The 130147-nt window shown below is 33.9% G+C and overlaps 17 protein-coding genes and 1 long non-coding RNA gene across 30 annotated transcripts; 7 read left to right on the forward strand and 11 right to left on the reverse strand.

Annotated features, from left to right (window-relative positions):
- The first annotated feature begins 3127 nt into the window (after nucleotides 1-3127).
- On the forward strand, nucleotides 3128-4124 carry LOC106618260 (18S rRNA aminocarboxypropyltransferase). The gene has a single exon (XM_014235940.3). It carries the CDS (start codon nucleotides 3251-3253, stop codon nucleotides 4070-4072), a length of 822 nt encoding a protein of 273 aa, XP_014091415.1. The 5' UTR covers nucleotides 3128-3250; the 3' UTR covers nucleotides 4073-4124.
- A 41-nt stretch (nucleotides 4125-4165) lies between these two features.
- On the reverse strand, nucleotides 4166-6077 carry MRG15 (MORF-related gene 15). The gene is made up of 4 exons (XM_014235939.3): nucleotides 5912-6077; nucleotides 5708-5825; nucleotides 5535-5647; nucleotides 4166-5474 (listed from the first exon to the last, which is right to left on the reverse strand). Exons 1-4 carry the CDS (start codon nucleotides 5937-5939, stop codon nucleotides 4510-4512), a joined length of 1224 nt encoding a protein of 407 aa, XP_014091414.1. The 5' UTR covers nucleotides 5940-6077; the 3' UTR covers nucleotides 4166-4509.
- Nucleotides 6078-6196: 119 nt separating this feature from the next.
- Nucleotides 6197-6764, reverse strand: l(3)neo43 (cytochrome c oxidase assembly protein COX16 homolog l(3)neo43). Its single transcript, XM_014235900.3, has 2 exons — nucleotides 6571-6764; nucleotides 6197-6501 (listed from the first exon to the last, which is right to left on the reverse strand). The coding sequence occupies exons 1-2, from the start codon at nucleotides 6741-6743 to the stop codon at nucleotides 6327-6329; spliced, it is 348 nt and encodes a 115-aa protein (XP_014091375.2). The 5' UTR covers nucleotides 6744-6764; the 3' UTR covers nucleotides 6197-6326.
- A 429-nt stretch (nucleotides 6765-7193) lies between these two features.
- LOC106618261 (solute carrier family 2, facilitated glucose transporter member 8) lies at nucleotides 7194-30968 on the reverse strand. 7 transcript variants are annotated; one of them, XM_070107616.1, is made up of 9 exons: nucleotides 20398-20515; nucleotides 17715-17934; nucleotides 13126-13265; nucleotides 12036-12146; nucleotides 9632-9717; nucleotides 9451-9567; nucleotides 8866-9360; nucleotides 7766-8800; nucleotides 7194-7707 (listed from the first exon to the last, which is right to left on the reverse strand). In XM_070107616.1, exons 2-9 carry the CDS (start codon nucleotides 17750-17752, stop codon nucleotides 7468-7470), a joined length of 2262 nt encoding a protein of 753 aa, XP_069963717.1. In that variant the 5' UTR covers nucleotides 17753-17934; nucleotides 20398-20515; the 3' UTR covers nucleotides 7194-7467. The 7 variants fall into 7 exon arrangements, with proteins under 7 accessions (XP_069963717.1, XP_069963714.1, XP_069963715.1 ...); XM_070107613.1 differs by having other exon boundaries at nucleotides 17715-18170; XM_070107614.1 differs by having other exon boundaries at nucleotides 17715-18170; nucleotides 20340-20515.
- Nucleotides 30969-31421: 453 nt separating this feature from the next.
- LOC106618262 (uncharacterized) lies at nucleotides 31422-36384 on the reverse strand. The gene is made up of 10 exons (XM_070107612.1): nucleotides 36131-36384; nucleotides 35716-36047; nucleotides 35204-35635; nucleotides 34564-35148; nucleotides 34092-34493; nucleotides 33580-34011; nucleotides 32915-33499; nucleotides 32442-32843; nucleotides 31954-32361; nucleotides 31422-31870 (listed from the first exon to the last, which is right to left on the reverse strand). The coding sequence occupies exons 2-10, from the start codon at nucleotides 35917-35919 to the stop codon at nucleotides 31652-31654; spliced, it is 3669 nt and encodes a 1222-aa protein (XP_069963713.1). The 5' UTR covers nucleotides 35920-36047; nucleotides 36131-36384; the 3' UTR covers nucleotides 31422-31651.
- Nucleotides 36385-36671: 287 nt separating this feature from the next.
- LOC106618252 (MYG1 protein) lies at nucleotides 36672-38289 on the forward strand. Its single transcript, XM_014235929.3, has 3 exons — nucleotides 36672-36775; nucleotides 36843-37194; nucleotides 37255-38289. Exons 1-3 carry the CDS (start codon nucleotides 36712-36714, stop codon nucleotides 38003-38005), a joined length of 1167 nt encoding a protein of 388 aa, XP_014091404.1. The 5' UTR covers nucleotides 36672-36711; the 3' UTR covers nucleotides 38006-38289.
- A 69-nt stretch (nucleotides 38290-38358) lies between these two features.
- On the reverse strand, nucleotides 38359-39198 carry Prosbeta3 (proteasome subunit beta type-3). Its single transcript, XM_014235932.3, has one exon. It carries the CDS (start codon nucleotides 39032-39034, stop codon nucleotides 38417-38419), a length of 618 nt encoding a protein of 205 aa, XP_014091407.1. The 5' UTR covers nucleotides 39035-39198; the 3' UTR covers nucleotides 38359-38416.
- Nucleotides 39199-39422: 224 nt separating this feature from the next.
- Nucleotides 39423-42153, forward strand: Iru (E3 ubiquitin-protein ligase Iruka). Its single transcript, XM_014235930.3, has one exon. The coding sequence runs from the start codon at nucleotides 39945-39947 to the stop codon at nucleotides 41019-41021; it is 1077 nt and encodes a 358-aa protein (XP_014091405.2). The 5' UTR covers nucleotides 39423-39944; the 3' UTR covers nucleotides 41022-42153.
- Nucleotides 42154-42653: 500 nt separating this feature from the next.
- LOC106618233 (uncharacterized) lies at nucleotides 42654-44929 on the forward strand. Its single transcript, XM_014235886.3, has 4 exons — nucleotides 42654-42885; nucleotides 42961-43173; nucleotides 43230-44430; nucleotides 44606-44929. The coding sequence occupies exons 1-4, from the start codon at nucleotides 42742-42744 to the stop codon at nucleotides 44725-44727; spliced, it is 1680 nt and encodes a 559-aa protein (XP_014091361.1). The 5' UTR covers nucleotides 42654-42741; the 3' UTR covers nucleotides 44728-44929.
- A 2462-nt stretch (nucleotides 44930-47391) lies between these two features.
- Nucleotides 47392-54873, reverse strand: Kcmf1 (Potassium channel modulatory factor 1). 6 transcript variants are annotated; one of them, XM_036373393.2, is made up of 7 exons: nucleotides 54739-54873; nucleotides 52279-52899; nucleotides 51744-52168; nucleotides 51351-51611; nucleotides 50797-51072; nucleotides 50516-50727; nucleotides 47392-49691 (listed from the first exon to the last, which is right to left on the reverse strand). In XM_036373393.2, the coding sequence occupies exons 2-7, from the start codon at nucleotides 52292-52294 to the stop codon at nucleotides 49139-49141; spliced, it is 1743 nt and encodes a 580-aa protein (XP_036229286.2). In that variant the 5' UTR covers nucleotides 52295-52899; nucleotides 54739-54873; the 3' UTR covers nucleotides 47392-49138. The 6 variants fall into 6 exon arrangements, with proteins under 6 accessions (XP_036229286.2, XP_036229287.2, XP_036229288.2 ...); XM_036373394.2 differs by having other exon boundaries at nucleotides 54765-54783; XM_036373395.2 differs by lacking the exon at nucleotides 54739-54873 and adding an exon at nucleotides 54515-54663.
- A 689-nt stretch (nucleotides 54874-55562) lies between these two features.
- LOC106618244 (abasic site processing protein HMCES) lies at nucleotides 55563-57119 on the reverse strand. Its single transcript, XM_014235908.3, has 3 exons — nucleotides 56955-57119; nucleotides 56147-56888; nucleotides 55563-56094 (listed from the first exon to the last, which is right to left on the reverse strand). The coding sequence occupies exons 1-3, from the start codon at nucleotides 56972-56974 to the stop codon at nucleotides 55660-55662; spliced, it is 1197 nt and encodes a 398-aa protein (XP_014091383.2). The 5' UTR covers nucleotides 56975-57119; the 3' UTR covers nucleotides 55563-55659.
- Nucleotides 57120-57608: 489 nt separating this feature from the next.
- Nucleotides 57609-58065, forward strand: Sf3b5 (splicing factor 3b subunit 5). The gene has a single exon (XM_036373421.2). The coding sequence runs from the start codon at nucleotides 57715-57717 to the stop codon at nucleotides 57970-57972; it is 258 nt and encodes an 85-aa protein (XP_036229314.1). The 5' UTR covers nucleotides 57609-57714; the 3' UTR covers nucleotides 57973-58065.
- Nucleotides 58066-58205: 140 nt separating this feature from the next.
- tgo (Aryl hydrocarbon receptor nuclear translocator homolog tgo) lies at nucleotides 58206-61819 on the reverse strand. The gene has a single exon (XM_014235904.3). It carries the CDS (start codon nucleotides 61425-61427, stop codon nucleotides 59481-59483), a length of 1947 nt encoding a protein of 648 aa, XP_014091379.1. The 5' UTR covers nucleotides 61428-61819; the 3' UTR covers nucleotides 58206-59480.
- A 1072-nt stretch (nucleotides 61820-62891) lies between these two features.
- LOC106618232 (trypsin-1) lies at nucleotides 62892-66573 on the reverse strand. The gene is made up of 4 exons (XM_014235885.3): nucleotides 66080-66573; nucleotides 64294-64488; nucleotides 64025-64226; nucleotides 62892-63527 (listed from the first exon to the last, which is right to left on the reverse strand). The coding sequence occupies exons 1-4, from the start codon at nucleotides 66159-66161 to the stop codon at nucleotides 62930-62932; spliced, it is 1077 nt and encodes a 358-aa protein (XP_014091360.2). The 5' UTR covers nucleotides 66162-66573; the 3' UTR covers nucleotides 62892-62929.
- A 15848-nt stretch (nucleotides 66574-82421) lies between these two features.
- On the reverse strand, nucleotides 82422-85463 carry LOC118682965 (uncharacterized). 2 transcript variants are annotated; one of them, XR_004978769.2, is made up of 4 exons: nucleotides 85380-85463; nucleotides 84924-85319; nucleotides 84787-84851; nucleotides 82422-82629 (listed from the first exon to the last, which is right to left on the reverse strand). It is a non-coding gene; the product is annotated as an uncharacterized lncRNA (long non-coding RNA). The 2 variants fall into 2 exon arrangements; XR_004978768.2 differs by lacking the exon at nucleotides 82422-82629 and adding an exon at nucleotides 84328-84629.
- A 7061-nt stretch (nucleotides 85464-92524) lies between these two features.
- On the forward strand, nucleotides 92525-94345 carry LOC106618230 (uncharacterized). Its single transcript, XM_014235883.3, has one exon. It carries the CDS (start codon nucleotides 92525-92527, stop codon nucleotides 94343-94345), a length of 1821 nt encoding a protein of 606 aa, XP_014091358.3.
- Nucleotides 94346-99010: 4665 nt separating this feature from the next.
- On the reverse strand, nucleotides 99011-100885 carry LOC106618229 (uncharacterized). The gene has a single exon (XM_070112931.1). The coding sequence runs from the start codon at nucleotides 100883-100885 to the stop codon at nucleotides 99011-99013; it is 1875 nt and encodes a 624-aa protein (XP_069969032.1).
- Nucleotides 100886-111743: 10858 nt separating this feature from the next.
- On the forward strand, nucleotides 111744-113626 carry LOC106620581 (uncharacterized). The gene has a single exon (XM_014239120.3). It carries the CDS (start codon nucleotides 111744-111746, stop codon nucleotides 113595-113597), a length of 1854 nt encoding a protein of 617 aa, XP_014094595.3. The 3' UTR covers nucleotides 113598-113626.
- The last annotated feature ends 16521 nt before the right edge of the window (nucleotides 113627-130147 follow it).

Here is a 130147-nt window from a genome sequence, read left to right on the forward strand (position 1 = left end):
CAAATCAATTGAAGAGACAGCAGGGTAATTCAAAAAGAATATTTAAGATACCATTTTGTTAATGGCAAATAAAAATATGGAATATAATAAAAATAAATTATTTAATAATTAGTATCTCCTTTGAATTAAACAATAAAATAAGTTATGTATTTCCGCCGGATTCTCAATGGTAATGAATTTCCTCTTATCTCGGCTGCCGATTTCAACATCAACTTGGCTGATATAATTAGAGCGATTGACAACATTTCTTTCGGAAAAAATGAAGAATGATCCACAAGAGTCCACAACAATATATTGGACAACCATTGACGCGGTATTTTCCAGATATTTGTCGGATATGAACTCTCAATTTTATGTTTCTTGTTTAAGTTACCATAAACCTAAAAGTATAGCTTTAATGATTGAAATTCCTTCAATAATCTACATGTATTGTAAGCAAAAAACATATTTTAAACAATATTAACTTCTCATTTATTCAATAAAAGAAAATAATTTGTTTTCTTATCGGTCACCACACATTTAAAAAGTGTAACTTTAATTAATATTAAAGAAAAAAAACACTACTGCATTAAAAATAAATAAATAATCAGTCCCCGATTGCCACACGTATTTTATATAATATTATAAATATTTTACTTCAACTAACGATTGTTTGCTACATCAATAAGAGTGCTAAATATGTATATGATTAGACTGAGAAGCTCGAAATTGGCTGTATCCAGAAAAAGGTCATGGCCAGGGCACTGTGCTATTTATCGATGCAACCAATTAAATTATAATAAATTTTGAAAAGGGGTTAACACAACGGTGTACGTTGTTAAGCAAAAATTTAAAGATAAATCGAAAAATAGCTAATACTGCCCCAATATTGTATAATGAGGTTAAATAATATAGCTATATTAATATTAGGCCCACTTTAGTATTATATTTTACAAACCACCCACATTTATCTTATGGAAATTGGTTGCACCGAAGAATAATACCCTTCCAAATAAAAAAAATTTTCCATACAAGAGAGAAAAAGGCGTTTGCAAAGTTTCAGATCGGTAACTCAAAAACTGAGGAACTAATTCGCATATATTCAGACGGACATGGCTAAATCGGCTCAGCTCGTCACGCTGATCGTTTATTATATACCATATGTATACCATATAATTTATAGGGTCTCCGACGTTTCCTTCAGGATGTTACAAACTTCGTGGCAAGATTTAATATATGTATACCCAATATTTTATGGCAACTACTTATGTATGTACATATGTAAAAATATTACCCTTAACATGAGATATGATTAAAATCGGTCAACAACTCTATTTTATACCAAAAATTAATCCCGGCAAAAATTAAATTAACATTTTCTTCCTCTTATAAGCTTGATTTACAAAATTTTAAAATAGTTTTACTCCCACAATCGATTTTCTTGTAACTATGAACAGCACGCTGCTTATGAATTACTGGGTTACTGTTATTACACACGATTTTTGTCATGAAACAATAATTTATTGAACGTTCGTTGTTTTTTCATACAGACATACATATGTATGTACATTTATTTATTGAAGTTTTGCAATTGTAAATCTCTCAAGCAAACGAATGTTGTCGTTGCAAAAAGGAAATCTAACTTTGAACTACTTTTGCCTATATGTCCAAAAGTAGCGGTCAAGGTGAACTCCTTTGTTAAGTTGGTTTGTCCTTTAGTGGACTCTAGCACATAATGTTATAACACGTAGATGAAGAAATAAAATAAATAAAAAAGGTTTTTGTGAACTTAGCAAGAGGAGCAAAATAACTCATACATACATACGTATATAAGTATAAATACTTCTATTGAGAATTAAAAAAATTTCAAATTGTTGGTAAACGAACAAAACATCCAGATCTACATAGATAGATCAGAGTAAATAACTTTTGAAAGCAAAAAAATCACAGTAGGATGAAACCCATTGAAAAGATAAATAACTAAAGATAGGGGAGTGCTTGAATTTTTAAGGGTTAAAACGGTTTATCTCGATTTCTAGCAAAACAACGAGTCCTAAGAAAAAATGTTATGGCTAATAAAAAAATCACACCTTCACATAACCTGCAAACTCAAGTGAAAATTTTTAGTACCCCAGTTTTTGTTTTTTTATTTTTTACAAAAAAATATTATTTTTAAAAGAAATTTTATGTAAACTAGTCTCGTTATGTCCCAAGAAAACTACAATTTATTTGTTTTTAAAATATTTATTTCACCTTATTTTGACTTAATAACAGGAAAAACACAAATTTTAATAAATAATTCTCACTTCAATATATCAAGTTTTTGATAATTTCGCAAATAAAAGGTTTTTATAATTACTTCTCTTATTTTGCTTAAATTCGCTTATATTGAGTTTATCCATTTGAAGTTAATCAATTAAAAATTTAGCATTGAAATTAGAAATAGATGTTTTATTGAGTTTACAACATTTGATAGCTTAAATTTGGCAAATTCTTCTTGACATTTAACTGTAACTTTATTTTTGCTTGTTTTCATTTTATATTTCGGTTGGCAAAGAAACTAGGGCCATGCATTCGAATACTCGATCTTTACTGTGAAATTTTACTTAATTTTGGTAAATAGGAAATACATAGCCATAGTTATGTATAATTTTAGGTTACTAACATATATGTACATATATGTATAAATGTATAACATGGATAGGTACACGCACCTTCTGTCACCTACATAATACACATACCATATAAATAACATATACAGATGTATGTATACTCAATTAAACACCACGAGAAAAGATGCATACTGGCAAATTTATTTTAGTGAAATTAAAAAAAAAAATTAAGTGTTTTAATTTTTGAACGGCATAACAATGCGAAAAGAAATGTCGGTATGAAACCATTGTAATTTTTTTTCAGATAATATTTATTTCATATAATTTATTTACAATTGGAAATTTAAATTATGTTATTTTTAATATGTGTTAATATGCACTCTACCGCATTCTACTTTATAATACTTATAGGTATCGTAAATTCACTGTATATATAATTTACTATTTACAACACATTTAAATGTTTTGATGCAAAGTAAAATATTTTCTACGAAAATATTCAACTCTATAGTCTGTGAACAAACCTAAAAACACATGTCACAGTAGTGTCAGAAAATGTAAACAAAAACACAGGTACTCTAATTAAAGCAAAGCACATTATTTTTGATTTTCTGCTTTTAGTTGTTTGCATGGGCGAATATTAAAATATTCATGGTGAAATGAGCACCCGTAACCGCGGCAAAGGAAGACGTGGAGGAGGAGCACACGGACAATATCGCAACGTAAAAACGAATCGCAACTGCGAACGTCAATTAGCGCAACGTGCCTGCGATCTGGCTAGTAATGATAGTGATAGTAGTTCCTCATCCTCGGATGCTGGTATCGATGGTATAGGACATCCACCAGACTTTCCTATCGCTATGTGGGATCTGAATCATTGCGATCCAAAGAAATGCTCTGGACGAAAATTGGCACGCCTAGGTCTTATTGAAAACTTGCGTTTGGGTCAAAAATTCCCAGGTCTTGTTCTTACGCCGGTTGGTGTCAATTGTGTCAGCCCACTTGACAAAGATATAGTTGGAGCGGCAGGAGTAGCAGTAGTTGATTGTTCATGGGCTAAACTGGAAGAGACGCCCTTCAATCGCATGCGTAGCCCACATCCACGCCTGCTACCGTATCTTGTAGCAGCTAATCCCATTAACTATGGAAAACCCTGCAAATTGAGTTGCGTTGAAGCAATTGCAGCTACACTCTACATTTGTGGCTACGTGGAGGAGGCGCAATGGTATATGGGCAAATTTTCATGGGGTCATTCTTTCATTGAACTGAATGAAACACTGTTAAATAGTTATGCTGATTGTAAGTCCAGTGAAGAGATAGTACGGGTGCAAAATGAATACCTAGAAAAGGAGCAAGCTGCACATAATAAACCAAAGGATTTCAGTGAGTTCTACCCGACGAGCAGTAGCAGCAGCGATGAAGAGGATGACGATAAAGATATAGAAAAAGTTTGCAATCAAACTGATGTTGCAAAAAACTGATGTGTATATTTTCAGTTCTTTTGAAAATAAATAATTTATAAAAGTTAAAAAACATATTTTAAATCGCACAAGAATTGTAATAAAACAAGGCTCTTTAAGATTTAGAAAATATTTATTCTAATTTAAGAACTCATACAAAAGTAATATTCAGATATTAATTGTAATATAAATTCCAATTTTAAATACAGCAAATCTACATTTGGCAATAGATTAAAGAAATTATTTATTAAAAGTTGATATCACTACAAAGGGGACCCTCTACAAAGTTGTATTGGTATGCTGGTCGCGCATTAAAATACAATATGACGTGCTATGAATATGCGAATTAAGAATATATAATGAAATCCTTTTGTTCACTGACGAATCCAAGCAACAGTTTATTTTATAAAAGTGGCATATCCATTGGCACAACTTCCAAATCCTCAGCACATTTAAAATCATTGAGTATTACGATGGTACTCCGGACTAACATTTACAAAATTAGTCATGCTGAAATAAGTGGCACTATTCTTCACAAGGAATTTGAGAAAGTCGTGAAGGTGCACTAATAGCATCTGCATTGATTTCTCATCTAATGCGGAGAATCCTAGCATTGATCCAAGTTTAACGAATAGACGTAGCAGATGAAATCCGCCATAAAGTTTGGAAAGTGGTGTTTCGGGATGTTGTTGCAATATTTCCGCGTATTGGGGTCGTTCAAATTTATAGAGCAACTGCGAACCTATCATAACATTAAAATATTCAACAACCCCATTTAGCACATCGTTAATTGCTACTTCTTTGGAAGCATTTGTCGATTTTGATGTTTTCTTAAAGGCAATATATTGGTCAACAATATCCTGAACTGTAATCTTTGCAGGAATGTCGAGCAGTTTGTGCTGGCGTGTAATAGCATCCCAATCATCGGCGAGGCATTGCTTAAGCTCATCTGGTATTTTTATTTTTACCTCCACTTTGGAAAGGAATGTTTCTTCATTTTCCACACACGTGTCTAAACGATTTTGATGTGATGAGCCTGTACTTCCAATGCTTGTGCTACTAGCTGCAGGCGTTGATATTGTATTACTGCTTGTACCCGCTCCGCTTCCATTAGATTTGTCACTTGCGTTTGAGGTCGATCCTCCACGCTTCTTTTTCGGTGGCTCATCTTTGATTGTTTCATCTTTATTACTTGCAGCAGCGGCAGTAGTATCATCCTTTCCGCTGCCATCACTATCTTTGGCGACTGGCGTACTAGTTGTTGGTTTTGAGCGATTACTTCTTCCCGAGGTTGATGGGGCTGCCAAGGGAGTTGTGTTTAAATCTTTTGATGGCGTGGATGCACGCGATTCACTGCTGCCACTAGCAGTACCGTCTTTTGAGGTGGCACCAGCTCCTTCGCCCTTTTTACCCTTTGGTGTACCTACGTAAAGATAAACATTTAGTAAGAATTCAATATCTATTTATATAGCTACGAACTTACTCTTTTTATTTTTTCCGGCTGCATTCGAATGTTGTTTATATACTTCTTTTTGACGTTGAACATTTGCTTCATTGTACTTTAGCACACGGTTCTCTGGCACCCATTCATCCCAACTAGGTTTGGAAAAATCTATATTAGTTTAAAATGATAGAGGAATTTACATAAATACTTACTTTTTGTTCCAGCCAGCATAGTGAATGTAGTACTTTATTTGCTTATCTTTAGTAATTGTACTTTTAAGGGCTTTGGCTTCGTAAATAAGTGGTCCATGGAAACATAATACTTTTTCGCCTATGTAGGTATAAGTTTATAATAAATATTATTAATTAGCCACTTTTAAAAACAACGTTTGCATATACACTACGATTTATACATACCTTCGACGAATTTTAGTTTGGGCGTCATTTCACTTTGAGAAGTTATTTTGATAATATTTAGTAAAAGCAGGGTGTAAAATTTGTTTAAATTTTGAGTTTATGAATGTTGTTTTGTTGGTGAAAGCGATTTCTTCTCACGGATTGTATATTTTCAAGCAGCTGAGAATTTTTTCTTGAAATGTCAAAATGTTTGATCCACTTGATGACATTGCCAACATAACGAATGTCATTTATTTAATGTGTAACTGTTCTCACTTTACTGTTCACAATAATAAAATGAACATATTTTTTTAAATTTAATGTAATTTATTTGCAAACTCAGTATAACAATAAAACAAATGACTTAAAATCTATGAATGGTAGATACATAAACAGTAAATGTTTCACACTTTTCTAACCAAATTTTTTTCACCGACTATTGTGTCTCCTCCCATGGTCTAGGGCCGCGCTTGTTCTCCCATTCGTCAATATTCAAGTTTTTTATTCTTTCATATTCTTTGTCCAGTGTCACTTCATCTGGTTTTTTCATTGTTACACCATATTTCTCCATTTCTTCTGGACTTACCGGCTGCTTACGAGAGAACTGATATCTAATAAGCATCAAAAAGATGTCTGCATGTGTATATAAATTGGTTATGCTATAATTAACACATCCTTACCTGAGACGGGTGAATTGCTCTAGCCCAAAAGAGCCTCCCACCATTAAAATTAAAAATGGCACACCATATTTGATAGATTTTCTTTTAATAAGAACATTTAATTTTTGCGTTAGCGACATTTTTATGTACCGACTAATATTTACATAAATGTAATCAGCTGTGGGCAATCTCATGTTGCCGGACTTCTTCTAAATATAATATAAAATAATTTTATATTGCACAAATAATAAATGGCGTATATCTAGTAAGGTTAGTAATACGCTAAATAATTTCGGATTGCTTAAATAAAATAAAAATGGGATTCTAAAAATGTTATTAAAATGAAAAATTTCAAACAACAAAATTAATGTTGTGTATGTATCTATAAATAAAGTGAAGGTTATGTAATTATATAGTTTTAGGGGTACGAGTGTGCGTTTATACTTATTTTACTTCCAGTTCCGTTTTTGTATTTGACATTTCATTCCATAGAGGAAATAAGTGAAGTTTTATTTATTATATACTGTAATTTTAAAATCCTACGCTGCCAGGATTTCATTGAACAGATATTAGTTGTGCACTTAATTTTCCGAGATACATTCACCACCACATAGTTATAGACGTTATTTCATATAAACAACCAATAATATTTGTAATTACATTTATTATAGCTTTTCTCAAAACTTTCATCAGATAAAAGGCTTGTGCATTCATGTACGTTCTTACATATGTACATGTTAATATGTAGTTATATACAACATACTGATTATGGTATCTACAAATTTACATAATTATACAAATAATAATACTTTTTAAATCCACAAAGTAATGCAGTTGAAAAATTGCAAGTAGACAGAACATGCATACATATGTAAAAATTTAATCCTATTATATATGTACATAACTATTTTCCAACCGTTATAAGTGCGTTGTATTGTTTTCTTCAAATGCAGGATTGATCTCGCCTGCAACATGCAAACGTTGAGGCACAAAATCACTTTGTTGTAACTGAATTATCTTCGCTTCAGCTTGCGCGCTTATAGGGATTTGTAAATTTTGAAGATTATCCAATTGTATGGCTGTCTTATTCAAATCTTGACGGCATGACTTTTTCAACAAATTCGTTTTCGATTTTTTAGAGAAATGCGCCTCAATTTCCTAAAAGCAAAAATTGTAAATTATAAAAGCTAATTGTTGCGAAAAAAACTTTTCATACGTGTAAGGTGCGTCCCTCGGTTTCTGGTAGTGTAAAATACAACACTAATGCGCCAAACAAGGCCACTGCCGAATAGAGCCAGAATGTGCCCGGCAAAGTAAACGCAGACAGCATTTGTAGAAAAAGTTTATTAGCCAAAAATCCGAAAATATAACCTAAACCACTGACAAGGCCTGAAGCAGTGCTGCGTACTTGAGCCGGAAATACCTCACCGATAAGTATCCAAGGTATCATACGTATACCGATATGTGCGAAAAAAGCGCTGCCTAATAATAAAATTAATGGAAGCCAAACCAAGTTGTTGGTTGTTTGTGTTGGTACTGGTAACAACACCTCCTTGGACATTTCTACTGTAGATGGTGAGCCTGTAACGCGCTTGTCAAGAATAATTGACGCCAAAGTTGTAGTCAATTCTTCCTCTAAGTTTTTCGACACTGTTGTGGTTTCTGCTTCCTCCTCAGAGTCAAAAAGGTTTAAAAATGATGTCACATTATCGCTTCCATTATTTGCATCTTGATAATCTAAGCCAGGTAATTGTATAAAAGTCAAAGGATCATTATAATCATTAAGGGAAAGCTCTTGCTCTTCCCGTTTAGTGCGATTCAATGCATTCTCGCTACCATTAATGGCTACGAGTGTTGTCGTCTCTATGCCGCCATCATCTAAGAATGAGTATAATGTTGTTGTATTCAACAATTTGTCAAGCATCAAACTATCGGGCTGCAAAACTGATATCTCGTCTTCAAAAATTTTACTAATATTGGCTTGAGTTATTAAATTCTCGCTTGGGACTATATTAGAAGCATTTATGACTACATTGTTTACGGCAAAACCAGGTACCACCTTGACATAGTGTGCGTAGGTGGCGGTACCAAACATACAAACCCCAACACCGATGGTAGATATCATAACCAATGGACGCTTGCCGGTGAAGTGGATGAGGAAGACACATAATATTGTTGCGATCATCTCGGCAACTCCCAATAAAATAGTAGCGTGATATTTATTGATTGGTGCTTTCAGTGTGTGGAATATCTGCAAAAATAAAAGGGTAAATAAGAATATATTTTTTAAGCATAACATGTGTTATATGATTATACCTGCACCGCGTACGTCTGCAGCGGAGTCTTGCCAGAAAAATGTCCGGTAAAGAATGTAAATGTGACCAATATAAACGGTACCAGAAAGGAACGTTTGCGAAACATTCTAAAGCGATTGGTCCACTTGGACGGCTTTTCACCATGATTTTCGACGGCTTCTTCTAAAGCCGGTTGTGTAATCAATTCCTCATAGAGTCGATTAAACTCAGCTTCGATCATATATTCGGGCACCCAACCGCGTAGCCATTGCAATGATTTTACAGCCTCACGAAAACGATGCTCACGTATCAACCACGTCGGACTTTCAGGTACAAAGCATAGCGCTATTATACAAATAATCGGAAATGCTGAACTCAATGCAGCTATTGTGCGCCAATCCATAAAAGAGCCCATAATGAATTGTATGAAGACGCCGGTGATGACGCATGTCGAACCGAGCGCTGAGAGTATACCACGATATTTGGGCTCAGTGATTTCGGCAACATAAGTCAGTACCTGTATATAACATATATATCAAAAAGTACGATAATAATAAAAGTTATCATATAAATAAATACATATGTACATCAGTGCACATTAAATTACCGGCGCTTCCATAAGACCGCCACCCATACCGCTTAAACAGAGCGCCGCATACAAATGCTCTGTGCGCGTCGAAAAATGAAAGAGTAGCCATGAAGCCAAAATCGGTATATTAACCAGCTAAATATTTTGTAATTCAATTAGTTTTGAATGTAAAATAGACAAACTAGATTACATTATTTACCTGCATTGCGCGCCGCTTTCCAATCGGTTGAGAGAGAACACCCGAAAAAAGGCAACCCAAGGGCACGCATATTAAATTTATTGAACCTGAAACATTTTCTCTAATTAACTGAAATATATGCTACTAGCTGCATTTTTGTACATAAATATATAATATTTTACGCACAGAATAAGTGTACTTTTTGTAATTAAGACACGCATACATATATACTTATTTATTGAGTAGTATATACATATTTATTTGCATAACTGTTATCTGCTAAGCCCACTGTAAATTCAAATTATATCGAATTTTATTGTTTGCAAAAAGACAAAAATATTATTATTAATAGTTATATTATGTATATAATTATTCAAGAGCTGTCAGTTTTATTAATCGCAGATTATTTTTAGTGATACTCGAAGAAAAAAGCATCGTTTTTAGAAACTAAATGAAAAATCGCTTGAAACTAGTAAAAATATTGTCAAAGAAAATCCTAATAAAAAACGAACCGGAAACCCAAAACATTTATGAAAACAGCTATTATTTACTAAACAATTTTAATCCAGATAAATTAACTTTTTCTCTTAGATCTAAACTTTGGCCTCTCTCGCCAGTAGCCTATTAAGAATATGACTCCCTACATATAATTAATATATATAAACGATTTTTTTTTAACAAAAGTTTATGTAACACTTTAAATTAAAAATAAAATACTAAAATTTTGATAATTCTGTTTACGATAAACTTCAAATAAGGTCATCAGTTTAGTAATTAAACTGTGGACAGTTCTCTGCCCACTTTCACAACTCACAAGCTACTTGACAAATTTGTACCAAGTTTAATTTATAAAATCCACTTACCCTCTTAAGTCTTGAATTCGAACCGTAAGCTTACCTATTTCTAAGCAAAGCTTTGAGGCATTAACTTTTCAAAACAAAAATGAAACATATATAAAAGTATCAAAAAAGAGAAGTAGCACAAAAAACTCCTTACTTGCGGCAAGATTCCAAATTATCAATTTATATCTGTTCGTTTAGGCTTAAAGCGGACAACTCGAATAATAAGAAACTAGGTATGTTACCCTTAGAACACGGCAGATGTATCCTTATGCTACAGAGATCTTAGATTTTTACAGTTAGTGAATTTTTGAATTTTTATAATTCCATTCGAACTTAAAACTTAGATGATCTTTTAGTTTTAGAATTTTTCTCGAATCCTAAATCTCAAAATTAACAAGTAAGCAAGGGCTAAGCTCGGATGTAACCGAACATTTTATACTCTCGCAAAGTCAAATGGTATACTCGTTTGAGGTTTCTTTATACATTTTGCTTGATTTGCATAGTGGAAAAAGAAAGAATCAGATGAGTCATCTCATGCCATCTTAGAGATAATATTTAATGTCTCTGGCGTCATTTTTTTAAAAAAATTTAAACTGCAGCTGTCCCTCCATAATGTGATTCTGTATACCAGATCACAGTCTTGTATCTTATAGTGGAGCTTAGTTATGGCAATTTATTTGTTTATGATTAATGTCCCAACCGTCTTACGGTGCCAAGAAAATGTGTACTAAGTTTCATAAAGATATCTCAATTTTTACTCAAGTTACAGCTTGCACAGACGGACGGACGGACAGACAGTCACCCGGATTTCAACTCGCCTCTACATCCTGATCATTTATATATATACAAGTATAACCCTATATCTAACTCAATTGGTTTTAGGTGATACAAACAACAGTTAGGTGAACAAAACTATTATACTCTGTAGCAACATGTTGTGAGAGTATAAAATTTACTCAATACTTGTAAAATTTACTACAGTTTGCTAGGTTAGTTGCCAAAGAAAATCTGGAAGAAAGCTGTAAACTAATAACAACTTTAATGGTGGCATATTGCTAAGTGTTTACACTTGAGAAAGTTCTGTAATTTCTACAAATCCTTAATGAAGGCGAAATAGTCAAAAAAAGTTTATAACTAGAATTATCGCATTGAACATGAACTAATCAAAAAATACCAGCGTTGTACCAATTATGAACCACTTATAAGTAGAGTAATTAGTTATTTAATTTGACATCAATGATTAATAAATAACAGCAATTATTTACATTAATTGTATTTCACTGCTGGGAGAATATAGAGTAACTCAAAATTTTAGAAACTAGAAATTTGGCTTTGGTTCATAATTGATTAAGATGTATTATTTTTTAACAGTTTTGAACTAATATTAAACTGGTTTAATTCTGACCAAAATCTGAGAAATCACAGCTAGGAGCTCCATGTAAAAAATGTCCCATACTTGTTTAGTCTAAAGATATTTGACTGCCTAGTTGGACCTAAATTCATTCTTGTCAGTAATGCAAATATGTATATCTATATGTATGTATGTATGCATGCATAATTTAACTTCAATTTGCGCTACTTACTGAACCAAGATATCTCATCTCTGTTTAACACTATATCACTGGGTTCACGTCCATCACCACCCTGTATGGCTGGTATCACAATGGTGGGAAAACCAAGCGTCATACCATATACTGTTGGAAAAAAAATAATATTATCGATAATATATGTACATATTTCATAGGTTTATATATGAAAATTAAAATTTTTATCTCAGATGTTTAGAATATTTTGCTGACTAATATATCCAAAGGAGTATAACTTCATAATACTGAAAAAATTTACTTGCTAAAAATATTTTTAGAAACTTTTATTTTCGCTTCGACTAAAATGAAACTTCAAATAGGAGCTTTCACTCAAAACAATATTAACCAATGAAGATATGAGTTATTGTTGCGAGTTTTTTAATTAAAATGTTATGGATTATAAATTGAAATTTTATTTTTAACTTAATCCCAAAAACAGAATTTAAAATTGGAAATTTAATTTAGTTATCATAATTAAAAATTTTAAATTTTAATTTCAATCACAAAATCAGAATTAAAAAGAGATTAAATATTTTTTAATTGAAAAATTGGAGTGACAAATTAAAACATAATTTTTCACATCAAAAGCTGGAATGGAAAGGAATAAAAAGGAAATACTTACATATTTCTAACTGAAAAACTATAATTAAATGTAAATATGACAAAAAGTGTTAAACTATATTTAGAACGCAAACGCGAAATAATTTAAATTACAAATATATAATCTTTTTAATATTTAATATTGAATTTTTTTCAATCCGATATTTAGTATTAAAAAAATGTTTTTTTATTATTTTAAATCCGAATTCTGGGATTAAACATTTATTTTTAAGTCTGCAATCTGATATTTGGCATAAGAAATTGGAAAATTATTTTTAATTAAGACCTTCGGGATCACAAAATAAAAAAATTAATTAAAATGTTAATCAAATGTCGTTTTAATGCATTATTTACTGCAATCCAATTTACTATTCAGTGTACTTCTCTGATCACACCAGTATTAGCAACAAAAAAAAATTCCGCTTAAACTCGAAAATTAAAACTAAACAATTTTTATATTATATAATCTACATTGCTTGTTATTTACCAAAAAGTAATATATTCTTAGCGCTTACAGCTAAAAATTGTGGTAAGGCTCTGCGAAAAGTACTAATCTCCCGAGGTTCACCGCCAATATCTGAAGACCTGTTGCCATTTTGTATAAAATACGGCTGGTTATTAACAGTTCTGAAAATAGAAAGGAAATAATTATAAAAATAGTTAAATATTTTAATAATATTATTTTAGCTAAAAATTGTGTTGTTATTACCCACAAACAAGGGTAACACAACATTGTATTGTTTATTTAATTAATTTAAAATGGTTTATTTATATACAAGCAATTATTGTATGAATTATAAATTTGTAGATTCATATGTACATATATACATATGTAAAAAAATCGAATTTTTATTTGAGAAATTTAGTAAAATATTTAATATGTTAATGGATTACAATTGTATTGCTGTTTAAATAAACAATACAAAACTTGCATATAAATAACGGTACGAATAGTAAAAGGTGTAGATTTGTTAAATCAAATAAATTTACATAAATTATACCATTGGAATTAATATATTATATTACTTCTAATACTTTCAACTTTCAATTACAAGCATACTAATAAGTAAAGTCTAGCTTATCTCAATAAGCATTATTAGTTTTTTAATCCAATGTGAAATAAGATCTAAGTTATGTGGACATGTGTGCTTTTATAGACTTATTGATCTTCAGCACAAAAGTTGATTACAAAATAAATAAGAAAGCGCTATGTTCACATAGAACCAAACATAAGGTTTAGAATTATATAATAAATTTCAATATCTGCGAATAGATGACTTAGTAAAACCGTCAAACTTTATTTGTAATTATTTGAGTTCATGGCATGACGATTCAATATGTGACGAAACTTCCGTAATGTCTATTTCTATTATTCTTCACTAAATACTCTCACATATGTTAAGAACAGAAGACGGTCAAGTACTTCTTGATAACGCACTATATCAAAAGTTAAAAAAATCTGTTCCTTACCATAATTTCCAACACTGTCCCAAGGGAAATATTTGTTAGAATAGGTTATGGCGGGCTTAAAAAGTTAGGTCTGTATAGAATTCAAAAAAATTTTAATTTATTTCTTGGCTTAATGTACACCCTGAATCCAGAAAATATTATTCAATTAGTAGAATAGTCACAATCTTTCCCCTGTCCAATCCGCTGTTGTGTTGCAGCATTTGGGTTAGTCAGCTTCAGCACGTTAAACTTTAAACGCTATTTTGTCGAAACAGCATTTTCGAAATCGGGCTCTATCTAGTAAACTACGTACGATTTTGTTGTTATTGTATTATAGCAACTATTTTTATAAATCACTAGCAGATCACTCCACATGCCATCCCACTTGGGAGGAGAGGATATCATATAGACGATAAGATGTGAACATGGAATTTTTAATAATATTTATATTCAATTCTGCACTCGACCAAGTGAGCCGCGCTGCACTTTATTTCTTCACACGCGACTTTTTTTTTACTATTGTATATTAAATTAGTGATATCTTTCGAATGGAAAAGTATTGAATCAGTTTTGAATTTAAGTAATTAATTTTGATAGGGATTAATACTAAGGTACAAATAAAGACATTTTTTTAAATAAATAAATACTTATTATGACATATATGAAGTCATTTTTGTATAGATAAATCTATGATCTGCTAAGTCGTATTCGCATATATAACCTATGTTCACCAGAGAAGTGTAGCTTCACAACGGTAAAAAAGGTTTTCAAATCGGTCAAGTAATTTCAGATCCTTTTCAAACAAACAAACAATAAAATATGTAATGTGTTGAATAATATCTCGTTTTTTTACTTTGTTTCAGATATCAAGCTGAAAAAGGTGATTCCGAAGATGGGCAATCTTCAAAATTTACACAATTTGGTATCAAAATGTGATTATGCATTTTTTTACCTAAATACAACTTCACTAAAGCCTGACAGAAAAAAATTCAATTAATTTTTCCTTACTCCCAAAATAAATGATCAAAGTTCAGCCATATTTAGTACTCTAGACTGGCCTAACTCCTTAAGGAATCACTTAGGCCGATGTCCATCCATATTTGTGCTATAGCTCTTCATATTAAGTAAAACTTAAAAATTTTTTTAGGATATCCCACATAGTGTTTGAATTATATATTGCAAATTTAGTTAATCTAAACGGTCGAGACTACCTAAATTCTGTTTTGTTTTTTTACTGATTTTCGTCGGAACTAACAGTTAAAAAATATTTATGACGATTATTGATTGACATTGAGGCCATTGATCGTTAAAAAAAGCATATTATATATTATTTAAAATGAGCTGACTAAAAGTGAAAGAAACCATTTATTAACTAGTGAAAATCTTTAAAAATATCAATAGTCGAGTATAATATTATTCATTGCTATACGAGTATATATATATATATATATATATATACATTTTTCATTTAGTGAAAATTAAAAGGATGAGTATTTTTCAAATTTTCTTAATCACTGTTGATTTTAATGGTGTAGACCTTTCTGTCAAAATAGTCATAATTTCTTACACTTAATATAGGTATGTACTGAATGGTAATAATTAGCCTTATAGAAACACATGTTAAAGACTAATTATTTTTAACTCTGATACGGAACGACACGTGCACGGCCCATTTCTAAGCCTACAAATTTCTTATCACAAAACCAATTTTTGTAATTTATTTACATTCATTTATAGTATAATTCCACCAAGGCATGTGGTCGCTAATCTAATAATTACTCTCAAGGTGTGCCGGAAATTATGTTATACTAAAATTTAGTAAAATTCAGTAAATTTTAAGATAATTATAATATGGGTGGAAATTGTTTAGCTTAAATTTGGGAATTTGTTATAATTACTTTCATTTTTGTCTAATTTCAATTTATCGTAAAAAACACCAATTTTTTAACTTCGAATCTTTACCTAAAAGTCAAACATTGTTTTTTCAAAAATATTTCGGTATACGTGCGTTTTCATAGTCCTTGCTTTCAAAATTCACTTTTTCAATCAAATTGGATCGATAATATAATTTGCGGTACGTGGATGTGATGTTAAAAAAGCAACCGAAATTGTCTAGTGAAACTGTTATATTAAAACGAATAAATATTCCATTAGGCTAGAAACTTAGGTGCTTGATGAATGATGAAAACCTACCAACTAAAATAAAATTATGTTGCTCTCTCACCTAGTATATGGCGCGATTTTCAGTGAATTATAATAGGGGAAAAATCGATGACTAAAACAAACCGTCCCGGACTTTGCCGGAACAAATATGGTCACCTAAGGTTAATCCGTATCTATGGACGATGCTAAGGATATATACGAAACTAAAAGAACTGGCTACAATAGACTTACTTTCAAAAAAACAGTAATTACTGTTAGTGATACCGCTATATTGCAGCAAAGAAATCGTAGTTTGAGCGTGATCTTAATAACTTCCAAAATGAATGCCGCAGGGAGTCAAAAAACACACAAAATCGCACTTAAGTTCACGAATATTGTACAATTTCAATACTGATGCTAAGTACAACATTTGAACAAAAATTATATCGTTCAATTTTTTGAGGAGCGTCTCACATCACATTTTTTTAAATGACTCTTCGAATTCCGTTCCCACGTCAATCATACTGATGCCAACGAAGCGGACCCAAACATTTCGCACAACATTCGGGTCTATGCAACAAAACGTACGCAGATTTTTATAAAATTAAATACTGTCAACTTGGCAGCAATTGGGAAATGTTTCTGCAATACAATTTGCAATTGCTTTATGTCTGGGAGAATACATAGACCATGTTGAATGCTTTGTATAGGTATTTAGCTGGATGATAACCTATTCATGAGATTGCTCTCAGGTTCTAAGTAACTGCAACGTAAAAGCAAAACAAACATTTGGAATGCTCAAAAATATAAGGAAATCTACTCAGTTATCCATCTGAACAAAACTGCGTTTATTTGAATCGATCATTGCCTACGCAGAATACTACGTATTTTCTGTCTGAATATTATCTCCAATCAAGCACTATGGAGCCGCACACAACAAAATCCATTGCTAATCGAAATTTGCAAGCCCCTAACGCAGACCTGTAAACAACATCGCAAACTTTTTTTATTGATTAGAAATAAAGCCTATAAAATGTGATATATGTGTGATAAGCTTGATAACAATAAAATTATAAATAATTTGATCTATGGTTTGCATAAAAAATTGGAAAGTAGTATTGGGAAAAAATATTTTTAAAATGCAACAATTTTGCCATTTTACATAATTTCACAAAATTTCGGTGCGTTAGAAAAACTGGTAAAAGGCTTTTCATTTATCAGTTCAAAATCATCTCATAGCTTAATTGAACAAACTTACTGTTTTTTTACCAATTTTGGAAAGTATCAATTAAAATCGCCACACAACGTCTTTAATTAAACGGTCATTCAGAATTACTGGCTTGAAAAGATCGATTGATATATTGCCAAACATAAAACCTGTCACAGTGGAAATTACCTTAGTATACGAGTATGGAGGTAAGTATAGTATATAGGTACATATGTATGTACCAACAATTGTGTACGTTTACTGTAAATGGAATTTACCCGTTTTTAACTTCCGTTGTTTTGTCCATAGCCGTCATAGTGTTTGTGTTGAAACTAGTGGAATGCACGTTTTTTCTATATATTTAGCATATTCTTCTTTTATTGTAAGTATGTGTATAGAATCGTCGGCATATCACACATTGTTATTTTTTACACAGTCTCGCACAATGTTGTTATTGTTCAAAAATTATGTATCACAGTTTTTTCGCGAATAGTTTCACTGATTAACGGTTTTTTTTAATTTACTTTTTTATTTAATTTATTTTTTTACAATTTGTTTTATTATTTATGTTTCACCTTCATTTACTCACTGTTTACATATGCACATACATACGTATTTATGTGGGCGTGTTTTGCTTATTATAGGGAATTTGTGCATAAAACGTGCAAATTTTATTGCCTTCAACCAAGAGGCGCCCAATTATCGTAATGGTTGTATAGAAATCGCTGCTGTTGCTGGTCACAATGGAGTCAAATAATGTTTAAATAAGCATAATAAAAATCATTAATTACAAAACTGCGCTAAAGTGAGCAGAAAAAGATGTCACGTTTTTTGTTTTTATATTTGAAATTAAGTTATTTAAACGTTTTTCTACTATAAACTTAAGCACAGCTTTTGTATTTAGTATTTTGTTTCGCAGAGCTCACCTACCACATACAAGTTCATATGTACATATATTTGTTTGTATATGTGTTTATGGTGTATACGTTTTTTGAATATAATAAAGTCAATTAGACAGCGTGCACAAGCGCATCACAACTTTTATGTAATATGATAACTTTGCAAAAACTTTAATGGCATTTATGTATAGATATAAATAAATATACATATGTATAAATAAATATACATATGTGTGTTAGTAGGTGTCTATGGGCTATTAAAAGAGTTCAAGTTGAATACGATGACCGCCGTAATGTTAACAATCTTAATTAACTTTACTAAGGTGCTTGGAAACAAAACTATGAGATCGTCTTAAATAAAAAATCGAAATAAATGAAACTAAAATTATACACACTAGAAGAAAAGCATAGCGAACACTTAATGAAAGGCATGCATTTATTTTCAATTTTATTTACTTCTGTCGTTTAGATGACTTTATATGCTTATATAATTATTTGTAGTAATATAACTCGATTCTGTTTGCTTCGTTGTGTGCTCTAAGCATCTTCAGCAAGTTGAAAGAACTATCACATCTTAGCACGAACTTGTAAGAAATCAGGCTCAACTTTGAAATGTGGTTAAGAGCAGCAAAAAAAAAACAAAAAGTAAAATAAAAAAGAAATAAAAAAAAAAACAATATGTTAAGTGATGCGAAGAAGTTTCTTCACTCAAACAAGTTTTATTAATTTCGAGGTGTTGCGCTTTTTAATTGCTTACATTAAGCTTACTGCAAGCTTATGGACATATTTTTTACAGCAGAGATATTTGTATTCATATGCCCTTCAAACCGTTGTTGAATTTGTTATCAAGTAATATTTTACATTTTGTATTCAAATTATTTTAAGTAGTTGCGTTTACTGTAGTCACGAACTACATTTTAAAAAACTTTGAAATACGCAAAAATTATGATAATCATCATAAAAACTCAACATTAAACACCAAATTGAGTTTTTCAAAAAGTTTTGTAATTACCACACTGTCCATAACTAAGACGTTAGTAATCCACTAACTGATATTACTTTGCGTTATATATTATATGGTTAGATTGATGATAAACTAACTTTGAGCATTATTTTAAGTTTCCACAAGTACTACTTTACAGTATTTATCATATTTATTGAATTACTAATTCGTGATATTACTCATACGCCATGTAGTTTTTTTTTTATCAATATTGTGTTTATAACTATTTTCATAACAATTAAATAAACATATCTTTAGAGCGCAGGAGGATTATTTTGTTATTATTGTATCACATATATATACCACATACAAACATTAATATCTATGTTTATATCGAAATCACTTAGAAAATTACTCAAAAAAATCACTGAATTTCAGAAAAAACTAACGTTGAGGCACACAAAAGTTGGCCATAACACAAATGTTCTAAATAAAACTGTATATAACACAAAAAAATATTATTATATATTCATTATTATTATATATTTTTAATTATAAAATATTTGATTCTATTGTTACTATTCACAAAGTAAAATACTCCGCAATTTTTGTTTCTCTAATGATTCGAATGATTTATGAGTTGAAATTAAAAGGTCTATGATTTTACTATGCCACTGCGAATTAATATGTATTTTTTATTTCATGTTATTTGCTATATCAATTTTATTTTAACACCATTAAATTTTTTAGTTTCAAATTATGATAATTTCTTCATTGTTATAGCACCAAAGCAGATCTGAATTAATTTACATAAAAATACATTTTTGGCTATAAAAATATTTACGCAAATTGCCACGATTATTTAGGCGATACCAATTTAATTAACAACGTTTTGACAAATTGTGTTTTTTTGTTATAGTTGCTTTTTTTATTAATCCATAACAAAATAAATTAACGAATAAAATTTAGCACATAACAATATGAGTAAACTAGGCAGGTTGTTACACGCAATTAATTAGTAGATAACTAGAATTCAAAAATAAGTGAACACATTTTTATACAATTTCTCTTTTTATAATTTTTTAAATTTAAATAAAAAAAAATTGTTTTTCTTTGCACCGATCGTTTTGTTTTGCTGCACGAATCGGAAAACTCGCTTAACAATTTTCGATTTTAATTTAAACTGTTATAAGGTACGGCTACGTTTTTTTCATGTTAGCGCCTCCACGTTCTAAGCAACACTAATTCGAGTTTTGAAGCTCCGCAATACACATTACTGAGCTCGCTTTCATTGCTGCGTCTCGTTTCGTCTGTATGTACAGTTGTACATTTGTTTTGTGTGTGCAATATTGCTACATATTTAATGGTGCTGTCAAATTTTAGGCCCGGCCTATCGATAGTTTTTATACCCTGAACAGAGTACAGTTTGCCACGTTGTTTGTAACACCCAGCTGAGTCGATTTAGCCATGTGCCTCTGTCCGTCGTATGAGATATCGATCTAAAATTTTGAACACATCCTTTTCTCCCCAAGAAGCTGCTTAGCATATAGCTGCCATAGAAACTGAACGATCAAAATCATACTTTTGTATGGGAAAATTTTTTTATTTAAAAAGATATCTTTACTAGATTTGATATGAATTATTGCTCAAAGCAACGGTATAAGATCGGACTAATATAGCGTATAGCTGCCATATAAACTGATCGCTCAAAATTAAGTTCTTGTATTTTTTTTTGAATGGGCAGAGTTCTATTATAAGAAAAACGTTTCCCGTAAAATTTCATTTCAACGCGTTTGGGCATTGCATTCACAACTCACCGCATAGTTGTCACGCACTTAACTCACTCACCCCTGACAAAGGCCTATGTTAACAATATACTCATACATAACATATTTATTTGTCCACTTCTCTCTTCAGGTTTTCGATTGGTTTTATGCAAACCATTTCATTCGGCTTTGGCTGCGAAACTTTTGATTTCGCTTTAAGCCATGCTTAGGCATGCTCACATGACGCTGGTTGCCTCACTGCGAATCTTTCAAATCTTGCGCATTTTAGTAGAAAGCCATTGTGTTAATAATGATCATAAAACAAATCAAGTAGTGAGTGGCGCAAAGGAAATAAAAAACACTTAAATACAGCGCCACAAATCAAAATAGATAAATAAATCATTCGGGTTTCTACTACCACCAATATATTGTAAGTACATGACATTACTAAGCTCTATGTTGGTTGTGGCTAAGCGTTTTGATTGCAACCAATATACCTATGTTATGTTAATGTATTGCAATGTACTTAAGTAGGTATTCATGTTATTCTAAGTGTATTTTCTTTCATTGCCACTTTATAATCGGCTTTTCACTTGGCATCTCATTTTCACCCTTTCTAAGTGTTCATTACTACTTTTATTCGCTGAAATCCGGGGAATTTCGGTTTTGATTGTTGTTGATAAATTTTAAAACTTCCGTTGCTCGCACTCATTTCAACACATTTCACACTCGCATGCGAAATTTTGTTAATTTAATTGTCTGGGAAATGTAAAAATGCATATGTATGCATGTATGTATGTGTATACACAATCTAAGGTATTTACGATATTTATGTGAGTTGAAGTTTGTATTTGCATGTAGGTAATTGCTTCGACACTTAAAAGAAACGCATCAAGAACTTTGGCAGTGAAGGAAATTTTTAACTACTTATAGTAACCGGTTTCTTTGTCACAGACACCACTATTCGCAACACTAGCAAAGCTCAATAAGAATTCGTCGCCACAATATACGTACAGATACATATATGTACAATTCTGTTAATATAAATGGCAGTGCGAGTTGGGATAGGCTTTAATGCTAAAAACTGAACTGTTTGCATTAGCATTTTCAACCAAAAATATATTTATACTCTGAACAGGTTATATTAAGTTTGCCACCAAGTTTGTAACACCCATAATAAAACGTGGGAGACTCTATAAAATGATAAGCATGACAAGCTGAGTCGATTTAGCCATGTTCGTCTTTCTGTGTATAAGCGAACTAGTCCCTCAGTTTTTGAGATATCGATCTAAAATTTTACACCCGCCCTTTTCTCTCCACTATAGCATATAGCTGTCATATTTGACGAAAAACTTTTCGAAATTTGGAAGGGGTTATTGCATAAGGCAATGGTATGAGATGAGCTTTTTTTATGAAAATGAAATACTAATTTTGAATGGGAAAGTAAAAAAAATGTATTTAAAGTATTCACATACTATACATTTTGATCACCTTTCTGGCAATTTGTGGATACCATATTCCAATTAAAGTGTTCGTCTTTTGAAGCAAATCAATCAGACACCCAATTTTCGACTCCTGCGTAGGAATCGAAGTGCTGCTCAGACAACAGATGTCCCATCAATGAAAACAAATGGTAATCGAAGGAGCCAAGTCTGGTGAATACGGCGGGAGCACTTTGATTGCATCCTGAACCGATTTTATTTTGTGTACTTTGCCGAGTCTTCTGGCCCATTCTGGTCGTATTTCTGTCAATGTATTGTTTAAATCGATCATTTGTTGTCTGTAGCGATAGGTATTAATAGTTTCACCAGGTTTTAGAAGCTCGTGACATATCACACCCTTCTGGACCAAATACAGAGCATTGCCTTCTTACCGAGTTGATCTGTTTTTGCAGTCGATGTTAATTAATGCTTTCCGCAAATCATTACTTCCGGTACAAAATTTGACATTTTTAACACAATGAAAAAATATGATGTTGTTTGTTCAATGACTGTAAGGTTATTGAATATGTTTGACAGATGTCATGCAAACTAAACAGAAAAAAAATTAAGGCTCGTTCAAAACGAATGTTCCCTATCAACACATTTGTATCTTAATGCTCACTTCATACCGGTACATAATCTCCGAAGAAATTGTACAGATCGGATCACTATAGCATATAGCTGCCATACAAACCGAACGATCGGAATCAAATTCTTGTTAGGAATCGTTTTTATATAGGAAGCGTATTATAGCATATAGATTGGTGCAACCGAAGTTTACGTTTTTTCGTGTTTTAATTTAATATAATAGTAAAAAAAATGTGTATTAATTTTAGTTTAAACCCTAGATGTAAGTCTATTTACGAGCATACTTCACATTTTTTAAGTTGCTCATAAAAATGGCAGTGTCTTCTTTAACTATAAGTTGAGTGAAAATAAATATATTTTATATTTCAAGTCTAAAGCGTATCATTACTGCGAAGAAAATGCAATTATTAAGTTAATGTAACACATAATGGATGGTTCTAAGCCATACACCAAAGGATAAATTTAAATAAAAAACATAAATTTAAAAAAAAATTTCAAATAATTAAGAAAATATGAAAGGTTGTACAAAAAGCAAGCAAGAACGTTAATGCATGTCGAATGCACCGAAGCTATAATACCCTTCACAGGTACATTTCTCATAGCAACTATATGCATAACTAAATCTCAAAACGTAAACGGCCAATAGTTTGCAACCAAAGGAAATCGTTTTGCTAGTTCTCTGTAGTCACGTTTTTTTATATACATAAATAATGTTCAAGTCGAATAAAGATAACTTATTAAGGAAAAAATATATTTTATCAAAATCGTTATCTTAATTTGGATCGGTTCGTTTGAATGGCAACTATATGATTTAGGGGTTCGATCTGAACAATAATCCTTGCCAAATTTCGTGAAGATATATTGTCAAATAAAAAACTTGAATTTGATCGGTCAGTTGGTATGGCAGCTCCATGATGTTCATATATGTATGTACTTTATTCTCTTACTTTTCCTACTGGGTGTTAGAAACTTCGTGACAAACTTAATATATCCTGTTTAGTGTATAATAATTGGTATGTTTCTTAAATTTGATAAACAAACCAGAAACATCTGGCCTCAAAGGCTTTACAGGCGATTAAACTGATTGAAAAATTATTGAATTTTTTAGAATGCACTCAATTATTAGGTCTCAGGAGAGAAAGTTGAGGACGAGTTCAGTTATAATATGAAGGCGTGGCTATCAGAAGACATCTTTTAGATCCCAATCGAAAAGTCAGCAGCCACAAAATTTGCCACCTTTAACTATTTGACAGTAGAAAAACAAATTTGCCACATAGAGCGGTCCTAGTCAAAATGGTGAAATATTTCATGGATGGATGATGATAAAGTGGAATTAAAACACTCTAATCCGCAAAATTGCTCTAATATGCCTCAGTATACTGTTTTCACCGAGAAGGACGCAGGACCTTATATAATAAATTGGCGCACTGGCTTATACCATATATAATATTAAATTAATGGATTAGGTTACAGAGGAAGAAATGCCGCTAAAAAAGGGATTTTCAAGAAGACATGTGAATCGAAACATACCATTAGGTTTGTGAAGGATTTCTATAGACACAACAATATTAATTTTAATAAATATTAGTTAAATTATGGTTTTATATTAAATTGATCGATTAATATGACGCTTGTTTTGTTGTTTCACTGCTATTTTCTTCTTTTATGAATACACATTCCGACCCACTTTTGAAATCTATTCAATTTATCAAAAGAACATAATCTTATAATTGGTAAGTATTTGTTTAGATCGTAGCTTTTGAAAACCAGTTTAATTTAAATTGAACTCCATTTATTTATGAAAATCCATTACTTTTTCTCAGTCCTCACTGAGCACTACTATTATTATGAACACAATTGTACGTGAAACCAGGAGACGGTTGTGCAAAATCATGCCGTAGATTTCATTAAGAATTTGAAGTGTCATAAATTATTAGAATATGCAAAAATAATCCACTCAAACACAGCTGTAATATTGTAAATCATTCCATAATTTTATTTTTCTTCTAAACACTTTTGCACTTGAGAAAAAAATTAATACACTTGCAATTATAATATATGGTAAGCATGTACATATGTCTGCTTGTGCTACATTACGAGTATTCCAGTCCATTCTGTCGTAGATTTCCCAATTGGAATTTAATTGTAATGGGATCGGCCATTGCTTTCGCTTATTTTAAATACTTTTCAATTAGTTTAATTCAATTTCCGTACATTTTTACCCGCTTCACCACTGTCTCATTCAACGGTTGCATTATATTCCATATCCGGTTGTGCGCTTTTGCATTTTACTTTTATATAAAGCGAATTTATTTATTTTAATTTTTTGTTACCTTTTGTATAACCTCCTGTACTCGAACAAATTATGATGGCATTAAGCGTAGTTACTGCCACTTATGATGCGATTACGCACTCCGGTGCGCACATCTACGCACATAACTACTTATACATATATGTACATACTACGAGCAAACCCATTGAGGACATTGAGTATTTCTTCAAGAAGTGCTCGCATTGATTTTAAAATACACACACTTACCACTGATCTATCAAAATAATCAGCAAAATCTTGCTGAATAATTGATATTGATCTTGCAGATCATGGTTACTGACGTTGACATTCAAACTGCTGTATGTCAATGTTGTTGGTGCGGTACTCCAAATGCAAGTGCCAGACAAATATGTATGATTAACTGTTAGAGGTAATATAATGGGTATTTCGAAATACGTATTTATTTGTACAAAATCATACAATGTAATCACTTCAGTCAATGTACTACATTGTATATGTGTAGTCGAGAAACATTTGCCTAAATATTTGTTATTTGTTGTATCTGCTTGTCTTTTATAAATGAACTTGCAAATTTATTTATACTTGTAGGCTTACAGGCTAAAATTATTCGGAAACACGAGACGAATTGGTAATTGTAAGTTCGAGTACATTAGTGTGACAGTTGGTCAGTATTGCTTTTTGAAAACTAAAATTAATATAAAAAGAACACACGAAGTTAATCAAAAACAATTTTTTATGAAAAAAAAACTGGTGTTAAAATTCAAAAGTAGCTTTATGAGTATTATTTAGACTCTTCACCAGGCAAACCAGCCATTATGAAGTTAGCGGACGAAAAATTTAAACAAATTATTTCGAATAACCGCAAAATGAAGTTGAGATAGCTGACTTTTTAAAAATATCAAAGGAAGAACGTTGGACATATCGTTGATGAAAATTTGGGTATGCGAAAGCTATGTGGAAGTCATGTAAACTCACAATCGAGCAAAAATAACAACGAAGGGATAATTCCGAGTAGAGTTAAGAGCTAATTAATCGTAATAAACGTAACGAGATGTGAGAATGGATAAACCGAAAGTGTGGAAAAATAGCACCGTCGGCTGCCACAGTTATGGCGATATTTGAACAAAATTTCATTGACTTTCTTTCAAAAGGAAAAAACGTCAAGAACAACTATTGGATAGTGTTATGAGAATGTTTTAATGATAAAATCGGGAAAAACGTATCTATTTATAGATAAAGCAAGCACTGTTTCATTGTCAAAAAATTGCATAATTTGGGCATCAAAGCAATATCGAAAAAGTGTACTGCAAAATTGGCATTGAAAAGTTGGAAGATCGTTATAATAGGTGTATAGTTCTCCATGGCACCTACGAATCAAATTTGGCTTGGCCGAAACACTTGTTTTTCTTCACAACTTAACAAAATTTTCCCTCATTACGAATCCGAATCCCATTTTTCATAGTAAGGGGTGTTTGTTTTATCAGAGGCGCAATTAATTGGTATTTTATTGATACTGTGGGTTTAAGATTGACAGGTTATCAACCTATCCGATTCTGATGTCGAGGTGTCGATGGCAGCCTCCAAGCCTGCTGCCAATAAATGGCCTATTTTTTGGAACCGCATTTACTCGATGCAGATGATAAGGGTATTAGGCCCTTTGCTCCCCCGCGAAGCAATCGGATACAATGTTCATATGTATATATTTTATAATTGTACATCCAAAAAGTTTTCCTTGCTGTATATTAAATTATTGTTCTAATAATATTAAATTATTGTTCTAATAAGGTATTGACTTTTGTGGAATATTTTTCCTTGCATACATTCATACCACGTGTGTATGTGTTGGTGCAACCAATTAATTGCGGATCTAAACCTTTACGACGCTTTGATTTTTATTACAGATTTGTTTAATGTATGAGACACTACTTAATGGATTACATGCATACCAGGTACACACATGCATACATATAAATGTGGGACTTTTTTAGAATTTATAGCCTATGCTAAACGTATTTATGTGATTTTACTTTGTTGCTTTTAAATTTCTATATGTACTAGATTTAAAGTGCTCACTAAAGTGTATGGATTTCTATTACTTTAAACTTGTATTTAAATACTGGTCAATAGTATTCACTTTATGTTGTTGTTGTAGAGACTTTCTGTAATATAATTTATACGATTTTTGTTGGAACACAAAACTCCTTTCTATTCTTTCAGGTTTTTCTTCCTATGGGAATTTTTTTCAATACTATAAACAAGTCAAGCAATGCTAAGTTCGACTTCAACCGAACCATTATATACTCTCATAACTTCTGAGAATTTAATATATTTTTCCAGCTGCCAGCCATAATATTGCTATAAAAATATTTTCCAGGTTTTATTTTCATATCTTCATTAATGCTTCAGTTATATATTCTTAATTTAAAAAAAACTGACGAAAATTAAATTGATATTGGACGAGAAGAAGGACGGTAGAGTTTATTTATTTTATGACCTAAACTAATCGAGATAGTTATAGGCTATAAGTATATAAATGATCAGAATGACGAGGCGTGTTGAAATCTGGGTGAGTGTCTGTCCATCCGTTTATCTGTGCAAGCAGTAAATATTAGTGATTAAACTTGAAACACGTGTTCTTTAGCAAAAAAGTGGGGACGAGTTCGTAGATGGGCGTAATCGCACCACTGCCACGCCTACAAAACTACTTCCACTCTATACGAGGGTTTTGTTAAAAAACTACTAAAAGTGCGATAACTAAATGCGTCAGAGGCATTGAATTGTTCATCAAAGATAGACAAGGTGGGCTTTATAGGAACAGGTGTAAAAATTGGTCGGTGGGCGTGGCACCGCCCACCTTTAGGTAAAATCACATATCTCTGCACCGACTTGATCAATCTCAACCAAATTTGGTACGTACGATTATTTTGACATTTCCATCTCACAGTACGAAAATGGACGAATAAGCCGGATAAGCTTTGCACGAATAGTGCCTTTAAGGTATGCCATCTTAGCTCTAATAATTATCAAAATCTGACCATAATTGTTCAAGCCCCCGAAACCGGAAATTCGGAGATAATCCTTTCCTGATAATATAATAGTAAGACTGTATGTCAAAAATGTGTTGAATCGGATCAATAATGGAAAGATTTTCGAGCTTCCGGCTGGCTTTATACCCCACATATCGGCCAAAAAGTGAGTTATATTGATTAAATTGAGTGAGTGCATCACTGTGCCTAAAATGGATAACATCGGGTGAAAATCTGCCCTAGCTCTCATATAACTCAGGATTTTCAAACACCGGGTTGACTTCACTCCTTATATATTGTTGGTGGTATGTGAGATACCTTAATAAAACTCAGGGAGAATCTTTTTCTGTTAATAATACCAAAAATAGATAGAATCGGGACAATAGTTCACCTATCTCCCACACAGCTAATAACAGATTTTCAAACTTCCGATTGGCTTTATACCATATATGGTCAATATGTAAGATATCTTAGCAAACTTTCCTGAACCTGAACGTACAATATTGGATATACATTAGTTTAATGCCGAAAATATGTGAAATTTTATTATACTACATATAATAATTTCCGTTATTCTAACAAACCTTATTATATTAATGGTTTAGCGCTGAATATGATTGAAGTTGGTCTAGACCTTGGTCTTAATCTCATATCCCCAATACCATCAATTACGATCTTTTGATTGACGTTTTGCATATCAACTCAATATATTAAATGTAGTCTCATCGGTTAAGTTTATGTCAGATATATCTCATTTGAGGATAATTTTAGTGTAATTTTCGCTGACGGGAAGTAAAATATAGTTGTAAAACTAATTGAGTCTATGACCTAATATAATTTAAAAAATATCAAATTTGATCATAATTCATTTACTATTTCGTCGAAAAATAAATTTTGAATTCTTTCGCAACATTTTTTTGACACCTGAAGGCTTTGATCCTGGCAAGTTGCGAGAGCATGAAATGTTCGGCTACACCCGAACTTAGACTTTCCTTACTTGTTTCGATTAATGACGTCTTCAGGGTGTGACAATTCTGATTCAACCCACTGAGGCTGTTTTTATTCAAATTATTACGGTCGGATCGAGTGAGAGGCAGACATCCGGTAAACAAATATTCTCTACATCTTGTCAGTTTTGACATGTGTCTAAATTTGTTTTAGTTATTACAATAAATTGGGTTAATAAAACTATTATACTCTGAGTTCTCATTCCCACGTCAGCTGGCCAATTTAATCGAAACGGAGCGGGATTTTAACCGACCGAACTTTGTCAAACTACTCCATTCCTTGACAAATTTTCATTCAGATCTGAGACATTCGAATTATAATAAAAAATCAAATGCTTTACCTCTCCAAAAGCTTTATGCTTAAGTTAACTCTCACACTTTTTTTAACCAAATATCTTCTTTTGAAACGTTGTCGTTATTTCTTGATTATTTGCTATAGAATAGTAAAGCAGATATATTAACGCCGATATTATATAATTTTTAAGTATGATATAATAATCTGACATTCTTTGTTTTGACGAATAATATTGTAGTTCGACACTTATCTTAAGATTATAAACTTATTTAAGTAGTTAATTTACTTAATACATAAGTACAATAAAACAAACAGACGAGATTTGCGCCCAAATTATACAAAATATATTACAAAATTTAGTCGACGGATAATTGTTTTAATTTTCATTTTTTTCGTAAATATTTGTGAATTACTATTAGCACTCACACTAATACATGCATACATATTTACGAGTATGTCTATTGTTTGCCTCGCTCTCGCATTTTCAAATAACTTACATTGACGGAAGGTGCCGACTCAGGTTTCGTCTTAACCTAGGCTCTGCCATTGCAAACTAGTTGTCGTTTTAACTACAGTTTAAGACACTCGCAAATCTTCTATTTTACCACCATTGAAACGTCTAAGCCTTTTTCGTTTAATAAGCATACTAAATAACAAAAATTTCAGTAAACCGATTTCGAGTGCTTTAAGAAATTATTTCTATATTCATACACATACTTTTTCATTGTACAATTCTATGAATACACAAGTGGATATATGCGGATCTTTAACACATTTTATTTGTTTGTTATATTTATGTATAGATAGTTGTTATATGCGTAACAGCAGGCTTATATTTCAGTTTTTGTGTAAAATAAAGGCGCTCCATCAAATGCGCCTGGTTGGCAGTTTATAATGCCGTCATCAGATGCTATGATTTTAAATTAGTTCAAATACGTTAATTAGCTGTGTCAGCAAACAACAGTTGAACGGTTGCCCACCTTTACATTTACAAGCATGCGTTCCATCTCTAGCCATAAAATAGCAAAAATAATATTATAACTCTATATGTATGTAGTTATGCAGAGAAATTTGATCCAATATTTTTCGCAAAATTTGAGCGGTAGATTTTAAATAGTTTCTGTGCACCTTGGTGTGCTTTTCATATCATAAAAAGAACTGAATTATTTGCCACTCTTTAATTTTAACATCAGAGTTGCGAATTTTTTAATTAAAAAATTTTGGATCAAAAATTTAATTGGATTGGATTTAAAATTAAATTTTCAATTTCTAATTCCGTTATTCGGATCGGATGTGTTAATCCAATATTTTGTTAGTATTAATGATTTAAAAGTTAAAATTTAATCCAGAATTGGATGAATTAATCCCAAAAACGAAATCTTTTTTAAATTTCCAACTATTTGCTTGGGATTATATATTTTTCAATCCTGTATTTGAGATAAAAATTAAAAATAAATTTTATATCCAGTTTTTGGGTAAAGTCCCGTATTTGGGATTAATTTTTTTTTAATCCGGTATTTGGAATTAAAAATTCATAAACAATTTTTAATTAATATTTTCGGGACTACAAAAAAAATTTAATTCAAACGTTAATTCAATTTTTTATTTAATGCATTATTTGCAACCTGTGAGGTGATTTCAATCCCGGATTCCCCTGGCTTGAGCGGTAAAAGAAGAAAACACCATGTACAAATCTTAAATGATATAATTACTACACAACAACATCCAGCAATTACATTTAATTTTCTTCAAGTGTGGCATTATTTTGTTTTAGGTTTTTTGTAACAACGCGTGGGGCGTTCTTTAAGTTCCTCAGATAATATTTTTCTTTTGTAAATATTGTATGTATTATATATATTGTGCTTGTTGTTTTAACGGAATATCTAAAGATATTATATATCTTTTCGAATAATTGACCTATGACTCCTCCTCAGATACTATGGACGTATTGCTCAATGGTTGACCATACAAATAAATAATGTGTTCGTTGGTGGCAATTGTATTACCTCCAAATACTTCCTCCATCAAATCAGCAAATGGTCCACTGACACGAAATTTATTGCCGATGCTCTGCTTGTAAGTTCTGGCTAAATTTTTAAATTTTGTTTTGAGCATATGCACAGTTGTAGGTTGTCTCTGTAATAAAACCAAATAACAAATAAAGTTTAGAGTAGTAGATAACTGTTAGGACGTAAATAGTATACATATTTCAAAATTACCAAAACTCCTTGGCTCTCTAAGTCAAGTAACACATTCTGCATTGCAAACTTCTTTTTACGCACATGCAGAAACTCATCCTTTCTAGAAATATATGCACATAAGAATGCTTTGGTCTCACCAATGGTCCAAATTCGCCTGTCATTAAAAATTTGTTTATCTAGTAAATGTTTCTCTTCTGATTCTACCGCCAGGTGGAAATTCGTTTGGCCAATTTCATTTAATGAGGTCGGATTAACGGAGTTGCTTTTTGATTTACTTTTATTGTTCGAAAATATTTCATCCATCAAATCCGTAAATGGAGCTATACAGGGAGCGGCTCTCCGTTTGGTGTTGTTGATTACCTGCTTATACGCTTTAAGCAAGTTTCTAAATTTAGTTGAGAGCATGTCCACCGTTGTGGTCTGGCTCTGTAATACAAAAAATAGGAATAGAAATGTTACGAAGTATCTGATAGATATTTTCAAATAAATAAGTAGTCAAAACTTACCAAAATACCTTGACTCTCCAAATCAGACAAAACATTCTGCATAGCAAATTTCTTTTTACGAACATTCCGAAACTCCTCCTTTCTAGAAATATAAGCATTTAAAAATGCTTTGGTCTCTTCGTTAGTCCATATTCTCTTGTCAACAAAAGTTTCTTTGTTGTAGAATGCTTTATCTATTATATTTCTAGTTGTTCCTGATTTTTCTACAATATTTTGCTGTTCATTGGATAGTGTGTGATTATGACAGGTACTTGGGTAATCTTTACAAATTTCCTTCATCAAACTGCCATACGGAGCTATCACAGGAGTATTCGTTCGTCTGCTATATTCGATAGCTCGCTCGTGTGCTCTGACCAAGTTTTTCAATTTTGTTGAGAGCATGTCCACCGTTGTGGTCTGACTCTGCATTGGAACAAATTAGCAAATTAGGAAGACTACAACGTGCTCGACCCAAATAAATATTTAAAACTTACCAAAACCCCCTTTCTTTCCAAGTCATGTAGTACATTGCGCATAGCAAACTTCTTTTTTCCTACTTTCCTAAATTCATTCTTTCTAGAAATATATGTCCTCAAAAATGCTCTGGTCTCCCTCCTAGTCCAAATTCTTTTGTCATAACACTTTTGCGTTTTGTCTGGGGATTTATCTCTTGACTCCATTGGTGGCTGAGGTTGTTGTGATAATGGTATTGAACATTTTCCTAACAGTTTTGGGGAAGGATGACAAGTTATCTTTCCTTGTCCGTTTCCGTGTACATCCCGATTGTACAGGGTGGACTGTCGCGGGAATTTCTTATGGTCTGTTTCTACATTTGTACACCAGTTGGGCAATAACTGCTCCTCGGATAATGTGGGCGTATTACTTAACGATTGCTCATAGAAATTGGAGGTAATATTTTTGGAAATACTTGGGTTATCTGCAAAAATTTTCTTCATCCAATTTGCATACGGAGTTTTACAGGAAGAATTTGTTTGACTGTTATTGTCGATGCCTTGCTTGTATGCTCTGATCAAATTTTTCAATTTCGTTGAGAGTATATTTACCGTTGTAGGCTGCCTCTGCAATGAAACCAAATGACCAATTAAGTCCATACAATATAATAGATGCATATATGTTTCAATGTATATATAAAACTTACCAAAACACCTTGACTCTCTAAGTCATGTAGCACATTCTGCATAGCGAATTTCTTTGTATGTTTATTTCGAAATTCCTCCATTCTGGAAATATAAGCATTTAAAAATGCTTTGGTCTCACCAACAGTCCAAATACGCCTGCTACTGAAAATTTGCTTATCTAGTAAATGTTTCTCTTCTGATTCTACCGCCAGGTGGAAATTCGTTTGGCCAATTTTATTTAATAAGGTCGGATTGTTCGGTGGTTGCCCATACATAACGGAGTTGCTTTTTGATTTACTTTTATTGTTCGAAAATATTTCATCCATCAAATCCGTAAACGGAGCTATACATGGAGCGGCAGTTCTCCATTTGGTGTTGTTGATTACCTGCTTATACGCTTTAAGCAAGTTTCTAAATTTAGTTGAGAGCATGTCCACCGTTGTGGTCTGGCTCTGTAATACAAAAAATAGGAATAGAACTGTAACGAAGTATCTGATAGATATTTTCAAATAAATAAGTAGTCAAAACTTACCAAAATACCTTGACTCTCCAAATCAGACAAAACATTCTGCATAGCAAATTTCTTTTTACGAACATTCCGAAACTCCTCCTTTCTAGAAATATAAGCATTTAAAAATGCTTTGGTCTCTTCGTTAGTCCATATTCTCTTGTCAACAAAAGTTTCTTTGTTGTAGAATGCTTTATCTATTATATTTCTAGTTGTTCCTGATTTTTCTACAATATTTTGCTGTTCATTGGATAGTGTGTGATTATGGCAGGTACTTGGGTAATCTTTACAAATTTCCTTCATCAAACTGCCATAAGGAGCTATCACAGGAGTATTCGTTCGTCTGCTATATTCGATAGCCCGCTTGTGGGCTCTGACCAAGTTTTTCAATTTTGTTGAGAGCATGTCCACCGTTGTGGTCTGACTCTGCATTGGAACAAATTAGCAATTAGGAAGACTACAACGTGCTCGACCCAAATAAATATTTAAAACTTACCAAAACCCCCTTTCTTTCCAAGTCATGTAGTACATTGCGCATAGCAAACTTCTTTTTTCCTACTTTCCTAAATTCATTCTTTCTAGAAATATATGTCCTCAAAAATGCTCTGGTCTCCCTCCTAGTCCAAATTCTTTTGTCATAACACTTTTGCGTTTTGTCTGGGGATTTATCTCTTGACTCCATCGGTGGCTGAGGTTGTTGTGATAATGGTATTGAACATTTTCCTAACAGTTTTGGGGAAGGATGACAAGTTATCTTTCCTTGTCCGTTTCCGTGTACATCCCGATTGTACAGGGTGGACTGTCGCGGGAATTTCTTATGGTCTGCTTCTACATTTGTACACCAGTTGGGCAATAACTGCTCCTCGGATAATGTGGGCGTATTGCTTAACGATTGCTCATACAAATTGGAGGTAATGTTTTTGGAAATACTTGGGTTATCTGCAAAAATTTCCTTCATCCAATTTGCATACGGAGTTTTACATGAAGAATTTGTTTGACTGTTATTGTCGATGCCTTGCTTGTATGCTCTGATCAAATTTTTCAATTTCGTTGAGAGTATATTTACCGTTGTAGGCTGCCTCTGCAATGAAACCAAATGACCAATATATATGTTTCAATGTATATATAAAACTTACCAAAACACCTTGACTCTCTAAGTCATGTAACACATTCTGCATAGCAAATTTCTTTTTACATTTATTTCGAAATTCCGCCTTTCTAGAAATATAAGCATTTAAAAATGCTTCGATCTCTTCGGTGGTCCATATTCTCCTGTTACTAAAAATTTGCTTTTCTCGGGAATGACTCTCTTCTGATTTTACCGCCAGATCGAAATTCGTTTGGCCAGTTTCATTTAATGAGGTCGAATTATTCGGCGGTTGCCAACACATAACGGAGCGTTTTTTTGGTATACTTGTATTATTCGAAAATATTTCATCCATCAAGTCCGTAAACGGAGCTATACATGGAGCGACAGCTCTCCGTTTGGTATTGTTGATTACCTGCTTATATGCTTTTACCAAGTTTCTAAATTTTGTTAAGAGCATGTCCACCGTTGTGGTCTGGCTCTGTAATACAAAAAATAGGAGTAGAGCTGTTACAAAGTATCTGATAGCTATTTTCAAATAAATAAGTAGTCAAAACTTACCAAAACACCTTGACTCTCCAAATCAGACAAAACATTCTGCATAGCAAATTTCTTTTTACGTACATTCCGAAACTCCTCCTTTCTAGAAATATAAGCATTCAAAAATGCTCTGGTCTCCGTCCTAGTCCAAGTTCTTCTGTCAATAAAAATTTCTTTTTCGCAAGATTTTCTACTTTTTCGAACATGCGTCGACTTAAATGTCATTTGGCTAGATTCTGTGAATATATTGAAGCTATGGAACCTGGCCGCCTGTTGGTTTCAAAACTCTTTTGGTATGCTCTGACCAAATGTTTTATTTTCATCTAGAGCGTATTTGCCGCTGTAGGCGGTTACTGCAATCAAATCAAATAGAAAATGTAGTATGTTATTTGAATACATATTGATCTCATGAAGTAAACAATTATTTAAAACATACCAAATCAGCTAGACTCGCCAAATATGACAGAAGGTTTTGCACCGCAAATTTCTTTCTAGAAGTTACGAAATTTGTCCTTTTTAGTAATATACATTTGTATGCTTTCAAAAATGCTCTGTTTTCCTCACTTGTTTAAATTCTTCTATCAGTTAAGAATTATTTATTGTTTAATCATTTAGCATTAATGCTTAATTATCTTAACGTTATGTATTTTTTCTTAATTTTGTCTTCCCGTACATTCACCGTAAACAAAGTAGCCCAACATATGTTTTAATAAAACTCTGTTAACATAGGAATCTTTTGTTGCTCACTATCGGCAACTTCTCATTTAGTGTTACCGCACATGCTAACAGATAATTTTTGATTACCTGCAGTAGTTTAACGAGATAGCAAATAGTAAGTGTTTTTAAATATTTTTACTTTCTATTGCATAAAAGCAGTTATAGGCAATCGAAAATTAATTTTGCATTGGCGTGACAGTTTAACTAAATAACAATTTTTTGACATTACTTTAAGTTATGTTTTAGTTACAGTATTTTCGGAAACACGCAATATGAAATGGCAACTCTCATTTAATAAAAATGACAGCAAACAATTTCACGTGCCAGTTGATTACCCTCGCAGCGAAACGCGCTTGGAATCAAGGTAAATAAAATATATAATAAATATTGATTTTTAAATAACTAAATAAACGTATGTATATATTATACAGTTTTTCAGTATCGTGTTCAAAGAACTCCATTAGACATTTTCTTTAGAATGAGTTCTGACTGTGAATCACCTAAGCGCCCTCGTAACGATGTTCCTGTAATTGGCACTCACAGTGGAACATTTCATTGCGATGAAGTGGTGGCGTGTTTTATGCTTAAACAACTGCCAGAATACAAGAACGCTAACATTTTTAGGAGCCGAGATGCACAATTGTTGCGTGAAAAATGTGATATAATTGTTGATGTTGGAGCCGAATTCAATCATCGACAAAAATGGTATGATCATCATCAAAAAAGTTTTACGGAAACACTTAGTTCCCTGCGTCCCGAACTTGGGGACGAGTTCAAGATTAGGTAATTTATTGCGTCAAGTTTTCAAATTCCAAAACATTAAAAAAATATTTTTTGTTTTAGGCTCAGTAGTGCTGGTCTTATTTATGCTCATTATGGCGAACGGGTAATAGAATGTATTTTAAGAGAATATGGTAAGACTCCATTATCCGACGAAAATTTAAAATTGAGTTTCATTCAAATATATCGTAATTTTATCAGCGAAATAGACGCTATTGATAACGGAATTCCCATGTACGAAAATGTTGTTGAACCACTGTATAAAATATCAACACACCTTGCTTCCCGCGTGAATAGATTAAATCCCTCTTGGGAAGACGAACAGGGTAGTGCAATTGAACAAAAACGTTTTGAACTTGCTCTAGAATTGGTTGGCAAAGAGTTTGTAGAAAATGTTTTAAATATGGCCAGCTCTTGGGTAAAGGCACGAGAATATGTTCGGAAAGCATTAGAGCACGCTGAATCAATTTATAAGACTGGTGAAATTTTGATACTAGAACGTTTCTGTCCTTGGAAAGAACATTTATCTGATCTCGAGAAGGAATATAAGGTTGTGGGTATTCCTAAACTAGTAATATTTTCAGAAAATGAACAAAGCTGGCGAGTTGCTGGCGTACCTGTCTCTCCTAGCAGCTTTTTGGGTCGAAAATTTTTACCAAAACCTTGGCGAGGCTTACGAGATAAAGAGCTTTCAACGGAAGCGAATATATCGGACTTAATTTTTGTACACTCAACAGGATTTATAGGTGGGGCAAAAACAAAAGAAGCTGCGCTAGCAATGGCTATAAAAAGTGTACAATGGAAAGATGATTAATTCATACATATATAAATTATAAACTGTATTGTTTTAAAAATATTAAAAGCCATTTGAAATCATGCGAAGTGGCTAATAAATTTTAAAATGATTTACAGTTTTCATTGAATTTAGTCGAGAACTACCCAATAATCATAAGGACCGTCAACTCGGTCATGTTATATAATTTGGGGGAAGTTTTCTGCCGCTGCCACAACAACTACATTTAAATGTCTATAAAATTATGTTTGATAAATCGCCAAAAAAGCAAAATATATTAAATGTACTTATTGAAAACGAATAAAGCATTTGATTTTTTTATGGGAGAATTTTAACTAAACGTCATATACTTGTACAAATATATATTCAAAAAGTTCTTATTTTTGTTTTAATTTCAAAAACATTTTATTTCATAAAAATGTAAACATATTTCTAATCCATACGTGTTTTAATTTGTTTTTTAGTAATTTTATCCTTTTCAATAATATAAACAGTCGCACCCCAGCCGCTAATAGCGTCACGATCAAATGCGCTAACTATAGCCTGGGATATCACCTCTGATAATTCTGCCGGCTCTAGATCTTCCTTCCATAATGTTTCACACATACCATAGAGTTGTTCCGAACAAGTACCAGCAACTACGAAATCATCTGGCTTATTTGGACATCCAATAAGGTCCATGTTACATATAAATGGTTCCAAAGTTTTGGGATGTAAGCCGGCAATTACTGGTTCGATGAAGTATGGTCCGAATCGATGTTCATATAAGAAATTAGATATCATAGCAGAAAACGGTTCCGGTGTCATCTCCCGATTTTCTCGATCTTCATATAATTTTTTGCGAAACATGATCCGATCATGCACAGTTAGTATATCTGTTTGCAAACCAACAAGTCCCAGGAATGTGCGGGGATTGATTTGGAAAACTTTTTCAAAGTCTGTGCTAATTGTTTGAGCTTGTATACCAAACCGATGGTCAGTTGCAATAGCTACACAATTCTTCCCGCGCATAGCGACGAGACACCCACCGTTATAAGCCATAATCGACATTTTGCAGTGCTATTTTCTCAAGCTGATCCAAATAAATTTAAATTAAATTATATCCCAAGGTAGAAAATGAAATATTCTTCAATGACCAACACAAAACCAGCTAAACTGAGCTAAACACCAAGATGACTTTTTGTTTCTATGTGACAGCCTCGACTCATCAGAATAAAGTGAGGTTAAAATAAGGAGGTGCCACATTCAACAAATATATATTATTAAAACGATTTAATTTAATTCACGGTCAAAACAGTTTGACTAAAATATACCTAAAAGAAGGAACTTGGAATATTTTTATTAAATATTTGAATAATAATCAATAGTTAAGTTTCTTAAAAATTGTTTCGGTAAAAGGTCAGTAAGCAGTGACTTTGACGTTTAATAATTTACGAACACTTCCTAAGTGGAACTCAATGGGATCATTTTAGCAGAACTTCCATTCAGCTTTATAACATAAAAGTCTTAAATTAAGAATATATATCAATCGTTACAAGTTGGGCATCGAAAAAACATTACAATTACATTACGGGAAACCTCATATGTAATATTTTAAACAATTTATAAATCAAGATTTAGTATGGAAAAAAGGAAAAATCGGTAAATTTCAACACACAAAAACAACAAAATCGTTCGACGTATTGGACAACGGTTGTCTGACGTCTTGAAGTTAGTGGAACTTAAAAGTGAGCACACTGAATACAATACCGTAAGAAAATAAGCAAGGTCCCAATAAATAGCTTAGTTGAAAGGGAAACAAAAAATTAGATTTCCAAACATTTAAATTAAAAAAGTAAAAATTAATAGCAACAAAAAATCACCTTCATCTTGCATACCAACGGACAATACTACGGGCGGCTCAGAAGAAAACGTCTTATCTACTTCAATTGTATTGGCTGAAACATCAAACGAAACCAGAATGGCCGAAGCTGTGATTGATGAACGTGCGCCACTACCGACTCGATTCTATTGTCATGTGTGTAGTATGGAAGTAAACATTCCAAATACAGATTTCACCTGCCCTCATTGCTCTGGTGGATTTGTGGAGGAGCTACCATCGGTACCGATTACTGCTAGTGGCAGCAGCAGTACATCAAGCTTTGCTGATGGACCCAGCAATAGTAGTTCTGATGCACTTGGCTTAAATCGTTTGGTTGATTTAGATGCAATACGGGGGGAAATAGAAACACTTTTAATGTCCCGCAACGGTCCCATAGAAATTGCCATTGGTCCGGCAAATAGACGCAGTAGCATGCTGTTGGGAAGTGGGGGAGGTGCTAGCAGTTCAGGGAATAATAGCGGAGCAAGCGGTGGTCCTGGGGGAGGTCGAGTACATCCACCCAATCTCGGAAGTTTAGACACTGTGCTTCTTGATGTTTTACAATCTCTCTCCGGAGGTGATGATGGTTACTTTGGAGCTACACCAATGTTTTTTATGGGAAATCCTGGAGACTATGCCTGGGGTCGTGAAGGTATTGATACAATTGTTACTCAACTACTTAATCAAATGGAAACATCTGGTCCACCACCTTTGCCAAAAGATAAAATAGATGAAATTCCCAAAGTACATGTAACCTCCGAGGATGTGGAACGCAAAACACAGTGCTCAGTTTGCTGGGAAGATTTTCGCTTAAATGAAATAGTGCGAAGGCTGCCATGCTTGCACATATATCACGAAAATTGCATTGTGCCGTGGTTGGACCTACACGGTACATGTCCAATCTGTCGAAAATCTTTAAGCGATGAAGAAAATATAAATGAAGTTGTTTTGGCAAACACCGATGTTGGTATTATGGACAGCAGTATGACAGAAGTACCACAGTCAGACGACACAGTTATGGAGAGTGACGTCTTAAATGTTGAACCTCATAGTAGCGACAATAGTGATCCACAACCAACAAACTCTATTACCGGCAGTGATGCTAGTCAAACTGGAAACCAGCAGCAACAAGACAATGTGTTTGGATTTGATGATAGCGTTGTCGATTTAGACTAAACATTTCATCTGCGCTGCTTTCAAATTCCTAATGTATGGCTTTTATAATAAATATGTGTCTGAGTTACAGCAAAAGAAGTAGCTATGATTGCTAACAAATATTATACACACCTTAAACAAATTATACATACTTGCGATAATAACTCCAAATGCCAGCATCTGTACGGAATAAATAAAATGTTAAGAAACCTTAGAGCAGAGTGACACAAGCATTAGTTAATGCTAACTGACCTTTTTATATGTATGTAGTGATGAAAATAGATTAAATAAATAACTTGGGAGAAAATGTATGCAGACAAAATAAAATAAAAGATTAAATGTTTTGTTGAAGAGGTAGAAAATATACAAATTATCGGAACAAACTTGAAATATGCATGCATTCGGAGTATCAACAAAAATTGTTAATTTTAAATTATTTAGTTTTCGGTTGTAATAAGCCTTTTGATAAAATTAAAAAGGCACACATATATAAGCACGTCGATTAAATTCTCTTATGAAGTTAGGTAAACGAAAAGCTTGATAAACGCAAACAAATTTTGAATAAATTGAGGATTAAAATAATAGTGATAGTAATGATGTTGGTAGCGTTGACATACTTTGCAATGTATTACCGGAGTTACATATTTACTAATTGCAAATACATTTATTAATATTGTATAAAATAGATTTTAAGTGCATCGACAGAGCAATTATTGTAATGAAATTCATTATGCTAAAGATTTCGTAAAACGAGAATATTAACAATTTCGTAAAACACATCCTCAAACGAGTACATACTATTAAACTAACAACTACATTTTTTAGCTGATTTCATAGGACACATAAATAAAAGCGATTAAAATATTTATCTAGATTGTACTTGCTAAAAAAATAAACGTTAATAATTGTTTGCTACAGTTACTCATTATTTGTGTATTAAATTGTATGTATACGTGCAAATTGAATATTATAAATATTTATTTCATTTTTAACTAATTATTTAGGAACACATATACCTATGTATATTTATAAAAAAAAATCAGTGAAAATCAAATAAATCGTTTCGTTGTTTCTTTTTCAACTTAAATAAAAAAATGTGCGATACTAAAACGAAATATACTTAACAATATTTAAATAAAAAAGTAAATACAAATATTATTGTTGTTATTTATGGAATTTTTTAATGAATTTTTTCCCAAACTTTAACTCTGATGGAAAACCGGGCCTATGTGTTCCTAGCCTTGAATTACTTAATTGAGCGAAAACTGCTCATAATACCCCTCAAATTACATAGAAGGGTACTAATCAATATTGAAATCAAATCATGTGTTTGTAAATAACACAAGAATGTCCATATAAACAACTCTTAAATATAACGCAAAAAGTTTTGGGAGAGGTCACATTTATTCTTATGTAAATCAGGAAAATTTCTTTCTCTTCGAACAAATGACTGATATTTGCATTATGTTTCAATTACCTAGACTTTACACTTTTTGCAGCGCAAAATATAAGAAATTATTAATTTTATTGCGTTACATTTTTAAAAGAAACTAAGTAGAATTCAGAAGTCCAATGATTTCTTTCTATGTATATATGTATATGTATACATATGTATGAAGTGTTCCTTTGCTGTAGTTCCTTTTTATTTCTCTTCTACTCGTTGTCAAAATAAATTCTATACGAACGTGGAAAGTAAGCAAATGCAACGAAGAAGCATTATATTTTAGAATTTAATATTAAAATGATTTGTACGGACTATTACAACGCTAATCATAATATTGGGTTCGACAGGGAAGAAGGCATTCATGATGATAATGAAGCTGAAGGATACAGCAATGACGACGAGAACACCAACTCGGAACTATTTATCCGCTTGACAGATATGGTAAATTTGCCGTTTATACTTAAAATGAATATGCATATAATATTAAAAAACTTGTAAAAAAAATTATCTAACAAGGTTCGTAAGCATTACTGTAATTATTTGGAGAAGCAACTGCTTGAAAATGTACAGGCTTGGCACGCAAACATAACTCAAAAGTGTGATGCGGTCTCTAACTCTGAGCTTCCGATTGAGAAGGCGGCCGTGGAGGAGTGCTGTCGTGTGCTGGAGGATAGGGCATTAAAGTCTTGTATGCATGCACGCCGCTACCAACGTACTATGTTAAAGATTGTAAGTTCACCACGGGAAAATTTGTATTAAATCAATATACACAACTAACTTTTTAGATAGCTGAAGTTCGCCGCAATACACAAGAAAATCGTTTAGAGGGAAAATTAAAGAGTTTTATTGATGCGAATGAAGGCAATAGGCTTTTATGCACTCATAAGCAGAAAGCGACACAAACTGACGAAAGCATGTTTTCCTTTGATTATGATCCTCAAAGTTCAACAACAGAAGCCCCGATCAATATTTCCAGTAGTCCTTGTAGTTTATCGTTGGAACAAAAAATAGAAATGTTTCAAAACCGTCTCAATCAAGAAACTGTAGCTAAAGTCGCAGCCACACATAAGATGTGCAGACCAAGGATATCGCGACGCACGCTACATAAACTTTCAAAGAACCATCACCCCACTCAGAGCAGCAATAATAAAATGTCACAAGACATAAGTTGCTGTGAGCAAATTCAAAAGAGTTTGGGCGAAGACTCAAAATTAGAATCGACTAAAGACACTTCAAAAATTATACATGTTGCAAGCTCGGCAAAGCTTAAGGAGGTGACTGAAGTAAATACATATTCCTTAACAAGCAATTGCACGCCGATATTGCAATCTCATGCTAATAGCATTGGACTAGAACAGGATGATGAAATCGCTAAGGAATTAGACCAACTATTTAGCGAGGAAAAGTCAGAGTTAGAGGAATTACTTGGTCTCAATTCGAATTCTGAATTGGATGATCCAAACGTGCGCAGTGTATTGGAAGAGATTGAAAGTGCAACGTTAGTACATGATTTAAAACAAAATTCTATTAAACATCAGCAAACTATAAATTATTCCTCAGATAAGGAAGTATCGCCAATTAACGTAGTTAATTCGCCGCAGCAACATGTGTCCTTATCATGTCATACTGAACGACCAGTTTCAAATATGCGGCACAGTTTATGGCCTTGTGAATTGTATATGCAACGGCGTCGTTTATCAGAGTCATTGAGTCGATTACTGGAAGAAGATTTTCGCTGGCATGATCTCATCAAATGGAAGTTTCAAACAGTTTTTGGTGACGATAGCGATGACGAATTTGCGACATGCAGTCCATCGATTGAACTAAACGAAGTGCTCATATGCAGTTGCATTCGTCGTATCTCGCCATGGATGGTGAAACATTTAATGAAACCGATGCGTGCGGGACTCATAGCTAATCGCTTTTTATTTAAAAAATTGGCAAAACGTTTGGCGCATTCTATAGTTTTAGAAAATCAATATCCGGGTGAGTTTTCAACTTAATTGTGTAAAAATTGAAATTTTTGTGCGGTAAACAATTTGTGTAGAAATATTGTATCCATAGATAAATTTAAAAAATATTTAAACGAATAATTTTTTTTTGAAAAAAAAAACGGTTCGTTTATATATATGTATGTATATAAAACAAATCTAATTTTCAGATGAACGTTTTATTAAACACGCAGTGGAGGAGTACTTTTGCCTGCATCAGGCTGTCGTCAGTATGGAGGACTTGGCCAGTATGCCCAGTCTAACCACAATCAATGATAATTTAAATTTTTAGAAATTTTAAATTAATAATAAATCACACAACGCCCGGAAACCAGGTCGATCACAGATAATTAATCCTTAGAATCCCTTTATATCTTGAGCTGCAATAACAATAACGTCATGAATTGTCCCTCCCTATATTATTTTCTGTTAACTGAATACTATTGAATTTTTATATACATAAATAAAGGAATTGCATAAATTCACAAAATATATTTAAATATATATAATATAATACAATATATATATTTTCGTTTAGATTTTGTAGTCACTAATTTTGACTGCACATACTGTACCTATTTGTGCAATTTTCAAGTAAGCGCTTTTAATATGACAGGTGAATTATAATTATTGAAATAAAATATTAAATTAGATATTAAGAATATTAAATATGTGTTAATTTTAAAATGTTGGACATTTTTTTAATTACAAAAAATTGTATTAGATTTCTTATTTGGAGTTGCCAAAAAGATGTGCATATCCTTAAATAGCATTCGGAAGATTATAATAAGCACCAATTTAAAGGAAAAAAATAATAACAAGTAAGGAAGGGCTAAGTTCGGATGTAACCGAAAATTTTATACTCTCGCAAAGTCAAATAGTATACTCGTTTGAGATTTCTTTGTGGATTGACTGATATTTTCGGTAGAAGGTCAACTATAGGCACTGGGGTCCACATATTTAGTACTTAGGGGCTTAAACAGTTTTGGTTCGATTTAGACAATTTTTGGCCACAAGGTGGCATACTTTAATCGCATTATTCACGCAAAGTTTTATCCCGATACAGTTGTTGTCAGATTTGCATAGTGGAAAGTGAAAGAATCAGATGGAATTATAAATGGGAAGTAGGCGTGGTTGTAGTCCGATTTCGCCCATTTTCGCACTATGACATAGAAACATGAAACGTTATGCACCGAATTTGATTGAAATCGGTTGAGCAGATCTCAAGATATGGGTTTTCACCTAACAGTGGGCTGTGCCACGCCCACTGACTAATTTTGAACGCGGTTCCTATAAAGTCATCTTATACCATCTGCAAAGACAAAATTTAATGTCTCTGGCGTGTTTAGTGCTTGATTTATCGCGCTTTTAGTAGTTTTTAACAGTACCGTTATATGGGGAGTGGGCGGAGTTGCCACCCGATTTCAACTATTTTCACACCGTCAATAGAAGTGCTAAAAAAATTTGGTTGTAGTGAATTTTGTTATTATAGCATTAGCGGTTTAGGAGATATGCACATTAAACCTATTAGAGGCGGGACCACGCCCACTTTTAAAAAAAGTTTTAACTGCAGATGCCCCTCCCTAATGTGATCCTGTGTACCAAATAACAGTCTTGTATCTTATTGCCGAGCTTAGTTATGGCAAGTTATTTGTTTTTGATTAATGGCATTTTGTGGGCGTGGCAGTGGTCCTATTACGCCCATCTGCAATACCAACCGTCGCACGGTACCAAGAAACATGTCTACCAAGTTTCATAAAGATATCTCAATTTTTACTCAAGTTAGAGCTTGCACGGACGGACGGAGGGACAGACGGACGGACAGACAGTCACCCGGATTTCAACTCATCTCTTCATCCTGATCATTTATATATATATAACCCTATATCTAACTCGATTAGTTTTAGGTGATACAAACAACCGTTAGGTGAACAAAACTATTATACTCTGTAGCAACAGGTTGCGAGAGTATAAAAACCGTTAACTTCAGCTGCACCGCAGCTATAAGACCCTTCACTTGAACTTAATCAACATACAAACCAAATTTCGAACGCGACCAATTTCCGACGGGTACTAGACGCCAATCACAGTGGAGCTATTAACACCTTCATTGACCACGTTCAAGTGAATGGCGTACTTGGAGTCCAAATACCACCCAGAATAGAATAAGAACTGAGTTTCGTAAACCAACATGAACGCTAGCGCTACTTTGTTCTGGGTATTGTAGCAGGTTAAACACCTACTTATCCAGAAAAGATTTTGACATACAAAACCGATCTTCAGGTAGATGGATACTCGTTACAACAACAACAACCCTTCACAGGTGCATTTATTATAGCATAAAAGTGTATAAAAAGATCTTTATCTTGATTTTGATAGATCAGTTTGTATGGACGCTATTTGCCATAGTTGTCCGATCTGAAACATTTCTTCGAAAATTGCATCGCTGTCTTGGGCAATAATCGGCGCCAAATTTCGTGTTTCGTCAAATAAAAATTGATCGTTCAGTTTGTTTGACTATAGTGATCCAATACCGGCAGTTTGGCCAAATGAGTAGCTTCTTTGGTAGAAAAGGATGTGTGCAAAGTTTTAGATCGATAGATCTATTCTGATACGACTAGTTCGCGTGTATATAGACTGACGAACATGTCTAAATCGACTCAGCTCGTCACGCTGATCATTTATATGTATAGGGTCTCCCACGTTTCCTTCTGTGTGTTGCAAACTTCGAGGCAAACATAATATACCCTATTCAGGGTAAAACAAAGGATTAACAAAGAAATGTGTTTTAGCGTTCGAAGCACTTTTTAAGTGAAGAATAGTTTTAATTATAAAATTTGAGCTTTTTCATTTTCTTGGTTGTCTAATAACTGATTTAAGTATGCATACATACTTATGAATGTATATAAATGTATGTATGAGACAATCTATTCGCTTTAGGCATAACAAAATAAAATAACCTTGTAATACTTTTAAATTTATTAAATCTTCTTACAATACAATCATATCATCATTTTCAGCATTTGAAACGACGTTTCATTCACAAATTCGAGAACTCATTACCAGTTTCGTAGGGACTCATTTAAACATTAGATGTGTATTAGTTGCGTTAACCACTCCCCGCAATTCAATATTTTGCTTATAATATCTACTTTCTATAGACATTGAATATTTTATCTTTTGCTCTTTGAAATAATACAATTTATATAAACCCGTTGATTTTACGCATTCGTTACGTATACATACATACATAAATGAATTTTAATTTCGCCGAATAAAAAAAAAAAGCAAAAACAATAATTGTTAACTTTTCCACATTTTAGCATCCCTATTTACGCCTGCCGTTTCTTATACAGTAATGCGTATAGTCATTTCAGACGTTATTAACAAAAGCATATAACCGAAAACGACTTTAAGCAGAAATAGATTTTATATCTTATGCTTTAATAACATTAAGCTTGTGTGTGGATCCCTACAGGCAACTTTGGACAAATTACCAAAATTTATTACCAATTAACAGCTCCAAAAACAGAATAACATGAAATATCGGTCGATGATGTATATATACGAACGCGCCAAATTCAATATAAGTAGATATTTGCACGATTTTTAAAACCATGCCATATATTTCTGCCAATAAAAAATATTTCAATTACACTTATATGGATCTACAAACAAAATTAACCCTACTAGCTAATAATTTATAATTGAGAAATCACATGAAAAGTCGTAAGAACAAAGGTGAATGAAAGAAGGCATAATTCACGTATTTAAGTTCGAACTTTTTTTGCGCATGACAAACCGTCTACTTAAATAAGCTGTGCGAAAAAACAAATATTTAACTGCTATTGAAATAAATATATATAATTATATTGATATTGCAATAGAACGTATGTACATGAACGCAGGTTGCATAAATATAGAATAATTGAGAACCTGTCTACTCGCTATAAACCTTCCGAAATTTCACACTAAAATGTATTATATCAAAATCGAAGCATTTTGCATACAATTGAACCACAATAACCAATTTGAACTCTACTCTTTCTACACCTTAAACCTCACACCTCGTTTGACCTACATAATTGCGCGCGTTCATTTTACATAAACATACTTTGTCTCCATACATTCATTGAAACGTGTAGTGTATATTCAAATTGGCCATGCTACATATAATTTGGTTATTTATATTTTAATAGTGTTTCCTTTAATTTTAAATGTTCAATTTCTTTAAAATTATAATTAGTTCATTTCATTACAATAGGTGTGTTGGTTGGTTGGGTTGCCTTCTCTTTGTTTTTGTTTTTGCTTTTTATAATTATATAAATTTGAATAATTATAATATATTAAATAAACCATATTTATAATGTTTTGCTCTGCTTGTTGCGTCTGCTGCTTCATAATGTGTCCATCATATCATCCATTAGCCTTTAGCCACGTTGCATACGCTCTCAAAGCACTTTTATTTTGGTTTTAACTGCCTCCACTTGTGTTTATAGCGTTGTGTTTTTGCATTTGTCGACGGCACTGTTCGTCTCCAGTGTTCATGTGCTAAATGTGGGATTGCTGTTGTTGTTGTTGTGATTGTTGATGTACTTTTGCTGCGGTTTTCCTAATTGATGTTTCTTTTGTTTGTGTTTATGTTGCAGTTTTATTAGTATTTGCTGTTTATGTTCATGTCATGGCTGATGAGGACGATAGCACTACCTAGAATGTTGTTGTTGGGGCTGTGATCCAGCAGCTGCTGCGCCACCACCAACTGGTGGAGGTGGTGGACGGCCTCGTCTTTCAATGCCTCTGTCAGCTGTTTGTTTACCACCAGTACCACCAGCGCCGCCACCCACACCGCTGTTACTCGTTGATTTCTTTTTTGATGCGTAGGTTTGCTGCTGTGCTTGTTGTTGTTGCTGCTGCAGTTGTTTGTACTCGTCGGCAATATCCTCCGGAGAGGTCTGTTGCTGCTGATGTACCTGCTGGCGACCGCTACCAGGCATAGTTCCGGCGCTGACGCTGCTACTGCCACTGGTATTTGTGGTTTGTGCAGAGGCATCGGTGTTGTTGTTCATCAACGATTCCCTCGCATTAGCATCAATTTTTGTGTTCGCAGCTGAGACTTTCTCATTATTTACATTATCACTATTGGTTTCCTGCGATTCGCCACGATTATCGCGCTCTGTTTCGCCACCACCAATTGCAATGGTGTCGAGTGAATCATAGGAAAGAGTCGACAATACAAGCGCTTGTACAAATTGTGATCTATATTGAAGAAAAAAAAGATATATCATTAGTTTCTTATTCTAAAACGCGAATAACTCGGGAATTGTACTTTCACTGTCGAATATCGATATTTCCTGCGTATAGACGACTCTAATTGGAAAAAAATGCTTATGCATATTTCTACAATGTGTTTTTGTCGACATCACAGGTTGATAGTTATATAAAAAAAAACATTAAAAAATAAAATTAATTAATTTAAAAATAATAATACAAAAATATAAAAAATATGTAAAAAAAAAAATATATAAAAAAATATATAAAAAAAATTTTTATAAAAAAATAATAATGTTAAAAATACTAAAAATATAAATAAAACATCATTAATAATCGGCTTCTTTCCAGCAGTTGTCAGTTCCTGATTTTTTTAATAAATAATAATCCGTTTTATATTTACAAATTAAGTTCTTTCTAATTTTTCTAATCCTCTCTTAATATTGCTTGCATTGGTAGCTGAGGATACGTTCCAAGAAAAAAACAAAATACTTTTGATATGAAATCTCTTTAAATAATTAAAAAATCATAGCAAATAGAAGAAAATTTTGACGTTTTTCAATTAGTTGCTTATTAATTTTTTTTAAAATTAAACATTTATTTTTCTGAAAATTCTGATTTGAAATTTCAGACAACAAAACTGCTGGATTGTGTTATCTTAAACTAGAATGGTTTAATGTGCTAACGCATAATAAAATTTACGTTTAAAAATTATTCGAAGTTTGTATCTATACGAGTAGAATGATAATGAGCTGCCAATATTTTAAACACACTTGAATATCACAAAAACGCACACTATTCCACATACATACCGATTAGATCGTTCTCTCTCCATTTCAGCCCATTCTGTATCACTCAATGTTGGCTGCATGAATTTTGTTAGCAGAAACTGTGATTGAACGTCAGCCCCATTACTTGCGCCATTAACACCCGCACCCACTGCACCGCCAGCAATTGACATGCCGAGTATATTGCTAGCATTACTGCCGCTACCCCCATTTACACTACCACTTCCGCCGCCACTCTATTCGGAAAGATCAGTACAAATTAGAAATACATATTCGGTTGTCGGAGGTAATGTTAATATAAATACTACTTCTCTGTTGTTGATTCCGGCGTTGCCTGTCAGACCTGACTGCGATTGTTGCTGAGCTGCTAGTGATGGATTAACAGTCCATTCGTTGGTGCGACATGAACTACCGCCACCACCATTGAGACTACCAGAACCGCTTGCGCCACTGCCCCCTGAACCACTGCCGCTTAATATCGGACCGCTGCTTATCACCTCTGGCATGGTTGCATTCGAATTCGATGAAGAGACCATCGGATGAGCCCGTCGGGGCAACCGTTCCAACTGTTGGCGAGTTGCCTAAAAACAAACAAACAAAGAAATGACATTAATTAGTACATATAAATATGGCGCAAACAAAAAAAAAAAAAGAAAATAAAAACATTTCAATGAAATTAAAAACATAAACAAATAATTTCGTCATTCTTCCGTATGGATGTGCACGGCGTTGACCCCTGTGAAAATTGTACAACTGCGCAATTTTCTACTGCAGCATGAATATACATAAGTAGCCAGGTCCATATAAATACACTTCTAAAATACATATGTATAAACATAAGAAACTCAAAATTACATACCGTCACTTGTTGTCGTTCTAATTGTATTTGCATTTGCAATTGTTGCAGTTGAGACGTCTGTGGTCCACCTCTTCTCACGCCCGATAACTGTGAAAGTAATTCCGCAATAGGATCTACTGATTCTCTTCCAGACGGGGAAAGGGCAGATAATCCGCTCGATGAACTAAAGTGCATATTAGAACGACGTGCACGAGGACCTCCAAGAGTACGACCAGGAATGCGACGTACGCCACCACCATGTCGAATTGCTGATGGCTCATCGTATATTTCAAAGATACATATTAAGGAATACCATTCGATATATAAAAAATAACAAAAAAAATGTACAAAAAAAAAATTAAATAGCTTATATGGAATCTTATGTTTAAAATCGTGATTATTCAAAAAGGATATCAGAAATGAAATTAATTCCCGTGGTCCCGTTCGATGCTCCAATGTTAGATGACCGGCAAAGTCGTCTGTGACTAGATTCGGTTCGCCTCCCGGTAGTCCGGCACATACTGGACACACCACTTCGAGGCTGGTCTCCGTATGCTCGGCCGAAACATGTTCCAGTAACGTAGCATCGCTAAAACCCATTTTTTTGCAATAGGGGCATGTGAAGCTTTGTGGTTGCTCTGAGTTGAGCATTTCGCCACCGAAAAACAATTCAATATCGGAACGCGTTAGAATACATTGCATGGGATGATCGACCAAATGACGCGTAGATGTAACGCCATCCTCATAGCAATCAGCACATAAATCATAATCATAGCATATCAAGCATTTGTAGCGGCGACCATTAAAGTTGCTTTTGAGACAAGAATCACAACTGACTCCTAAATACAAATTAAAGTGATTTAGTGTTTACGGTTTTGTTACTAAAATGCATTTTCGCAGTTCTTAAATCTATGACACATTTCTCAAAATTTACAAATAAAATGTTTACCTTCATGGCGACTCATTATTCACAAGTCGAATTATACCAAAGTCTACGCTGCCCCGTTGTTTAGACGCTTTACGATGCTGTCACTGCGTGTTTTTAACACGTTTCTATTCGCTATAATCCGTTTGTGTGTTTACCCGTTCTTCTGATTGTAGCTACCGCCGATACAAAGTAGAATAGGAATAGTAGTCTAATATGTGCATCAAATACGTTTTGTTTTCACACACTTTAACGTTCTTCGTAAATGCGAATTGTCGTATTTAATTTTTTTTTTTATATCAGCAGAATATCCCAATATAGAATATATTTCTTGAACGTCACAGCGTTTGCACTTATAACTTTTTTTTTAGTAAATCTATAGGCCACCAAGTACTATATGTTTGTAATAGAGGTTAGCGTTGAACAATGAATTGTAACGTTGTTAGGAAGATCCCTTCACAATTTCATCAATAAAGAATCACTTATTTTATACTTTCGCTGTTTGAATATTTATGCTTTTCAGCAGGACGTTGCTGCAGCCGAATGGTAGGCCGTGGCCAATAATTCAATTAGTTTATTGAAGAAATAGTAGTAGTATCTTAATTTTTTTTATTGTAATTGTCGTTTGTTGTAATAATGCAGCAACTGGGTATAGAGAAACACATATAATATATTAGTTCAAGTTTTGGTAATGAATAGAAAATTGGGGAAGGAATGCATCATTAGACATCGCGATGAGATACAGCAACGAATTATATAACATATCTAAGGTAATTGTTTGAGGGTACCGGAAGAATTATATTATTTTGCAAAGAATGAATTTAAATTTTACTTTGTAATGCAAATTGCCATTTTGTATAAGAGTTGTATAATTTCTTTAATACAGATAAATCGTTTTGCACCACGCATTTCCTGATTCTGATTTCATTAGCTATTCTTTTCTTTGGATATAGCAATCGAATCACTATTTTTCCCTAAACAAATGAACCACTCAATCCACTTTATCTTGTTTTTTTTTCTTTCCCTGTAGATACCTTTCCTCTTATTGCATTCCAATTAGACCAACGAAATTCCCTTAGATATATTGCAAATTTGCACAGTTCTATTCTTATTTTATTTCTTTTCTTTTGTATTACACTCGAACAGAAACGATTAAAATTTGTACCAAAAACGATTCATTACGCTTGCTTTACCTTCACTTAAATTCCTTTATTTTTTTATGTATTCCGTTTTGTGTTTGTGGAAAACTCAAATCTAACAAAAGAATCGCAAAGTTCTTTGTTTTCAAAAAGAATTTTCTTTTAATTATGATATTCTTGTTTTCACTTCTGCAATATATTCCATTGCGAAAATTTTATTTTTAACTCCTCACCAAGGAAAGCAAGAAAAAAGGAAAATATTCAGCCCGTTGCCCGTTCACTCGTTTCGTTAAATCGTTAAACATCGTGTGTTCTTCATCGGCCAACGCAATGTTGCCAGCTTCCAAAAGCTGAATAAATTATTTATTTTCCAAAAATTAAAGCTTATGACAGTAGCAGTATCATTTTATTTTTAAATTAGACATATATAATTTTAGAGTTTTTATCACACGTTTATGTCATTTTATCTTGTTACCTTAAGTATACATTTTCGTTTGTATTTGTTCATTTAAAACATTTTTGTATTCTTTCATACTTCAACAAATAGTTAAGGTTATTTTCATTGTTTTTTTTTATAAGAATGTGGTTACAATTTTCGAAAAATATCGGAAACTGTAGCTCTACGATTAAAAAAATTTTAAACGTTCTTAAATGCAAGCTAAACATAAAATTATATTATTATAAAAAAGTACTTAATGCGCCAATTACCACAGGGTGGAGTTTAAACTTTTGCAAAATTTAGGAAATCCACTTATAACACTTAAACAGTGGCCCATTCTTTTTTTTAATTTTTATTAATAAATATTGTTTTTCTTTGGAATTGCTCAAGCTCTACCTCGTGGTGGGTGGAAATGCAAGTGCAGCGAGGCCATATAATGATTGTTTCGAAGAAAGGCGTATCATAAAATAATAATTTTCTTGTCAAATTAACAATCATAAGTGCAAGAGGAAAACCTTCTACGCAATTAACTTTTTAAAATGTTGATTTTACATTGTCACTGAATCACATTACAATATCTAGACACAATAATGTTTTGCTTTTCATTTTACTGCGTTTCAATAATTGGATTCACAGTATTAAGTTGCTCATCCTCAGTCATAGTTGCAATATACTAATTCACCATAAATTTATATCTTTCACAATCCTCAGAAATAAAATGAATGCATCGAAGAAATGATATATTTATGTATATCTAATTTGCGATTGAATGCAACATCAATACACTATCGCTAGCTTTCAATCAAACATTCAATAGCAATGCAAACGATGACAATTGGAAAAATTCCCATTCTTCACTCTTCCCGCATATAATTTAAGAAGGCGAAAGTTTTGATTTTCAATTACTTTATTTTGCAATTATTTTTATATACTTTATGTATTAATTTCTATTACACTCGATCTATCGAATAAAATAAATAAAATTCACTTTAACAAAAATTTAGAATAGAAGGAAAAACAATTTATTTCGCGACAGGAGATAATTTTTCAGACTTTTATGTTTTTTCTCTTTAGTTTTCGGTCTTTTACTTCTACCATTTTACAGAGTTGAATCTCAAAGTATATTTTAGCTCTACCATATTGAATCAAATTATGTTTTTTTTTTGTTTTAGGACAAAACTTAATAAAGTTTAATTGATCAGTGTAAATAAAATGATAAATCTTTAATTATTTAATCAATATATTTAAGTTTTTTTATTAAAGTCAATGAATTGCTATTAGAAAAATTGTGCATATTTCAATTGAAACTAATCGTAACGATGAATATTTATTTATGTTATCGAGAAAAATCGATATAGAACCTAGTTTAAAAAGTATATAAAATTAAATCTAAATTGTGCCCATTTAATTTTTAGTTTCTATGCTGAAGTTACAGGTAAAAACTTTCAAACTGAAATAATTTCTTAAGATAAAGCCAGTAAGCATTAAAAGAGCTCAAACATTGTAAAATATTCACTCACCGCCTGCCAAAAAAACATATTTCACATGCCCTATTGACATTGATTGTGAGAACTCATTTATCTAATCCGTTTTATAAAAAAAAAATCGATCACATAATTAACGAAAAACCTTTTCTTTTTTTATATATATAATATGTTAACAAACACATCTTTAGATGAAATTAGCGGATTTTGAATATATTATTACTTTTAATGATCAATTTACATTGATTTAGGTGTTAAAAAAATTATATTGTTTATTTAGGAATTCAAAGATAGCTTATAACTATTTAATAACTAAGCAAAAGATAATTATTACATCATTAAATTAGCTTTCGTCGCAAGTTTGCTGCTTTTCACTTGCACTATCTGTCGATGGTGCACTGTTGAGCAATGCTGCTTCCCTAACAGCTTTTTTATAATCGCGAAAACGCGGGCGCTTTGGCGGATTCTCAGCATCGCTTTCACTCGCCGTACTTCCTTCACCGCTCCCACCTCCAAAATCATTGGTACTCTCATCCTCACTTAACTGCTTTGCTTGTTCTTCTCGACGTTTTCGCACATTCAACCAATTTAATAAGGATTTATTGCAACCTTTTGAAGAACCATTTTTCTGTATCAACTCTATAGGCTTATTGCATTGCTCTGATTTATTACGCGAATTGTTGACGTGATTAGATACACAATACCATTGCAATTTAGTGGCAGGACGCAATGTAGCTAAGGCTTCATCGTCTGTTACTCGCTTAAAGTCAATCCAATCCTGAAATTGAAAAAAGATTAGAAGTGTACACATGTTCAAGCAAATTCTTTACATTCACTTGTTGCTCCGTTTCAAGAATGGCAGGCATGCGATGATGTAGCCAAGACATTATTTTTGAAGACTCAAATGTTATTATACTATAACTATATATTTTGTCACCATTTTCATCTTCCCATACATCGAAAAGACCAGCCATTTTCAATAGATTGACATTACCAGCAGTCCATGTGGATTTGTCATACATTTTTATACCTTCCGCTTGCGGCATATATAATAGATGTGCTGCCCGTTCTGAGGGTTTAGCCGATTTTGTCGTCTGCCATTCATAAAAGCCTTCGCATAGAACCACGCAGCGCTGACCTCTTCGAAATGGACCACGATATAATTTTGATTCCAGCATATGCTCTAACCGGCAATTATTGGTTGATAAACCATGTCGGCGATAGTCACCTGTATGCCAAAATGGTATCATACCCCACATCATTGGCACAATAACTTGAGATTGTGCACTAAATTCTTCATTATTACCACCGTCACAGAAATGATCGGTAGATACAATAACAGGTGTAATATCAGTGGGAGTTATGTTATATGAGGGTTGATAGGTACGACCGCAGTTAAACTCAGAACGCCACTCTGGAATAAGTAATATACTATCAAGAGTGGAATCACAGTTCTTTTTTTCATCAATTTTTGGTGCAACATTTCTCTCGGTCTTTTTCTCGTTTGTAGTATTAACTAATTTTGTTGTCTTATATCTACAAGCGCACAACAAATCCTTCGGTTCCAATGTTCTTGAAAAATTTAAAATAAAATAGTTTAATATGCTATATATATTTGTATTGATTGCAAACATTTACAAGCAAGTTCTTCCACACATATCGAATTATTTTCAGCTTGTACAAAATAGTAACGTATGAAGTTATGTATATTTTAACATTAAACATTAATTTTCTTTACCAATAATTGCAAATTTGTACATATACAATATTTTCCTTCGAATGAATACGATTGGATTTTGCAAAACGCCGCATATTATCGATATATTTTATTATGTTAATCGATTTTATATGAACAGCTGTGAAGAGATGCCACTTGCATATTCGAATTGTTCGTATACAAGACAAAGATTTCCAACATGTCCCGCAAGACTAATTTTATTGGAACCAACAACTAAAGTGCTTAAAAAGGGGAAATAAAAAGGATGGAAATCGTAGCTTTAGTTACGAAAGTAAAAATGGAAATAGAAAAGGTAGAATGTTAAATTAAAATAAAATTAAAATTTCCATTAAAAATCTACTGTTATTTTGAAATATATTCTTTTTTGTAGAAATGAACTACCGTCCTACCAGTAAAATTACAATTTATTGCCAACAAAAGCTATCACAATTGTCGGTATTAATATCATCAGTATTATTATTCTGATGACTTTTATCAATCAAATTTAATGTAATATAAATGTTGCTGCTAAGATTTTCGACATACACTTATAAAATATTTTATCGTTATTGTAGTGCACATCCCTAGAATATACGGAACAATTGGTCGGCGTTATTCATAATAAATTGATTTTGTTTTTAATTTAACTACCTAGTTTTAATAAAATATACATTTTCTATAATGGGAGAAAGATATAATATACACAGTCAACTAGAGCATTTGCAGAGCAAGTATATCGGTACCGGACATGCAGATACAACAAAATTTGAATGGCTAACTAATCAACATCGCGATTCCCTTGCTAGTTATATGGGCCACTACGATATGTTGAATTATTTTGCAATTGCTGAAAATGAGTCTAAAGCCCGCATCCGATTTAATTTGATGGAACGCATGTTGCAGCCGTGTGGACCGCCACCAGAAAAGGCCGACGATTAGAAATTAGTAGCCAATAGTGGTATTGTAATGTGTATTGAACTAGGAAGTTAAATTTTCTAAAATAAAGTAAATATTGATTTATAGATCCAAAAATTCTTTGGTTTATTTAATTTGCAAATTTCTAATAATAAAAAATAGATCTCGTTATTTGAGCAGTAATATGCAGTAAATTTAAGTTTACCGAAAAATTTGTTTAGTTGAATCCATCTAATATTTAAAGAAATTATGCAAACTTATATTAGTGAGATTTATCAAAGCGATACAACTTTATTTAAAATAAAAGTACATTGTCACACAATAAAATGCGATATTTTACATTTATTTTATACCCGTGTATATTTGAATGTTATAGAAGCATTTAGTTTCCGAAAATGTAACCTGCTGCGATGGTATACAAATACAATGTATATTAACACTATTTCCTTTTATTTTACGCACAATTTTATGGTTTTGAAATTGTTCTTTTGCTTGCGTGCCACTACAATACATGTTGTTTCTTTCTAGATAATATAAAAAATTAATATATGCACATTTATATATATATTTGTTCATGTATAGATGTACATATCTAAATACAAATTTTAAACAGATCATAAGTTTCAAGTATAAACAACTGATGGTCATTTTCGTACAATTGTATCAAATGTTGCTGTTTCAGCACTTTTTAAATTTTCGAGTGTTATTGTTTGGCCTTAATACTCATGCAAAACTTATATATGTATGAGTACGTAATATCATATACATACATATGTATTAGTACCTCCAATAAAGATTATGGTAAAGAATATAATAACAGTAAGTAATGACATTGATGCAGACACAAACTACACACTCCTATATACGTGCATACTCGTTCATAAGCTTATGTAGGTTTAAAACATAGTAAAATATTCGTTTATAAGTTATTGCTAAGGTGAACTTTCCCCATCCCTTTGTAATTTGTTGATGAATCAATTTTCTATGCCCAAATACAATATTATTTAAATCTGATGCCATACATTTTCTATACACTATTTTCCAATTTGTTATTTTATAATTGAAAATATTTACGTTCTAGTTAATGTACTTTTTTCTTAATGATGTTATTTACTTTCTATGATGTTGCAATGCCAAAATATAATATTTGACGTTTACAGCGGTATTCGAGTGGCTGCCTTAATTACGCGCTGACATATGGCAACAAATTTCGAGTCAATGAATAGGGTTGTAAAAAATGCAGTGTCGTGACGATTTCTGGTGTTATTTTGAAACGTGCTTTAACGGCAATAATATTGTGCTACGGTTCGACACTCTATATGATTTAAATCATTAATCTAAATTAGCTTTTACAAAATTGCCACAAAAAAGTTACTCTTAACATTAAAGTAGTTCTAAAATTTACTTTGCTAATACTTTCATATATTTTTCATATGACATATTGCTTTGTACGTACATATGTATGTATGTTACAAGCCAACACAAATGCTTTACTAAGTTTTTTTCCTTTGCTCGCATAAATTAGGCACTACTTATTCAAATTGCGTGTTGAACATATTGATGTTGAGGTCTTCAAATGTAGTTGTGCCGCTTTGGTCTAGCATCTGCAGCATGTCGGAGAACTCCTGACCTTGCGGTTGGCCAGCTTGCACATGTGCTCCATGAACGACGTGGGGTACATGACCGGTGTGTGGAGCTGCATGAGGTCCATGCGGATGTTGTGGTTGAGTGGGATTTTGCCAGTCGCCCCACATGCCAGGAGCATTTGCAGGTGGCGGAGCAGCACCTTGCGTGTTGTTTCCGGTGTGATAACTGCCTTGTCGTGTATTACCGGCACTTAATTGAGTGTACGTTGGGCCACTCGGTGAACGTGCCGGACTCGTTTGATTGTATTGATAACCCTCGGATACAGCTTGTTGTTGACGAAGAGTGGTCCAGGTGGGCGCCGCAGGAGTTGGAGAACTGTTAGCCTTCGGAATTTTTGCCATATGTGCTGTATTTGGTGATGGACCACCTGCATTGGGTGGATAGCCACTTAACGGCGAGTGTGTAGCATCATAATTATAGGCTACAGCATTTTGTGCCGAACCAGGGCGTGGTACATTATTGGTTTGCTGCCCGGTCATTCCACTTTGTGAGGGTATGTGCGACCCGATCATTCCATGTGTTGCATACATACCATCCGCAGCGGCTGCCGATGGTGTGACATCTCGACGAGCTTGCAAAGTGTAGTCCACAACGGGTGCTACGTAGACATGTTCAGCAGTCGATTGATCTGGGGTATTAGCATCATGACCCGTATTCGAATGTAGTGTTTTGGCTGAACTATTTGTGCACACAATATATTCTACTTCTTCGGTATAGGGATTAAGAAATGCATTAACATGTGTTCGTAGCCAAACGTATTCACCGCTTTTAGTACGTGCACGATACATTAACGAAAAATTCCCCTTTTGCTTTAGTACTTGGTCAAAGCTGTCTTTTACATTCATTTGATCTTCGGTGTGGCAGAAATCGTAGCAAATTTTCCCAAGTAAATCTGTTGGTGTATAACCAAGAACATTCATAACACGTTGGTCGACAAAAGTATATTTTCCATCCATTGCATGACGCGTTATAAATTCTGACTGATTGTTTGAATTTGTCATATCATTGGATGCAGTTGATGTCACCTGCAAGCGCCCAATCGCGACTAGGCAACAATGTGAAGAATGCATTTCGTCATCAACCGGACGTTCCATATGTACACTAGGAAACATATCAGTTGGTGGCCAGTTTTTTATGTATCCCGTACAGTGTACTACAGCGTAGTTAGTACCGTCGCGAGAAGGACCGAGTGAATTCCTTTGCTTTAATCGATTTAAATGACCAGCAACCATTGTATCTGGATTTACATTGCCAACTCGCATACGACATATAAAACCACGGCGTGCACCCATGCTAAGCCGCATAGACGATTGGTGACCCTCCTTTTTCACTGTACCTGTTTTAAGATCGAGTATACGACCAGTATTTTGTGACTCTTGTGTGGATAATTGTTCACGTATCTTCTCGCGATCGTCAGGATGAATGTGTTCATACAAACTCGTGCCATACCAATCACTCTGCGTGTAGTTCAATACCGGAGTAACTGAATCTGAAACATAAATAACACGACCAGAATCGCAAGACACAACAAATAGAAATCCATCAGCTGCTTCTAATATTAAATGCTTCAACTCTTGATCAGTAAGAAAAGAAGGTTTGTAGGTGCCATCACTGCTTGTATTTCCTGTGCCACGCAAAGCTTTCATATGTGCAACCGCCATACGGAGTATCGTCAGTTTGTCAGGTTTACGGGCTAGCGCACTGCAGGTGGGTACCATATCGGAAAGCTCAGTGATATAAGCCGTCATTTTGTTTCTTCGACGTCTTTCAATTTCACAATGATTTTCCCGACTGGCAAAACGTTCCTTATCCTGCATGTTTGATTCGTCCATGACTTGAATATTAAATGTATGTACCGCGGTTTTATACTGTCTCAATTATTGCTTTCTAATTTGGGTTGAACGTTTCCGTTGTTCTCGTTGAGTTATTCTTTTCGTATAGCACAGTTGTTGTATTTGTGGTGTGGTGCGGACCAAAATGAAGTTGCATGCACTTTGTCTACGTAGTAAAAATTTCACCGAATTTAATTACTCAAGCTTAAAGCACAGTTGTTTGCATCAAGCATTGTTGAGTGGTATAAATTGCATTAACAAAATGTTTTAAAACAATTCTCACATACTTAATATAGTTTATAGCAAAATTTTTCTATAACTTTAGTGATTTACCGAGAATTTCTACACGAAAAATGTACCAATGTTTACAGCAAAGTTGACTGTACACGGTAGACAGTCGAAAGTGTTGCCAGCTTTTTATAGTTTTGTGTAGGTCGTATCTATTTGTTATAATATATGTTTTCTTTTCCCAATAACTTTTTCGAATATATAATATATGTATTCACTGTAAGTAACAATGACGTTGCTTATATATTTGCTTAGTTTGTATCGTATTCCTATTTGGCGGAAAACTGTTTTAAAGAATTATAAAAAATATTTCATAACACACAATAGGGTGGCAATGTTTGCAAACAACATCCACAAAATACCAAGTAATGCCGAGTTCCAATAGTACAAGATTTGATTAAGAGCTGACTAATATAAAAAAATCTAATTTAATGTGTCTTGCTTTCCGTATATTTTTTTACAAACACCAAATTAAAAATGTAATTAAAATATTTAAATGTGAGTTGTTTAACTCACTACTAAAATTTGGGGAAGCCACTAACAAAGTAGGAATTCTTTACAGTGGTTCCCCTCGTCGCTTCTGTTAAATTTTCAAGCTCGAACCAATAAATAGATTATTGAATGTGCTGCCAAATTTCTTAAGTTCGGATCGTCGAAAAGCTTTGAGTCTTATCACGAATTGTTGCGACTAACGAATCTAATAACGATGGGAATCTGTTGCTACCAGGTCTGGCCTAGTCTGGTACTCAGAGGTTGGAGATGGTGGAGAACTCTCGACAGAAGTCATCTCCCAACTTTACCCTTAATTTCGATCCAACCGTGAAAAATGTTACTGCATTCTTCTGTTCCGACTTCCACCCACCCACGTATCCCACGCAGGTATGCGCACAGAGAAAAACCATCAGGAAGAGATTCCCCACGCAGTGATCCAAATTAAGGAGAATGCAGTCGATGTTACGGAAGATTACCGATGTCCCTGTCTATGGTATATATACACATATATCGTTTCTAATCAGATTAGATATTCCCTGGCTTACGAAAAGTTAATGCTAATGAATATTAATTTACAATATACATAGGTATATCAATTATTTTGGAATTTTGGACGCACTCCCTATTTCTCTATTTTAAATTTTTCATAAAAAAGTGCTTAGAGCTAGAAAACCAAAAGATCTGTTTAATCTTTTTCAAAATTCTAGTTTCTAATTTTATTTTTACAAGGGGCTCACATTCCATACCACATTCTCAATCCAGTCTAAATACAAGTTTACTTTTGTATTGATACTAGGGATGCCAGCAGTGCCACATTGCACATAACCAAAAGAAGTAATGGCGGCAACTTGCAACATGCAAGGATAAGTTGTATGCGGTACATAAAGCGGCCCACCAGAGTCGCCGTTACATGTGTCAAAGCCTTGCTGTCGACTGCCAGCACAAATTTGAGTGCGTTCTTTAAGACCCATTTCAAGATTTTCTTCTACTGGTACAGATGTAGTACATTGGTCACCGGTAAACAAATCCAATTCCACCTTGAGCAGATGTGGTGATGAGATCCCCTTTTCGGTTTTACCCCAACCAACAGCTGTGAAGCTTTTATACTCAGCATTTTTTGATGGCAAACAGGCCGGAATGACATACTCATTAAGTATTGCATTACGATCCAGTTCGATCAGTGCAATATCATTGTAACGATCCAAATTGTAGCTTGGGTGTAAAACTGCATTGTGTACATTGAAATCTTGTGTTTGTGTAGCATCTTTCGTAGTACTGTAATCCAATTCGCCTAAGCGTACGATATTTATGCTACTGGCACTGTAAGAGAATATCAAGAAAATGTTGGAGAAATTACTGAATTACTTAGAGGAACGAATTAGAGATTGTTATATTATAATATATCATCTAACAACAGGTTCACGAAATAGCGGTGGTTAGTGTAATCTGTCTGAATAAGTCGAAGTTTAAACTGCCGCAATAGTTACAACGGTTTCACAAGACAACTCGCACCCTTTGATTGCGATTCATCCGCAAAAGTAAAATTAGTGAATTCGTATAAAGTTTTAGAAGTCTTTTTGGAAGTTTCTGGAATGCGCTTCCTCTACGAACAAACATCTCCAGGTTGATTTTCTACAAAATACCATACAGGACTGGACTTCGATAATTTTTTACTTGTTTCTTGTTCTTTCAAGAACTCCTGAAGATAATTTCATAAATGTTGATATTCAAGCTTTTTAATGAGTTTTGGTTATTCACAATATCATATTTGTACGATTGGCTTGAACTTGAAGAGTTGGTTATACACACTTACTTACATTCGGAAACAATGCGCTGCCGTAACGACAAATCTTCTGCTTATCAAAGTGCCACCACAGTACCAATCTGTCTGTCCGGTATTATTATCCTTTGATCCAAGCAGTGCAATCGAGGGGAATTCCTTTGGCTTGGCTTTTACACCCCCGTAGATCAGTGCTTCTGAACAAGAACTGGGCGCAAATTTTGCGTACTCGGAACATGCTACAATATACAATATATTTTTTCGTTTAAGTAGTGAGAGTTGAAATTCATAACATGAATAGTTTACCCTTTTCAGCGTATGTATCTGTCTCGGTGCCCTCACTTTGTGATTCAAAGCCAAACTCCGTTCGTGGACAGCAGACGATACCCCTCAATTTATCACAAAAAAGAATGGAGTTTATGTCGATCGTAGATTGTTTGTATATAGAAGGGCAATATTGAAACTCCTTACATTCACCTCTGGAGTTGTTACAGTCGGCGGCTACAGGAGATCAAACACATATAAGTAAAAACTATTCATTTGAAGATATGTTTTTTGGTTAAAAAAAATTGCTTTCCGGAAAGCTATAAGATGTTCTGAGAATTATTTCATGTCAGCTATACTTGTAAGTATGTTATGTCCGGGCTCTACCTGAAGGTTTTTAAGTGACTGCCGGTAGACAATCGAAGATATTGGAGTTTAGACTACGGCAGTGGCACATATATTTAAGGAACAATATTTCATTTATGTATATCTAAGCTTACTTCGCATACGCTCCTGTTAACCTAAAGCTTTTAAGCTTTGCGAACGGTTTCTGGTATACCTTTAACAACTTGAATTGTCTGAATTGTTAACAGTTACTTTGTATTACCTCAAATAATTACGGTAATACTATCACAATTGTTCAAATGAATTTTTTATAACCGGAAAATAACTCCGAGTACACTTGAAAATTGGGTTCCCCGTACAATAATTTGTATAGCGGTGAAAACTTTATGGTAAATTATGCCAGCTAACGGATTATTCCAAAAACCGTTCGGAAATTCCTAATTTTCGCTTTGGATTCACTTACTGAGACTCAGGCCTTGAGAAAACTTCTTCTATTTTCATCTGAAAAATTTATTTAACGCTTTCAGTCGACTCTAAGATAATTCGCTACCGCTTCCTCTCTTCTTTTCCTTCTTTTTAAATTTTTAAAAATTGAAATTGCTATCCATATTGTTTCAGTTTCTTGGAAAGTATGTATATATGCATGTATGTTTAATGAGAAATAGTAACTCTCGTAAATTCGGGTGTGAAGATTTTTTAGCGGAGGTGGGAACATTTATTTCGAAGAGAGACTTACCTAAGAGAGCACAAAAACGTCAACCAAAAGTGTCGCAGGTTACTCAGCACAAAAATAGTGATTTCATTTATTTACGAGGTGCGTTCAAAAAATAACGGGAATTTTCGTTTTGTGAAAAATATATTTATTCATTCGTCTATATAAATGTTGCGGCCTTCAAAATAATTCCCATTATTATGCACTTACGTCTATTTTAAAATTCCCGTTATTTTCTGTTAGTTATTAAAAAGGTGTTATGACTTGTGATCGATATTTTTTGCCATTAAGTTTATAACACCTAGGCGGAAAAATCGGAGATCTTATAAAATATACATTGTATAAATGATCAGCGGGACGAGCTCAGTCGATTTAGCAATGTCCGTCTGTCTGTCTGTACATACACGAACTGGTGCCTCAGTTTTTGAGATATCGATCTGAAACTTTGAACAAGAAACTGCTCATTTGTCGGCATCGCCAATATTGGACAACTATAGCGTATACTCGTAGCTACCATAAAAACTGAACGAGAAAAATCCAGTTCTTGTACTTAAAACTTTTTCCTTTGATTTCGGTGCAATCGATGTTAACGTATATTCTTGTTTTAATTTTTATTAATTGTTGGAGGTGATGTTACAATTCTTGACATACAATTTTTGACTTACTTTAATTATTTATTAAATTGAAAAATTCGATTCTGATTTTGTTGATTTTGTTTTTGATATGCTGAAATGTATACACATACATATATATTAACATGCGAATGCTTACCGCTACTTTGTCCACCCACAATTGAGCGCAAGATAAACACAACAATATAAATATTGACTTTATTAGACATATTTATATACATATTTAGGTGTTCAATTTTTAATTTAGTATATATAATAACAATTTAAATCAAAACAACAAGTATATATGTATTTGTCTGGTATGTACAAGTATATATGTATGTAAATAACAAAACGTTTGTTTATTGTTGAAACACTGTCGTAATACCAGAACGTGTTCACTTTTACGACTGACCGATGTCATGCCATACTTGTCTAATAACAATAAGAATTGCCAATATTTATATTCGATCTCTTTACAATTTTTGCGATATGTGAGTTATTCGCAAAACACATGCTTTTAAGTATCGATAATAAGTGTAGAATATGTTCATATATTGGTGAGTTAATTGCGGTTGAATGTTTACACACGGTCACAAAAGTAAGCATACAAGCAGCAGCTATGTTAGTGTGATAATTTTGAAGTGATGCGATTATGAAGTGCGGCGAATCAAACAAACAATAAGTTTAAATCAAATTGTTATAATAAAAAAAAGATAAGCTGCGTTACAGAGACGCGAATCGAACAAATTATAACAGTTATCAAAAAGACTGGCAGCACTGAAAAGGAACTGACGGAATTATAGCCAGTATATGCCAGTTCAGAAAATAAACGAACGATACTTTATTTACTAAAATTAATAAACAAATATTAGTTATTCACAGAATCTGGCGTTCTTACTTCTGAACTTAACTATTTTACACTTGATCTACTTTTCTATTCGTTAGCACTTGCTGATTTCCTCTAACGCCTAAAATTATGCTTTATATTTTGGCAACTTGTAGTGGGAATGAACATGGTGCAGCCAGAGAACTTAAAACGACTTTTAAGTTCTCTGGTGCAGCTTCTTTACTCAACCATAGTGACACATCTTTAGAAAATAAATCTATAATAATTATTCGTTAACAAAAGTAAGTTATTTAATCATTTAATCGTTTTTTTTTAGTGAAATGTATAGAGTTAATGAGACGTAAAAAGCAAATTAAATGATTTATTAAAAAGTGGTTAAATGTTATATTTTTATATAAAAGTACCTATACAAAGTCTAGTAAAACTAAATTCATTATATTTTAATTAAATTAAATGTTTTATTTAGCACAAAGTTAGTATTATCCGATTAAGGTAAAATATGCACCGTTTTGTTTGATAACTGTTTGACAATTTGAAGGAATTTCATAATGCCACTCTCATAGAAAATCTCGTCCGTATTAGCAAAAGACTGGGACAGTCGATTTTCACAAGCTTTTCTTGAGACGAATTTTTCACCCACAAAATTATTCGCCAAAGACAGGGACAGGTAGTAATCACATGGCGCCAGGTACGGACTATAAGGTAGATGCCTAATAACCGCTCACCATAGCTCCCGGAGTTTCTTGCGAGGCACTTTCGATATGTGTGGCCTGGCCTTGTCCTAATGGAACACAATTTCTCTTTTATTGGCCTAAGCTGACCGATTCTGGCCGATTGATTCCTTTAGACTGTCCAAGTGTTGGCAGTACAGGTCCGATTTAAAAGTTTGGTGGTAGGAGAGTAGATGGTAGATGACACAATGCCACTAAACAGATATCAGAGCCTTTTTGACATTGAATCCTAGCTTCGCCACCGTTTGAGCCGCTTTATCGTGTTTTCATCTCGACTGTCTTCGCTTGAAGTTGTCGTAAGTGACATAGTTTTATCACCAGTAACCCCATCCGCTTTAGTAATTAATCGATTTTGCTACGATTTATTCCAAAAAAAACTTTAACAACATTTTATTTGTACTACTTTGGAGATTAATTCGATTAATTCGGTAGCAATAAAAGTTTTGTTATAGAATTTACTAATATTATTGCTCTACAGTTCCTTCCATTTCTCCGCTAAAAAGTTATGCTGTAGTACAAACATAGTATGTATATATAAGTATTGGCCGAGAAAGGTGAATAATTCTCTTTTAAACTACAATTAAAAAAATTTAAAATTTAAACTCGTTACCTCAATAGTAATTTTCGAAATTTTTTTGCGGGTATTACAACAGTAACTCGATTTACGATATAATTACCTCAGCTACTTGATTTGAGATTGCAAACTATGACATCGTCAAGTCGTTGCAATTAATTGTCGAAAGCTCGATATTTAGAATTAACCAATCGAACCTTCAAACATCATATAGTTACTGTAGATACTTACATATATTGTAGTATTATATATGGTAAACAGCTATACCAATTTCCAATTCTACCCAGTTGCCATACATATATATATATGTATGTATAAGTATATACACACGAAAGTCATTAAAAGACTTGATTGCTATTAAAAATATATGTCAGCGATGTCGCTTTCGTTTAATACGTATGTATATGGAGGGCAAAGCGACTAACTATAAAAAAAACAAGTTCTGTGCCACGACATCCACTTATGGATCCACCTCATTGGACACTGCACAAAAGCAAATAACGGCGAAAAGGGTCGAAGAAAAGAACTTGAAAATACTGCGGTAAATTTAGCAAAAGCGGAAGCTAACGAAAGTGTGCGAGAGAGGTGGTGGAAAGAAAAGCAAACTATGCATATAAATATGAGAGCATATAATGAAAGAAAGACGTTACAAATTCAGTGTGTATTCTGATTCACTTTCATGCGTTGTTAACTTGGTCAATATTCAACAATGGTCAAATATCAACAAATTAATCAAAACCCGCACAAAAAGCAACACACAATGTATGGCATAGTTAAATATATATAAAAAATTAGAAGAAAAGTAAGAGGAATAAAAATTGATCATTGGTCACTTAACCAATATGAGACCGCTAGTGTGTTTAACATGCTAACGTGTACTCTTCGGTTGCAGTGCGAAGTAACGAAGTTAATTTCCTTCTCGTTGGTAGAAATAAAAAGATACTCGGAAGATTTACATTTTTTCGATCTGTTTGTAGCAGTTTGGTACAAAATAAAGGCCTATTATATGAAGAGTATTTAATAATCGACTCTGATGTTTCGTAATATGAAGAGCGGTGGTGCGCTTCTTCGATTTGCTATATCTTAATCGAATATTAATAATGTTAAAGAGTGGTTTCTTGCGAAACCATTCAGTGAATTTGGGGTATGTAAACGGTGTTTACGCGGTGACGTGTAGTTTGGTTTTCAATAAGGTAATACTAACTCTTTACTGAGTTAGTCTTTTTGAGAGTTTGGTTTGCCATTTCATAACGAACAGACTTACTCCGGAAGTTGTTCCGAAAAATCATCCCAAATCGAGATGGATGTTTGGTGTGATTTATGAGAAGAGGAAATCGTTGGTCCATATTTCTTCAAAAATGAAGCCGGCCATAATGTTACAGTCAATGGGAATGCTATAGAGCCATAATTAATGAATTTTTCATGCCTGAATTGTAGGATGTTAATGTGGACCATCTTTGGTTCAAACAAGACAAGACATGCTATACATCCAACAAACAATCAATTTATTGAAGGATTATCTATTATCACTGGACTATTTTTTGTGCCGTTATGTGAAATCCCTTATATATGTACATACGTAGACAATTGTCTCTTTGCAAGAGAATATTCGTTATTGCTGACATCCGACCCCAAATGCTGTAAAATTGGGCTGCTCGAAAACATTTTTAAAACATAATGGCAACCCTTATCTTTATAATAAAGCTAAATTCTTACCCATAATGTTAAATTATATGCGTTTTATTTCTTTCTAAAAACCACACGTCTAAAAAAACACCATTAATGACCCATGACCAATCATTGGAGGGTATATTTGGTAAAAAGTTAATTAAATGGGCCATGAGATAGAGGTCATAGTTCCTCTAGTTAACTTGCGGTTCCCGACAAAATATTAATATCAAAAGTAATTAGTAGGCACAAGAAATATTGCCGGTAAGTTCGAAAAACCCACATGTATCCGAGTTTGCTGAAAAATAAACTATTTTCGTTACCTATTGAGTACTTTTAAGTTTTATTAAGTGCAGATTATGAGTTCTTTCGAATTTTGAATACATTTCGAGTACTTAGATACTTTTTAAAATCGTGTACAGATTTCATACCAAAGAAAATGTTACAGCTTATGTTTAGATGTATGTTTTTCCCATCTGTGGCGAAGTCTTGGTCGTATCGATCATATCGGTGCTTAGTAGCGAATTATAAAAGCGTAGAACTAATGAAAGCAACAGCGAAAGCATTTTAACCGTTGCGTTTTGTAAAAAAATCATATATACATATGTAAATTTATAAGAGTGTGCATGCTTAGGTAAGTATTAATTCTGTTATTTGTTTATTCTGCTGGCGATTTTGTGGCATAATCGTCGTTTTTATTGTGATGACTACTAAATAAGAGTGTATTTTATATTGTTGTTGCATTTTACATTTCAGTTGTGAATTTATAATTTGCGGAATTTTTTCTCTTTTTGTTTTCTTGCTTTTTTTCGAAAAAGAACGGCAGCGCAGACAACGTTGACCTACTTTTTGGCCGAGTATGCTCAAAAGCTCACAGACACTATTGCCTTTGGGAATGTGTGTGAAAACGCACCCATTTACAAACATGTGGATATTTGAACTTGATCAGTTTTATTTGTTTTTGTTGTTGTTTGTATATTTCGCGTGCTAATTAAATGAAACTTAATTTTTATGTGAGAAATGCGTTACGTATGCAGCGACTTTGTATGATAAAATGGAGATGGTGAAGCAATAGGAAGGCAAAAGAGAATTTGCCGTTGTTGTTGTTATCATCGTTTTTATACTCTCTCAAAAAGTTGCTAGAAGAGAGAATTATAGTTTTGTTCACCTAACGGTTGTTGGTAAAACCTAAAACGAATTGAGATAGATATAGGAATATATATATAAATGATCGGGATGACGAGAAGAATTGAATTTCGGATAACTGTTTCTTTGTCGGATAACTTGAGTAAATTATGATATGCCTTAAACACATGCAGGATCCTCAAAATCATGTGCAAGGGAACTGAAGGAAAAGACGCCTACTTTTTGCTCACACGGTATCGAAAAGACTACAAGACAGTTGTTAGCCTAGTAACAGTTCACAACTTACTAACATCACATGTGAGCCGAATGGACATTACTATGTTGACATATGCAGAAAGTGTTTTGAAATAGGCATGAGAGAGATGCTGGAGTACCTTCCCTGCTTCTGTCCGGCCTTGTCTAGAATTCACCTTAGATATCAATATTAGATATCAAGTTTCTCTTAAACTTCAGCTTATATTAAACTGTAGCTACATTACAAAGAACCTATAGGTCTATGTATGGCATGACAGCCAGCCGGTGTCACCTTACATAACTTGAACTTGATATACGAAATTACAGTTGGGGAGGGATTTGTGGTTGACAAATTATGAAAAAAGTAGGCGTGGTCTCGTACTGAAATAAGTTTATCGTAGATTATTTAGACATCCTTATATCCATACAACCATATTTTCCATATGACAATATTTTAAATCGCATCAGATTATTTACATTTAAAATAGATAAATTAAGCACCAATAAAGAATGAACAGTGCACAGATAGTGCCTTCAAGGTGGTTGTTTTCAAGCTCTCAGATACCTGTAACTGAATTTATGCCCTAAATATCGCTAATTCTGTAAGATATCTTAATAAAATTGACCAGGTATTTTTTCCGGAGTAAGTACTGAAAACTCCTAAAACCTGTTTAGTACTACCGAAAACTTATATACTAAATTTAAGAATTTTTAAATTTTCGATTGACTTTAAATATATTATATATTGGTTAATATATAAAATCTTCTAACAAAATTAAGTGAACACATTTTCATAGATATGCCTTAGTTTCGTGTAGAAAATGAGTGAAATCGGGCCAAGAATTAGCGGAGGTTTAGCTAGTAAATAGAAGCTAGTACTAAATATTATGATAATCGATATTCTAGTTGACTTTAAGTCCAATATAATGGATCTAATTATTGAATCTGTTTCGATCGAAAAACTTGCCGATTTGATCGAAACAAATTACGTTGAAATCATTGAAACCGTATTGAAAACAAAGTTTTCGATGAAGTTGAACTCACTTACCGACTCGATAAAATCATATCAATGATCGCATGAAAATTTTCGATCAAAAATTCTTTCCGCATCGAACTCGGTTTCGATGAATAATTAGACCCCTTAGTCGCTGTCTAAGTTATCTAAATATAACTGAGCGGTAATGTTTTCTTTAGCATACTTTAGTTTAATGCCGAATGCAGATTATATCGATTCAGATTTTCTTGTACCTGCTATATATCAAATATAGTGATTTCCGACTTTATATATTTGTGATATTTTTACGAAGTTAAGCGGATATGTTTTCTTATCTAATCTTATACGTTTCCCTATCTCTCATATATCAAAATATAATGATTTCTGTCCACAAATTCAAATCAATTCTCGTCCACCGCTCTTTGTTGTTGCTGTCTCAGTTATTCACTGCACTTCTGGAGAATTGCAATCACCGTCAGACCGCAAAGAGTCTGAAGTTATTGATGACACAAACCAAAACTCAGCCCAGCGGTTAACTTAAGGTGAGTAAGTACTTACACGAATTGCTACACAGGTGACACAAACTATAGCCGTATATGACATCATGGAGCGCATGAAGTAACTAAAAAGAGCCGAGTGATCCATATTGGCCAGTGTGTGACAACAGCGTGCCGGTTCTTTATCCTTTTGTTTGCATCTCATCATTTCTATAATTCTTAATTTTTTTGTTTGCTTTTCTTTCATCCCTCTATCATTTACAACAATACTTTCTCCATATACATACCTATTTATATCTTGCTTTTCTCGAAAGCCGTATGGCATTACGGCATTACTAATTTTCTGGTGAAATGGCAACTTTTGCTATAAAAAGTAAAATTTTATTATGATTTAAATCAACCCACTTCGCCGCTGCCAATTAAGCTTTCGGCTATGTGTAGGTATTTTAGTTATGTTATTGTTGTATTGTTGCGGTGTTGTGGTTATGCTTGTGTTAAATAACCGCTTTGTTTGTCAGTTTGTTTTCTGTTCTACACTTCACTTAGCAGCACGTTGTGTTGGGCGTCTCTGGCAGCTTCTTCTTCTTCTTTTGGCCCAAATTTTCATTTTCGCTGTGGGAATACTTTTCGTAATGAAGATGAGCTGATCTTAGCACAAAACCGCCTACATGCTTCAAAATATATCTATATGTACATACATACTCGTATATAGTCATACTTAATAACTACCCAGTTCCCTTTTAACCCTCTCTCTGGTCCCTTCAAGCGGTATTATTAAGCCCAACTGCCTGTTAGTTAGTTATATCGTCGGTCACGCCGTACTGCCTTTTGTTGCCTTATAGCCCTTACCCGGCACTGCCCCCTTAAAAAAAGTTGTTGTTGTTCATGTGTTGACACTGCCTCACCGCAGCCGCTTGTTTACCCACCAATTTAGAATGAAATGGAAAAGTATTCATATTTGGTTTCTTTGTTGCTGTTGTTGGCTCCAGCGCAAACCTAAATAACCAGCGAAATTCTCAATTTACCGTTCGCTGTGGGAGTTTGCTTCTTCTTCCATACTTTTCTTGTGATTTTTTTGGTAAATATGTATGTGCAGTACTTTGGTAACGAGCTGATTTCATAATATTTCGTAAGTAAATAAATAAATACCATATATATGTATGTTTATTGCCAATGTGGTGAATAAGGAGTAGAAAGGAAAGGCATGAAATTGGTTGCGCGCCAGAAATCTGGGTCAACGCTTTAATAGATTCTGTCAATAAGAAGCAGTTAGTGTGATTAGTGATTCGTATTATACATATACATATGTATGTATGTACATCGGCTAATTGTATTTGTCATCGTTTTCGAATGATGTCATGCGAATTTGGAAAGATTTTAAGAAGAAGATTTGAAGCTGATCTGTAATCTGTATAGGTTGAGATTTAGGTTAGAAAGACCTTTAAAATATTGTACAGTATATCGTAGTACATTCGCTGTTATATCCTTGGAAAAGTCAGTAAGTAAATGGTGTTCATGCAATTTACCAATACGAAGGTATGAGTTTTATCGGAGTGCCTAAATTGATTCTATCAAATACCTCTTTAATTGATGACAGGTTTCGAAATTGTTGAAAATTGGTATATACGTTACTTCTCTTTGATAGAAGCTGATTAAACAATGAAATAGGTTTACATATAAATGAATGTATATTAATATTCAACGGTTCTCTCAAAACGTGTGCAAGATACACTGGTTTTGCTATATAGATAAGAGAGTCTTGGATTTATCGCTTGTATCTTTAAACTTTTCGATTTGAGAAAAATTACGTAAAGTTCTATCCTGAGTAACGCATTTCGGTCTGGAGCAATTATGGTCGTTATCTAACGCAATCATATAATAACTGTTATACCAGCTTAGTATAGATTCTTACGACAATTTTGAGTTCTTCCTCATGCTTTCCATGAATTTTTGTACCGACTTCAATCATAAGGTAAAATTTTCATATCAACCATTTATTTGATACTGTAATTACTCACCTACATTCCATCCTAATATCTCGACCTGTGTAGGGCTTAATTTTAATAAGGCGGAAAGAAACAAAGTTGATACGGATAACATCTTCCATCACTAATATAAGTAAACACTAGAACTAGAAGAACAACTAGTATGATTGGAAATGTCAGTCCACAGCAGAAAAAAAAAACGACAACTAAGAAAAAAAGCAATACTTTCCAATTCAAACAAAGAGAGAGGAAATCATTAGACAATCCCTAAGATAGGTAAATAATTAATCTGAATCAACTACCGAGCAATTAGCCTCTTAACATATTATACATATCATGCCTTAAAAAGTGGATTGCGTAGAACCGCAACAGTCCGTGACTGAACTGATTGTTTCTTATTAGCATGATTGTAGACCTGGTCTTAGTATTTACTTAACCAGTTTGCAATATGCGTCGCAATGTCCGAGTAAAGTGATCGATACTCATCTTTTATATAGAGTTTTCTGAACGAAGGTTTAGACAGAGCGTCTCCCTATGAAGCGGTTTCTTTGTCTAGGATTCGAAAAAATAATGTGTTCAGCCACACCACATAAGAGAAACAACTGTTTCGAATTCGACCTTCCCTATATTAGATTAAGAAAAACCTTTTCTGAGGATTCGCACTACAAAAAGTGTAGCTCATAGCTTTGTTATAAACTGATGTCTCCCTGCACAAACTCTCGAAGGGTTTTCTCTATTCCATTTATAAAAAGATGAAAACTGTGTCATGTTACGAGACAAGTGAAAAATTAAATATAATATATATACCCAAGAAAGGTTGTCGAACCCGATACTCTACGATCTAGTTATCTCGATCTTTATTTAAATTCATATTTTTAAATGTTTGAGAGGTGCTTCATATATATACATATATATATATTTGTAGAGGACTCATCTTCTATCAATATTCTCTCTGAGCATCTAAAATTTAAGTCTTTAAAGGAATATTTTACCAATATTTCACTATAATTTTTAAAAATGTCTGTCTTTCATTCCTAGAATATATTACACCTACTTATTGTCTCATATTAGACCCTAAACGAGGTATATGAATTTTGTCATGAAGTTTGTAACATCTAAAAAGAATCTCCGACGTTTTGTCGCTCTAGAGTAAATATATAAATGGTCATTGTGACAAGCTGAGTCGATTTATCCATATCTCTTTATATGTCAGTATATATGCGAACTAGTCGTTGAAATTTTGAGATCGGACCATTAAGGTTATGGCTGCCATATAAGCAGACCAATTGAAAAACAAGTACTTGTATGGAAATTTGTTTTTGACAAGATATCTTCACGAAATTTTGCTTAGATAGTTGTTCAACAGAATGCTACAATCTCTTTACAAATTGTTCTAAACGGACCACTAAAGATAAAAATCTTCATAAAGTTTTTCCTTAGTCGGTTAGGTTTTCAGTAGTTGTTATCCGAAATGCCTTTGTAAATTGCATTATATCTTCGGTGCAGCCGAAGTTAACGCTTTTTCTTGTTGTACCCTGAATTTGGTTTATTAAGTTTGCCACAAAATTTGTAACACCCAGAAGGAAACTTCGGAGACCCTATAAAATATATAGGGTCTAATGATCAGCATGATGAGCTGAGTTGATTTAGCCATGTCCGTTTGTCCATCTGTCTGTTCAGATTGAGTCACTGTAGCATATAGCTGCCGCACATGTATTTATTAGAAACATAGTTATCTTGAAGAGAACGAGAAGCGGGTTAGTTCCTTTTAACAATCTGTTCGGCAAAAAACCTTCAGAGTGTTTCAGAATTTGTCCCTAAACACAATCTATCACAAAATACATATTTACATTTTCAGAACTTTTAACTGCTTTCAACCGAAAGTGTCGACATTAGTGTAATGCTACCAATGGGTTAAGCCTCAGTAACGCATAATTATATATTTAACTACCGAAAAAATACTCTTTCATTTCTTTTATGCGTGGCCTTTATGGACATTCTTGGCAGTTATTGTGGATATATTTATTGTTGTTGTCTTTTTTTGCTGCATACATGTGTGCATATGTGTATGGAAATTTAATTGCAAAGCTGTCGCTAAGTGGGTCAGCATGTTAACATCACACACGCACGCACACATGAACATACATGTAACTACCTATGGCCAGCTATTAATCGTCAACACCCAACCGTATGTGTGCATTCAAGTTTTTTCATTTTAATTTGCTTACATTTTTCACTCTAACCACAAGAATCCGAGACAGATCCTTCGGTAAAGCAAATATACGCAACACTTTTTGTTTGGCTGCCGTCCACCGGTCGCTGATAGCCATTGACAGCGCCGCAACATGTTCTGAATCTGTTCGCTTAACTGAAGGGTGGTACACTTTACGAACCGGGCGTGCGGCGCAACGCACCCGACACACCGAGACACACGCTTGACATTGGTGGTTTGGAAAGTAAGCGATCGCCGATCGGCCATCGCATCAATCGCATGATAAGGGATATGGCTGGCCAGCAGAAGTCGCGCTGTTTTCGATGCGTCGGCAATGCGCTTTCTAAAATGGAACAGCGAAAAATGCGTTTAAATGCGTAACAGGTTGTGCGAATAAAATCGAATAACAACATTTATGTACTACTTTTATCAATAACTTCTTTTGCGTTTGTGGTTTGGGTCTTCTTTCTTTCGACAACTGGTTGCACGCCCCATTCTGTTATACTAGCAGTACATTTGTATTTTTGTGCTTGTGTGTATGTTTGTATGCCGATTGCATTTCAATTTATTAGAGCAGTATGCGTATCGCATTGGTTATTGTTGTTGTTGTCGTTGCAATAATCTACAAAAAATACTTTTATACACAGTGTGGACAGTCAAATTGAGAACAACTAGGGTGGCCCTTAAATGGATAAACCACATATTTTTAGAGAAGAAACCTTAGTAGGTGCGAAGATCAAATAACCATTAGTTTAGCCTGTCTACGATATAAAATACTCTCAGGATCCCAAAAACAGTGAATTTGTAGAATACGGATCCAAATAATCCCTGTCCAATTCTATATGATGTCGAAGTGTTCAGGTCAGACAACTTCAGCACCTTAAACTTTAAACACATTTCTCGAAACAGCATTTTTCGAATCGGGCAACGTTGGTACTTGGAGACTATCGCAAAATGTTTGATAACAAAAAAACCTTACTTTACAAATCTGACTTTTTGTGAAAATTTGATGAAAAGCTAAATATTACATATGCTACAAGCAAGTCTTATGTATATTAAGATGCTGTCTTTTATTTCTTTCACATACTATGAGTTCCTAGAATCACACTGAAAATTGTTAATTAAGGTCTCAAAGGTATTACACAAACAGAACTCAAAAATTAAAAATATTATGTACCGAAAATCGGTAAATTTCAGTCTGTTACCTTATAAGACTCAAAATCAGGTACTACTAAACTGTTTTCGCCATGTGTCAGACCTTATTATTTGGAATTGGAACCAAAATATCTATGTGAAATCTTTGATCTTTCTTTTCTTTGGTGAAATAAGACTTCACAGATACTTTCATTTAATTTTAAGTTCCCTCCTAATATACACGAATTAACAAAAAAGTATCCGTGAGTGCTTAGAGTTATGTACCCGGTTGGACAACGCGTATCAATAAGCCACAATTAGAGTATGATGATATGAGTACTTGATATGAGTACTGACTGTATGAATAGTATAATTATTAACGATCTATAAAGTATGAAAGTAGGAATGCAAAATTACAAACTTAACGAATAAAGAATGGTGAAGTTCGTGGAATCGATTCTGAATTACTTGCGTATAGGAAGTTGTTGTAACGTTTTCGGTATCAAATTGACCGAAGCTTAGAGTAAATTAATAATTGAAAATTAAACTCTATGTAATATGTCATTTATGTATATTTATAGTCCGCTAGCGCCGTTCTCGTCGACTAGTGAATTCATAAACATTTCGATAGTGGTTGGGTTCAGCTCTAAACTCTCTGCAGGGTGTACATTTGGTTCTTATTGTATTGACAGTGACAACAAGTGTAATGTCGCAGGAATACGGTGGTTCCTTTTTAGGTCAAGAGCTGCTTAGATTTACATTTTCTAGATCCCAAATTCAGGGCAAATGAATAAAAGCTTTATCGACTTGGTAGACATATGGGAATAGCTTTTAAGTTAAAAAAATTGACGTTCTGACTACAATTTCAGGCAGCAATTTTCAAAATAGATTAGTAGTGAGTTAAATAAAGTGATAGGGTAAGATGTTTTGAGCTCAAAAAATTTGAACATAGAGAGTTGGAGATTACACAGCACAACAAAATTGGATCTAAAATTTAGTTTTAGATTTTTATTTGGGTAGAATAGCCACTTATTTTTATAAAATTTTAAGTTTTATTTCAAGAAAATTTATAAGAATTTATTGTGTGTAATTTTTGAGAAGATCCGTCAATTGTTTAAACAATTTTATTTAAAAATTTGAATAAACGCCTTCATATTTAAAAATACAAACTGAAGAGATTTCAATTTGCGGCTTTTAGTATTTTCTGAGTAGTGTCCCCATCGCATTTTTATACCCTGAACAGGGTATATTAATTTGTCACGAAGTTTGTCACACTTAGAAGGAAACGTTGAAGTCCCCATAAAATATTAAAAAAAAAATATGATGGGTATTTATTATAGCTTCGGTATTTTATAAACGTTGAACTCAGCACCACAAACACTCATTCTTACTGCACTATTATTCCAAAAAGTAAAAAAATTTAATTTTATTCAAAAGCTTACTATGCACATCTTTTAAGCAATTTGTTCATCAATAACAATAACGCCGAGAAAGAGCACTAAATTCAATTTTTTGCTCGCATTACTAACGTTATCAGGGACATTATTTTTTATGTTTACTAATTCTCAACTTCCTTATAGCAAATTCGCAAATTGACAGCTGTTGACTTAGTTTGTCTGCCATTTGAAGGCGACAGCAGCTTGACCAAAGATTTGCCACAAACTTGTTGCACCAACGGGCGACTAGCCTAGACGGCCAGCTAAACAAATATGCCAAGAAGCAACTATGCAGTGCAAAAATAAATGAAATACAACAACAGCCATAAATAATGGCAAATACAACGTTAACGGTTGCGGACGCGCGCTCTAAGTATGTAGGTGTGTGTTTATGTGCGTCTGTGTGTATGTAAACTCGTGTTAGTTTTGTCAATTATGGTGTCCTCTTTAGCGCACAACAACAGTCGCAACAACATTTACGAGTTGAACGAGAACAAATAGTGAAAATAAAAACTGCAAATGCCGTAAACGGCCAGAGTGCAACAACAACAACACACGTAGACGACACACCAACTGCTTTTTACTGCCGCATAATAGCTTACAAGTTTGTTGCTTAAGTCTTTTGTTTTGCGTGGCGTCGTTTGGTGTAAATTGACGCGGACGATAAAGTGGATTTCGTTGCGGCGCGTCGTCTATGCAACTCTTCGCTTTAAGCGCTTACATGTCAATCCTAATGTTCAACTGTGCGCTAGGCTGCCTAATAACCGGGTTGCATGCGTGTGTGTGTTGCCTGCCTATTGCCCACTTTGTGTGTCCGGTTTGGCGGCCTTATCTGTTGCAGACGCGTCAGTCCCACTTTGGTGTCTACATGTAATTTGCACTTTTCTTCTTCGCATGCTTCCATGCTCTCCTCGGCGCTGCTGTGCGTTTGCTTTTGTTGCTGTTGTTTTTGCAGTTGTTGTTTGCTTACAAGTGGGTCACTTGCGATTTCATGACCGACTTCTTCTAAAGCGTTTGTGTTTTTTTTTTGTCATTCGCTTTTCATTTCCCCTCGTCGAGCCATACGTCAAACTTCTTTCTTTCTTTATTTCGTTAATTTCTTTCATCAGATTCCAACATTTTTTCTTTACCGTTTTGGCCAATTCATTTTTTTCTAGCGCGTCTTGTTTGGTTATTGTGTGCGCAAGTGTTGGAGATTTTATGTTGAAAGCAAAAAGCAGCGAAAATGTACAAATCACTATTGCAAAGTAAGTGAGTTGGCAATGGGTAAAATGCGGCATAAAAAGAACTTACTACATTTGTAATTTGTGTGTTTCATTTTAATTGTAATTTTTGTATATTTGAACTTTTTTTATTTAATTTTTTTTAAAGGACTTGCACAAAAGTATTTCTTTATTATTAGGGGTATATTGAGTTTGTTCGTTTGTTTGTACTGTATACCCAAACTAAGCTCTGCGTTTTTATGATATCGATCTGAAATTTTGCACACGTTCTTTTCTTTCCAAAAAGCTGCTCATTTCTCGGAAGCGACGAAATTGGGTCACTATATCATATAGCTGTCATACAAACGGATTGGCCGGATTCTTGTATGGAAACTTTTATATTTGTGTAGGGTATTTATTATAGCGTTTTTTCATGTTTTAATTTTATTTATAGTAGTTCAAAAACAAAGTCTAGTTAGTTTTTTTTCATTGTAATATAATATAAGCACATTGACAAATTTAACAAATGAATTATTTGAAGTACTACCCATCGCTAGTCATAACTTTTTCTCATCTTTATTGCGAAGCTCGAATACCATTACGGTAAAAATGTTTATCTTGTGATGCAATCCAAGTATGAAGCCGTTTCTTCTGCTTCTGAGCCAGACTATGTCACATCGAACGGAACAAATATTAATCGTACGGTGCAATATCTGAGGAATATTGTGGGTGTGGAAGGCCTTTCCATTTAGGCGTTTCCAGGTATGTTATAACGGATTTGGTAATATGAGACCGAGCGTTGTCATGCAGCAGTATCACTTTTTTTGTTTTGTTTTTTTCAGCCCATGTGGTCGCTTTGTTATGGTTTGTCGAATGACTTCCAATGCTGAAGCAAGCTTTTCTAGCATTTGACATGGATTCTCATCGAGCAACGTCTCCAAATTAACCGTCTTCGAAGGTTTTTGCCCTACTCCACCCGGATGGTCGAGAATATCGAAATCGCCATCTTTGAAACAACGAAACCAATAACGGCACGTTGTTTCACTTGAAGCAGCACCTCCGTAAACTTTTTGGAGTTTCCGATGTGCCTCAGCTGCCAGTTTCTTTGACAGAAAGGAAAAATCAACACTTTTCGCAAATGTCGATTATTTGTCCAAAAATCGGATATATTCGCACAACCAAAAATATGTGACATGTATGTGTCAAATGTCTAGGTTAAATTTATCACGTTTTGGATATATCAAAATCGATCACCACTAACTGCTAGAGCCATCTATTGACAAAGAGCGGGAACTTACTTGCGCACCAATGATTATTTTATTATGTTTTTTAAATTGAAACCAAAGTCTTTCAAAGCTCAGTTCGAACTTTAATTTAATTATTCTTACCTTTTATATTAATATTATATTTCTGATTTTCAAAGCATAAAGCACTTTTTATGTTTTGCGAGCTATTAGCATTTCCACACGTTCGCTTAATTAATTATCTTTTAGAATTTTTATTCTACACAGATCATGTCAGCCACCATTTTATCTTCTATTTTGTCATTCAAATTTAACATTTGCTTGACTTTTTACATTTCTCGACGCACTGACACTGTTTATCGTTTGCATACCTACATACTCATTTATACCATTTACGAAGTAAAAGTGATAGTCTTATGATAACATGCATAAATTCAGTTTTTGGAGACAATATAATAAGCCATTTACCTCATCTTATAAATATTGAATGTAAAAAATTTATAAAAAAAAAATGTATATTTATGTATTTTTCTATTTTAAATACCTTTTAGTTTCATTTAAATGCTCGAACAGTACTATACGAGCTAATAAAACTAAGATGAATACTTGTAGATAATCAAAAAATTTTAAGATTTTGATCATAATTGAATTTTAAATAAAACATAATTTTTCTAAAAATTCAGCCACAGCTTCTAAAAGTCAAACCAAAGGGAGAGCCACTCGCAGAAGAAGTTAAATTGAATCACGTAAAAGTTTTATTGCGTTTAGCAATCATGGTATTAGTCATCTCAAGTAATTTTATTCTGAAAATAGGAGGCATGTTTATGGTTAATATATAATTTTTCGTTTTAAATCTAAATTGTAAGAGATAAGAATTACAGTGATGTATTTTAAGAAGCTATGTATAAACAAAATTGCCTTGTAAAATTGGTCGCTTACACAAGATTGTAATTACAAGACAATATTACTCGTCCCACATCTTAGAACAACATTCGTATCATAGATGGAAGGACAATACTAAAAGATAACACAAAAGAAAATAGAAAATCAGAAAAGTTGCACAGTGTGTGGCAAAAAGAAGCAGCCAAAATTAGTTCACGTATATAGATACATACATACATATATACATACATACATACATATATACATATTTATAAAGTTGTTAATAGTCGTTGTTTATGTTGGCACAACATATACATACATATATATGCACTTACTGTGACCACCGAGGTAGTTGTTGGCGATGCCGCTGTCGTTGCTGCTGCAATTGTGGCTACTTACAGTGCACGCCCTTACGCCCCGCGGCTTGAGATTTCAACAATACAAAGCGAATAACAACAAACTTACATTCGTTTATTTAGATTTTAAAAAGAAACGCACGGAGTCAGCTCCTTTTATTTGAAGGCCATTCGCAGGTAATTAGCAGGGCACAAGCAAACCGATGTTGCCATTAGGTGTGTCGCTCACGAACTCGCTGCAACGAGCGACAAACAACAAACACACGAGCACAACTATGTAAATATGTGAAATTTGCTCGCATAAAATCGACAGTTATGCACGGACCTTTAGCCGGCCAGTTCAGCTACTGGCATTCGTTACGCCCACACTGGACGCATTGTTGCATATTGGCTTCTGCTTGCAACATTGTGACATTTCTTGCCTAAACAACCAACTGTGCACTGCAGACAGCCATCGAGTACCGTTCGGCAAATATTTAACAACAGTAAATGAATATACAGATTTAGGTGTTGTCAGAGTTGCCAATTGGGTTGAAATTTGTTGTTATTATTGAATAAAGAGCCTTTTTTATATTTAGATTTGTTTTTTTTTGTTTGGTAATTAGTATAAATATTTGTAATAAAATTGTGGTAAAGGGTACTAGAGAGCACTATTACACGGACCTACATCCAATTCTTTGGAACAGTAAAATCATAAAACCCATTAACCACATATCTCTTCCATTCCATTATCTAATACTAATTTTTAAAGATTTCCCGAACTCGTCCATCACAGTCATGAAAATTACCTCCGTGTACAAAATACAGTTTGAGTGCCGTAAAGTGTACAGTAAGAGCTGTGAGTTTGAATAAGAGCTATCCATATACATGTTAATGGCGATAATATCCAAAAAGCCAAGGAAAATATTGTGACACGTTTCAATGTTAAAGTTATGGCAAAGGCCCGCAGTAAGTCTAAAAGGACAACTCAACAGTATTGGTTTTTTTTATAAATTTTAACCATCGATGCATCTTGAGGCTAAAATTGTATTATCAATAGAATAGAAAATTTGGTATTTGAGATTTTTTTCTAAGCGTGAGAGAATTCTAGTGCCGCAGAAATACTAAAATTTTACCTTGAGTCGTAAAAGTAATTTCATTTCCTCTAATAAAAATTAGTATCAAAATCGAGCAAAATTCGTTTTATGTGGCTAGATTATTACAGAAATATATTTTTTTTCAGTCTAGTCGACTGTAAAAGAGTGGAAATATCATATCTTTAAATCTAAAATTTTTACCATTCCAATAATATGTTTAACACGTACAAGATTTTTGTCTTTTATTATAGATAAATATATCGGATAAATTATGTTTGAAGAAGTCATCTTTTCAAAGTTAGCTCGTTTCCAAATGTTTATATTCTAATGTTTTATATTTATTAACATTTCTGTTGTGGCAACACTATTTCAATTTCTGCTTGTAACCCGACTTATTTTCTTTTCTTTCTTCTTTTTCGTTCCTCACTTTCTTTCTGTTTACCTCACGATGTGCATTTGTTGACCTGCCGCTAGCTGATTGTGTTTGCTCTGTGGGATGGACACTAATATACAAATATTTACACTAACTTAAATGCAAATAAGAAAACGTCACACCCATTACCGCCGACATAAAACCATACACCTACATACATCATGTACACATATAGACATTTATGAATATATTTGTAAAGATATTATAATCTACCTGCGAGTTTAAAGCATGAACATCAGCACATTATAAACAAATTTGTATTTACGTGCGTTCTTGAACTGGAAAATGGATCACAAAAATATCAATACATATATATGTATATATTTATCTATTCATATGCATACTTATACCTTTAATCTTTCTCAAAATTTGACAATATTATATAATTGACCTTTCTCAGTGTCGTAATTTTTAACACGTGCCGTGCTCGACATTCATTTGTCCTTGCATTTTCATGCAATTGCAACGATTTAATCCTTTGACGTGTGCCACCGTTACTTTTTATATACTAGTTACACTTTCCTTTGTTTCAGTTGTATTTTGAACCTTGAAAATATTGACAATTTTCACTGGAACTTTTTTCAGTAAGTTTCGTTGATTGAAAGGTTAGTTACTTCCGCACTCAACTTATGAAACCATGCGCCCATTTAGTCTTTGTCCTTGCAATCCGAATAATAAGAAATTATTGACGTACTATGTTATGTGTGAGATGGTTTCGATTCCAAATCAATCCAATCCATTCTAGTCTGCCAGCATAATCTTATTCAAAACGAACAGTTTTCATTAAGAAATATTTTTGAACTTACTCTGGACAAAATTTCGATTAAGCCCACACAACTAGAGGCGACAAAAACTAAACTAAACTAAAAACTAAACTCACTAAAACTCTTGTTGGCCAGCCATCCAGTAGTAAGGCAGTTGCGCTCCGACATGTTTCATTTTGCTGATTGTGAATGAAAAGTGCCTTTGCTTACAAGCGCATCAGCTTAACAACTTGACTTAAAGGCAAGTATTACTGCCCGGCTATCGGAGTTTATGCCTTATAATTGTTATTTTCATTGTTAAAAAAAAGTTACAAATTTGTTTTAAGAGTGATGTTATCTGCATCATCATGATATTTCAAATATTTATTATTATTATGGAGACCTCAAATATTTCGGTTGGTTTGTTACAGATTTCGGGCAAAGAACTAAGAAATATTAAGTAACAAGTATTTATTGATTCTAAAAATTTCGCTCACTTTTTCAGGGGTCGCGAGAAGTAATGTTGAAAATCAACGATATTTAATTAAATTTCAATAACTCTTAATTAATCTCAAATAATTATAATTCGTTTACACCATTTTATGAAATATTCCATTACGAGATATTCAAACACAAAGCTATAGTATATACTCTATGTACATAACCTCCGAACAAGAATATTCATTGCCAAAAGTAAGTGAAAGAATCGTGCAATTGACTCATCAAAAAAATGACAAATGGTAAAAAGACAATTACTTTTACATTATATCCATTATTTCTTGTAGGTAAATCGCATATATAGACATGATTCGAAAAGAAAGGAACGTATTTACTCACATATAAGCGAATAGAAAGAATGAAATAACAGATTGTGAAGAAGTAGAACAAATATGAATCAAAATGGAAAGAAATTTGTATAAAAATGCAATAAAAAATAATAACTGATTGATTAGCTGATTGATTGCCAATCAAAGGCAATAGTAATTGCGAAAAGAGTGATTGAAAAAATGTCTGAGCGTTGACCTAATTAAATTTTACTAGCAAATTACAAAAACTATTAACGTATTTAATAATCAACGATTAAAAAATCTAGATTTTTATACAGAAAATATATTTAAGAACTAGCATGAATTAAAGGCATATGCTGGATACAGTGATGGCGTGCTTCGGGCAAGAAGAAAAATAAAATACTAGAAAAAAGAAAGAAATTTACTGAGCCCCTGTAGATTTTATGCTTCTTAAAAATGATTATTTCTTATAAAATATCCATAAATTTCAGCTATAAAGTACTCCCTCAAAAGCAGCTGTATTTACTCCTTTTATTTTACCGCCGTTTTCTTAAAAATTTAACACAGTGAAATCTGTCATAAGAATACGTAGAATAGAAGTGTAAAAAAAAAACCAAAGTCGCGTCAAAGAAACTGGTTATTCACCATATCGAAGTAAGTTAAGAAATGTTGTCGAAGTCGAATGATCAGAGCAAGTTGAGAAGTGTACCGACCAGCATTATAACTGTGGGCTTTGTAACGGTTACTAGCACCCTAAAATTTACTTAGCTTTGCACATTTTTGACCAAAATTGCTGTTGCTGGTGAAATTGATGAAAACTTCTACCTAGGGGCTTGTTTTTATAATTGGAGTGGTTTGAATGTAGTTTATTGAATTACGCTGCTGCCACAACATCATAAATGTATCCGAATGTTTATTTTTGGACGCCTGATACCACAATCGTGATTCATATTTTGGGGTTTTTTACGAAGTTCGACAGCAACAAAACATTCTTGCGTTTTCTAAAATGAGGTTAGTAGTGAGATCAACATGATGAAAATCATCTATATATAACGTGAGCCAAAAGAGGCTAAGCTTAAGCCTGGGCAAGTTTTATACGATGTGATCTTTCGAAAACTATGGTACTTTTAGATTGTTGAAAGATATGAAACATGTGTCATTCGCTGAATTGAATATTTTGATAAATAACTACACCCTGAAAGTCCTTAATCATACTCAGTAAGATATCGAGATAATAAAATAAGGATTTTGTAATATATTTATTAGTTAAAATATGATATGTAGAAGCATTAGACTCAACGCCACGACTACGCTTCCTAGCTTCATGCAGGTTATATAGGGCTTCAGAACTGTGAATTTTCATGCGAAAATCTATTTCTGTTTATGGTGAGTGTAGAGAGGGGGTTCCATAGACTATGCTGAGAGATACGGTACTCTGTTATGGGTTTCATAAATCAAGGTAATGTAATGCATATGAATAAAAGAACATTTGTGAATTAATCGTTATGTTTCAAAAAATTTTTAATTGCTATCATGCTGTAAAAATAAAATTTTTATTGAATGCCAATTGTATAAGCTATTTGGAAGAAGATGAGATGGAATTATATCAACACTTCCTTTTTGTAAAGTATTCTTCAGACAGTTAATCAGCGGGATAAAAAATAAAACTGCTAACTGGATTTTTGATAGGTTCAAATCGTTTTGTCGAGACATATAATCCAACTAAAAAAATTTTTTGACATCAGAAAACACACTAAGTAGTTTCAATCTGATCTATTTTTTTAGGTTCAGTCATAGAACCTAACCTAACCTCGTGCTTAGTCTTTTTCTATTTTTCTAAGTCTATCATCATCTGGCATAAGACGTAGAGGTATTTTTTAGCATACCTATTCTCAATTAATCACATTTTAAATATTATGATACTATTTTTAGACTACAGTTAGGCCCACACATAACGAGTTTCTCGATCGCCCTTAAATGCCAAGAAAAAAAATTAAACTCATTAAAATTTTCTGGATCACAAAATTCTGGTTGCCAGAAAAAATTATAACTTTGACACAAAATTACAAAAAAAATTAACGACAACAACCTCATATAATAACAATAGCAAAAAAAAACACAAAAAGTAAACTAATAATAGGGTAAAGCACAACACGTAAAGACGTACAATAAAAAAATTTATAATTGTTTAAGAGCAGTGCCACAAAAATGTAATAAAATTGAAGAAAAACGAAAAAGAAATAATAGACGTATGAAAAGTGTCTTGTCAAATTGTAATTAAGCACTTTGACAATGGTTTCTGCCATTATTTTGTTGTCGAACACATCAACACAAACAAGTGGAGAAATGAATTACATGATATACTTACATATATATGTATGTATATGAGCATATATATTAGCTGAACTAGGTAAGCAACTAACCAGTTCCCTCATCGCTTGCCCCTTGTTGGCATACATGTAAACTTACTGGTCCGTAGCGCCTCCTGCTGTTTCCACGTAGTTTTACGGATTTTGTGGCATATGCAGTCGCTTAGACTAACATGTGTTAATACGTAGAATAATACCGTAAAAACTTTGAAGTTGTGCGCGTTGCGGCGCCGCTAGCTTTTGCTGCAAAAATACATTTACCGACTTGTCCAAAAACAATAACAAACAAAACACTTGAATTGATCAGTTGAATATTCGCTCGTTTATGGTAGCCACCGATTTGCTGACCATGGTCTAGGAATTTTTGCGATGCAATTCGGTAGTTAGACAGCAGGATATTGCGGATATTATATTTGTGGCACGTACCTGTAAAACTGTTAGACAAATATGTATTCACGTATGCATTTGTTAGCCGGATCTAATAGATGGGTACAGTGGTTTAAACACTTCATTATGAGATACTAGTAATAATATACAAGTACATAAAATTCGTAATTTGTAAAATATACGATTATTTTTGACTAATATTTTAATTTAGTTTTTTATTATTTAAAATTACCAAAAGGTAGAAATTTAAAGTTCGAATAGTTTTTGAAATACTTTTTTCAACTCTTCACCCTTGGAGTTGATTATTTTATTATTTTCACTATTTTGTTCAGTTTACGAAACAATAGGTAACAACTTAATTCGAAGTACATATATGCCGGCAATAGTGAACCTTTTATTTAAAAAATATTTAAAAACAAGTAAAGAAGGGTAAGTTCGGGTGTAACCGAACATTTCATACTCTTACAATTTGAAAAGATCAAAGCAGGGAAAATACCTTCAGGTGTTAGGAAAACTTTATATAAAAAATGTTAAAAGATTATCGATGAAATTGTAAATGGATTACAATCAAATTTGGTATTTTATCAAGTTATAGTATAGTTCATAGACCCACTTAGTTTTATTACTATATTTTACTTCCCGGCAGCTAAAATTGTATTAAAATCATCTTAATACATCTGCTTCACTGTTACAAGTAAATTCTAGTACCCCTTGAAGGCTTGCTTTTGGAAATAAGTTCCCTAGATTTTCAAGAATTTTTCTGGTTAAAGTAAAAAAAGGAAAGTATACTCAACATACATGCCAATATAGCACTACTATTTTGACAGCTTATTGAACGCTATTCCGATAGGAATTTATATAAAATTATATCCTCTGTTTCGATACCTGCCTTATTATAGCGCGAAAACTTATTTGATGAAAGATTTTAGGTAAAGCAGTGAGAGATTATATATTATATAAAGATTTGTAGACCTATTTGGAAACAATGAGCTATTCGAGCACTATACGGACAACGATATAGTTTACTGAACAGAATTTCAGGAGTCATGATTCTTTTTCAATCCGGAAGGTTTCATTGTTCTTGTGGAAAAAAGGGCGCCATTAAGAAGAATTTTGGAAGGATTTGATGTTTCAATGAAATGAAATCGTGGAAAAATCAACGATTATATAATAAGTAAGCAATTATATAACTCTATACTGACCTTATTCAAATAACTATTGTAGTAATGAGAAAAATTTAACTTATAACCGGTTCTGTCGCAGCAATAGATCACAATTTTCGTGAGTTTACTGAAAAGAAAGTAATTAATGACACACAAATAAGAATAACAAAAAAGAATATCATAGGAACAAAGAGAAAATGAGTCGAGCACAAAAAAGTTGAAATTACAGAAAAAGCAAACATTAAAGAACAACCAAGCAATTACAACGAATAATTTAGGAGTTAATTTTTTGCAACTAATGATAATGTGAGTAAGTATAATTACGGTAAGTAGTCAAAAGCGGCAAACAATAAGAGTCGGTTACACAGAAATGAAGGAAGATAAAAACTAAGAAAGAAAGCAAAAATAATTAAACATTCCAAAATATGCTAAAATTTGAACGAGGGGTAAGCGATGGGTAATTTCGGAGCGCCAGCCGGATCAAACAGGGCAAACACATAGCGCTTAGAGATACAAACTAACATAAACACATACAAAGTACAACATCAGAAGAATAAGAATCTTCATCAGCCGTCAAGCGGTCGCTGCCGATGGCTTTCTGTGATTATCGGCAAAGCTCCAATTACGACCACTGACCCAGTTACAGGCAAGCCAAACTAGCTGAGATTGCGGTTTGCAATGCAAAAAAGAGCTGCTGCAAAAATTACAACAATGCTCGGCATCTCCGGCTGTGTTACGAGCATTCTGTGGTGCTGGCTGAAGAGTTGAAGAATTGCACTTGGTGACAGTGACAGGCACGCTTAAGTTCATAACCACCACAAGCATCTGTTTACAAACGCTGACTGCTAAGCAGAGCGGAGAGCGGCGCACTTGATGAGGATTTAGATGTAGGCCGACAAAATTAAGAGATAGACAATTATAGGGTACACAGTAGTGTTAGAAAAAATGTCGGACTGCTAACTTTTGCTTCGTCTAGCATATGGTTCCAAAGTCACATGGATGATTATGAAGATTTACTGAAAATGTCAATGAAAATAATTGCAATTTCTACTTGTTCTTTTAAAATGGTACGTAAATCGCGTGCCATTTTGGCTTAGAAAATGTAAGTGTCAGTCAGGTTTTTTTTAATGGTGTCCATATACCATAATCTTAACAGCTACGTGCTCATTCAGAGCCGATAAATCGTTCGATTGATAATGGTAGAAGCAAGAACCCCATATTTTACAGAGGAATTTGTTTAAGCGATGGAGGTACAACCCGATGATACTACAAGATACAAATGAAATGCTAATTATACACAAACAATTAATATTTTTCTAATTCGTATCTAATTAGAGCCTTTAAAAATTCGATATCGAACTTGTTTGATATACGAGTGACGAGGGAAGAGCGGTATTAGTTAGTAAGAGATAATTTCTGGACGAACTTTACGCTGTTTATGCCCTCTCTTATAAGCAAATTTATTGGGTCCTTTTTCTCTCGCTTCCTCGCTCATTTCAAAACAGAAGATTGATGTTGGTTCAAAAGGATGTACACATGTCTCAGTTTCAACTATAATGCGAGCACATTTGTTATGACGGGCAGAGGTCACTTCTTAGTTTTGATATGGAATTTGGCATAGACTATTATTCAAGGCAATGCTACAAACTCCGAGCATATTGTTTAGCTCAAACTACTATAGCGTATGGCTGCCATAAAAACTGACCTAGCAAAATTAAATTAAAGATATTTTTTACGCTTTTATGCTACAAAAACTCTCGATGTGAAGGGTATTGTGAAGGGTATTACAGCTCTCGAATAGCCTAAGTTAACTTTGGTTTTCTTTCAAAACATGTTTAAATTTGTAAGCTATATCTATATGTTTTAGTAGCTAATCAGGAAATGGTTTAAATATATCGATAAGTACTAGTTAAAAACCGCTTATAAATCATGTTAAGGAATTTACGATGGAATATAAACTCTGCTCATGTTATATGTAAGAATCCACGATTAACAGATTAGTTTGTTGAAGAGGTTGAGTCTTAATTGTAGTTCAGCGGTTGTATTTCGGACCTTCCCATAATATTATACCGTCGAAATACTTCAGATGATGTCAACTATTAGATTAATCTAGAATTTTTTAAGATTACAGCTAGCATATATGAAGTTCTAGCTTGTGCTACACAAATAATGATATCCGAACTTAAATTTTCCTTTCTTATGTTCGTTATATGGTCGCTAAGGGAATAAACCCCGAGGTTCCTTATTATAGCTGTAGATGTAAACAGAGATGTCTGGTAATTAGTTATTTGAAAATTACAAGCCATCATGTGATGACGCAGGCGACGTAGTGCCAACGTCAATATTTATTATGAACATAGCAAACAATGAAATGCACTTTTGGAATATAAAAGCAACAGCCCAGTGTAATAATGAGCTATTCCAGTATTTTCAGAGTTATGTGGTGTCAGCTATTTAAGATTGTTGTGTGCGTTTGGAGTTTCGGTGTATGCGCGGCTAGGATGCAGATTAATTTTGACAACTTTCAAGTTACGGAGACAAATTCAGTCGACTTCACACATGGCTTCAGAGATTTACTACAAATACTGCAAATGGAGGCACAGTTTTATGGTTATTTCCTATTTCGAAATCATCCGCTAGATTGTGTGGATCAAGAGTTACCGTTAAATTTTGCACTTCCTATTCTACAATGGAACGAGAGTTATTCGGGGTATGTGCGGGGTACTGGTAATAGCATGCTATTGCCTATAATTTGTGTGAAACGTCTCACCGATAGGGACTACTTACTAAAATTCGCTGAAGACTTACAACATTTACGCCGAAGACACATTTTGGCTATATACAATAGGAATTTCACTACTCACGCATTATCGGAAATCGAAACATTTTTTCAACACTGCCAGAAAGTGAAATTTGTTAATGTAATACTTGTGCATCGGGACTTCGCCAATACACACATCTATCACTCGTACAATCAGTTTCCCGAATTCGTATTGGAAACACGTGATATGCGCAACAGTATATGCATCTTCCCGAATCGACTGGCCGATGTTGCGAAAACAAAGTTGAACATCTTGGCAGACCAAGTTGAGCCGTATACAATGTTTTACGTGAGCAAGCGTGGTACACTTCGTATAGCCGGTTATATTGGTCATTTTATAGCACAGTTTGCCGACAGATATAATTTTCAGCTATGGTTGCCTGATAACTATAATTCCACTACCGAACATGCTGTTTACACTGAAGAGATCCGGCAAGCGGCGCGTAACGATTCAATCGATGTGGGCGCGAGTTTGTTGACACCACAAAAGGAAATGAATGTGCATGGTTATATTTACCCAATTGAATTCTTTCAATGGCTTACCATGATGCCAGTAGAGCCTCCATTAGAAACCTATCAGTTTTTTATATTATTCTTCCGTCCCGCTGTTTTAGCTGGACTTTTCTTCGTCATTTGGTTGCTGTGCTTTGTTAATGCCGCGCAGGTGGAACTGGCGTGCAGGGGTATACATTGGAATCGTACCGCAATAATACTGCTTATAATTCCCTGGGAGCTGAACTTGTTACGTGGGCTGCTCTGTCAATCTACCGATATACGCGCCAAATGTGTAAGTCGACGCATAATATTTATATTAATTTTTTTGCTCGGTGGCATTTTGGGCAATATCTTCTCGACAAATCTGATTAATTGGCTAACGCTACCACCACACGAAGAACCGATTGAAACTTTTCGTGAAGCCGCGAAACGTAATGTGAAAATACAACTTGCCACCCCAGCTATATCGGATGTTAGATTTTATCGTGGTGACGATTTTTGGAAAGCAAATAGCGACGCTTTTCACATTGTAAAAACAATTGATGAATACCAGGCGAATATACGTAAAATGGATACACGTTATGGTTATGTGATAGAGTCCTTAGCTTGGCCGATTATTGAACATCGGCAACGGTATTTCACACATCCGTTATTTCGCTTGTCGGAAAATCTTTATTACACAAAGGGCTCACTACTCAGCCTGCCCGTAAGCGAGAATTGCATTTACAAAGATCTTTTGAGTGATTTCTATTTGCGTTCACGTGAAACGGGTTTATTAAGACATTGGTACGATATTACCTTTTATCTGATGGTCAAACTCGAACGTTTCTCTCTGAAGGATCTTAGTATTGTTCAAAAGCATGAAGTGCTCACACTAAAAGAGTTCGAATGGGTTTGGTTGGCATATGGGGCTGGCATGGGTTTAAGTCTATTGACGTTTTTGTTTGAGTTATATTGGCATCACTTTTGTTGTGGCCCTAAACGGTATAAGTTCAATTTAATGTAGGTATATTTACATATGTATTGTAATTAAATAAAATATTGACATATTAATGAGTATTACTAACAATATATGTACTTAAAAAAATAAATTTTTAAGGGAATGACGAAGAAAGTATTACAAAGTTATTCGAAATTCTTGTTTTATGTTTATTCACACAAAATCTAGGTTTATCTACAGTAACATAAATCTCGTAATGTTATCCGGTTATGGTTTGTTTATGCAATCGGGAGATACAAAGGTCTCATATGCGTTTTCATCTAAATTTTTCAACATTAGTAAGTTATGCCGCTTTCCAAAACATATGCCTCGTAGAAATCGTTATGTTCAGTGAAGTCTGAGGGATTGAGAGAAGCAGAAAAGTAGAAGCTGTAGGAACATCACACGCTATAAACTGCTGATAACTCCCCTTTGCAACTTTTTCTTCATAAATAATGTAAATAGCAGTTATGTTTGTTTCCTAAAAGGGAACTTTCAATTAAGTGTATTTTTTTTCTAAATGGCTAAGTGTTTCAAACAATTTGTTGCAAGGATCATGTTGACACCAATATATTCATAAGCACAAATATGTCTTATATAGAAAAATAAAAAAAACTTTAAGCTAAACAAAAACCACAATGCTTGGAAGGCGGTGCAGTGTAACGCCCACCTTTTGAACTACATTAGCAGCTGCGCCGACTGTATTTCTACGCGTTTTACTTATCATTACCCTTCTAACTACGCTGATATATTAACTTAACTGTGTTCTCCATAAGAAAAACACAAGAAAGTCGTGAAATCTGCTACTATCAGTTGAGTGTTGCAAGGTACTGCCAACTTGTGGCATGCAATCCACACCCAGCTGCTTGAACTTTGTTGAACGCAGTCGAGTGGGTGGCGGCAATTGTGCTGATTCCGTAATCAAGTTTATTTATGCAATAAACCTGAAGCAAGATATAGAGTACATGGAGCATTCATACGTTTCACCTACACATGTGCATATTCAAATAAACCCTGCGAGAAATGTGACGAGTTTTGGATGTGTGTGGAATAAGTCATAAAGGAACAAGAGGCTAACAAGAATTGTTCGCCCTTTATAAAGAATGAACTGTTCGCATTTGTTTAGACATGTCTTTTGAGTATATTGATTTGACCGTTTTCTATACAAAAAGAAAAGCAGAGCGTTATTTTTTTAGCTGTAAATAGTTGCCAATTCTTTTAAACAAATATTATTTTGTAATAAAAAAATATTAGTTAAAACTCTTATACATAGAGACTAATCCCTGTGTACGCTGCTTATACAATTTTTTCAGAAGCAAAATAAATATTTGATATATTGGCAGTTCTGGAAAATTGAGAGCTTTTTTTATCATTTTTAGTGTGCCTAAGTTTACTTCGAATTCGAGCAGTAACCCTAAACTAAATATTGTAGTATTGCAAAACATTGTGGGAGGCATGCGGTATGATAATATTATGGGGTTATGTACCATAAATCTCCCAATGTTTTAACTTATTTTTAAGAAAAAAAAGAGAGATCTTTCAGAATTCACTTTATGCAACCCATTGTATAGCTAGACCCAAAAATGTATAGATAGACTTGTTCTTTTTATTTCAAATCTTCATTAACCCAAATGAGCATGTTGCTCCTTGTAATGTTTTTGTGGTCGGTCAAAAATCCTTCTGTCAAAGCTGATAGGGTTGAGAGCTGCATTGCCTTGTATTTATATCGAAAAATTATTTAAAATTTGAGAACCTTTATTTCCAAAACTAATTTTCTCTAGGACAAACTTTCAATACTTGTAGATCCAAAAATCCAGTCTATCTAGGCTTTCTGTCAAACGAAATAGTTACAGTCTGATGCGATCTACATGTTGAAGGTCGTATTGGTAAATATCCGAAGTGTAGTAGGAGGTAGTCGTCGGATAATTGTGAACCCTAGGGATAATTTTTTCAAACTTTTTGCACCTTCTTTCTAACTTAGGTGCTAAACCTACACATTATATAAGGAAGAACTGTTCGTATTCGAACTCTATTAAGGAATAGTCATTACGCTACTTAGGTGGTTAGGTCAACCTTTCGTAGAATTGTGTGTCAAGTTAATGACCTATTCAGATAAACCAGCTACGACTGATGAGTACGAGACCAATATCCGGCGGTTATTGGCGAGATATGGTCGACTATGCTGTAAAATTGGATTGAATTCGCAAACGTCACAAAGTATTTTTGCTTTGCGTCCCTTCTCTTAGACTCTTTTTGGTCATGTCTGTTTTCGTGGAGGTATATAGTAAAACTTAGGCATAAAAATATTGAAGTGCTGTTCTTAAAAAAGGAAACAAAATGTTATTTCTCACATTCTGCTCTTGGAGGTAAAGGAGGAGATAACGATTTTTGGTCAGAAATAAATTAGTGCTAGTAACATAGAATCAACTTTCGTGGGATCATACGAGTTTTTTGCGTTGACAATTAACCAATCAAACCATTGTTACTCTCCATCTTTGGTTTTGCACTGACATATATTTTCGCAAAGAAAATATTTTACCGATAAGCGAGGCAAGGCAGCACAGCACAAAAATAGGAATATATGTAATTATGTAGATTTGCTGTAATCTCTCAAATCTCAGTTTTTGTTGTTGCCAATTTTGATATTGACATCAAAGCGAGAACAACCGCCATCACTATTGCGACACTTCTCGCGCTGCGGGTGTCCGTTTTGGTTCTTTGAGAATAGTTAAACCTCGATCCGTTTGTGGCAGTCATAAATTGACGGTAGCAGCTACCACACACGCACATATATATATCCTCATATATGTATGTGTGTGTATATTATTTTGTGAACAGTTCCACCTTTTGTCATTTGTTTTTGCACACAAAGATTTGTTAATTTGCAAATATACCTAACGGGACAACAGATCGACAGATCGGTGGAAAGTAAACAGCAGGGGCATACAACAATGGCAATAACATTGGCAATGCCAATTTGGACAAGTGTCATAAATCACCACCACCACCACTACTTTGGTAGGTAACCTGTTGTTGCAAGTTGCGAATACGGAATGCCACAGCGGGGGTTACCAACCGCCGATTGCCACGTACACATTCACCTTCGCACTGACGGTGGCTACTGGAAGCCGTTGAAAGATCTCAATGCGGACATGGGAATTATGTGTTGCAATGCTGCAGCGTGTGTGTATCTCGGCGAAGCGTCACAATGTCACAAGCGCTGTATAAATTGTTAATTCATTACATATGTGTGCAAGTATGTACGAGTATGTGAGTGTGTTTAACAAGATGCGTTTTCCTTTCGTGTCACTTATTCTTATGTTGTGTTTGCTAGTCATGCCTTCTGAAGATTGTAGTACAAAGTGGGTTTTATTGTTGTTGCTGAAAACCGCAAGGTTGCAAATTTATTTGTTCAACACATTGTCAAAATCGAACATGTTTAGCACAAAAGAGCCAGTTAAGCCCTTACAAATTTATATTGACATTTTGTGGGAAGAGCCTGTTACAAGCGCAGGTAGTTTAAATAAGAAGTGTTATTGGTGTCTCTAAATAAAATACGAATAAACTTTTTGATAATAATGATTAGAAAAATTCATTTTGAATAATATTTCAGGTGCAGTTATGAAAAATCAGAGATTTTTAAAAGTACAACAATTTATAGAAGAACTCATCAATGCAAATGTTTTCACTATATAAATAAAGGTTACTGCGAGACTAACCTACAATATAAATGATGAAATAATGTCATTCACCAATTTAGGCTGTTGCGAATCGAACAAGCAACTGATGTAAACCAAATAAATTAGTATAATTAATAACACATATATTAGCACGCGGTTATACCAGTTTAATGTGTTATCCATCTTTCTCTTGTATCTTGCATTGTATTTAACTGAACAACTGTATTATTGAATTTACAAATTCTTTACCAGAAACCAGAGCTTAATGCGAATAGAGCAGCGGAGAATGAACGATGGCAATTATGTATTATTAACTGGCATATGCTATTTGTAACACATTTTGAGCTAGCCTCGCAACTGAGAAGTATAACTTTGAAATATATGTCTCCTTTTCGCAATCAATTTGCTCACTTTTAACTTCGATAGTTTCTTATCGCTTAGTGACGGTGCGGCTGCTTCTCCACACAACTGAAAATTTTATGGCAAGCAATTTAACTGGTTCACTAGAAAGATTGCGTAACAGGTTTTGGAGATGGGACCTGTAAAAACATTTAAGATTCCCGTTCTCCCACTTGATTGACTAAGCAAAAGTTTCTGCAATTATAGCCAAGTCTAACGCAATTATTTTGTTCGCAATTGACGTAAATATTATATAGATATTTGCCACAAAACCTTAAGGCAGCTCGCAAAATTAACTAAAACATAAAATCTTTTCACGAGTTCAAAATAGATGCAGGGTCTGGAAATGGATCATGGGTTCTCAAATATACCTAAAATTCTAAGATGCAGAATAAAAGAGATATAGCTACAGCGTCACGTTGGTATTACAACGGTTTGTTGGGATATCCCTATAACTTTTGATCGCGACACTGGTTTTCACATTAAATTTTAATTTTGCACATTTATATTACAAGTAGTTAAATAAAGTTACACTCAAAAACTTAAATTATTTTAAGTGATAAATCTTTATAATAAAATTTGTGTTCGTTTAGAAATGTATTTCGGTTTCACATTAGGCGTGCTCTAAAATGTATTTACTGTACTTATAGCAAATCCATTCGAAAGTAAAAGCCAAAACGCTCACGCCTACACCAATAGTATAGATGATCCAAACCCATTCGAACTCCTTCAAGGTCAGTACTTCATGTCTATAATTCTTACTGAGATCTGTAAGATTGAAACGCCCAATAGAGATCATTGTGTAGAATGTTCTTTTATACCAATAATCTAATAGGCCCGATTCACGTGAACGCAAGCTGAAAAGACTTAATAGATCTTTGTACATGGAATTCTCACTTATCGGTAGACTTAGTAACGACCCCTTGGTATAATAAAGACTATTCGATAGACGGAATAAGGGATTTTTAAAATATTTTTGACGTTGTTCGATTATCGGCCATGCCAAAGTGTTTATTAAATAGCCGTAGCTTGTGTTCATCTTACGTATACTCTCCTGGACCTCATCTACGGACTTCACTATATGGAATATGCGCTTATGTTGATTCCAAAACGTTTCACCACAATAGAATTTAATCTCAGCTATATCGGGTTCTGGAATTTGTATTTGTAGATTGCGCTCAGCAACATCATCAAAAGTTTCAATTGGTGTTTCCTGTGGTGGCACAGTTAACCAGTTCACCATTTTTGCGGAGAAAAAATTATTTAAAGTACCACCGAGCGCAAAAACTAGTATGAAAATTACACGCCGAGTAGCGGAGTTCAAGCGCATAGCTGTAGATTGATTCAGTAGACCGCGCAGTAAGTCCAAATGCCACGGTATTAAAAATAGCAACAATAAAGCACGATTCCAATATAAAGTTTTACGTCGCAATTTCAACTGCAAACGATAAAGAACGCATACGCAATAAGAGAACAAAAATATACCAACTAAACATGTTGGACTAAAGATGGAGATGAAAAAATAATATGTTTCCAAAGGTGGCTCTATCGGCAGCATGGTTAACCACTGAAAAAACTCCATCGGATAGATGTACTCATGTAAGTTTGTCTCCTTCTGCGGTGTCGATAAGCTCGCGCCCACATCGATTGAACCGTTATGTGCTGCCTGACGTATCTCTTCCATAGAAACAACACGCCCAACAGTTCCTTCATATATAGTAGGTAACCACAGATTAAAATTATATTTCCGGGCAAATGTTTTCACGAAATAGCCGATGTAGCCTTCTAAGATGAGGGCATCGCCGATTTCGTACAACATGGTTATCGGCTCTATTTGATCGGCTAATACTCTCAATTTCTTTTTGGCGACATCTGCCAAGCGATTCGGATAGATTGGCGAGTTGGTACGAAGATCACGAGTTTCTAATTTGAAATCGGGGAATTGATTCAGCGAATGAAAGATGGTTGTCTCAGTGAAATCGCGATGTACAAGTATAACATTCAGAAAATTGAATTGCATGCAGTAATTTAAAAACGTCTCGATTTCCGATTGAGTACTCGCCGCGAGTTTGCTATTGTGTATGACTAGTATGCGTCGGGTACGTATGTGTTGCAAATTTTTAGCAAATTTTAGCAAAAAATCCTTATCGATGAGTTGTCGGATGCATAATATTGCCATCAAGTAGCTATTGCCAGTTCCCCGTATATACACATGGTTTCTCCCATTCAGCTGTAGAAAGGGTAGTGCAAAATGGACTGGTAAATCTTTATCCACACAATCGGCTGGATGTTTTCTTTGGAGAAAGTAACTAATGAATATATCCTCCGTTTGTATGCGCTCAATAAGTACCTTGATGCCACGAGAGAAATTCGCGGTATCAGGTTGTAAAACCGGAAAGTGTTCGAAATAGTTTTGAAACTTTGCATTCGTTACCACTAAAAAACACGAGCTAATGAAGCAAATTTCTCGTACCAGTCGATACAACATGCTGAACCGATAGTGCAGCCAATTATGACAGCGCTTTGTCGCTTGTAGAATTCAAAATCATATATATGCTCGATATCTTTTTCAAATTATTTATTTATACAGGTAATTCATTTGTTGGCGGTACTTAACAAAAAATACATGATTCGACACTTTGTCCCTTTATGTCGCTGCACTCTATGTGTGTCTATTTGTGAAGTTAATTACCCTTGCAATCAATTATAAGAAGGGACATTTAAAAAGGGTCGACTGCGCTCTGGAATACGAGGGTAGATCAATAAGTTTATGAAAATTTTTCATTAAGGAACTTTCTATCAGCGCGATATACAAATTTCTTATATCTCGTTAGATGGATATTTTTGTGTCAATAAAATTGTACGATTTTTTGTTACTCCCTTGGTCTATGCTTACAAGAGCTCAATGGCCCTTATATAATAATTTTGGAGCTCGTTAAAATACTTTATTAGGACTTTGGTAGTTAATGGTCTCGACAATTTAGCGCCAGGATGTTTGAACAAGGATATTTCGCCTTTTTGCTTACCTTTTAGAACTGTCGAGCTCATATCCATACCGCGCAAAATTATGAACAATATTTATTTAAAGCTTATTCAGCTCATTGCTCTATACTCTAAGAGCTCATTATTTTGTTTTAATCTATTCCTTAATATTCCATGATGAGTTACTGTTAATGATCTTGACCGGAACCAATTGTCAAAATTGCCTGAATATATAGATATAGAAACATCTCCATACTTTCTCCGACTGTCCAGCTGTCGGTACATTGAGAATGAAACATCTTGGATGTTACAGCTTCGGAGAACCTAACGTATTTACTAAAATCAATATTAGCCACCTCATCAGATATCCTCAAAGAGTTTCGTCGATTCATTTGCATAAATACCTAGAAATTTATCGATATCTCGATATATATATATATATATATATATAGCGAGGATCAGTCTCGCACCTTCTATACCTTAAGTTCTCTCCAGACGAATATATTTTCAAACCGCTGAAACTGAAAAGCTCTATTGATATGCGATAGAAGATTAGGATAGGTTTATTTAAGAGAGATCTTTGGGGCAGTTAGATATGTAGATTCCCATGCTCATTGAAGCTACTGTAGTACTAATCACAGTTATCAGTTGTTTTGGATTTTCTTCTCTTTCGTTATTATTTATTAGTATTGTGTGAACAAACAAACCTACAAAAATAGTTACTTTATTTACAGAATGATGCACAGCTTCATTGATCACTTACTAAAGGCTTTTTCTTTAGAAGACTCTTTAATGACCGGAGATTCAGTATCCAATAATCAACTGTTCCAATTATAGCTGCTGTATTGCATTCTATTACTTATTTTTAAAATGTACGTCTCTAAAAATATCGGATAACTAGTACTTCGAAATATTTGAAGATCAAAATTTTGGATCTTGTTTATTTAAAACCTGAAACGAACCGTGTATGCACCACTGCTATAGATTCGTCTACAAATGGATTCTTCGAATATAAAGGCAGACACCCGAAAATATTTCTAGGCCATGAATTTTAAAAAAATTTAAAGGTATATAATGTTCGGCGGAATACAAAATAAAGTGTTCCTTACTTTTTAGCTTTGTTAGACTATAACTATTTATCAAAAATGACTATTTGCTTAATTTTCTTATGTATGTATTTATATTTACCCACGGTACTTCTAAACTTCAAATGTCAACATGATTTGATGTTTTCTTTTACTTGCAAAGGATTTAATGGCGTTAATAGTTTTCGCAGTCCATATATATACATATGTGAACTTGTAAAAAACAAGTAAGGAAGTGCTAAGTTCGGGTGTAACCGACCATTTTATACTCTTGCAACTTGCAAGAATCTAATTATTTCAGGTGCTGGCAAACCTTTATATTAAGAATTGTTGATACATTACATTGTAGATCAATAACTTATACTTAATTTATTCTTTCTATATTTTAGTTCGCGTCAGCTAAATTACATTAAAAACACATATTTACATTAAAAACACATATATATGTGATAGCAACTTGATCGAAGAGGATAAATTTAATATGCGAGTATAGTGAGTTAATGTGGAAAACGTCAATCAGAGGATCGGAATCATCCTATTTCATCTAGTTTCAAACTATATTAAACTTATTAGGGGCGGTATCACGCCCATTTTCTAAAATTTTTTAAATCGAAAACCCTACATAATGTGATTCGTTGTGCCAAATTTAGCTGGTTATGGCTATAATGACGTTTTGTGGACGTGGCATCTACGAACTCGAACATGTGTGCCAAGTTTCAACAAGATATCTTAATTTTTCCTCAAGTTACAGCTTGCACTTGACAGACAGTCACTCGGAATGCAACTCGTCTTGTCGTCGTGATCATTTATTTATATACTTGTATATATATGTAACCCTATATCTAACTCGATTAGTTTTAAGTAATATACACAACCGATGCATAAACAAAACTGTTATACTATTATATATTTGGGAAATTTTTACAGTGATCTATTATTATTTGTTCTTGTGAATCTAGTTTAGGGGCGCCAATACTTGATGGTCGTAGATACGAATATATTAGTCACGGCTCAGTAATCAAGAGTACTATCTTACTTAAAGAAAATATCGAATCTCAGGTATAAACTTTTGTCTAAAGAGTGGGTGGCGCCACGCCCACTATCCGATTTGCACAATGAGTTCTATACAGCCCTCTCCTGGCAGCTGATGTATTTAATTAGTGAGTGGTCGTACTTTTATTAGTTTTCAACCTTTTCACAGTGAATGATGATGAGCTAGAAATACTTGTTCTTAGGAAGTTTCGTCGATTTAGCTTTAGTGGCTTCACCCACTTTTTAAAAATTTTCAATTCACAGATGCCACTCCCAATTTCGATACTCTGTAACAAATTATAGTTTTGTATTATAATTTGTTTCTTAGTTATAGTCCTTTAGAATTTTTAGATTGACGGCATTTGGTGAGCGTGGAAATAGTTCGAATCCATCTATGTATATATGTTACAATACCAACCTCCCTTGAGTACTACGGCATAAATGGAATGTATGTTTATATTTACATATATATGTATATGTACTTGTATATATATAAATATATATTAGTCCATTGACTTTTAAAAGAAAATGTACGCCAAAAGTTACTAATTAGTCAAATCGACGACAAATAGGTTATCGTAAATCTAATAATATCAAACTTTGATTTATTTACTGTAATCTCTATTTGCATTTTTACAATAACAACATTTGTCCCCATTACTAGGGTAATACATATTTATAGTGACTTTTATTTATCTCGTTTTTACACCGTAAACGACCCGGTTAGGTATTGTTGTTATTGCACGCGTGTTGCTTTGCTGTTTTTGTTATTCTCGGTTGCAACAGCACAAAATATACGCATGCGGCATGCCACATACGAATACTTTATGGCATACTTATGAGTATCAACATGCAAAATATGACTGCACAGCTGCAAAACTCCAATACTCTCAATCTTTAAGACTTTTTACAATACATACATATATAAGAGCTTTTGTAGCGTTTGTGTGAATGCAACATGTTGCATGCAACCGCAAAGTAACTCAATTGATATTTTTCATATCCGCAAATATGTATATTATCGTGGTTAAACCGAAAATGCACCCTGGTGGAAAAAAACGCAAGGCGCTAGTTCTACGAATAAAACTAATATTAATAGCTACGCTAGATGGCGCTGCTGTTGAAAGTTGTGGTAGAAACGTGTACGCTTTCTGCTTGTACAATTTGAGATGTGGCTATGTTGTTGTTATTATTGTAAATTGTTCATACCCGAAATAGTGTTGGGAATGCTGCTTAGATGACTGTTATTTGCCGGATGTAATTCTAGTTCCTTTCCGATTACGTGCTCCCGTCTATCGTGGAACATGTCTTCATCAAGTGTGCACCCGACGCGTACAACTTTAACGGCTGGACTCTTTATTACGAATCTTCCCGAAGATGCGGGTTTAAGAATTGCAACCCGAGATGTCCGCTATTTTAGGGGTTAGTCAGCACTTCGCTTCAACGGTATATTTAGGATAATTTCTCTACCGGGAACGTTAGTTATTAAAATTAAGAAAACAAACGAAACGGAATCTAGTAATAAAAATTGTTGCCACAGCAACAACAACAATATAATGCACCCATATACTGCCAGTATTTTTATAAGATTTTTTTTATTTGCGGTTGCAGCGGTCAGAGGTGCTAACGAAGGCGGCTACTGTGTTAGCACTGCACTTATTGTCGCTACTGTTGACGCCCGCTGCAGCTGTTGTTGCTTCTCTCTTTGCCATAGCTGCGGTTTGCCATCACATTTGATACTCTGTTGACATAGTTTCGTCCGAAAGTATCTTGTGGCAATGTCAAGCGCAAGTTCAATAACAAAAAACAAATACAACAAGTAAGGAAGTTCAAAGTTCGGTTTTAACCGAACATTTTATACTCTCGCAACTTGCAAGGATCAAAACCTGGGAAATTACTTTAGGTGTTGGCAAAATTGTATATTAAAGGAAGTATTAATTCGATCCAACCCACTTTATACACAACAATATACTATTATCGAGGGTTTCAATATTAATATTAGAGTTCTTTTACATATAAATCTTCATATTAACCCGTAACAAGAGAGGAATTTGTGAATAAATGAATATATATATAATACAAATATATCAAATTCAATCAATATTATTAGGTTTGGCTTTACAAAGTAGTTTGCACAGTGTATTGAGGGGAAATGCCGAACACATTTGCTTACTTTGATAGCTGATTTGACAGTTACAGTGTATCTCACAGTACTAGTTTCTTTATGGTAAGGGTAATAAACACCCTTGGTTTAATTAAATTAATACACTTATTGTCTGAGATTTTAAAGATATTCATACCGACATAAATCAGTATATCTCTTATATGGGTTCTAGAGGAAGATCCTAACTGATGGTGTATTTTTTGGATAAGCTACAAACTGAAATCAAAGTATTTGGTTGAGAGTTTCTATGGGATGGGATTTTGGCTTTATGGGTATGACTATTCCATGTCACTTAATATTTTTAAGAAAACGTGACAGATGTGATATTAACTAGCTAGAGGAACGAAAATAAATTGACTGGACATTTGTTGGTCACCAGTAGACATTCCATCCTAGTTCATAGAGTTGTCACAGATAATACAAGAATGTATTCTGACTCGTAACAGTTTATTTACAATTAGTACCTCTTTGTTGAAAATTTATAATTCATGAATCGTAAATAAAAAAATTTAATTCCGAACAATGCATGATTCCTAACTTTTAATACTTAATCTAATGACCAACAACTCGCCAAAATGATGAATACCTGACACTTTCAACATCTTGAGTTCACGCAATTTAGAAACATGTCACCAACATAAAAAATTTGCGGCCAACTCCCAATGAATTCATAACGACCAAACTACACGAACGACCCAACGATTATACGCGATGAATGGAGGTGGTGGCACATGCACCCAGCGAGTTTATGTATGAGTTTGTAACTACACTACAAGCTTTGATGGTCGTCTAGCCACTGTCAATGCGCTCCGCTTGTCTTACTGTCTCTCTCTTCGAGTGTACTTTACGATTATGTGTACTGGAAGTGGCACAACAACAAAAACTGTTCATAAATACATGGATGCGGGAAATAGTTTGAACTGCAAAAAAGGAAAACTCACACCAGCAGCAATGGAGGTTGAGATTTAATGGCGGCAATGGCAGCGCGCCTATGTCATTGTAATCGTTTGAATTTTTATTATTTTTCTTCATTTGCACCATGACAATGTCACTTCAACTTCGTATGCCTCCCACACCGATTTCCTTCTTTTATAAAGGGTTCTTCGACGAGAATGTCTTGCTGTTAGGCTTTTGTGATGACCATGTTGTTTCTTAATACCGAACCATTGAATTGAATGAAAGAACTGTAATAGAAGTATGTTTGAAGGATATGCAGTACAGTGATCTCTCTTGATTTTTGCTCATAAAAAAGCCATGCTGATATTTAAATAGATGGTTGTACCGTGTTCTAATCCAAGGGCATAAATTGAAACTACCATTTTCTGACACAAGGTGAAATGGTGGTGTTTCAATCCGCTATAACGGAGTCACCAAAAGTGTGACCGAAGACGACCGAAGAGGCGATAAACACTCAAATAAGTGTCAAAGATTATAAGCTTTGCGGATTAGATAGAGTTCTCTATGTCTCGCTAAATATGTTCAGTATTTACCTCCGGTTGTCTAATGTTTAGGATACAACAGGAATTTAGCTTTTGGAATTTCCATAAACTTGCAGATAACCAGTTTGGTTGGACAAGTTCTATGGTGGATGTAATCAGTACCATAATAATGTGGTCTGCTGTCAGAAGTCATTATTTTCTCAAGGTCCTAAAAAATATACGAAGATGTTAACTAGTCCACGAAATGGGTTATTCAGAAATTATAAACAGTTGAAATACATCGGCGTCTACAGCAAAAGCACGTGGTCTTCAAGAATAGTTATGATTACAGAGAAAATCTCTTCGCGAGAACCAACAGACGAAACAGCATAACCGAAATACTAACTAAATACTTAATCAGTGAATCCAAAAGGGGCAACATTGGAGAAAGAGTAGACTTTACTTCATTTTACACTGGCTTAGATTTTGTTGTTGGCCGTAGTTAAATGGTCTTCGTGGGAATATTTTACACATTGTGATTTGTCCATATTATGTATTCAACATAAAGATAATGAGGCTAATTTCTGTGAAACGATAATACCCGACGCTTTTTATTCTATATAAACTAGAATAACGTCTGGTTCTAACGTACATGAAAATTTGAGGTTATGTTCCTGGAAGCTGAAACGTGAATTTATCAAACATCGACGTATATTTTGAATAAAACTACAACATATTAAAAGTGCATTAGAACCACCTCCGAATAAATTAAATTGCGGCTTAGTTCCATTTGCATATCGTACGCTACTTATTGTAGCACCCGTTAATGTCAACAGTAATTTTAGTTTTTGTGTTGCCTCACTCGCAAATTACCATCATTATTTTAATTCTTATTTATAGACATGGCAATAGTTGCTTCCAACCTTAAATATCGAAGTGCAACAAAAAACAAGGTAACAACTACAATAGCAACAAACAACTTGCTGCCATGTGTACCAGACGTTGCATGCAACGGTTGCTGTAACATGCACAATGTTAATTTGCATTTCACAACATGGCAACCATGCCCTTCTGACGCCGCCACTCAAAAGCCGTAGCCCCAAGGGGCAATAACAAAACTATCAGTATTTATTTAGGTAATCACGTAAACATAGCACATAGTAATAAAATGCTTTACATGTGTGAGCGTGTGTGTGCGTGTGTGTTTGTACGCGTATCTCGGTTGAGATCCGGTTTCCAGCTTCATCTCGTTGTGTATGCCCACACAAGATTTTACTACGGGTATTTATGTGCGCGCCAGCCGCTGACCTACTTCCGGTTGTTGTAGCACAACTCAATTGTTCTTGTTTTTGCCGTCGCCGCTGTCACTGTTGTTATACCCGTTGTTATTGCTGCTTGTGTAATGCTTTTGCGCCAACGCAAAGTCCGCAGTGACGGCACCAAAGTTTCTGCAACATTTCGTGGCAGCTTAATCCTGTAGTCAACTTCGTTTGTACTCGTTTTAGGAGGGTTCGATATACTTGAGAAATCGATTCGGAAATATAGCAATAATTTACACAAATATTAAAGTCATATTTTTATGTTGCATGGATTTCTGAGGCGAGATGACTCGGATGCTGTTGCTGTTGTAAAAAAAATATTCTATTAGTAGTTGAGTTAATGAAACTAGCAGTAAATATTTACTGCATTATCTCGACACATTGGTGTAATCGATTATTAGCTCGTGTGATAGATCGAATTGTTTGGAAAAGTTTTCTAACCTCGGTAAGAAGTTCTAATGCTCCGAGTATAATTAAAACAAGTAAGGAAGCGCAAAGTTCTGATGTAACCGAACATTTCGTACTTTTGCAACTTGCAAGGAACACAGGCGGATGAACATCTTCAGGTTTTGGCAAAACTTTATATCGAATTAAGGAAAGTATCGCCGTGATTCAATCATTTAAGGCAAGAGGATACACTGTTATAAGAAAAAGATTCATTCTGAATTTCATTAAGATTTCTTACATATTGACCGATAGATGTGGAAGAAATAAACCGGAGCTTCGAAAATATTTATGTGAGGTATTTGGGGGAAGTGTTGATCTGCTTTTACCCATTTTTGGCACAAGTTATAGTTCGAATCCGAAATATTTAGACATAAGATGAAATACCTTGAGGGCACTATTTGTGCACAGTTTTAACTGATAACTTTATTGACGTTTGGTTTGTATACTATAAAGTGAAATATTCAGAAGAAATGTTTGGGTTACGTCACGCACCTAATTTCGACGATGCCACGCCCCTAGTCCAATTTTCACGCCAGATCCTTAAAAGTGATTTTCTACCATTCTGGTTGTGAAATTTAATGTTTGCGGCTCATTTGTTCAGTGAGTTATTGTACTTTTAGTAGTTTTCAACATAACCGTTATATGGGGAGTGGGCGTTGTTAATATCCTATATATACCACCCATTTTCACAGAATTTAAAGAAGTGTAAAGAAGATCATTTATATATATATAATTCTATATCTATCTCGATTAGTTCTAGGTGCTACATACAAAAAAAATGAGGCTTACAGGTATTCTTAGTAAACATTGCAAAAAACAACAGATCTTTCTCATATATAATATTTAAATCTATATTGCAATAATATATTTTCCGGGGTTCTTCTGATTTTTTTAGGTTAATTCTAAAAATTCGAAGCGAACTCATAATTTTTGGATATACGATTACAGATGTGACATATTGACCAGTGGATTTTAATTTTACCAAAGAACAATTAATTAAACGAACTGTTGTAAAACTAAGCCGAATATAATGTAGATCTCGCAAAGACATTTGAAAAATTAGATGAAAAAATGGGAGGGTTTTTGAATATGTTAAATAAAAGTAAACAATACTTGTAATTGAGAGACACACTTCCCTCCTTTAAGCTATCGCCACATCTTACTTCTAATATACACATTTGCTCCAGCTATCAAAAAAATACTCATCTCTTTAATCTGGATAGAGCCAAAACCTAACAGGACAATAAACGTTAAAGTATGAAATACAGTGCCTACTAGAAAGTTTAAGCAGTAAACTGACGTGCGTAATTGCTCAAGAGCCAACTAAATCATAAGAAGCTCGATTTTTAACATAGGTGTAAAGGTCTTTACCAAGCACCCGAACCCAATGGCAATCGACTATAAACTTCTAAGGAAACCCTGTGTCTCCCGTAGCACTCTGTTTATCAAATTTGAGCAGCAGCTTTAATATCAATGACACCGCCAGCTTTATTGTAAGAGCTTGATCCTGGCTCGTAAGTAATATCAAGTGTTCCTTAGTGCTTGAACAACGCAGAATATTATTTCTCATCTGCCATTCTAAAATGAATCTCTTGACAATCTGTGGCGAATATCATATTGTACATATCAATTCCATATTGTTATCTTGAGCGTTGAAACTTTCCCCTACGCAAAGGAAAAATAATCTTAATCTTTCCAATGAATATAATGCTAAACGGAATTGATATTTCCAGTGATTAATTTTATCGACATAACCAATTGCTTTTCCTCTAACGATAAAATAAAAGATACAAAATAACATAGGCTATCGAGAGAGCGGAACAAACTTTCGCTGTACGTGCATGTGAATTCCCCGTCTTAAACTTCGAGCAGCCCTCTAAACATCCAACCACATACTGGCAGATAATGTTGGAGTGTGTATGTCATAAAACATTCCTCAAATGCACGTTATTTTTGTTCAAATGCAGTTTTATTTGTTCAAGGAATTATATACATGCATATGTTTCTAAATACCAGTCATTTGATTTCATGATATCATACAATCAATAATTGAAGTTAGCACATTGTATTAGGGCGCCTCAATAAGCTTAAGCAAAATAGAAAATTACTTTCATAATATTTTTTTATTCCCGTTCGTTCATCTAGATGTCTTAAGTTGTGAGATGAAAGCATCATTTGACCTTGATCTCGCAAAAATGGGACAGTTAAGAAGGAAAGATTTAGTTGTTTCTCCTTATCTTCTCCCATGAACTCTACTACGGCAAGATTTTTAACCCAATCTCGTGGATACCTATCATAATAGGGGAAGACAAACCTTACTGACGGTGAAAATATCACTAAACTTCTTACGCTTTAACTCGAGTGAGAAAGATTTTACAATTGCCTTAATGTTATTCTCGTATACCAAAGCAAAGAAGCGGGACTTTGAAATATTACTATTATTCTGTTTATGAGAGTGACCTTCTATCTTCTTATGTCCAAGAATAGAAGATTTCATTCCGCGAACTTATTCTAAATAAGGTAATAAGTAGCTCCTTCTCGGACGACCAAATTTTTTATATGCTTTCATGCTCTTACCACCCTCGCATGGACGAACATATTCTTGTACATGAGTTTTATTGTTTACGAAAGAAAATAATTATTCCCACGTACATAAGTACATATGGTAAATATCCCTCTGGTGGGAAAAAATGCGGAGTCATATATGTGCTTTGTAAAGATTTGCGCCAAAAGAATTAATTATATAAATAAACTATGTAAATAAGCAATAAAGGTTTACATATAGATATATACATGCATATATGAAAGCTATCTACACAATACAAAAAGTTCTGTATAAAAGCGGGACAACATTGACCTAACTGTCTGTCTTTCAAGTCCTTTGAAGCAGCGCTTAAACATGTTCTATCAGCTGATACGTGTAGTGTGTTTCGTCAGTTCTTGGCGTTTGGTAGTGACTAACGCAAATTTTCAACATAACTTCGAGCACTTTTCGGTTTTGCAAAACAACACCGCGAACTTCTCGCGTGGCATCAGAGTACTCATTGAACGCATACAAATCGAGGGTTCATTTGTTAGTTACTTTCTGCTAAGGAAGCATCCAGCCGATTGTGTGAATGAACAATTACCGATAAATTTCGACTTACCATTCATGCAGCTGAACAAGAGTGGACATTCGTATGTACGAGGCACTGGCAGTAGTGTCTTATTGGCAATACTATGTCTTCGACAACTCACCGATAAAGATATTGTGTTGAAATTCTCTGGAGATTTGCGGCACATACGCACTAGACGTATTCTGGTTATACACAATAGAAATTTGGCGCAGAGTACAAACTCCGAAATCGAGACGTTTTTCCGTAATTGCATGCAAGTCAAGTTTCTGCACGTTATACTTGTACATCGCGATTTCGCTGAGACAAACATCTTTCACTCATTTCATCAATTTCCCGACCTTCAATTGGAGACACGTGATCTACGTGCCACAACGCCAATCTATCCGAATCGCTTGGCAGATGTCTCCAAAAAGAAGTTACGCATACTGGTCGATCAAATAGAGCCGACTACCATGTTGTATGAGATCGGTGATAAACTTATTTTAGAAGGTTACATTGGTTACTTTATAAAGACGTTCGCTTTACGGTACAATTTTCAGCTTTGGCTGCCGGACGAATATGAGTCCACCAAAAAACATGTAATCTCTGTAGAGGAGATACGACAGGCGGCGCGCAATGACTCGATAGATGTGGGCGCGAGCTTATCGACACCCCAAAAGGAGACAAACTTACATGAGTACATCTATCCGGTTGAGTTTTTTCAGTGGGTAACCATGTTGCCGGTGGAGCCACAACTGGAAACTTATTATTTTTTCATCTCCATCTTTCCTCCCACCACTTTAATTTGTATATTTGTTATAACCTGGTGTTTATCCGTGGTCTATGTTGTACATTTGAAACTAAAGTGCCAAAATCTTCGTTGGAATCGCTCATTAATTTTGCTAGTTTTGATGCCGTGGGATCTTGACTTACTTCGTGGTTTACTGAATCAGTCAACCGCTATGCGCCTGAATTCCGCCACTCGACGTGTAATTTTCATACTAGTTTTTGCGTTCGGTGGTGCATTGAATAATTTTTTCTCCACCAAAATGGTGAACTGGTTAACTTTGCCGCCACACAAAAAACCAATTGAAACTTTTGAAGATGTTACTGAGCGCAACCTGCAGATACAGATCGCCGACTCGGATATAGCTGAGATTAAGTTCTATCGTGGAGAGACATTTTGGAAGAACAACGCTCACATCTTCAAAGTAGTGTGCATGTATGATGAGTTTCTTGAAAATATACGCAAGATGGATACACGTTATGGTTATTTGATAGACACCTTAACTTGGCCCATAGTCGAACAACGTCAAATGTACTTCAAACATCCGTTATTTCGATTTTCCGAAAGTCTTTACTACACGAAGGGCTCACTACTCAGCTTGCCGATAAGTGAGAATTCCATGTATAAAGATCTTCTGAGTGAATTCGTCTTGCGTTCACGTGAATCGGGCCTGTTAGATTATTGGTACAAAAGAACATTCTACACAATGGTCTCTATTGGTCGTTTCAATCTTACAGATCTCAGTACGAATCAGATACACGAAGTGTTAACTTTGAAGGAGTTCGAATGGGTTTGGATCGCGTATGCTGTTGGGGTTGGCTTGAGTGGTCTCGTTTTTATGTCAGAATTGTATTGGTGGTACAAATCCTAATTCATATTACCGTAGCAGTGATTTTTAAAAGTGATAAGTTCTAAAAATTGTATGAATATATTAATAATATGTTCAAAATAATGTCAAAGTTATATACATATGTACATTATAAGTGTAATAGGTTGACAAATAAATGGATTAGGAGTTATATAACAGAAAACTGAGCAGAATAGTCTATACCTATAATGTCCATTCTACTTTTCTAATTACAGCTTATAAACTTTTTCATAGCAGAAATAATCGGAAAAGTGTGCTATTGCCAGTCAAGGGTTGAACAATATTAAACTTCGACCAATTAAACTTAGTTATTCGGGCGGAATCCGAATCGAAAGAGGTATTAAATCTTTTAACCTGTACTTCAAGAAACCATTTCACGAAATATATTAGGAATTTTCTGTAAAGTTTTGTAACATCGAATAAAAATTCAACAAAACGAAGGAGTATAGAGCTTTAAGCTTAGATATTAAAGGATCAAAGTCCTGTAATGATAAACACAGGCATTACTTAAAAAATACTAACAAAGAAACAAAATAAAATAATCTAAGGCTGGTTTGGATAAAATTGATCTAGATCGTGAAAAAATGTCGGATCCAAAAAAATCATAGTATTCAAAAAAATGGATATATATGTTTTATTTCTAATAAAAAGGATTTAAAAAACGGAGGTGGTGCAGGCCATTACTGAAAGTCGAATTTAAATGAAATTTCCTCAGTAACCAAACTGGTCTCGAAAACAACAGCAAACTGTTCACTACTACATATACATAGATGTAGGTGCATGTGTATGTATATAAGTGTATGTTTGTGTGTGGTTTAGTTAAACAGTTACATGTTAAAGTCGCGTGAATTTTGGAGAGTGTGTGGCATGCCATGCAGTTGACGTAGAGCAATGCGGAGAACAACAGCAACAACGACAACAAAAGAGGATGTGAAATAGGTAGGAGAACAACAACAACATCAATAGCAGTAACAACAATAGCAATTAAGCAGTTAAGCAAGAACAATCGACGCTATTTGAAGTTTTCGGTGCTGCTGTCAGTCGCCAGCAGTGTAGAGCACAGATATTGACTTGGCTGACAGCAGTCGAGCAAAGCGCACCAGAAGAGCCCAGCAGCCAACAGTCAAGCCGGCAAGACGACCCAGCAATGAGTCTGCGCAATCAAGTGTTGTGGCGCATAACGGCCCGCCTTGCGGAGCCCGCAAATGAAGTTTACATCCTGCAACAAACACACATACCGTTTCTTTCTTCTTATTTTAAATTTATAAATATGTATGTGTATACATATTTATATGTGCTTCGTCGGCACAAGAATTTGGTTTTGTAACGTTTTGTACGTAGCGCTTATTGGCGCGGCAGCGACGGCGACTGAGCAGCAGCATATCGAATCGTAACGCATCACATCGCATTACGCGTATATAACGGTGAATTGTCGAAAAATCACCTCCGTACTGGATTGGCTCTTTGTTTGTGTGCCCCTGTGCTTATAATTATTTTTGCTGTTTTAACTCGCCGTCTTTAGTGATTTGTTGCGCAGCTTGTTGCTTCTTCAGTTGCTGGCTGCTTTATTTTGTGCTCGCTCTTATTGTTGTTATTACTTGATTAAAGTTTTTTTTCCAATGGTGCGTAGGTATACTAGTTAGTCATTTGGATTTTCAGTACTATGTTTTTTCCCATAACTTTTTTATGCTCTCGCAACCTGTTGCTACAGAGTATAATAGTTTTGTTCACCTAACGGTTGTTTGTATCACCTAAAACTAATCGAGTTAGATATAGGGTTATGTACATATATATAATTGATCAGGATGAAGAGACGTGTTGAAATCCGGGTGACTGTCTGTCCGTCCGTCCGTCTGTGCAAGCTCTAACTTGAGTAAAAATTGAGATATCTTTATGAAACTTGGTTGACATGTTTCAAGACACAACAAGATTCAAGACTCTTATTTGGTACACAGGATCACATTAGGGAGGGGCATCTGCAGTTAAAATTTTTTTTAAAGTGGGCGTGTTCCCGCCCCTAGTAGGTTTAATGTGCATATCTCCTAAGCCGCTAATGCTATAATAACAAAATTCACTGGAAGCAAATTTTTTTAGAACCTCTACCTACAGTGTGAAAATGGGTGAAATCGGGTGGCAACTGCGCCCACTCCCCATATAACGGTACTGTTAAAAACTACTAAAAGCGCGATAAATCAAGCACTAAACACGCCAGAAACATTAAATTTTATCTCTGGGATGGTATGAGATGACTTAATAGGAACCGTGTTCAAAATTAGACAGTGGGCGTGGCACAGCCCATTTTTAGGTGAAAACCCATATCTTGAGATCTGCTTAACCGATTTCACCCAAATATTTCTATGTCATAGTGCGAAAATGGGCGAAATCGGATTACAACCACGCCTACTTCCCATATAACACCATTTTAAATTCCATCTGATTCTTTCACTTTCCACTATGCAAATCAGGCAACAATGACTGTATCGGGATAAAACTTTGCGTGAATAATGCGATTAAAGTATGCCACCTTGTGGCCAAAAATTGTCTAAATCGAACCAAAACTGTTCAAGCCCCTAAGTACTAAATATGTGGACCCCAGTGCCTATAGTTGACCTTCTACCGAAAATATCAGTCAATCCACAAAGAAATCTCAAACGAGTATACTATTTGACTTTGCGAGAGTATAAAATGTTCGGTTACATCCGAACTTAGCCCTTCCTTACTTGCTTTTTTTTTAATATATGTATTTAAGCATTTCTGGTTCTGTGACGATGTTCCTGAAATATTTAGTTACTTCCATACACTTGTGCTTAATTAGTGGGTTTTCAGTCTGCGTTATGCATATTTTAGCTAAAAGATGTGTGGTATTTTTATTGTTATTTAATGCGTGTTTAGATTTTTATAAATATGCACTATATTTTGCATGTTTTTACATTTAGATCAATTTATTTAGTGTAGTTTTGGAAAGTTGACCGCTCTAAGCCGATCTATATGCTAAATCAGTTCACATATTACACATTTTGTATCCAAACTTCAATCCTAAAGCGTATTCTCAGCTTATTATTATTTTTCATTAGTCATTTTTATTTTAATTCAGGTGGCAACTACGTAAAATTAACACTTTACATAAGGTTTTCTGTAATAATAAAGCTTAGATACCAAAAAGGAAAAACAATTTTGTTTGCTTTTTAAATATTAGTGATTTGGCATTTTAAAATATTTCAAGAATAAAACCGCACTAAAAATTCTGTATAAATCAGTACTTTGAATAGTATCCACAGCAATGCCCTGCTCCGTATTACAAAGCGTTTCGAAATGACGACGCACAAGGAAAATTTGTCAAACCTGCTGGTAAATTATATTTGAGATTTAAGTTTAGTATGGTTAAGTGTTGAGTAAAGAACTCAACATTGAACAACTTTTAAAAATCGTGGAAATTTATTTCAAAAAGTCACATTCAGTGCGCAAACACATTAACCGATTTTATAAATATTTAGCATCACGCCACCTCCTTGATTTCAAAACGATGTACCACAATTTTCTAATATTTTAACATAAGTAAAAGTCAGTAATAGCGTTAGAGCTTCATTTATTCGGTACCTGTAAACTTTAAAAAGGATAGTCCAATTTCAAAATGGGTGCATAGTTACCCCGAACTAAACAAGAAAAGCTTGAGAAGCTGCTCGACATGGGTGGCTCGAAAATTCCCCGAAAAGATGCGGCGATACACAAAAGGTTTTAACATCGGATTATACTCTTTTAGGACCCAAAGAGGTGATCTCGTGGCTGATAACCAGGCTTTACTGAATTTATGGAGACTTCTACAACTTGCTGAACGGCAGTTAATGTATTGTATAACAGCAGGAGATGGCAAACCCAATTCCTCAATTAATGACGATGGAATAGCTGTGTTCACCCCGATGGGTGGCCGGTCGAACTATTCAAATATGGCCGCGAAGACTTGCTATTTCCAGACTGTATAAGGAAGCAAAGCGTTTGAATCTGGTAATGAACATGAACAAGACGAAATATCTCCTGTCCATTAGTTGTTAAGTTATGGGATATTCGAGTATAAACCTAATTTGATACCTATTCATAGCCGATTTGCATGCTTTCAATTGTACTAAATTTATTTGTATACGCTGAACGATATATAAATAATCAGCATGACAAGGTGAGTCGATTTATCCATGTCCATTTGTCCGTACGTCTGTCTGTAAGCATATATGCGAACTAGTCAGTTAGTTTAAGCAGACTCATACAATCACAGCTCACTTCGAAACCATGTCGCCGGAGTAAGAAAGGATACATTTTTTTTGTTTGAAAATCAAGGCGGCCCTTTTCATTCCTGGTTTTTAAAACAAATCTACGTATCTTATAATTATTTTTTCTTTGTAAATTGCTCTGATTTATTAGTTTTTATATCATTACTGAGACCAATATCAGCTGCCTGTCTGCAATTTTTTAAATAAATGATAATAAAAGTATTTTAAATTCCGAATTTAATTTTTTCTCTCAAGGATGAACCAGACGGTAAGCTCGGAAATATTCTAAAAAACTATGTTGGAAATAGTTTAATCATTTTAACAACAATACCACTTTTAACAAATTAACAACAACAATAACCACTTTCCTTGAAACCCCCAACCACTGCTCTTCACGCATTTGTTCACGCCATTCACTATACACTTGTGGCTTTATAAATCGAAGAGTTCAAAAAATTAATTATCTATACATAGTATAAGTGAACATTTAAGTGTCAGAAAAAAATATTTAAGATACAAACTTTGCCAGGAAAAATTAACTAATGCGAATAGTATCTAGCGAAAAAAGTTCACTCGAGTGTTCGTAAGTGCTTCAACGAGCGACTTACATTTCCTCAATATGTCTTTCAGCTTCACGGCAAGTACGTTTGAATCTCTCAAGCACATAACTACATAAACGTTTAAAATTGTTTGTTTTATGTTAAAAAGCATAGGCGTAGTTTCGTATCAGAATGAGCATTGTGCAAACAATGAAACACTCGCTTCACTGTTCACAAACTTGAGCGAAAGCCTTTCAAAACAACTCAATTTTGTTTGATAAAAGTACACACACATACATATATACGTGCCGCAAAATAGAGTCAACAAGAACAAACCTTTTAACGTTATGCAGTTGCTAACGGCAAATAAGCCAAAAAGACATAAAAATGCAAACAAATTTCAAAAGACAATGCCACCAACAACAAAAGCAAAGGGTGAAGCGTGAACAACAAGAACAGTTAGAGCACTTTATTGTGTCCATGCAGAGATTTTTCAGCTTTAACTTTGGATTTATGTGTGTCAAATGGCAATCAAACACCCGAGCAAACAATGAGTACAATAAACATATCAATAAGGCATCTCACACACATACACCTACATACATACAGCAGTGTGTTGGAGTTGGCGTGCTATACAAGCCCTTTGTAGTGCGACTGCAACGCAACAAATGAGCACACAAGCAGAAAGAAAAGCAAACAGTAAGTGAATAATGGAAATAAAGAAAGAAAGGAAAAATATGAATATGAATTTGAGAGGTGACCGGTTGAAGCGACGTATGTCAAATGGCAATTGAATGCTTGAAGTGGTGTCAAATACTTGTAGAATCACATGTGTACATTTACATGAATACATACACATTTGTATACATACACACTTATATATAGGTAAACTGGTGCATACCCTGTAATAGAACAGAATCTATTTCGGAAAGTACAACAGTTGAGCTTTTTTGGTATGATATGGTCCAGACCATATCTAGTTATAACGAGATGATTTTTACCACTTAGAGATGGGACGTTGAATGCCCATTTATTTAAATTATATTTAATCATAGAGAATATTATATATACTTATACTTGTATATATCACCTTCAACACTCAAGAACCTAAGTCAAATTCAATTTTCCGTACTCTTGTTATAAGTCTCGGCTGGGGTGGCCTTCAGCGATTAGGTTTCGGCTAATTTTTGGAGCGCCATTCGCTAGAGTGTTGAACAAATTCGGCGTCACATTCGTAAACCCACGTCTCATCAACAGTATTGATGTGGTTGCTGAATGTAAGATCCTACTTTGTCATCTCTTTTGCGATCCCTACTCGATGTCGTTTTTGCAAAAGTTTTAGGTCCAAAACATTAACCAAAAGGTATTGAGTCGATTTTTAATGATACCGCATCCGCGATTCGATTGGAAGTACAAATATTCAAGCAAACTTTTTAACTTTTTTGTATTGATCTAGGGAAAATAATTTTTATCGATTTGGCTTGCACGCGGAGTTTTAATGGTTCAGTCCGGGCTAAATTATGCTAAATTATTATTTTTTTGGCCAGAATCTACTCAAAGGGTTAGCTTAGCCTCAAAGTTCTAAAAAAATATAAGCCTGGGTCTGCTCTTCGCAGTTACAGTTGCATCAGAACCTTTCCAATAATTTAAAGAAGAAAAAGTTTAGATCTAACAAGGGTCCGGGAAAATAATCGAACAACGAAGGTCATAGCTTAACACTTTGGTACACACACTAGTATTCCTAGCGCGACAAGGTTTCTCATAAAGTCCATTAGCCGTTCGAATATCCTCGAACAAGTCGTACTACCGTAAAAAGAGGAAACGAAGACTTATAGTCAACATTTTTTCCGTTTAGTGTTACCACTTGTTTGAAGAAATCTCAAAAAGTAAACAGTAAAAATATAATAATATGAATATCAAACTGACGGATTTTAATAGTAGTTTACTCTTAAACTTATTTTGAGGAATGGTTGACACTGTCTACAAAATTAAATGATAATATACATAAATAATATTAATGTCAAGGCGGAGGTGTAAAAGAATTTAAATTTTCAAAATAATTTGGAAGCGGCATGCCAATTATTTCAAAAATCTTATTCAACTACGTACATAAGATAAACAAGAAAAGACATTAACTTCGATTGCTTCTATAATACGCTTTACAAATGCAAGAACTTGATTTTGATTTGTATGGAGCTATACGCTGTAGTGATCCTATCTGAACAATCTCTTCAGACATTGAACTACTATACATGCTATAGTGGTCCGATATCGGCGGCTCCGCCAAATGAACAGCTTCTTGGAGATAAAAGAGTGTGTTGAAAATTTCAGATCGAGATATTTACTGCTTCCAAGCGTTTTTTATACTGGTTTGCCATCTAATATGAAATGTATTGATTAATTGATATATAATTAAAGATTTTTATTTATTCATATTCTTGGCGTGGAGGATGACGTGTTGCCAGCTATTTGCAAATTTTCACTGTTTAATAGAAAAAGTAGTATAATTTAAGTATACACATTTTTATGCCGGCTTTAACTACTAAAAAAAATTATTTAATTAAATTGATAAGATAAGTTGGATACTAAATATGAGTGCAAAACTTATTATTTGACGAAAACTTTTTATCACAGAATGTTGAGTATTATCTTCAAAGGTTGACACCATGTCTAAATCCGAGCTTAATGTTCGACAAAAGCCATACAAATAATCAAATACAGCTTTTACTTTTGATTTATATTGTCTTTTCTCTTCTTCTTAGTTATCCCGAAGTGTTTCAGTCAGCTGACAACGGAGAAGAGGTTTGGAGATTTCAAAAGGAGGGGAAGAACAGTACATTCTGTCTTCAAATTGAACAAAACAGTTATCCAAAAAGTGCTTCTATACTTTCTCACAACAACTACAACTATTTGCTATGTGGTTAAAGCACATCGGTACGTTGCCTTCAACTGCGTTCGTATCCATTTAACGGTCGGCAGCTACCCGCTGTTTGGGCTTTTATTTAACAATTATTGATATTTGTACAACTTTGGTGGTTTTTTAATAGACCAAACTGTGCTGCAAGCTCAAAAACAAGACCTTTTATCTAAGTAAATCAAACTTCCACCATGCATAAATATCCATACATATATACATGTATGTATGTACAGACTTAAGTGCGTGTGGCACGCAGCCTCAGCTTCATCGGTGTTTGGTGTGAGACCACAGTGAGAGCAGTTTATTTCGTAGTAAAGAATTTAAAAAAAAAGAAGTGGTGCGGAAATGCAACTAAAATTTAAGTAAAAAAACCGGGAGGCAAATATTATTTAAATAAACGGATGCAAGCTATTTCTTTGTGTAAATTATGTTAAGGTGATATGAAGAAGATATGTAAAAATTAATATGATTTTCAAAGAATTTTTTTTATTTTGCACTGACATGTAAATTGACAGCTCTCTAACTAACTGAGTGAGGAGTATTGGCATACTTAGCTGACCTGTAGAAGTATGTATGTAAGTGTCAGCGGATGCTTCTCAAGCTATTGTTAGTTAATTAATGTAAAGATAATAATTGCAATAATAGTTTTTAACGTAAGTTTTTTAAAGGCAATCGAAAGTTGGAAATTTGAAATTTTGAATAGTTTAGCTTTAATTATTTATATTTCCTAAACTATGGTAGAAAAGTTAGATAAATTATAAAAGCAACTCTTGCTCTCTAAATAAAGGAAATTAATTTTATCAATTCTTTCAATTCATGTCACTCAATTGTGTCTTATTATCTTGACACTGCTGTTATATATAGTAAGTTTGATTGTGAGTGAAACAACTGTAATTCTACTTTATCACGAACACTAGTATTTGAGTGGCACAAAGCATTCAGTGAAGGTCGTGAAGTCATTAAAATCTTGCCTCATGCGAGGCGAGTCGTCTATCCACTTCTTACGTTAAAAAAACAGTGCTCGTAAATCGTCGTTTTGGCAAAAGCGAGATAGTAGAAAATCTCAACATATCTTTTGGATCGACTCAACTATTTGGTTATTGTTTTGGGTATGAAGCGTATCAATGCTAGATTCGTATCAAGAGAGCTGAATATTTTGCAAAAACAAAATCAATTAAAGGTCACAAAATAGGTGCTTGATAACGTAACTGAGAACTATACATTCATCAAATGCATAATTACTGGTTTATGAATATGACGGTGAAACTCCAAAAAGGAGCCGAAACCGATAAAACCACGTCAAAGTCGGTCAAGAGTCAAGGTGGTGCTCATCGTTTTCTTTGATTACTGTGATGTGGTTCACCATGAATGCATCTCACAGAGTAGAATAGTTAATAAAAAATACTAATTGATCGCTTTGAACCATTTACGTAAAGCAATTCGTCGTAAGCGATCGGACTTGTAGACAGAAAATTTATAGATTTTCCACCACAATAATGCGCTGTCACATTCTGACATAATTGTGACTGACTTTTTGGCCAAAAACTAAACGAGAGTCATCGCTTAGCCACTGTATTCACCAGGTTTGGCTTCCTGTGACATTTTTCTGTTTTCAAAACTGAAAATTCCGTTTAATTCCTTGAAGGCACTGCAGGCCATTCCAGCCTAGGCTTCTAACAAGTGTATGGAAAATTGGATTAAGCGTTGACATGCTTAGGAGCCTATTTTAAAGACTATAATAAAGATTTGTTTAAAAATATTTTTTGTCAACTATAAATATGTATATACTTAAATAGATGCTATGGTTAGTAACATCTGTAGAATATGTTGGTGTCCTTTTAAGGGCATATAAAAGTCAACAGGATATATACTATACTCGTATATTTATATATGGATTATCGAATCGATAACGGTTTTTGATTTCTATTAACCTTAACATATAGAGTAATTTTTTATTCCATAAATCAACGGTTATAATATTTAGTAACTTCACACATACATGCACAAAATCAACCTAAAACTTAACTAAAAGGTTAAAATTTATCATTATTGGGGCGTGACAACGCGCGCCTGCTTTTCGTATAAAATTTCATAAGAAGCTTACTGCTACCGCTAAACTCCTCATTGCTAAGCAAATAATGCAACGATGAAGCATAAAAAAATTTTTGGGTAATTAAAAATGGTACGTAGCTAGTACAGTTAGTCAAAGTACCAGTAAAGCAACCGAAAGTGTACCTGTTCGTCCAGACTTTTGTGCAACCATTACTCGTAGTTCACCAACTTAATGCGTTAGGCGAATGTGTATGTGTGTGAGAGTGTTTGTGTAATTCGTAGTGGCTTAAAGGAAAGTACCGTAACAAGCCGTAAGCCTGACAAACGCTACCGTTACAGTTGTTGCACCTAATGCTATTAACTAGAACCGAACGAAGATGATTCGTCATCGATCAAAAGGGGAGAATGGTGCAACAAATCCGCCTCTGGGCCAAAGCGCTCGCTAACAACAAGTTAGATATGTTGAAATATTAGAGACTATGTGCATTACAATAGAAATGCAGATAGAGGAGATGGGTATGTATGTATATTATAATGATGCATGAATGGGCGGTATTTGTTATTGTATGTTCCATACATTTGATAAAGTGGCAATTACAATTTGTCAAAGCCTTACTTCTATTCTGTGGAAGTTGTTGAAAAATGCTGGTGATTAGTAACTACATAATAATGCTTCCGGAGAAACATGATATGGAGAAGATGCTTAGAAACAGGAACTCGTAGCAATTACTACAAACATTCTTCTTACTCTTAGCCAATCGACTCAGCTCCTTACGCTGATCTTTTATATACAAGTATAGGTTTTAGCCTGGCGACCTGAGACCTATTAGAACCAGCAGTAGCTGCTATTGAATGCTGTTTCACTTATACATTTTTATAAAGATATATAGATTTCGACCTAAAGTCGCATTAGTAGCCACTTTTAAGCAGAGTATGCTGTATGAACCCGGGCTTAGTTTGAGGGCCTTAACCTATTGCATTATTAAAATTACCATTAACTATAAAAAGGAATAGCTTAGGAATAATATACTATCCCTCTATCTAAGGTAAGTTGGTAACAACTTTTAGTGGATCTCAAGTTGTTGCTTGAGAATCATATGTACAACATACGAGATTTGATGGATATTGATGCAGTTTTTCAAAAAGATTTACCACATTGATTGATTGAGTTATGCAGTGGTCCTCAGACAACACAGATTATAAAGGATATGCTTTCAACCTAAAGTAAAGTTAGGCATTTTCGAATAATGACGATTTTCTGCCTGTGTAAAAAGATTTCATATGATATTCTTTAATTCATCCCTAATAGTCTTTTATAGCCTCATAAATAGGTTTTTAGGTTGAAAATATACGTCAAGTCCATTGATATAAAAGGGAAATACAAGTATAATTACATTTCCTTATCCAAAACGTTACAATGTTGAACCGTTCAGTTCAGTCAGCTGAAGCGAAACGAAACGAAAAACTTCAGCCGCCATTTTGTATCAATATATTAATATGAAAATGTTTTATACCCTGAGATATATGTTTAATTAAACCTTAAAATAGTGAAGGCCGATTCCTGTTTCTTTACTGCTAGAATAAATTGTCAAAATACTGGTTTAAAGGTTATGAACTGGCCGTAAGGATCCCTGCATGGCGGACAATTCTTAATACATATTTTTACAAATCTGCCATCAATAAATATTTTTTTTATATATTCAGCTATCCTAAAAACCATGCCATCAATAGTGAGGACTTTTGATCTCTAGTGATACATTTTAAAATGTCTGCGGCTCTCGATGTTATCATTCCATTCCATTTGATTTGATTAAGCTAATTATTGGAAAACACTCAAATCCGCAGCATATCGATAGTGAAAACTAAAGACTCATGCAACGAACTCGATGAGTAAGTGCCGATTGAAGACAAGGCAATAAAGTATTTATTGCGAAGTCAAATATATGACACCGTGTAAAATATTTACATTTTTTTGTATTTTTTGCCTATTTATATGTGTTTTGGTTGTTTTTGTAGCCATTAATGGCGCACTATTCATTATCAATGCGGCGAAAACGCTGAAACGGAATGAGGAAGTGGCTAAATTAGCGCCAAAAATGAACTAGAAGTAGACCAAGTGAGTGAGTAAAAAAAGCTGAAAACACATTTCAAAAAACAAATGCTTTTACTTCAGCCGATGTGTTGGTATATGTATGTGTGTTGTAAGTATATGCATATGTATGTTGGGCGAGCATTCGTTTGAACCGCTGTTCGTAAGAAGCTACGAGTATGCACTTGTACGCTTGAAGCTTTCATTTTCGCAGCGCTACCGTTATAGCGCGTAAAATTAAATGCGAAAAATAAGTAAGACAACATAATGAAAGAAGAAGAAGTTTGCAGAAGCATAAACGGATAAGAGTGTTTAATGAACAAAAATAAAAAGTGTTGCAATGAGAGTAAAGAAAAAAAAATACTAGAAAATAATTATAAAATTAAGTGTATTTGCTATTTATAAATTTTTAGTTGACTAAGCTGCATGTAGACAAAAAGTTGGATATATATAATCTTATGTAACTATATATATCATTGTATTACCTTCATATCTAACAGTGAATAGAATAGAGCTCGTGAACGAACTAAAAACGATAATTAATCTGAAACTAGCTGCGGAGATGCGAGATGAAGATGCAGATAGGTTCATAAGTGGTTATCAAGCAACAACTACATTCGTTCAGTTTACGGAGATATGTGAAGAAAAGGTAGGCTATTTGGTGAGAACTAACATTAGCTATAACAATTGCTATTTTATAATTTCATACAACAATTTTCTGATTGAAAACATCGCCTATTTAATAGAGATCTTAATTGAGATCAACAATACTTAGCATTGAAGTTTTCTCCTTTAGTAAAAAATTCACTGCTTAAGTAGGACGAAAGCCACTTCCTGAAATTATTGAGCGTCTGCAGCACGTTAAGTTTGATTGGCCGAATATCCATTTTATCTTCCCTTCATTGGCAGCATCAGGGTGTTTTGCAAATCTGCACTCCACTGCAGATTAGTGATATTTTTCATTTATTTTCAACTGATTAAGCAGAAAACTCTTGCTGCTACAGTTTTCGTCAGTAATAGTTGGTATTAAAATTTATCATGTTATGTTGCTCTGAGCACTCATAATTTATTGATTCAAGTGCAAATACATATACTATATCAAGCAGATTTTCCGTCCTCCAAGCAACATGTTTAGCAACATGAAATCATGAAAAGTTTTGCTGCCTCAATATAAACTGTAAATATATTTTGTTTACAAGGCGAAATAACAGGAAAAAGTGTTTCTAGGTCAAGTTGCAAATGAGTGCTGGTTGGTGGGTTGGCTGACTAGCTGATCGCGGCGGCGAGTATGCACGGAGGAGAGTAAATGCGGTGAGCGTATACTGATATGATTTGTGATCGTGCCGTGATGTCGTAAAGTAGAAGAGCGAAACGTCGCTTTATATTCAAATTTACAGCACATTTCTATGTATTTGTGTTGCGTTGGCAATATTTTTATAAAAAAAAAATACGCACGCATAAATTCGCTTAAAGAAATGCGGGTCTTGTGCCTGAATTTTTTGATACAAATCTAGGTAAATACTGGCTGTATGTAGACTTGTCAATTCTTGAAGTGTATATGATATGTATATAAGTACATATATATTTATAAATGTGCGCTTAATATTGCGCACCCATTGTGTGGCTCGACTGAGTAGGCCTTACAGTTTGCCTAAATACTATTTTCGGTTATTTTTAGCAATGCAAAAGAGCTTTTGCTGAATTTAGGTTAATTATGTGCGCAATATAAGGAATGTGTTTGAGTAATATTATGAAAAGTATTAAAATATTGATAAGCAAATTAATTAGTGCTATTAAAATTAATAAAGTGAAATTTGATTAAAACAATATTTATTTTACTTATAATATGTTATATAATTCCGGTATTTTATAAATTAATTTCGGGCACTTTTTAACGCTCGATAAGAGAAGTAATAATATTTTGTACAATTTATTTATTTATTTTTTTTTGTTGTTGTTCATTAACATGTTAAGATTTTATGAAAAAAAAAATTTCAAAGAAAAAATATATATACATATGTATTTCCCTAAGTTGCAGCTTGCTGAGATAGTTGGGTAAAAAAAGTTCGATTTTCACTTTGCTTAACCGAAAGCAAAAACAAGAAAAAACGTTAACTTTGGTTGCACCGAAACTATAATACCCTTCACAAACAAAAAATATTCCTTAGAAGAACTTGATTCCGATCGTTCAGCTTGTGTGACTGCAATATGCTATAGTGATTCTATCTGAACAATTTTTCCGGAGATTCCATTATTGCCTTAGATAATGATTCCTTCAAAATTTCGTGAAGATATCTTGGTGATCCAATGGCTTCAGTTCTTGAGTGAGACCAATTTTATATGGATGCAAGCCAAAATCCTTTCTCAAAAGCCTGAAAGGCTGAAACGACACCTAGAAATAATATCATTCTTATTCGGAAACCCATTAGATGTATCTATAAAGATCGATTCAGCTCTCCGTATATATTTCCATATAAGATTCAATGTTTTCAGCTATTCGTACTTACAGTTGAAAATTTGAAATCATGCTTTAAAGAGTTCTTATTTTAATACAGCCACATAATTTGTTGCAGTTGTTGTGCCACAATTAAACACTGGGGCTACGAGCAACACAAAAGACTTAAGACACAAACTGCATTGAGCATACTTCACGAAATTGATATGTTTGTAGCTGTTGCACCTCACGTAGACCGTCTCGAAGAAAGCTGTTAAGTATAACGTGAAGAATTTTGAAACATAAATTTCAAATTCATATTATATGTTAGCTAATAAATTTTTATGTTAGCAGCATAAGAAATATCCATTGATATTTGAGTGTAGAATTTATTGCGCGCAACATGTTGCTAACGCGAATGATGTACGTGAGAGCACAAACTAGAGCTGAGCGTAAAACAAAAAAATGAATGAATACATGCGCTCACCGCCCGTAAATATTTCTCTGGCACTCTCTTTCGCTCGCAGCCGGCCAACTCGTTAGCCATGACTTTGAACGCATTGAAGGTAACAATAACAAACAGTTCAGCGGCCACAAACACGCACACGAGCGCGACTTCGCAAAACATATGCCGAAACAACTACAGTTATGTGGCGCGTTAAGCGCTTTTCGAACATGTTGCATAGTGCGCTCAGCTGAGTTGGCGCAATATTTGCAGAACCACGCTCCGTTGCTGCCGCTACCAACAACACATACGCGATTCTTGCGCCCAACTAATGGTAAGCCGGACGAAAGACTCTGAACACCGTGTCGGCTATGCCATGCTGTGCATTCGTGCAAATGATGTTCGTTGGCTAAAACCTAAGCCGAGTGTTTGTTGCCGGTTTGGGCTTGTGTCTCTATAGCCTTCTTGTATGATCAGCAGTGCTGGTGCAAATCAACGATATATAAATAGCTGTGAACAACACCAACAACAAGAGCGCGCCGCGCTTGTACTAGTGTGCGCTCCCATCCTCATCATCGTCATTGTCATACCATTCTTTGTCGCTTCTACTTCTACGTCAGCTTCTGCTGCTCGTGCAGCTGTTGCTCTTCGTACGCTATTGTTGTTGCTGTTTTTGGTATCGACTAGTGCCGCTGCTACCGCTCGTTGCTCTTGTGGCGGTACCGTTGTGCGCATTTCTTTTGGTGCGCCTGCGCACAGTCGGCTTTCTACCGTTGACGTATTCGGATTTGTGGAAATTTCTCTGCTCTGCTTACGGGCGTACTGTGCGTAGAGATCATACATACATATGTACACTGATTGGATTACACGCTGACAAAAAATATTCTTTATGAAATATAAATAAATAATAATATTGAAGACAAAAAGTGCGAAATATAAAAAGTGATAATTTTCGCGCAATATTAAATTGTTAATGCACAATATAAAATATTGAAAAGTGACGTATTTGAAAAAACGAAGATATATTAAAATTTTGTAATTAATGAAACTCGAAAAAATTTGAGATAAAATACGAAACGAGAACTTTTTTCATGAAATGCTGTTGCTTCACAATTAAAAAATATGTGAAAAACTTAAAATAAAAACAGGAATTGTAAATCAGTCATTAAAGTGATTTTTTTTTTTTTAATTTGTGGCTAAAAAACGATTTTTATGGAATATGGTTAAGTTAAAGCTACATATGTACACACGTTAAAAAAATTCCAGGCAGTTTTGGATATTAAAATGAAAAATTTGCAAAACTATGTGTTTAATTTTGAAAATGTCAAAAAATTCCAACAAACTTTGACTTGAAATTTTTTTTTGTAAAAACGAAAACAAAATTAGAAAAAAGTGAATGCTTAAATAGATTGAAAAATCTTTGTGTATATTATTTTAAAAAACAAAATGCATTATATATAAGAGTAAAAAAGAAAATAAGTGAATAATTTTGGAAATGCAACCCTGTTTATATGCCGTATACAAAATTTTAAAAGCAACAAAAAATAAAAGTGCCTAATTTGTAAGCGAAATAAAACAGAAAGCCAATATTATGATATATTTTGTGACAAAAGAAAATATTAAAAAAAAAAATACTATAATTTCCAGCACAAAAAGTGCGCATCTACTCACTGTAAACGTTATAAAAATTCTATGAGTATACCAAAAAAAAATTCCTTTAAACCGTTTATGTGTATTCGAAATGGCGCAACAATTAAACTATAAATGGAAATTAAAATAAATTGCAATTTCAAAAAGTTTTTATATATAAAAAAA

Source organism: Bactrocera oleae, chromosome 2 (genome assembly GCF_042242935.1).
Source record: "Bactrocera oleae isolate idBacOlea1 chromosome 2, idBacOlea1, whole genome shotgun sequence".
NCBI lineage: Eukaryota > Metazoa > Arthropoda > Insecta > Diptera > Tephritidae > Bactrocera > Bactrocera oleae.

What these genes read in the sequence shown, in the direction of transcription:
- Kcmf1 (XM_036373393.2), bottom strand. An exon ending in GGGAATTAATTTCATTTCTG is followed by an intron (nt 51,612 to 51,743) that starts ATATCCTTTTTG and finishes TTTGAAATATAC; the next exon opens with GATGAGCCATCAGCAATTCG. An exon ending in GAATCAACAACAGAGAAGTA is followed by an intron (nt 50,728 to 50,796) that starts GTATTTATATTA and finishes CTTTCCGAATAG; the next exon opens with AGTGGCGGCGGAAGTGGTAG.
- Sf3b5 (XM_036373421.2), top strand. Translation starts at nt 57,715, where the DNA reads ATGGGAGAAAGATATAATATACACAGTCAACTAGAGCATTTGCAGAGC.
- LOC106618233 (XM_014235886.3), top strand. Translation starts at nt 42,742, where the DNA reads ATGATTTGTACGGACTATTACAACGCTAATCATAATATTGGGTTCGAC. An exon ending in TTATCCGCTTGACAGATATG is followed by an intron (nt 42,886 to 42,960) that starts GTAAATTTGCCG and finishes TTATCTAACAAG; the next exon opens with GTTCGTAAGCATTACTGTAA. An exon ending in TTTAGAAAATCAATATCCGG is followed by an intron (nt 44,431 to 44,605) that starts GTGAGTTTTCAA and finishes TCTAATTTTCAG; the next exon opens with ATGAACGTTTTATTAAACAC.
- Iru (XM_014235930.3), top strand. Translation starts at nt 39,945, where the DNA reads ATGGCCGAAGCTGTGATTGATGAACGTGCGCCACTACCGACTCGATTC.
- MRG15 (XM_014235939.3), bottom strand. Translation starts at nt 5,939, where the DNA reads ATGACGCCCAAACTAAAATTCGTCGAAG. An exon ending in TATGCTGGCTGGAACAAAAA is followed by an intron (nt 5,648 to 5,707) that starts GTAAGTATTTAT and finishes TTCCAAACCTAG; the next exon opens with TTGGGATGAATGGGTGCCAG. An exon ending in AGCCGGAAAAAATAAAAAGA is followed by an intron (nt 5,475 to 5,534) that starts GTAAGTTCGTAG and finishes ATCTTTACGTAG; the next exon opens with GTACACCAAAGGGTAAAAAG.
- LOC106618244 (XM_014235908.3), bottom strand. Translation starts at nt 56,974, where the DNA reads ATGTGTGGAAGAACTTGCTT. An exon ending in ATGTGTGGAAGAACTTGCTT is followed by an intron (nt 56,889 to 56,954) that starts GTAAATGTTTGC and finishes AAATTTTTCAAG; the next exon opens with AACATTGGAACCGAAGGATT. An exon ending in AAACGGAGCAACAAGTGAAT is followed by an intron (nt 56,095 to 56,146) that starts GTAAAGAATTTG and finishes TTTCAATTTCAG; the next exon opens with GATTGGATTGACTTTAAGCG.
- tgo (XM_014235904.3), bottom strand. Translation starts at nt 61,427, where the DNA reads ATGGACGAATCAAACATGCAGGATAAGGAACGTTTTGCCAGTCGGGAA.
- LOC106620581 (XM_014239120.3), top strand. Translation starts at nt 111,744, where the DNA reads ATGTTCTATCAGCTGATACGTGTAGTGTGTTTCGTCAGTTCTTGGCGT.
- LOC106618252 (XM_014235929.3), top strand. Translation starts at nt 36,712, where the DNA reads ATGACAGCAAACAATTTCACGTGCCAGTTGATTACCCTCGCAGCGAAA. An exon ending in GAAACGCGCTTGGAATCAAG is followed by an intron (nt 36,776 to 36,842) that starts GTAAATAAAATA and finishes TATATTATACAG; the next exon opens with TTTTTCAGTATCGTGTTCAA. An exon ending in GGGGACGAGTTCAAGATTAG is followed by an intron (nt 37,195 to 37,254) that starts GTAATTTATTGC and finishes TTTTTGTTTTAG; the next exon opens with GCTCAGTAGTGCTGGTCTTA.
- Prosbeta3 (XM_014235932.3), bottom strand. Translation starts at nt 39,034, where the DNA reads ATGTCGATTATGGCTTATAACGGTGGGTGTCTCGTCGCTATGCGCGGG.
- LOC106618261 (XM_014235941.3), bottom strand. Translation starts at nt 30,281, where the DNA reads ATGGCAGAGCCTAGGTTAAGACGAAACCTGAGTCGGCACCTTCCGTCA. An exon ending in AGTCGGCACCTTCCGTCAAT is followed by an intron (nt 13,266 to 30,231) that starts GTAAGTTATTTG and finishes TTCTATTTTCAG; the next exon opens with AACTGTTAATAACCAGCCGT. An exon ending in TGCAGACGTACGCGGTGCAG is followed by an intron (nt 8,801 to 8,865) that starts GTATAATCATAT and finishes TTATTTTTGCAG; the next exon opens with ATATTCCACACACTGAAAGC.
- LOC106618230 (XM_014235883.3), top strand. Translation starts at nt 92,525, where the DNA reads ATGCAGATTAATTTTGACAACTTTCAAGTTACGGAGACAAATTCAGTC.
- LOC106618232 (XM_014235885.3), bottom strand. Translation starts at nt 66,161, where the DNA reads ATGTATATAAATATGTCTAATAAAGTCAATATTTATATTGTTGTGTTT. An exon ending in AGATACATACGCTGAAAAGG is followed by an intron (nt 64,227 to 64,293) that starts GTAAACTATTCA and finishes TGTATATTGTAG; the next exon opens with CATGTTCCGAGTACGCAAAA. An exon ending in GCAGCGCATTGTTTCCGAAT is followed by an intron (nt 63,528 to 64,024) that starts GTAAGTAAGTGT and finishes ATTCTCTTACAG; the next exon opens with TGCCAGTAGCATAAATATCG.
- LOC106618260 (XM_014235940.3), top strand. Translation starts at nt 3,251, where the DNA reads ATGAGCACCCGTAACCGCGGCAAAGGAAGACGTGGAGGAGGAGCACAC.
- LOC106618262 (XM_070107612.1), bottom strand. Translation starts at nt 35,919, where the DNA reads ATGACATTTAAGTCGACGCATGTTCGAAAAAGTAGAAAATCTTGCGAA. An exon ending in TGGAGAGTCAAGGTGTTTTG is followed by an intron (nt 35,636 to 35,715) that starts GTAAGTTTTGAC and finishes TTTGTATTACAG; the next exon opens with AGCCAGACCACAACGGTGGA. An exon ending in TAGAGAGTCAAGGTGTTTTG is followed by an intron (nt 33,500 to 33,579) that starts GTAAGTTTTATA and finishes GTTTCATTGCAG; the next exon opens with AGGCAGCCTACAACGGTAAA.
- LOC106618229 (XM_070112931.1), bottom strand. Translation starts at nt 100,885, where the DNA reads ATGTTGTATCGACTGGTACGAGAAATTTGCTTCATTAGCTCGTGTTTT.